Source organism: Delphinapterus leucas, chromosome 15 (genome assembly GCF_059928025.1).
Source record: "Delphinapterus leucas isolate spDelLeu-1000000601 "Yukka" chromosome 15, BTC_Dleu_Yukka2, whole genome shotgun sequence".
NCBI classification, from domain to species: domain Eukaryota; kingdom Metazoa; phylum Chordata; class Mammalia; order Artiodactyla; family Monodontidae; genus Delphinapterus; species Delphinapterus leucas.
Window position 1 is genome coordinate 7226084 of NC_143143.1, and position 136909 is coordinate 7362992.

A 136909-nucleotide genomic window follows, 5' to 3' on the forward strand; every position below is an offset into this window, starting at 1 on the left:
ACAAATATTTCTAGATTTTGTAATACTTATGGTGTTTTATCACCTTAACATTGCAACTGGTTGTGATTTCCCAATCTAGGTAAACATTAACTTTTACACCTCATTTTATATTCATGGTTTTGTTTTTGTTTTCTTAAGGAGGGTTCCCCCAAATTGTAAAAACATCAGGACCGGGCTTCCCTGGTGGCTCAGTAGTTAAGAATCCGCCTGCTGATGCAGGGGACACGGGTTCGAGCCCTGGTCCGATAAGATCCCACATGTCTCGGAGCAGCTAAGCCTGTGCGCCACAACTACTGAGCCTGTGCTCCAGAGCCCGCGAGGCACAACTCCTGAAGCCCGGGCACCTAGAGCCTGTGCTCTGCAACAAGAGAAGCCACCGCAATGAGAAGCCCGCGCACTGCAACAAAGACCCAACGCAGCCAAAAATAAATAAAGTAAATAAATTAAACAAACAAAAGCATCAGGACCCAAAAAACCTGAATCCACTGCTCCTATGACCCCCACAAACCTTCCTGAACTCACCATATGCAAAGTTGTAATAGACACATGCCTTAATTTATTAGTGATTGTATATTTGCTTGTATGTGGCTCTAAGCTTCATGAAAGCAGGTGCAACATACGTTGTGTTCAGTGCTTTAAGTCCCATGCAAGGCTTTCTCATAGTAAATGCTCAATAAATATTTGTGGACTATCTATCCCCTTATTGATTGGTCATTCTTTAATTTACTCAGCAATAATTTTTTGTGTATATATATATATATATATATATATATATATATATGGGGTTTTTTTTGGCCACGCCACAAGGCCTGTGGGATCTTAGTTCCCTGACCAGGGATCGAACCCGTGCCCCTCTGAAGTGGAAGTGCAGAGTCCCAACCACTGGACTGCCCGGGAAGTGCCCCAATAATTACTTTTTGAAGAATTACTATGAACCAGGCCTGGAAATACAAAGTTATCCTCTACCTTCTAGGACTTGACAGCCCAGGGGTAAAAATTGCCATAAAACCTCAACAGAACACAGGAGGCGACGTGTTGAGCATAAAGGGTAGCAGGCAGAGGGTCTATGGGATCACAGAGGAAGCACACGAATCCAGCCTGCAGGTTCAAGGTGAGCTTTCTGGAGAAGATGATGCTCTCTGAATGAGTCCTGGAGGAGACTGGTGGGAAAGGTTGCTTTCAAGGCAGAAGGAACAGCAAGTACAAAAGCATGGATGTGGTGAGATTGTCCTCAAGCTGCCAGCGTTCACATCGCCAGGGTGTGGAGTGCAGGGATAGTGACGATGGATGAGCTGGAGACCTGAAACCGAAGGGTTTTTGGCAAAGAAGCAACATCGTCAGATTTGTTCCCACTTGTACAGCTTTGGAGAATAGATTGAAAGTGATCAAGGTTGAAGGCAGAGAAACCAAATGCAGTTCTCCAAATGACAGTGAGGGCTTGAACTGACATGGATGAGTGTGTGGGGGGGGGGATTCAAAAGATGCCAAGGAGCTAGAGTGGGCAGGACCTGGAGCCTGGCTGGGACGGTGAGGGACTGGGCAGCTTGGTGGAAGCTAGTGAAACGGGCAGGAGGATGATGGGCATGTTGCGTTTCAGATCCCTGTGCACCATCCAGGCGGGGCCAGAAGTGAGCTAGATCTGAGCTCAATGGGTCTGCAGCTCAGAGACAGGTTTTTGGCTGGAGACACCAGTTTTGGAGTTATTGGCATATGATGGCGATGGAAACTGCGGGGAGTGGGAATGGGGGTGTGGGGGAGGCTGTAGAGATTGGGAAGACTGAGGAAAGCTTTACTACTTCACCTTTTTTTTTTTCTAAACAAGCATTATCGAATTTAAATCATCATAGGAACCCCGTAAGCGGATGGGCGTTATCATGATATCCACTTTAAAAATGAGACAGCCTCGGAAGGTTAAGTGACCTGTGCAATGCACTCAGCTAGTAGCCAGCAGGTGGGCCTGACGCCGCACTCAGCATACAGGACAGCCTTCCAGCCCCACCTCCAAGGACCTGTAGGACACACGTGTCCTTTTCCTCCTTCCTCGCTCACCCAGGCCAGGCTGAGGGCACTTCCCTCCCTCAGCCTTGGACCCTTTCTCTTGTGGAGCCCCTACTCCCCACTAGACATTAAAGGGGTGTGATTTGGCCCCTAACAGTCACCAGAGCCTGGCTCAGCCAGCCCCCAATCTTGGTGACGGGGAAGAGGAAGGACCCTGAGCACTGATGGAGTGGCAGAGGACTGAAACTGCCAAGACTGGGAGCAAGCATCAGTGCGAGCCGATAAGAAGGAGGGCGGGGGAAGGGCAGAGCTCACCACAGAGGCCAAGGCTACCAGAAGGCAAGGAGGTAGAGAACGGAGGCAAGGGGGCTGGGGACCAGAGCTTAAAGGGAGGGCTGGGGTTGGGTAGTGCGGGAGGGAGGCGGGGGAGAGGTAATGGGAGGCTCATTGTCCCAGCAGGGGGAAGTCTTTTGTTTCCTCTCTTCCCTTGGCAGCCTGACAGGATATGAGGCCAAGCCCCCCCTCCATGCCAGCATCCCCCCACCCGCTGGACAGGGCCCTTCCCTTACCATTGTATCCTTGACCGGGATGGGGGCAGGGGCAATGGCTCTAGGCGGGAATACAAGGACTATTCGTGGCTGGGGGCTAGGCTACCGAGGTCCTGATGGGACCAGAAGCCCCCGGGCTAGTTCGTGGAGCTTGCCAGGGAAAGCTCCGTGCCTGGGGAGGAGCAGGAAGCCAGGCCAGGGTGGGGCCTGCACCGAGGGTAGCAGGTCGGGCCAGGGGGGCGGTAGGCTGGGCCCAGAGGAGATGACGCAGCCCTTCAGGCCTCTCCCAGCCCCCACCATTCCAGCGTGGGGGCCTGAGAGCTCACCTGAAATCCAGTGTTGACATCCCCCCCACCAGGGCGGTTGGGATCTGGTAGAGCCCAGCGAACTCCGGGGTCCGGCCTGGGCCCTCCACCGCCGCTTTCCTGTACTCCCTCCCTCCCTCCCCAGGATCCAGGAGTCTGGCCTCCCGCTGCGGTCCTCCAGGAACCCTGGAATTTCATCCATCCCCTCCTCTCCCTCCTGGGTCATTTTGCTCCATCAGCTGTTATTGCAGGAAGGGCGCCCTGCTCAGCCTCGCCTCTCTTCCCGAGCCTTTTGTTTGCTGGGTCTGCAGGAAACTGCAGGGGCGGTGGCCAAGGGCTCATCTGCCCCTGGGGCCTGGTGGGGGGGGTCCGGATTCACGAGACTTAATCCTGGGGAGCTCACGGCGGGGGTAGGGAGGCTCGATCGCCGGGGAATTGGCATTTAAGGCCTGAACTCGGAGTTGGGGCACCCGGGGGCGGGGATTGGACGTCCTATCTCCGAGGGGCGGTCCGGGTGTGTGTTCGGGGATTCCTAGAACTGGAGGCTGGGGGGACACCCCGAGGTGACCTAATAAGTGGGAGCCAACACGAGGGGAGAAAAATCTAGATACTGAATCCCACAACCTCGTCCTACACGCCTCGAATCCCGGGAATCCCAAGCGGTGGGGAGACGGTAGGCAGGTCAGCCCAGGCAGTTTCTGAGGATTAGCTAATTCCTTTTTCTTTTAAAAATGGTGGGGAGGCGGACCAACACTTCGCCTAAGAATTCACGCTTTCCCAGGACGCGCCCGCAGACTAGGCGGCGGCGCGGACGCTCTAGCAAGCTGGCGCCCTCTCTTTGGTTGCCCTCTCTCTGAGGCTACCCTGGGCGCCGCCATATTCCTTTCACAGTGGGCGGGGCGGGGCCCATGCAGTCACGTGAGGAGCAAGCCCTCAGGTCCGCGATGGCTCCCAGAACCGTCAGGGAATGGTTCCTGAGGTCCCCTCGAGTGCCAGGGGCAGTTAGAAGTACCGGAGCTAGAGCAGCGAAGAAAAGACAAGTTCCTGTTTCGTGGAGCTTAACTTTCTGTTGGGAATGGACCGTCAATGAACAAGATACACAAGTAAACGACATGTATTAGTGTTAAGAGCTATGGAGAAAAAAAATAGGAAAGTGGGATGGGAAGGAAGGTGTAGTTCAATATTTAAATGGGACTGGCAGAGAAGATTTCACTAAGAAGATAATATTTGAGTTCGGAAGACAAAGGAGGCTCATGCCCTGTGTGCCCACAGGGCGTTCTTGGACACAGCCCAGAGGTCGTTGTGGGGTAAGATCAGGAGATGAGCAGAGGTGAGGGCAGGATGCAGATCGGGTAGGGCTTCATGCGTAGGGTGCCCATGTAATATGTAGACCGCTCTGGGTCACTTCTGAGCGAAGGATATGCTGTTAATACTTATGCTAAGGCAGCAGGCATAACCTGGTAGCTGGACTGTAGTCGGTGAATCAGAAGGTAAGTATGGTTACCTTAAGGGACTTTGATTTTTACTCTGAGGAAAATGGGAAACCACTGGACAGTTTTGAAAAGGGAAGTGTCATGAATGGATACTTGCTTTAATAGCATCACTCCGATCTGTTGAGAATAGAATGTAGGGGCCAGGGCAGAAGCAGACACACCAGTTAGGGGGCCACCAGTCAGGGAGCTGTCGCAATAATGCAGGCAAGAGATGATGGTGACTTGGACTAGGGTGGTAAATTGGGGTTGGATACTGGTTGTATTTTAAAAGTAGAGGCCAAAAAAAAAAAAAAAAAAAGTAGAGGCCAAAGGAATTGCTGATGGGTTGGATGTGGGGTGTAAGAGAGAGTTTTCAAGCACAACCCCAAGGTTTTTGACCTAAGCACCTGGGCAAGTGGGACAAGCACAAGAGGCGTAGGTTGTGGGGGTATGTTCAGGCGTTGGATTTTGGATATGCCAAGTTTGAGTTGCCCGTTTGATGTGCGAGCAGAGATGTTAGTATGTTCTTGGAAGTCTGAAGTTCAGAGTAGAGATCTGGGCTGTAGATACACCCTTAAGGCACTGTTATAGAGATGGTATTTAAAACTAGAGGATTGGATGCGATCACCAAGGGAGTGGGTGTAAGTGGTGAAAAGATGTCTGTGGACTGAGCTTCCAGTGCTCAGTGGAGCCTCCAGTCCACAGTGGCCTCTTGGCTGTTCCTCCAACACCTAGGAGTGCTCCAGAGTTGAGACAAGAGATGAGGAAGAACCAGCAAAGGAGACTGAACGGGAGGACAGTTGCATTTACCGGGGCTGTGATTTTGCCAGGAGGTGTAATAAAGTGAGAGAGGGGCAAGGGAGTGCTTTTCAGTGACCGTGAACTTTAAGCTGGGTAAGAAGGGAAGTGAGTGGGGGACAGTGGGCAGAGGGCAGGATCAATGGATTGAGGCACCAGTGAGGTGGAGGAGTGTTCGGGTCAGGGCATGACAAAGACCCTCCCCTTGACCAAACTTCAGTCAGTTTCCTCTGAACCTTCTTCTGGACTAGGCTTCGACCTTAGCCCCCATCCTTGCTGGGCCTTCCTAGCTCAGTTTAGAGAGAACCCACCCACCCTTCATATCTGATCACCCTGGCCTGCCTTCAGCAAGGATCCTGTTAAGTCCCTTTAGCTAGAATCCCCCAATGCTTGGTGCTTCCTCCTAGTAATTTTACATTCACTGACCCCCTCATTCTGCTTGTTGGCTCTAAATCCCCAGCTGTTTTTGCTGTATTTGGAGTTGAGCCCGTTCTCTCTCCCCTACTGTGAGTCTTGACACCTATTTCAATAGCTCTGAATAAAGTCTTCTTTACTGTTTTAGCAAGTGTCAGATTATTTTTTTTCCTCAACAGGCATAACTAGAAGTGGTGAATGAAAAGAGGAGAGGGTACATTACTGGTAATGACAAAGTCTAGGCATCACCATTGGGTGGGATGGAGGGTGAGATCTATGCAGAAGTGGAGTTTAAGCACCTGCCAGCCCAGGGTGTTGGAAGTCTCATCCATGTGGATGTTGAAATCACCAAAAATTGTGACAGGAGGGATGTTGGAGAGACCCAGAAGCCAAGCTCCGTGTTGTGGGTAGCAGAGATGACCACTGAAAATGCCAGTTTAACTGCTCATGAGACCTCTTCCTGGCAAAGCCACATTTGTGCTGCTTTGAGCCCCTTCCTCTCCTAGGGAAAGGTTGCAGATAATTTACAGCCAAAGGCCAGTGGCAGGAAAAGCAGTGTTCATTTCCTGAGGCTCAAATGACAGTGTAACCATGAAGGACTCTATAAAGTTAGGAAATTATTACTGAAGTTGTCCAAACTTCAGTTTGCTAATGTGAAAAATGGAAATCATAGCGGGATCTACCTCACAAAGTGGTTATGCATATTTCATGTAGTACCGTATGCAAATAAGTTGTTGAACATTTCGGTATTGTTCTCAAGTGCTTATTAGTTTATTGCACACCCACAGCAACCTTGACCGGGAGGGTCTAGTTAATCCCCATTTTACAGATGAGGAAACGTTGCCAGGTGGTGCCGACGTTGATGGCACCTGTAGAGTGAGGAGTGGGTCCTAACTCTCAGAGGTTCAAAAGTCTGGAGGGCACAACGTTGCGGGGAGGCGCGAAAGCGGGCGGGGGACCAGTCCGACCTACGGCGGCTTGCGCCTCCAGGGCTCGCCCGGATCGGCGGCCAATGGCTCCCTCTGGTGGCGGAAGAGAGGAGAGCAGCCAGTGGGCTGGACAGGGCGCGAGGGGAGGGCGCCGCAGGGGCGAGGGCTGAGGCCAGGACCTGGTGGGCTTTGCAAGGATCCGAGAGGCTGGAGGAGTAGGGCCCCGCGTTCCGGGTGGCGCACCAGGGCCAGGTGTTGTGGTCCCGCCCACCTGCCGGAGGCCTTCCGCCGTCACGACACGCCCCTTTCAGCAGTGTCTCCTCCGGACGCCTCCGAGCTCCGAGTGGGGTCCCGCCCGCGCGGCGGGCGCCTGTTTGCACCAGGGTGATAGGCGCAGTGGGAGCCGTGGCCCACACCCTGCCGGAGACGCACGTCCGAGTGGCGACCCCGAGCAGCACCCGGGTCGCACGTGGGACGGGAGCCTCGCAGGCGGCGTGAGCTGGGTGGGGCGGGGCTTCCCCGGGCTCGCCCACGGGGCGGGGACGAGCCCGGGGACCAATGGGGCGCTTGTGTGCTGGGGGTGGGTCAGGCTCGAGGCCTGGCATCCCGGTAGCCACAGCTGTCTTTCCGGCACCCTTGCCCCCTCCGCCAGTAGCGGACCCTCCGGCTCTCGGGGATCACTCCTGAGCGGCTGCGTCCTCCGGTGGGTAAGTGAACGCCCTGCCACACCCGGGCGGTGAGGGTGTGCCTGGCCGGGGAGGAGCGAATCTCGGCCCCCTCCAACCCGCCCCGGGAGAAAGTGGGCAGGAACCGGTGCGGGGAGGAGGACCACCTTGTGTCGCCGGACGGTGTTTTTGTTTTGGTCGTCGAGGAGTTGTTGGGGCGGTGGAGTTTGGGGGACGCCTGCGTGGGTGGGAGGGATCTGGGGAGATTAAGGAAAGAGGAGGCTGTTTGAGATGGGTTGAGGGAGAGTGTTGATGGAGGGTGGGGCTTTGGAAGATTCGGAAGTTTCTTATCGCCCGGGGATGAGGTGATTGCATGGAGGATCTTGGGGGGCGGCTCAGGACTCCGGAGGATGAGGTGAGGAGGGCCTCCTGCCCATCACTCACTTCCCTTCTGGAGGATTTGCTTCCTCTTGCGCTGCCAGTTAAGAAGGCGGAGGATCTTTGCACCTTTCCAGAGCCACTGCCATCCCTAGTCTCAGGGACACGGGGGAAGGGGTGGCCTCAGGAGCTGGGAGGGGCCATGGTACCCACCGCTGAGGTTTAAGAGTCTGCCATTGTTGGGGCAGTGGCCGGGACCAGTCTGCCCTCCACTCACTCTTTGAGTTGTTGGTGAACGTGAGTGTGTCTGTGTGTGTGTTTCCTTTTTGGGGAAGCTTCTGGGTGTTTGGTTAGAGGTGTTTTGTGGGGGGCTCCACGGAGCTGCCTTCCACTCAGCAAACTCTTTGCAGGCTTCATAACCCATTGGCGGCTTCCTCTGCCCGCTGTCGACCATGGCCAATGAGAACTCTCCTCTGCTGGCCTACCGGCTCCTGGGGGAGGAGGGGGTTTCCTTCCCTGCCAGTGGGGCCGGGGGTCCTGGAGGGGCGTCTGCCCGGAAGCTCTCCACCTTCCTGGGTGTGGTGGTACCCACGGTCCTGTCCATGTTCAGTATAGTTGTCTTCTTGAGGATTGGTGAGTGGCAGGGGTTTACTTGGGGGTGCAGTGGGGTGGGACTGGGATGAGGTTGGGGAAGGGCCCTGGGAGACGCGGGTGGATGAAGGGCTTGGGGTGGGGTGGGGGGTGCGATGGGTGAGCCGCCGTCTCACCTGCTTTGCCACTCCTGTCGCAGGGTTCGTGGTGGGCCACGCTGGGCTGCTGCAGGCTTTGGCCATGCTCCTGGTTGCCTACCTCATCCTGGCACTCACTGTCCTCTCCGTCTGTGCCATCGCTACCAATGGAGCTGTGCGAGGGGGCGGAGCCTACTGTATCCTCCAACGTCGGTGGACAGGGGTCTGGGCTCTTCTGTCTTATAGGGGGGAGGAGAGGGCCCCTCCCTGCATCCCCTGGGGCGTAGGACAAGAGGGGACAAGTTCTAATGAATGTCCAGCAGACAGGTTGGTATGGGGAAGGGGACAAACACGACCTGACACGGTAGTGCTACTTTCCAGTTCACCAGGTGTCTTCCCAGCTGCCATTTTGGTTCTACTTGACCGTCCTGTCAGTTAGGTAGTATTCATCTTATGGACGAGGACATTCAAGAGCGTTAGTGACTTGGGCAAAGCCACGTGGCTTGGGAGTGGCTGCAGTGGGACGCACTGCCTCTGGGCACAGTCCCGTGTGTTCAGGGAGAGGAGGCCTGGAGGGCCAGCTGCATGGTGCTTCGTGCCTGGGCCCTTCCTCACGCTCCAGTTCATTTTCTTTTCCCTTAACGCTCACCCCCTGCTTCCACTTTCAGTCATGATCAGTCGCACCCTGGGGCCTGAGGTCGGGGGCAGCATTGGCCTCATGTTCTACCTGGCTAACGTCTGTGGCTGTGCTGTCTCCCTGCTGGGGCTGGTGGAGGCCATGCTTGATGTCTTCGGGGCTGGTTTGTGCTCCCCACGCTGGTCTGGGCAGCTCTGAGGATTTGCCGGGTCTGGGATTCTGGGATCATGGCAGGGAGAGAAGCCCTCTCCAGGAGAGATGCTCAACTTTCTTGAGCTCCTGCTCTGTGCCCAGCCTCGTGCAGACATCCAGACATCCGAGAGAATGTCCTGGCCTGTGAGGAGCTTCCCATCTAGTCAGGGAGGCCAGATTAACACTCCTAAAATTGACAGAGCAAGATTGGTGGTACCCATCAGGCAGGGCTAGGATGCTGGGGTACAGTTGGGCGGGGGAGTGGGAAAGATGGCCTTTCTGAGGACTGGTGGGCCAAAGATGGGGTCCCTTCCTGCTTTGAGTCATGGTTGGGGTCTCTCCTTGGGGGTCTGGCTTTCTAACTCTGTTCCTTCCCCTCTACAGATGCCACGGGGTCCAGCGGGCTCCGCACCCTACCGCAGGGCTACGGCTGGAACCTGCTCTACGGCTCCTTGCTGCTGGGCCTGGTGGGCGGGGTCTGCACCCTGGGGGCCGGCCTCTACGCCCGCGCCTCCTTCCTCACGTTCCTGCTGGTCTCCGGTTCCCTGGCCTCTGTGCTGGTCAGCTTTGTGGCTGTGAGGCCCAGGGACATCCCCTTGACCCCTAGGCCTGGCCCCAACGGCTCCTCCCTGCCGCCCCAGGTTGGCCACTTCACCGGCTTCAACAGCAGCACCCTGAAGGCCAATCTGGGCGGTGAGCTGGGTGCAGGAGCCCTGGGGGTCTCGGGGCGAGGGGCGGGGCGTGTGGGGGGGCGGGGCTTGGAATCCCTGGATGAGCGGTGAGCTGGGTGCAGGAGCCCTGGGGTTCTCCGGGCGAGGGGCGGGCGTGTGTGTGTGTGTGTGTGTGTGTGTGTGTGTGTGTGTGTGTCTTGGAATCCCTGGATGAGAAGAGATGTCAGAGAAAATCAGGGGCGGGAGGTCTGGACCTGGAGCAGTACAGGTTGATTAAGATCTGTTGGGCGTGTATTGGCCGCTGTCTGTTTGACCCAGCTGGGCACGAGAGTGACCACGAGACAGTCCCTACCTTAGAGGAACTTGTTTAGTTGGAGAGATAAGATGTACATTCAGGAAACAAACTGCATAATAGGACCGAGTGTAATTCAGGTAGACAAGAAGCACAGAGGAGTCCAGAGGAGGGAGACCTGGGTTTGGGCCGGGGAGGGCACGGGCTGGTGGAGCTAGAGGTGGCGTGAGCGGGGTTGGGAAATTCAGATAGTAGGTGGAGGGAAGGCGTCTGAGGAAAGAGCGTGGATGAAGGCCTGGAGGGAGGAACGGAGAGGTGTGGGGAGAAGGAGGTGATGAGGTCAGCTGAGCCAGGGCCAGAGACGGGTCAGGGCTGGGGTCTCGGTGAGCTGGTGAGGCTGGTGGAGAGGCAGTGGGGGCAGGTTTAGAACGTGAGGAGAGGGTAGCAGGGCCAAAACGCCCGGATCCCTAGGACGGATGCTGATCCCCTCTCCTCCCTGGGAACGATTCCCCTCTCCTCAGCTGGCTACGCCAAGGACTACACCACGGGGGCCACGATGACCTTTGCTAGCGTCTTTGCCGTCCTTTTTAACGGCTGCACAGGCATCATGGCTGGGGCCAACATGTCAGGTGAGAGTCCTTGGGGGAGGGGGCTGCCTTGCCACCTTGTGCCCCTACAGGGCACTGAGGGTTCAGGGATACAGGGCATGGTGGAGGGTTGACCTCCCTCCCTCTGCTCCCTGCCCTCCAGGGGAGCTGAAGGATCCCAGCCGGGCCATTCCTCTGGGCACGATTGTTGCCGTTGCCTATACTTTCTTCATCTACATCCTGCTTTTCTTCCTCTCCAGCTTCACCTGTGACAGGTGCCTGGGGAGGGGGTGAGCCTGGTCCTTGAGGGGGTGGAGTGGAGGCATTGTCACACCTGGATCGCCAAGGGAAGCACGGGCCAGGGCGGGGTGGGGGCAGATACCCAAGCTGTTGGGTGGTGTGGAGAAAATGGGGACTGTGCCTCCCACTGGGAGAGAGTTAGAGCTGCTGCCCTGGATGTGGAGGGCTGGCTACATGGTAACAGCCAACCCGAAGCCAGCATTTGCTTTGTGCCTGGTACTATTGTAAGTACTCGGCTTGGGGGTGGGGTGGGGAAGAGCTTTCTAGTCCGTTTGTATTTCCATAAATATTTGGCTTCTTGTGCCCGTACTGTTGGGAATGTCCACCCTGTGATGAAATCCAAAGCGGCCCAACGACAGCCAGTGAATGCCAAGTCTAACCCCTGGGCACACTCGATCTATTAATACGGTCCTTGAGATCAGGGCTGGGGTCAGCTCAGAATACCCAGCGCTTAACCTCAGCCAGTGTTGTGAGAACTGTTCTCACCAGGCCCCTAGGATGGATGTACATTTATTATCTGCACCCTGCTCCTTTCCTTCCCTGTAGGATCCTGCTGCAGGAGGACTATGGGTTCTTCCAAGCCATCAGCCTGTGGCCCCCGCTGGTGCTGACCGGTATCTATGCCACATCGCTCTCAGCCTCCATGAGCTCCCTCATCGGCGCCTCCCGCATCCTCCACGCCCTGGCCCAGGACAACCTCTTTGGTGCGCTGTCCCCTGCCTCGTGCCCGGCTCTGAGCGCACCCTCCTGTGTCTGTCTCGGTCCCCCCCTTGGCCCAGGCTGATGTGTCTGCTGCATTTCCGTTTGCACAGGAGTGATCCTGGCGCCAGCTAAGGTTATATCCCAAGGGGGGAACCCCTGGGGAGCCGTGCTGTATTCTTGGGGCCTAGTGCAGGTAAGCTTTCCTCTTCAAGCTGCCCTCACCCTCACCCTCACCCTCACCGTAAGCCCCCCCCCCCTTACACTCGCGGGACCAGGAAGGGTCAGACGCGCACTGGGAGACGTGCCTGAAAAGGCAGGATGCGTCGGCGTTTGATGGGGAGCGGGGCGCGTGGATGAACGCGCAGCCTCTTGGTCCGTGTCCAGCTGGTGCTCCTGGCTGGGAAGCTGAACACGCTGGCCGCTGTGGTCACTGTCTTCTACTTGGTGGCCTACGCTGCCGTGGACCTGTCCTGCCTGAGCCTCGAGTGGGCCTCCGCCCCCAACTTCCGGTGAGCGAAGGAGATGCCTGTGTCCCCAGAGAAAGGGAGGGAGGGATGGGAAGGCCTGGGACCAGGCGGGCGGAGGCTGGGGATGGAGTGGGGCGGCTCGCTGTCGGGGCAGCCCCGAGCCGCCTTCCTTCTGTGTCGGCCCCCAGCCCCACCTTCAGCCTCTTCTCCTGGCACACGTGCTTGCTGGGGGTGGCCTCCTGCCTGCTCATGATGTTCCTCATCAGCCCCGGGGCCGCTGGCGGCTCCCTGCTTCTCATGGGCCTGCTTTCTGCCCTGCTCACGGCTCGAGGAGGCCCCAGCAGCTGGGGTTACGTCAGCCAGGCCCTTCTTTTCCATCAGGTGGGGGGAGCAGGGGGAGGGGGAGGGGAGGGGGAGGGGGGGCTGGGACGGGAACGCCCACGCCCGGAGGAGGCCTCCTCTTCCCCCGGCTGCCTGCGGCTGGTTCCGGCCCAGCTGGTGAATGGGCGCCGCGCCCCGGAGCCCTTCCTCCTGTCACCTCACCTGGTCCCCAGGTGCGGAAGTACCTGCTCCGGCTGGACGTCCGGAAGGACCACGTGAAGTTCTGGCGGCCGCAACTGCTGCTGCTGGTGGGGAACCCCCGGGGCGCGCTGCCTCTGCTGCGGTTGGCCAACCAGCTCAAGAAAGGGGGCCTCTATGTACTGGGCCATGTCACCCTGGGAGACCTCGGTCAGTTGCCCTCCACTCACCCCTCCGCCGCGACCTCTCTCTCCCTCCCCTTCCCAGAAGCTCTTTGTGTTCTTTGTGCCCCAGAGGCCTCGTGCTTCTTCCCAGATGACCCTCCCTACCAGCCATACCCCCGCCCAGACCTTTCTTTTCTGCCCACGTGGACTTGGACTCTAGGAGAAAGTACGTGAATCTGGCCCACATGGGCTGCCTGCCTCCTCCGCAGACTCCCTGCCCTCGGACCCCGTGCAGCCACAGTACGGGGCGTGGCTGAGCCTGGTGGACCGGGCCCAAGTGAAGGCCTTCGTGGACCTCACCCTCTCGCCCTCCGTGCGCCAGGGGGCTCAGCACCTGCTGCGGATCTCAGGTCTTGGTGAGTTGCTCCACTCCGTGGCCCCTCTCAATCTCTGCTCCCCTCCCCCAGAGAGTCAACCACAGATTGCAAACTCCAAAAGGAACCCACAATCTAGTGCAGACAGGACTTGGTTCTCAAAGATAAAAGACAGTGTGTGATAAGGTCTCCGAGGTGATGCCTTAAGGACTAGAGATGGAGCAACACCGTTTGTTTGTTTTCTTTCTGACCCATGCTTGGGGCACAGGCTCTGCAGAACATGTCGTCTTTCAGGGGGCAGTGGGAGAAGTATTTGAGGTGGGGCTGCCCTATCAAATCTAGGGTAGATGCTTTCTAACCACCAGAGTTCAGAGAGAGGAAGACCACTGTCACCGATGTGGCCAGCAGAGGTTTTGTGATGAGATGGTATCTCAGCTGGGCCTTGAGAGCAGCAGAGAAGTAGGGGGCCGTGTAACGTGGCTCCCAGAGACTACAAAGGATGCCAGGGGTGTGTGGGTCTGATGCTGTCGCATGGAGTGGAACAGTCCCAGCTCCGTGACTGTGTCTTTGTGCCAAGGCCTCCAGCCCAGCTCACCAGCTTCCTCCAGATCCCTGCTCAGCGCCTCCATCTTTCTCAACCCCGGGACTGGCGTCTGTGCTGTCTCTGAACGCACGCTTCCTGCTCCACTTACAATCTGGCTAAAGTTCAAGTGTTGGACATTGCCCTGGTCGGTGTCAATCAGAACCCTGGGAAATGCTCAGGAGGGGGTGTGACTAGTTTAATTTGCAAGATCAGTTGGAGTTCCCACCTGCCAAGGTGTTTTAGGGGTGTTATCAAGCGTTGTTAGCTAGAACCTGGAGCATCTGAGGGCTCGTCTCTCCTCAGCCCCACCTTTTGTTGGGGAGAGACCCTTGGTCTCTGGACCAAGAGACCACTCCTTTCACGCCATTCATCCTGCAGAAAATGATTCAAATGAAAAGGAAAAGGTTTCCTTTAAGTGGTTAATCCCCCAGCATGGAGATTTTGATATGCTGGCAGATTTTGAGTACACCTTTTGTCCCGTGAGAAGGGGTCTTGGAGGAGGTCTGAGTCTTCCTGTAAACTCAGCCCTGGTACAGGGGAAATTATCCGATTCCATATTCGTTGTTCAGATACTAAAACCCAGGAGCTGTCAGCAGGGACTGGGGACTTTGTGGTTGGTGCACCACCAGCCTAGTGGCTCAGAGAATGGGCTCTGGTGCTGGGTACATCGTGTTCACTTGCTGGCCCCAGTGTCTATCAGCCATGAGCCTTTGGGCAAGTGACTTCACCTCTCTGGGTCTCAGGTTCCTTATCTGTAAAAGGGGGTGAGTAATAGTCCCTACCTCATACTGTTGCTTCAAGGATCAGATGAGTTAAAACACCAAGTGCTTTCAACAGGATGGGGGCTCCAGCCAGCGTGCAGATGGTGGCTCACAGGGGACAGTGCTTTGGACACGCTGTTGTTAGGGCTTTGCAGTCATAGAAACACATTGTGCAGACCCAGCCCTGAGTTCTTATCCCCCCCTAGCAGGGTCTGAGCGGTGTTTCCCTGGGGATTGAGGCCAGGAGCTTGACTGATCAGGGGGTCCCATCTGCCAGTGGAGTCAGACTTGTATCTCCTGTCATGAAAAAGGTGTTGAAGCCCAGAGTGAATATATCCTACTGCCCCTGAACGGAAGTGCTTCTTAGTTACGAGAATCCTAAGGCGAACTTTGCCTATTTAAATGGGGGAGATTAGTCATGGAGATAAATCAAATAAATGCATGTGAAAGTGTTTGGGAAAACTAAAAGTCATTATGCAGATGTGCATAATGTTGCCTTAAGAGGCCAAGCATAATGCACATGTCATACCTGATGGCTGACACACGTTGCTGTCAGCGGGTGGGAGTGGACACCTATTAGCATAGTGTGAACTCAGCCATGAGTCTGATCCTCGTGGGTTCCTTCCTGCCTACCCCAGGTGGCATGAAGCCCAACACGCTGGTCCTGGGTTTCTACGATGATGCTGCACCCCAGGACCACTTCCTGACGGACCCAGCTTTCTCTGAGCCTGCGGATGGCACCCAGGAGGGCGGGTCCCCAGCCCTGAGCACCCTGTTCCCTCCACCCCGGGCTCCAGGAAGCCCCCGGGCTCTCAGTCCCCAGGACTACGTGGCTACAGTGGCAGACGCCCTGAAGATGAACAAGAATGTGGTTCTGGCCCGGGCCTGTGGAGCCCTGCCCCCCGAGCGGCTAAGCCGGGGATCTGGGGGCACCTCTCAGCTGCATCACGTGGACGTGTGGCCCCTCAACCTGCTGCGGCCCCGGGGCGGGCCCGGCTACGTGGATGTCTGCGGCCTCTTCCTGCTGCAGATGGCAACCATCTTGGGCATGGTGCCTGCTTGGCACAGTGCCCGCCTGCGGATCTTCTTGTGCCTGGGGCCTCGCGAGGCACCAGGGGCAGCCGAGGGGCGGCTGCGGGCACTGCTGAGCCAGCTGAGGATCCGGGCCCAGGTGCAGGAGGTGGTGTGGGGCGAGGGGTCTGCGTCGTCCCAGGAGCCTGAGGAGGAGGAGGAAGGGGACTTCGTGAACGGCAGGCGGGGAGACGCCGAGGCAGAGGCCCTGGCATGTAGCGCCAACGCCCTGGTTCGGGCCCAGCAGGGGCGTGGCGGAGGAGGGGGGCCTGGTGGCCCTGAGGGTGGGGATGGCGAGGAGGGGCCCGCCACCGCCCTGACCTTCCTGTACCTGCCCCGGCCACCTGCTGACCCTGCTCGCTATCCTCGCTACCTGGCGCTGCTGGAAGTTCTGAGCCGCGATCTGGGCCCCACGCTGCTCATTCATGGCGTCACCCCCGTCACTTGCACTGATCTCTGATGCCCGTTCCAGGTAGAGAGTGTCTAGGTAATCGTAATCGGGTGGCCCACCTTGATTATGGGGTGAGGAGGGGAAGGGCCGCCTTCCACCCGCCTGGCACATGGGACTCGGACCCTGGTGGAGGTATTAGGGGATCCTGGTCTCTGTCATCTCGGTCTCTGGGAGAGGAGCCCCGGTGCACTAACTAACGCAGGGCAGCTGTCCTCGCCACCACGGGGGAGGGCTCCCTCCCCCACTGGACTCCCTCCCTTCACCCGTGCCTTGACGGGGGCTGGGTCTCCGCTTGTGACTCTAGGCTACCTCAGTCTCCCCACCTCGCCCAACAGACTCCCCGACCACTGGGGTTTTGATGTTTTTGTTCTGTTTTATTTTTCTAACTGCCGAACGTGAATAAAAGATCAAAACACTACGCGTTGGCCTGGCGTTTCTGGAGGGGGGCGGGTAGCTGGGATGGAAAGAGGGAGAAATCTGTATGGGGGATGGGGAAAGAGGGGCGCTGGAGCGTCCCAGCGGCGAGGGGGCCACGTGCGGGACCCGGGGCTCCGGGCCTGGGGGAAGCTCGTGGAGATGGAGGCTGCCCTCAGCCCCCAGACTCAGGCTCTCGAGGAAAGCCCTCCCTGCTCGCAGGAGGGGGCCCGACTCGGGGAGGGACGGCAGTTTAGGGCCTAGGGGGCCACGTGACACTCCCCCAGGAATGCGGTGACGTCACCGGGGGCGTGGCCGTACCCAAAATTAGGGAGGAAGGGGAAAAAAAAAGCCAGAAAAAGTTTCTTTCCTGGAGTCCCAAGCGAGGTGTGGGACAGAAGAAGGGATCAAAGTCAGAGGCCCGGGGCTCCGTGGGGCCCTGACCGCTGTCTGGGGTCCCCCTTTCCAGGCCATGTCCGGGCCCACCTGGCTCACCCCGAAGCAGCCGGAGCCTGCCAGAGCCCCTCAGGGGAGAGGGCTCCCCCGAGGCGCCTCGGGCCCGCCGGCGGCCCACGGAGCAGGTAAGGCAGCCCAGTGCGGCCGAGGAGGCCACCGGGCCACCAGCGCTCACCTCTGTCCAGTGGCTCCTGCCTCCTGCTGAGCCCGCCACTGCCGCCCCTTCCCAAGCCCGGCCTGACCTCGCCGCCCCTGACCCCTCGCGGCCCTCCCTGCCTCCTGCCCCATCCGCGGACCCCAGGTGCGGGGGTGGGGGCGTGGGGGAGGGGAGAAGAGGGACCCAAGACGGCGGCGTCCACAAGTGTCACCCTCTCCTTCCCCAACCCCACCTTCACTCTCTCTTCCCTCAACCCAGCACTCCAGCCCCACCCCAGGGTCAATTTTTGCCCCCTCCCATCTGAGCAGTGTTACCAGGCCCCTGGGGGACCGGAGGATCGGGGGCTGGCCTGGGTGGGGTGCCATGGAGCACCCCAGCGCTCGCAGGTGAGCACGGGGATTGGGGGTGGGGGGGGCTTAGGGCAGGAGAGGAGACCGTGTGATTTGCTTTCTCCCTGCTTTTGCTCCATCCCCAGGGGCTCCCCGCAGACAGGGGGGGCTTGCGCCCAGGAAGTCTGGATGCTGAGATAGATTCCCTGACCAGCATGCTGGCTGAGTTGGACGGGGGTCGAGGTCACGCCCCAAGGCGGCCTGACCGGCAGGTGACTCCCCTGTCCTGCCCCTGTCCCTTCCGGTCCTTGTCCCGTACCCCTCCCCCTCCCCTCCCAAGCCTGGTCCCTACTCTGAATTCTCAACCGCTCTCCCCCTCTGTGTAAGTGATGCCCACACCAGCGTGGAGGAAGCTGGGTCACCAAGACTCACTAGGTTGTCAACCACTTGAGGGAGGCCCCTTGTCAAAACCAGTGCTTGCCTGGGTGCCACATGGGGTAGGGGGTTCTACAGATGTGTGTCCTAGAATGGGCCCAGCTCACTCCTTCTGGTCTGCGTTTCTCCCCAGGCTTACGAGCCCCCTCAGCCCCCTGCCTACCGCTCAGGCTCAGGCTCAGGCTCCCTGAAGCCGAATGGAGGGGGTGTTCCTCCCCTGCCGCTCCCAGCATCCCCCTATGGGGGCCCCACTCCAGCCTCCTATGCTACGGCCAGCACCCCCGCCGGCCCTGCCTTCCCTGTGCAAGTGAAGGTGGCACAACCAGTGAGGGGCTGTGGCCCCCCCAGGCGGGGGGCCTCTCAGGCCTCTGGGCCCCTCCCGGGGCCCCACTTTCCTCTCCCAGGCCGAGGTGAAGTCTGGGGGGCTGGCTATAGGAGCCACCGCGAGCCAGGGCCGGGGGGCAAAGAAGAGGTTGCTGGGGTCTCCAGCTCTGCCGGAGGAAGAGGAGGCGGGTACGGGTCCCAGGTAAGCCCCTGGGCACTGGGATTTGGGGTCCTCAAAGACAACTGGACGCTGACCAGGTGGGGTGTGGGTGGGGTTTCACGTCCCGGTTGTCAGAGGTCTGCGGCGCTGGAGCTCTGGATCCTCTGCGGGTGGGGGCAGGTCAGGAAATAAAGGAGGAAGGGGTCTAGATATGCACACTGGCTCCTGCAGGGGCACCCCTGGCCCCTGAGCTGGGATGTTCTCCGATGAACTCTCTGGGTAGAATTGCCCGGTCACCCTCAGTGACAGCATCAGGAGCTAGAGGTAGGGCCAAGCCCCTGATTCTCAACTCCCAGGTCCCCCTGAGCCAGCCTCCCGAGGAGGAGCTTGAGAGGCTGACCAAGAAGCTGGTGCACGACATGAACCACCCACCCAGCGGGGAGTACTTCGGTGGGTGAGCTGACCCCGGGTGGGGCGGGAAAGGGGAGATGGGGCTGGAGAGTCAGAAGGCCCGTGGATCCAACTTCCCGGCCTGTGCAGATTGACCCTGTCCCTGCCCGTCCCCAGGCCGGTGTGGTGGCTGCGGAGAAGATGTGGTCGGGGATGGGGCCGGGGTCGTGGCCCTGGACCGCGTCTTTCACGTTGGCTGCTTTGTGTGTTCTACGTGCCGGGCCCAGCTCCGGGGCCAGCATTTCTACGCCGTGGAGAGGAGGGCATATTGTGAGAGCTGCTATGTGGTGAGTGGTTGGGGCTGGCGGGGGGGAGGTTTCCAGTCTGAGATGGGAACTCGATATCCAAGCCCCAGAGAGGAATAGGCCTTGAAGCAGGGGGACTAAAACTGATACACAAGAGGAGATGAATGAAGTCAGTAGCAATACACGGGCTGCTGGAGAGGAAGGACGATATTCCCTCATACATGTGAGGCATTTATTTTATTTTAAATTAAAGATTCTTTTGGCAGCATCGGGTCTTAGTTGCGGCACATGGGATCTTTCGCTGCGGCACATGGGCTCTTCGTTGTTGTGCACGGGTTTTCTCTCCTCCAATTGTGGCTCTCGGGCTCCAGGGCGCATGGGCTCTGTAGTTTGCGGCACGCAGGCTCTCTAGTTGTGGCCCATGGGCTTAGTTGCCCCACGGCATGTGGTATCTCAGTTCCCCGACCAGGGATCGACCCCGCGTCCCCTGTATTGGAAGGAGGATTCTTAACCACTGGACCACCAGGGAAGTTCTGGGGCATTTGTTTTAGATTTAAGGGAATGTGAGGCAGATATTACTACTGAAGGAAACTGAAGCTCAGGGAGGTTAAATAATTTGTCCAGGAAGCTGCAGTGCTGGGGCTTGCACTCAGATCTGTTCAAGGCCACCTTTCACTGAATCACATGCAGGGGGCTACAGAAACAGATGGGTAGGCCGGCAGGATGCCTGTAAGGGCTGCCGTGGGTGGCCCCAGCCCCCGACCTTCCTGCCCTCCTGCCCGACAGGCCACCCTGGAGAAGTGCTCCACGTGCTCCCAGCCCATCCTGGACCGGATTCTGCGGGCTATGGGGAAGGCCTACCACCCTGGCTGCTTCACCTGTGTGGTGTGCCACCGCGGCCTCGACGGCATCCCTTTCACTGTGGATGCCACCAGCCAGATCCACTGCATTGAGGACTTCCACAGGTCAGCGGGGTCCCCACCTTTTGTCTTAGGATGTCTGGCCTGGCCTTTCCCACCTTCCTCATCTCTCCTTCATATCCCGGTACCAGCCGCTCCTGTTTCACACCCCTGGCCATGCCTCCTTCTCATTAAAATCACTCTCTTTCCCTAAGATCCAAGACCCTACCTACCTCTGGCCTCTCCCGTTCCCTCCTGCATCCCACCTTCTCTGGGCTCTGTTGTTAGTTCCCTCTAACCCTGGGACTTGACAGCCTCCTTGGTTCCCTTCCACCCCAGGAAGTTTGCCCCAAGATGCTCAGTGTGTGGTGGGGCCATCATGCCTGAGCCAGGTCAGGAGGAGACCGTGCGAATCGTAGCTCTGGATCGCAGTTTTCACATTGGCTGTTACAAGTGTGAGGTAGGAGGGCTGGGCAAGGGAAAAAGGGTTATTGGGGTCTGGGGTGCTGAGCACGAGGGAGAAGGAACTCAGGGGTCCGGGCCTGATGGAAAGCTGTTGCTTCTTTCCGAACAGGAGTGTGGGCTGCTGCTCTCGTCTGAGGGTGAGTGTCAGGGCTGCTACCCGCTGGATGGGCACATCTTGTGCAAGGCTTGCAGTGCCTGGCGCATCCAGGAGCTCTCAGCCACCGTCACCACCGACTGCTGAGTCCCCCCAGGAGCACCTGCTGTGTTCTCCCTTCCCATCAACCACCCTCCCCGACATCTACCTTTATAACTTTGTCACCAAATGCTGTCTCCTCTTCCTCCAATCATGAAATAATAATCCCTCGAGAGTTTGTAAAACACTTTGAAGTCTGTTTTCTTATCTGATTCTCACAGCAGAACAACACAAGCACGGTTGCTGTGACTGCCTGCGTTTTTGGCTAAGAAGTGACTTCCTGGGGCTTCCCTGGTGGTCCAGTGGTTAGGACTCTGAGCTTCCACTGCAGGGGGGAAAGGTTCGATCCCTGGTCTGGGAACTAAGATTCCCTCATGCTGAGCAGCGCGGCCAAAAAAACCCCCCAAAAAACAAAAAGTGACTTCTTCAGCTTACATCAATCGCTCCCAAATGGCAGAAGCAAGTTCAGAAGGGTCTTCTTAGTCCTGGGCCAGTTTTTTTTTGCAACTCTACTGTACACTCTTTTTAATGTAGTTTCTGTAAAGACACCCCTCCTCTCAGCGCTGGGAGCAGGGCTGCAGCATGTGCAAGGGAGGCAGCATTTCCTATTCTAAGCAAGTCTTCACACTCAACTCACTGAACAAGGCGGGGGGGCGGTGCATTTAATCTGGGGCAACCCAGATCCTGCTTGGTGGTCAGGCCCTAAAGCTATAACCGATCTCATCAAAGTACTGGTTGGGGTTTGCCACTTTTGCTTAAAGATGGGGTGCCTTTCTGGAAGAAGAGCAAGAACAATGGATTTTGCAGGTAGCACGTGCTGAGGCACCAACAAAGGCTGGTTCTCTGATGGGACCACAAAATGGTAGAAAATGCTTTAAAATGGTTGCCGTATCCGCTAAACGCCCTCACTCCCCAAACCCGTGCCCTGCACAAGAAGAAAGGGGACCCACCCCCGATGAGTTCCGGAGGCTCCGTGATCACAGCTGGGGAGAAAGCGGCTGGACGCGAACTGTTTCAGACCCCGAGCACATCCGGGAAAGCGCGACCTTCGACCTCGGCGGGAGGAAACTTCCCCTCACGCCATGAGGGTTCTATCTCCCTCCCGAAGCTACGCTTGGTCCCGCTCTGCTCCCGTAGTTTCTCTCGCCCGCAGTTCTCGTCCTGGAAAGAGCGCGAGACTTCCGGCTCCCCGCCCCTTCCCATCAGTCCCTGGTGCTCCCCGCCTTTGCTTCTTTGAGTTGGTTCCAGATCAGGCTCGGCGGGTTGTAGTTTGTGAGCCGAGGCGCCGTTCTGCGGGTGACGCAGGCGCAGCTCGGGCGGCGCGAGCCGACCGCCCATCTTCTGCTGTCCCACTTTGTTCGCGTCTACTCGGCCCCGTCGCTGAGAGCCCCGTGTCTCCATCTCACACTCGCAATCCCCGTCGCGCGCCCGAGGCAAGGGGCGGGCCCAGGTCACCGGGAGAACCTGCTGGCCTGAGCGAGAGACGAACGGCCACCACCGCTCCCTGGTGGGGGAGGGGAGGGGCCTGGAGAGCCGGGCTGTGGCCGGCAGCTGGGACAGGGGCCTGCGGGTGGGCGGGGAGGTGGGCGTGGAGGCCCCTGGGGGAGAGTGGAGAGTCGGATCCCTACAGCTGCCGGGGCCGAGGGCTTAGGCTGGCGGGGACAGCGGAAGGTTGGCCTTTGCGGAGGGAGGCGGGCGTGCTGCTTCAAGGGGTGGGGGGGAATCCTTTGCTCCTGTCGTCATTGTTCAACACCCCGATTATTCCTGTCCGGGCTCCAGGCCCCTTCTTTCCGCGCCATGGGTGACAGTGATGACGAATATGATCGAAGGCGCAGGGACAAGTTTAGAAGAGAGCGCAGCGACTATGACCGTTCCCGGGAAAGAGATGAAAGACGTAGAGGGGATGATTGGAATGATCGGTAAGACACTGCTTTTTCTTAATTTCGTCCCCCGTCTTATTCTCTTGCATTCAAGTCTCGTTGCATTTCCCTTAAGGTTTTATTAGAGCGAACCATATGAAATCGCTCATACTTGACCGTTTCATGTGGTTCAGCCTATTTGCTCTTGGCCAAGGAGCTAGCTGTGGCTTGATTTTTGAAATGTCCAGCAGATCAAAGCAATAGAGGTAAGAGTTTAAGTATGAAAAACCAGTGTTTTTGTGTGTGTTTTATTGTTTGTAAATTATACCCCAAAAATGTTGATTCAAAAAAAGTAGTATTACGGAATTGACTTGACTGGAGAGGTTGTCAGACAAGTACCCTAGCAGGATATGTAAATTTCTTGTAATAGTCTAGCCTAAAAACTGAAAGAGTTCTTTGAATAGTGATGGTTGGGTTAATTGATTAGGTTTGACTCAGCTAGTGATTAGCTTTCTGGGATGTTCTTGAGTTAATTATAGTTGAGGTGTTTCTGTTAAGAAACAGCTGATAGGGGCTTCCCTGGTGGCACAGTGGTTGGGAATCCGCCTGCCAATGCAGGGGACATGGGTTCAAGCCCCGGTCCAGGAAGATCCCACATGCCGAGGAGCAACTAAGCCCATGCACCACAACTACTGAGCCTGCGCTCTAGAGGCCTCGAGCCACAACTACTGAGCCCACGTGCCGCAACTACTGAAGCCCGAGCACCTAGAGCCCGTGCTCCGCAACAAGAGAAGCCACCACAATGAGAAGCCTGCGCAGTGCAACTCAAGAAAGCCTACGCGTAGCCACAAAGACCCAAAAATTAAATAAATAAATTTATTTAAAAAAAGAGAAACAGCTGATATTTAAAGGAACTGTGGAAGACTTTTATCTAAGGGACATCATAAATATCTAATCGGTGAGCTGATGGCGCAGGCTTGATTTGGAAACAGGTTATCAGGGAAAAAGTTTGAGGTGGCTTATTGCAATAGCATTTATTCATTCAGCGTTGTTTTGAAAAGTGAGTTCAGTAAATCGTTCAGTCAGGATATCTCTTCACTGTGGAGACTTGATGTGACACTTTGTTTAGTATCTTCTAAGAATGTCAGACGACAACAAAAGGTGTTCTTAATTCTGAAGCTGGCTACGGAATAGTTATTGCCCTTAAGGAGTTTACAGTCTGGGGCTTGGAGTGTGGGGCAAAATGGCCTTGGGTGTATTTTGCAAATGAGTATATATGAGAGGTCATGATGAAGATGTGAAATGTTGAGGGAACAGATCTGAGGGAGGGGACAAGTGGTGGAGGCATTGTAGGGGAGAGCGACAGGAAAGGGACACCTAGCAAGGCTTGGAAAGATGAGTGGGGATTCCTCAGACACAGGTGGAGTGTGCACCTTGGAGTTGGGGGCATAATGTTGTGCACAGAAAAAAGCACATGTTCTAGTTTTTTTAGAGTAGTGGTTCTCAAAATCCCTAAGAGGTCTTTGAGCTTACAACTATTTTTTTAAAATTTATTTTGTTTATTTTTGGCTGCATTGGGTCTTTGTTGCTGCACACAGGCTTTCTCTAGTTGCGGCGAGCGGGGGCTATTCTTGGTTGTGGTGCGCAGGCTTCTCATTGTGGTGGCTTCTCTTGTTGCGGAGCATGGGCTCTAGGTGTGCGGGCTTCAGTAGTTGTGGCTCACGGGCTCAGTAGTTATGGCTTGCGGGCTCTAGAGCGCAGGCTCAGTAGTTGTGGAGCACGGACTTAGTTGCTCTGCAGCATGTGGGATCTTCCCGGACCAGGGCTCGAACCCGTGTCCCCTGCATTGGCAGGCGGATTCTTAACCACTGCGCCACCAGGGAAGCCCCTAAGCTTACAACTATTTTTTATTTTCTTTTTAATTTTTATTATTTTTAAAAAATTCTTTTTCATTATGGTGTATTGCAGAATAGTGAATATAGTTCCCTGTGCTATACAGTAGGACCTTGTTGTTTATCCATTCTATAGAAAATAGTTTGCATCTGCTAAGCCAAACTCCCACCGCATTCCTCCCCACCCCCCGGCAACCACAAGTCTCTTCTCTATGAGTCTGTTTCTGTTTTATAACAGTTCATTTGTGTCATAGTTTAGATTCCATGTATAAGTGATATCATATGGTATTTATCTTTCTCTTTCTGACTTACTTGACTTAGTATGATAACCTCTAGGTCCATCCATGTTGTTACAGATGGCGTTATCTCATTCTTTTTTATGGCTAAGTAGTATTCCATTGCATATATTTACCACATCTTGTTTATTCATTCATTTGTTGGTGGACAGTTAAGTGGTTTCCATGTCTTGGCTATTGTGAATAGTGCTGCTATGAACATAGGAGTGCATGTATCTTTTTGAATTATAGGTTTGTCCAGATACATGCCCAGGAGTGGGATTGCTGCATCATATGGCAACTATTTTTAGTTTTTTGAGGACTCTCCATACTGTTTCCCATAGTGACTGCGCCAACTTACCTTCCCACCAACAGTGTAGGAGGGTCCCCTTTTCTCCACACCCTCTCCAGCATTTGTTTTTAGCTTACAACTATTTTCATAGTAATATTAAGATAGATAGTATTGTTGTTTTCACTGTACTGACATTTGGTACTATAGCAGTGGTGGGTAAAACTGCTGGTGCCTTAGCACAAATCAAGGCAGTGGCACCAGACAGTTAAAAAAAAAAGTTTCACTTCATGTCATTAATGAAGCAATAAGAATTTTAAACTTTATTAAATTGGATTCTTGACTACATGTTTTTTTTTTAAGCTAATTAATTTAGTTTTGGCTGCATTGGGTCTTCGCTGCTGCGTGTGGGCTTTCTCGGGTTGTGGAGAGCGAGGGCTACTCTTCGTTGCGGTGCGCGTGCTTCTAATTGTGGTGGCTTCTCGTTGCGGAGCACGGGCTCAAGGCACGCAGGCTTCAGTAGCTGTGGTGTGTGGGCTCAGTAGTTGTGGCTCGAGGGCTCTAGAGCGCAGGCTCAGTAGTTGTGGCGCACGGGCTTAGCTGCTCTGCGACATGTGGGATTGGACCAGGGCTTGAACCCGTGTCCCCTGCATCGGCAGGCGGGTTCTTAACCACTGCGCCACCAGGGAAGGCTGACTATGTGGCTTTCAATACATGTGATGATAGGAAGGATGCATAAAGCACTTCTGCATGTAGTGTGGTGGTTACCTTGAGGAGGAGTATTTGTGGGATTGAGTTGTGAGCTGAATTAACAGTCCTCATCCTCCCCCACCCCCCACTTCAGGTTTGTTACCTGAATGAAAGGCTATCAAACAGTGCTTATTCATATCTGGGTATTTGGTAGACATTTTGAAAAAAGTTAAGAGAACTTGTTACTTTAAGGAAAATTGTCAGTTTTGTTGCCAGTGGGGAAGTGGAACTTCCCAGTGTAAACTAAAATTTTGGAAAACTTGTATCTACCAGTGTCAGCTTGACAGCTTCCTATTACTTTAAAGACTTTTCTGGTGAGATGGGGAGTGATACTAATGATTATGATATTTTGATACCGTGTAATGAGATGTGTGAAGATCTTTTCAAAGAGCAAGGTAGAATAATGAATTTTAATATAGAGTACAAAATGTTCATTGATTTAGTTTCAGATTCAACATTGCAGCTAGTCTTTAAGAAGCTATCTCTTGCCAAGTTTTGGGTAGTATCAAAAGCAAAGAATATCTCCAGCTATCTGAAAAAGTTATTAAAGTGTTCCCTTTTCCAACTACATATCACTGTGAGGCCAGATCTTCTTATTTTTCAACCAAACAGCGTATCATAATAGGTTGAATGGAGAAGTATATACTATGAGAATTCAGCTGCCTCTATTAAGCCAGACCTTGAAAAGATTTGTAAATGAAATAACAATGCAACTTTTCTCACTAAATTTTTTTTGTAAAATAGCCATTTTTTATAAAAATGTATAAATGGGTAGTTTATGTTATTATATAACTTCAAAATTATTAGGTATTTTTTTCTGTTCTAATTATGACAGTTAAGTATTGAGAGATCTCATGCACATAAGCAAAAGCTCTTCAATCTTCAGTCATTTTTAAGAGTGTAAAGGGGGTCCCAAGACTGAACAGTTTGAAAACCACTGGGTTATAGCAGAGGATTTTCTTTTTTATTCTATTAGATGGAGATGGGGTTGGCTGGTAACGGGTAGAGAACCTGGAATGACAGCCAGGAACCAAGGTTTTTTTTTTTTTTTAATAAATTTTATTTATTTATTTTTGGCTGCGTTGGGTCTTTGTTGCTACATGTGGGCTTCTCTAGTTGTGGCGAGCGGGGGCTACTCTTCATTGCGTTGCGCAGGCTTCTCATTGCGGTGGCTTCTCTTGTTGCGGAGCACGGTCTCTAGGCACACGGGCTTCAGTAGTTGTAGCTCGTGGGCTCTAGAACACAGGCTCAGTAGTTGTGACACATGGCCTTAGTTGCTCCGTGGCATGTGGGATCTTCCTGGACCAGGGCTCAAACCCCTGTCCCCTGCATTGGCAGGCATATTCGTAACCACTGTGCCACCAGGGAAGCCAGGAACCAAGGTTTTGAATTGTCTTTTGTACTGGCATTTAAACAAGGGCATGGCATGATTGGATTTGTGTTTGAGAAAGATCACTTTGACCTTGGAGTGGAGGAAAGGGAGAGACCAGAGGTAGGGAAGACAAACCAAGGCTGCACTTAAAGGAGAAATGGCCAGGACCAGGGCACGTGGACTAGGGCAGGGTTTGTGGGGAAAAGGACAGCTTTCATTTGAGACAGAGGATTAACAAGCCAGTAACAAATTAGTGGTGAGGGTGACACTTGATAACTGGATACCTGGCGATAATGTCGGTGCAACTGAGAGTGGGAAACAGGAGAGGGGAAGCAAGTTTGGGCCCACAGTGATAGAAATAATAGGCTCGATTCTGACGTGTTGATTTTGAGGTGATAGTGGTCGTCTAGGAGGGGTTGTTGATGTTGGTCTGAAGCTCAGGAAAAAGGCCAGGCTGGAGGAGTTGGCAGGCCATCAGTTTGTGGGCAATGGCTGAAGTGATGGAAGTAGACAAGAGTTTTTTTCCTCTTAGAGGGAAGTTTTATAATTTCAGGCTTTTAGTCTCGTGTCTCAAATACGATGGGAAGGGCCTGTCCAAGAGTGTGATCTTGGGATATCCAACTGTGTCTTATTTACTGCTACTTGTTCTTATCTCCAGAGAGTGGGACCGTGGCCGGGAGCGCCGCAGTCGGGGTGAATATCGTGACTATGACAGGAATCGGCGAGAGCGCTTCTCTCCTCCCCGACATGAGCTCAGCCCCCCGCAGAAGCGCATGAGGCGAGACTGGTGAGATGGCCACGGTTTCTCTGTCTTCTCAGCCTCAGTTCTACCTGGGCCTCAGCTGTCTTCCCTCACTTCTGCTGAGAACTTTCTTGGTCATTTCCTTTTCTCAAAGTTCCCATAAACCCATCTTTTTTGGTTCCTCTAAACCCTTGGGTGAGAGACCACATGGCAGGTGTGCCCCTCCCTCTGTCCCATCTGCCTTTGCGCTCAGGAGACATGATGGCCTTCTCTGTCTGACTTTTGTGTCCCCCACCCTCAGGGATGAGCACAGCTCTGACCCATACCACAGTGGCTATGAGATGCCCTATGCTGGGGGGGGTGGGGGCCCAGCTTATGGCCCCCCTCAGCCCTGGGTTCATCCAGACGTCCACATCATGCAGCACCATGTTCTGCCTATCCAGGCCAGGTAAAGACCTGCGGTTCTGGGGTTCTTGGGAGAAGGGAGTCGGTAGGCCTGGGGGATGGATTGGGGCTGCTGAAGACCACGGCTGGAGCCAGGAGAAGTGGCTCAGGCACACTGGCGTGCCCGTGGGGGTGGCCGCAGCTGGCGCCTGGGGTCATGTTCCTGGTGGGCGAAGGAAGGGGGCAGCTGGCTACCTCGGCCCGCCATCCCCCCACCCTCTTCCCCCACAACCAAGACTTCCTGACCGGGCCCCCCCTCAGGCTGGGCAGCATAGCAGAGATCGACTTGGGTGTGCCGCCACCTGTGATGAAGACCTTCAAGGAGTTTCTCCTGTCTTTGGATGACTCTGTGGATGAGACAGAGGCAGTTAAGCGCTATAACGACTACAAGCTGGATTTCCGGAGGCAGCAGATGCAGGATTTCTTCCTGGCTCATAAAGATGAGGAGTGGTGAGTGCCCCTCCTCTCCTGCTGTCTTTTCCCTGGCATGTTTCCCCTGGCCCCGCCAGCGGAGCCTGCAGCCCTGTCCTCTTCCCATTTTCCCCAATCCAGAACTTCCTGGGGGTGGGGGATGGGAAGCGTCACAGCACTGGCTGATGGGTTCTCCTCCTCACTTCCACGTCCACCACAGCCCCCACGCCATCTCCCTTCCCCACTGTCCTCAGTGAGTGAGACGCCTCCAGGCAGCTGGCCAGAGCCACCTGTTCCCTTGGGGCAGCAAACAGACTGCTTCCCACTCGCTGATACTGGGTCATTGTCTTCCCTGATCGCCGGGACCCTGTGTGGCTATGGCATCCTCCCAAAAGCAACGAGTGAATCCAGACAAGAAAAGCAAAGATCTCAGTGTCGTTTGACAGAAAAAGAATTTTAATTTTTTTCCTTTTGTGGATGTTTTAATTTTAATCAACCATCTTTTCCCCCCTTCCTGCTCCTCCTCCTCCTCATCCTCTTTCTGCTCCTCCTCCTTGAAAAGAGCCAGAACTGGGAACTACACCCGCTCATCGACGGAGCTCGGAGCAAACCCACCTCCACCCCCACCATACCCAGCCCATACATGAGCCCCTGGGCTGACGGCGCTGCCCCGGCCAGGCAGACAGGCAGGGCACTGCTGTGCACAATGCAGCGGTTTAGCTCAATGTGATCGCTCAGGCAGCTAGTCAGTCAGGGCCGCCACCGCGGAGTCCCGCGGGGGTGGGGCATCCGGGCCGGGCGCCCCAGCCAGGAGCCAGCCGGTGGCCCACCAGCCAGCATGGGCCCTGGGCGCGGCTAGTTAAATCTTGAGCTCTGTTTGACCAAGCGGCCAAGGTAAAGATCCTGGAGGTGACGCCTGCGGCTTTCCTTTCCTCTTACGCTCAACTCGTGGTTCTGTTCTGTCACCGTCTCCTCTTTCTTCCTAACCTGTGTCTTTGTCTCACTCTCTCGTGAACCTTTCCTTCTTTCTCCGTCCTTGTTCTTGCTCCTGCCTAACGCTTCTTTCTACTGTTTTTTTTTTCTCCCCCTAGTCTGTTTGGTCTTTAGTTTTCCTTTTTGTTTTTGACTTCTGGGACTTCCTCTCACTTTCTCCTTTCTTTTTTGCATAGCCTGATTTCTTCTGTCCCTCCCCCTCCCCCCGACTCCTTCCCCCCTGCCCAGGGTCCTAATTTAAGTGTTTCCTTTTTCATGATCTATCCTAACCCCCCACCCTGTCCTCTCTCGATCCCTGTGGGCAGTACCTGAGGTTATAAGGGCACTTCAGTTTCTCCCTTTGCTCTTCCCCTGTCCCTTCACCATCTGCTTATCTTCCCAAGGGGGGAGAAAGGTATCCTGCCTTTTTTGGCTTTTCCTTTCTGGTGATTTCAGGTTTCCCTGTCTTCCACCAAGGGATGGAGGGAGCTGGTGGGAGCAATCCTTTTAATGACTCTAGTTTGGGGTTGGCAAGGAGAGGGAGGTTCTTTGGGGCCTACTATTTCCTTAGCGTTCCTCTGGGAAGCTTTGGGAAACTACACTTTTTAAAATTTGTGTTTCCCAGATACTCAGGGCAGTCAGTCTGCCTCCAGCCCTGGCTCCCCCTGTAGTCATGCTCTTTCCAGATCCAGAGCTCTTAGTTCCTGGCTCTTCCCTAGATCTTCTCAGAGCATAACCTCTGGTTCCTTTTGGGGGGATTGGGTGGTTCTAGTGCACCCCTCTCCCCTCATCTCTGCTTTTATGATCTTTTGTGGGTGTGAGAGGATGGGGGCTTTCCCCTGATTTTCCTGGGCCCCTCCCCATGTCCTGGCTCTGGCCTCCAGTGACTGTTTGGCCTCTTCCCTCCGCACTTCCTTCCCAGGTTTCGGTCTAAGTACCACCCAGATGAGGTGGGGAAGCGTCGGCAGGAGGCCCGGGGGGCCCTGCAAAACCGACTGAGGGTATTCCTGTCCCTCATGGAGAGCGGCTGGTTTGATAATCTTCTGCTGGACATAGACAAAGCTGATGCCATTGTCAAGATGCTGGATGCAGGTGGGTGGATTGGGAGGGGTGGGATTGTCTGGTCACCAAGGTCTTGGTTGAAAATGGAAATAGATGGACAGAAAGCCAGAGGCTGAAGGCCAGGGCCCTTGGATGGTGACCTCTGCTCCCTTTGTTGGTAGCTGTGATTAAGATGGAAGGAGGTACAGAGAATGACCTACGCATCCTGGAGCAGGAGGAGGAGGAGGAACAGGCAGGGAAGCCCGGGGAGCCCAGCAAGAAAGAGGAGGGCCGGGTTGGACCAGGCCCGGGCGATGGAGAACGCAAGACCAATGAGAAGGATGACAAGAAAGAGGACGGCAAACAGGTCTGAGTGCCGGGGCTTCTGGGTGCTGCCTGTGCCGCCTGGGCAGGAGAATGGGGCTGCCTCGGGGGTTGTGTCTCGGGTGGGGGAGAGGCGAACTTGTGGGCTCAGCTGTGGAGGGTGGGTGGGGCCCTCTGACAAAGGCTGAAGGGGAGACCAACATCCCTGGTGATTTGTCTCTACCTGTAGGCCGAAAACGACAGTTCTAGTGATGACAAAACCAAGAAATCCGAGGGTGATGGGGACAAGGAAGAGAAGAAAGAAGACTCTGAGAAAGAAGCCAAAAAGGTGGGCTCTCCTTTGCACAGGGTCGGTGTCGGGGCTGGGTCCTGGTACCTGACTCATCTCCCCTTGCTGTGGCTCTTACAGAGCAGCAAGAAGCGGAATAGGAAGCATAGTGGTGATGACAGCTTTGACGAAGGCAGTGTGTCCGAGTCGGAGTCGGAGTCGGAGAGTGGTCAGGCCGAGGAGGAGAAGGAGGAGGCTGGTAGGTTTTATTTTCTTTGCTTCTAGTCCAGTCTCTTCATACTGACCGGTGTGGCGGGGGGAGGTGAGAGGTTGGTGAAATTGATGGGAGGGTGGCCTTTTGGGAGGGACTGGTGCGGGGAGGTTTGACAGCTTCTCTATCCTCCCCTCCTCAATTGACAATAAATTTTCACCAACTCCCACCACTTCCTGCATAGAGGAAGCACTCAAGGAAAAGGAGAAGCCCAAGGAAGAAGAGAGGGAGAAGCCTAAGGACGCTCCTGGGCTGGAATGTAAACCCCGACCGCTGCATAAGACTTGTTCTCTCTTCATGCGCAACATCGCGCCCAACATCTCCCGGGCTGAGATCATTTCTGTGAGTGGGGAAGAATGGTACTGGGGGCAGGGATGACGCCCAGGCTCCATTCCTTCGGGTGGGGCGACAGCGAGAAGATAACCTGGCACTGCTTCTGACCTACATCTCTGTTTCTCTGATGGGGAGGCCCCCTTCCCATGGGCCCACGCCCTTCAGAGAGGCTGGCCCTGGTTGCATGGTTTGCTTTCAAGTGCTGTTATTCTTAAGCCCTTAATTGTTTCTTCCTAGTCCAAGGAAGGATGAAAAGGCAGTTCCCCAGGGTTCTGAGGACATGGGGATTGGAGGAAGAAGTGAATCCTTGAATCACAAGTGGGGCTTCTGTTTCTGCTTTTCCAGCTTTGTAAAAGATACCCCGGCTTTATGCGCGTGGCATTATCGGAGCCCCAGCCCGAGAGGAGGTAAGGAATGGAGGGAGGTGTGACCCTGGATACCTTGGGGAAAAGGTGCAGGGGAAGATTGGTGGCCAGCATCACGTCCATCCCAGGATTATGCTGACATTTTCTTGTTTAGGTTTTTCCGTCGTGGCTGGGTGACCTTTGACCGCAGCGTTAACATTAAAGAGATCTGTTGGAACCTGCAGAATATCCGAGTGAGTCCTGGGAGTGGGGCTGTTGAGGGAGAGAAGGCGGGGCTCCCCCTGCTCCACACAGTCTCTGATCCCTTCGTTCATTGATGGCTTCATCCATCTGCTCCTTATTTCACCCATTTAGTCTGCTCACGTGAATTGTATGCAGTTGTCTCTCGGTTTGGCTCTGAGACTGTTCCTGTGAACAAGACACCCCTGGCCCCTGTCCTTAGGGAGCTCAGTCTGATCGCTAGCGTGCTCGGTCGGGCCAGTCTTTGAGTGGCTCTTCTTCGGCAAGTGTTGGTGAGCCTTCTGTCCCCTCCAGCTCCGGGAGTGTGAGCTGAGCCCTGGCGTGAACAGAGACCTGACGCGCCGCGTCCGCAACGTCAACGGCATCACGCAGCACAGGCAGATAGTGCGCAACGACATCAAGCTGGCGGCCAAGCTGATCCACACGCTGGATGACAGGACCCAGCTCTGGGCCTCTGAGCCTGGGACGCCTCCTCTGCCAACGGTTAGTGACTCCTCGTGGAACTTGTTAAAAAGCCGCTGGTTCCCCCTCATCTGCTGTGGGCACCTCTGGCCTTCCCTGGTCTGTAGCACTGACCCCCTTGTACCCACCCCCGTATTTGCCCCTCTCCTCCCGAGCAGCATCTCCAGCTTCCAACAAAACAGATTGGTGTTAGTGATTATTTATCGGCTAGGGCAGAACACATACACAAATTAAGACAAATAATGAGGCAAATGTAACAGCCCAGCCAAGCCCTGAACTCCTTTCTGCCCCACATTGCCTTTTCAAATGAGAAGGTTCCTAGGCTACCCTGAGGAGTTTTGTCTGCTCTACCTCTCTCACCCTACCAGAGTCTGCCCTCGCAGAACCCCATCTTGAAGAATATCACTGACTACCTGATTGAGGAAGTGAGCGCTGAGGAGGAGGAGCTGCTGGGGAGCAGTGGGGGGGCCCCTCCTGAGGAGCCTCCTAAGGAAGGGAACCCTGCAGAGATCAACGTGGAGCGGGATGAGAAGCTGATCAAGGTGCCAGTGGGTGCAGAGTGTGTGGGGCGTGGGAGAGCCTGGCTCGGGGTGGTAAAGGGGCAGGTGTATGGGGAACTCTCAGCTTCTCATTTCTCTTAGGTTTTGGACAAACTCCTCCTTTATTTGCGCATCGTGCATTCCCTGGATTATTATAACACGTGCGAGTACCCCAATGAGGATGAGATGCCCAACCGCTGTGGCATCATCCATGTTCGGGGGCCCATGCCGCCCAACCGCATCAGTCATGGAGAAGGTGACCTCCCAGCTTTCCCACTCCTGGTTTCCCTCTCTCCCAGCTGCCTCTGGCCTTAGTTCTGCTCTGGTAGCAATGCTCTGCCACCCTCTCCTCTAATCCCCGCCTCCGGGCTCCCTTCTCCAACCTGCTCTCCGTCTGTTCCAAAACCACAGTGCTAGAATGGCAGAAGACATTTGAGGAGAAGCTGACTCCACTGCTGAGTGTGCGGGAATCTCTTTCAGAGGAAGAGGCCCAGAAGATGGGTCGCAAAGACCCTGAGCAGGAAGTGGAAAAGTTTGTGACCTCCAACACCCAGGAACTGGGCAAGGATAAGTGGCTGTGCCCTCTCAGTGGCAAGAAATTCAAGGTCTGGGATGTTAGACATTTGTGTGTTAGGACTGTGGGAGGAGAGGGTTCAGCCGGGAAGCCTCCTCAGAGCCTGGGGAGGAACTGCTCATTGGGATGAGACAGAGGGGAGGTGGAGTGTCCTTGCAGGTTGGGTCTGGGGAGCTAGGGAACCCTCATTGCTGACTCAGTTCTCACCCCCTCCTCTGTTCACCCAGGGCCCTGAGTTTGTACGCAAACATATCTTCAACAAGCATGCAGAGAAAATTGAGGAAGTAAAGAAGGAGGTTGCATTTTTTAACAACTTTCTCACTGATGCCAAGCGACCAGCTCTGCCTGAGATAAAGCCAGCTCAGCCACCTGGCCCTGCCCAGAGTAAGATACGATCCATGAGGGTCTGCCCCATTCCCTCTCCCTTGACTGTTCAAAGACTCCTGGTTTTATTTATTTATTTATTTATTTTTGGCTGCGTTGGGTCTCCGTCGCTGTGCGCGGGCTTTCTCTAGTTGCGGCGAGCGGGGACTACTCTTTGTTGCGGTGCGTGGGCTTCTCATTCATTGCGGTGGCTTCTTTTGTTGTGGAGCATGGGCTCTAGGCACGCGGGCTTCAGTAGTTGTGGCTTGCGAGCTCTGTAGAGCGCAGGCTCAGTAGTTGTGGTGCACGGGCTCAGTTGCTCCGAGGCATGTGGGATCTTCCAGGACCAGGGCTCGAACCCGTGTCCCCTGCATTGGCAGGCGGATTCTTAACCACTGCACCACCACGGAAGCCCCTCCTGGTTCTCTTTAACTTGTTGTATCCTGAGAAGTTTCTACCCCACTCTCAGGCCATATTACTAAAAAGCCAGCTGTCCATCTCCCGCCACTGCCCCGCCCCCCACCCCCACCAACCCCCACCCCCCACCCTCGCCCCGCAGTAATTCATGTCCCTGTCCGTATTGTACTCCCCCCAGGTCTGACCCCGGGACTCCCCTACCCACACCAGACTCCCCAGGGCCTGATGCCCTATGGTCAGCCCCGGCCCCCCATCTTGGGCTATGGAGGTAAGTGTAAGAGGGAGTTGAAAGGACCTGGACTGGGGCTGGGAGAAAGAAAACTTAGCTAGGATGTAGTTGAGGTCACAGTTTTTCAACTCAACACTGATCTTTTTCATAGCTGGTGCTGTTCGCCCTGCAGTGCCCACAGGAGGGCCTCCATATCCCCATGCTCCCTATGGTGCTGGCCGAGGGAACTATGATGCCTTCCGAGGCCAGGGAGGTTATCCTGGGAAACCCCGAAACAGGTGAGACTGGGCTAAGATGTCTATGTTTTCTTGGCCCTCTTCAAACTCCCTTTCAGGGACCCTCAAATCTCACCCCCTCTTACCTCTTTCTAATCTCACAGGATGGTCCGTGGAGACCCACGGGCCATTGTGGAATACCGTGACCTGGATGCTCCAGATGATGTGGATTTCTTTTGAGTCATATACATTTCCTCACTCCTGGTTATCATCTATACTTGTGACTGCCTTGTCCCATCCAGCTCTGAGAAGTTTTTGTACGTTCAGCCCTACTGCCAATAAAAACACTTGCGTGGTGACTCCTGGCTTAATGTATATATGTAATATACTTCCCCAGATGCTCCCAAAAATTAGCTGGGGCCATGGTTGGCTGGGCCTTGCCACTTTATTGACACCAAAGATCCCAGGCTCTGCTGGGGCTTCCTGAGGGTCTGACATCAGGCAGCCTCTGCCTTTGAGATGGGTTAGATCAACGGGTATCGTGCTAGAGAAGCCTCAGTCCAGGGTGGGCAGCTGCTTTTTTGAGTTACAGCTGGTCAAGCACAGGTTGTAGAAGGAGTTGGGGTCAAAGGCTGTGCTCACCTCTCGCCAGCCCACCCAGCCAGCAGCCTGTAGTTCACTGGGGTTTTTCGGGGCACCCCAGCAGTGAGGGTCCAATACCAGGACGTAGGCTTCCGTGCCTGGCCCCAGGCACACTCCCAGCAAGGCCTTTGACCGGGCATCCGCATCCCCTCCAACCATTACAGGTCCCCCGCCCCCTGCGAAGTGGGAATAAAGCCTCTCCAATTCCCCCTGAAGCCCTGCTCCACGGGGCACGTGACATAGGCGCCCTTGGGGACCCCCGAAGTGGTCAAGGCAGAGGCTGGCCTCTACACAGCCGATCCAGCTCCGAGAGCCCCGGAACCCGGGGGGCTTGTCGCCCATGTCCTCCAGGGCCGCCTGCACTGCAGCCAGTTCGGGTACGCCCGCCGGCCGGCCCTCTGGCCACGAGCACAGCGTTTGCAGAGTGCGGTAGCCGCAGCCCCAGCCCCGGTCGTCCACGCCGTCGCAGCCGTAATGATAGTAAATGTAATGGCCCGAGAGGAGGGCCAGGCGAGCGCGGCCGCCACCGCGGCCGGGCGGGGCCAGGCCCAGGTGGACGTCCTTCAGCGGCTCCAGGGCGGTGGGCGGGAGCGGCGGTCGCCGGGCCGGGCAGATCCGTTCTCCAGGCGGCGCGGAGCGAACTCCAGGGAGAACTCTGCGCTCTAGCGCTTCCTCTCGGCCCCGAGTCTTGGGCTAACTGCGGGCGTACAGTCCCTGGGGTCGCTCTCGCCTGGCCCCAGGCTTAAGCGCGTGGCGCGCCCCGCGGCAACCACCACCAAGCCGCCGCGCGGGGCTCCCACAATGCACCGCCGCGTCCGCGCCGCCGTCCTCACTGCGCAGGCGTGAGCTCCACCTCGCCGGGCGGAATGTACTCGCCGCAGCGGCGGGGGCGTGGCGCGGGCGCCCATCATCCCACCCCTCAGATCCGCTCTTCCCGCCGGCTTTAGCAGCCATCCCTCCATTCACTCAATCCCAGTGGTTGAGGCATTCTGCCCGGACCCTGGCTCCCCAGGCGCGCACACTCCTGTGGCTGTAACAGTTTATTGGCAGCCCAGAGGGGCGAAGGCACCGCGGGGGAGGGGGCTCGGCCCGAGGCATGCAGAGGGCGGGGAGCCCCAGGGGAAAGTCGGGGGTGGGTGGGCAGGGTCTAGGGATCCTCTGTGTTATATCCCAACCCTTAAATAAATAGTATATACAGCTGAGGGGCCGGGCGGAGCGGGCAGGGCAGCGGGACGAGGGGGTCCCTCCTGGGTCACAGGTCTGAGCAGCGATCCTGCTTGCTGTAATGGTCAAACTGGTTCTTCCAGTGCACCATGTAGGAGCTCCAGCGGTGGAACTCAGCCTTCCACTGGCGCTCAGCCTCGTCCAGCGTGTCTGCGGCCAGGGTGCCCGGCAAGTGGGTGGGGGGGAGGACATGGGGAAGGACGGGAACGGACACGGAGGGGGGCGTGAGTTCAGGGAGGGCACACGGAGAATGTAGGAGACCACGTTGGGTGGTGAAAAGAGGATCAGGAGAACACGCAACAGACGGAAGACCAGGGGAAGGACGAGGGTAGAGGCGGGGCCAGAGAAGGATGGCGGGAAGGAGGAGGGAGGGGGAGAAAATGACCGGAAGACAGGGGGACAGAAGGGATCAGAGGAGGAGGATCCGTGGGTTGGTGGGGAAAAGAGAAGAGACAGAAATGGTTGGCGGTTATAGCCCCACTGGGGGGTGCTATCTAGCCCTAGGGCCTCCCTCCCACCCCAACACCAAGCTCAGGCTCCAAATAATAATTTTATAAAAAAAGAAAATTGGCCTTTTCATTTCCATTTAAACAATAAAGGCGTGCGGATCCCTGAGATGGGTCGTAGGTGTCCTCCCACCCCACCCCACCCCCCTGCCCCCAGCCCTGTCCAGTTTGAGTTTCTCGGTTTGAGGAGGCAGGGGGCGCTGGGTCGGAGATCCCTGAGTGGAGCCCTTCCCCACAGTCAGACCACTCATTAGAGGAGGGGCCCCCTGAGGCCGGAGGGGGAAGAGGCCGTGGTCACAGCCGCAGGAGCCGGGAGAGGAGGAGGAAGAGGAGGAGGAGGAGGAGGAGGGACAGGGGGAGGCCGGGCCTGGGCCTCGGGGCAGCCTCCCCGTGGGCGGGGCCTGAGCAGGTGCAGGGGGCCTCCGAGGCTGGGGGGAGAAGAGAGGGGTTACACCCGGCCGGCTCCCAGTTCCCTCTCTCTCTCCGCGCCCCTTTTCTCCCCCGCCTCCTCCCAGCCCCTGCCCGCTGGCCCCTGCGTACCGGTGGCGCTGAGCAATTTGGGTAGGAAGCGGTTCCAGAAGGCGCAGGCCTGGGCGCGCAGCCCCCGCCGCACCTCCAGTGGCCGCAGGTTCAGGCTCACGTACTGCTGCGCTCCCGCCGTGTATGGTGGCCACTGCGGGGCTTTGGGGTCTCGGGGGTCATTGGGGTCCCTGCGGAAGGAAAGGGAACGCTCAGCCCCTGGGGGCTGGGGAATGGAGATGGAGAGTAGGAGGAGGCAGGCTGCTTCCTGACCCATGCCGTTCCCTCAGGCTCCAGGGAGAGCCCCGTCTCCTCCCTCCCACATTCTTCTTCATCCTTTCTCTTCCAATATGCTCCATACTCCGGAGTCTTCCCCTTCCTCCTGCCCTCCCTCTTTCTGTTGTTCCTCTTTTTTTTCCCCTCAATTTTTCTGCTCCATCTTTGTTTCTCCCATTTAAAAAATTGCTATGACTTCCTGAGCCCTTACTATATACTCAGGCCCAGTCCTATCTCTACAAACATCATGTTTACTTCTGCGGACACCCATGTGATGGGATATTTATGGTCCCCTTCTTCAGACAGGTAAACTGTGTGCGTGTGTGTGCATTCGTGTGTGTCACAGCTAAAAAAATCATCACTGGTCCAATTGATCCAGTTCTACAATCCACACTCCTAACTGCTCCGGTAACTCCTTTGTCTGTCTCTCCTTGTCTGTCTCTTCTCTTCTCTTTGCCTCCCTCAGCTCTGTCCTTGTCTCATCAGGATCTGCCACCTTGCCTTCCTCCCTCCTTCCCTTCTCTTGGGGTCTCCTTTGTCATTCTCTCTCTCCCCCTTTGTCTCCTTTCCTTTGTGAACTCGCCTCCCGCCCCCCCCGGCCCCCCCCCCCGCCCTTTCTGCTTGTCTCCCTCCCTCTCTGTCTGTTCCCCCCGCCCCTTGCCTCCCTGGCTCCTGGAGGCCCTCCTCCTCTCAGCCCCGCTGACCCTGTGCGGGCGAAGTTGGCCCAGTATCTCATCAGTCGCTGGGCAAAGGTTCTCTCCTCGACAGTGTAGTTTAGCGAGGGTTCCAGGGGGAGCCCGAAGATAAACTCGATCTCGTAGCCGTGGGGCACCCCCATCCAGAGCGGCCAGGAGAGCGTGGATGCACGGTGTTCAAAGATGTAGGCATAGACGCGAGCGCCTTGGGCGGCCAGTCGCCCAGCCAGCTGGGCTACGGGGCACACGACGTTGTGGTCGCCCACCACATCACTCATGGCCTCCCTCAGGCGCGCCGGGTCCTCAGGGTGCAGCCAGTCTGTGTAATGCAGGACCACAGCCTCGGCAGCCAGGTCACTTGCCTGGGGGACCCCGACCCGCACCCCGGCCAGGAACTGGGCCCGGCTGATGAGAGACTCGTTGTCTTTGCTGAAGCCTGGGGCCCCGTAAACCAGAAAATAGGATCCCTCATCCTTCACCACACCCACCAGCACCTGAGGGGACAGGACGGAGGGATGGGGGGAGGGGAAGCACAGACAGACAGGCAGACAGAAACAGATGGACAAAGAGCCAGAGAGGTGAACAGTTATAGACCCGGGACCAGGGAGGAAGAGAGTTTGAGATTGGGGAAGGGAAAGAGAGAGAAAATACACCCACATTTCCTTTCCTCTCTGTCCCACTGACCACCCTGGGATTGAGCCCTCAGGGGAGAGGAGCGGGCCATGGGGCCCAGAAGCCTGGGCCTTTGGGAGTGGGTTTTGAGGAGCCCTCATGCCTGGGTCCCCACGGGGAGGGGCAGGTGAAGAACAGGCCTAGAGGAAGCAGCTCCACCCCCTCCAGCCACTAGTCACCTGCAGGCCATGGAAGTCTCCAGCATTGATGAGGGCTTCGGGCGTGTCACTGAGGAAGTCTCCATCCACCACAGGCACGAAGGAGAAGCGGAAGACACTTTCCTGAGGCAGCACGTGCCACTCGTGGTCCACCAGATCCTGAGACGGCCGCGTCCGCAGGCAGGCCACCAGGTCTGTGTCATTGCCACCAGCCCCACCAGGCGGACAGCCCACGAGGCGGGCCAGCAGCGTGGCCCTGCGGCGGGCCTCTCCCACACCCACTGTGGCCCAGGGCCCATTGGGTGCCCCGCTCTGCAGCACGGCCCTGTGGAACAGGCCCCGGCTGGGTGGGGACAGCAGGTGCATGCCCACAGAGGCGGCACCTGCGCTTTCCCCAAACAGAGTCACTGACGTTGGATCCCCCCCGAAGGCTGCTACGTTCTCCTGCACCCACTGCAGTGCCAGCCTCTGATCCAGTAGACCCACATTGCCTGGGGCCTCCCGGCTCCCCGGCAGGGCCAAGAAGCCAAAGGCTCCCACCCGGTAGTTCATGGACACCAGCACAGTCCCCTCGGCCTGGGCCAGGAAGCGACCATCATACACGTCCAGGGAGGAGGCCCCGCTGTAGAAGCCACCCCCGTAGATCCAGACGAGGACAGGGGTGGGGGACGCAGGCCGGGGGTACGGTGTCCACACATTGAGGTAGAGGCAGTCCTCGCTCAGCTCACGGTTGGGGTTCCACATCTCGGTGCCCTCAAAGCCGGGGTACAAGGTGTCTACATATTGGTAGCAGACTCTTTGGAAGGCTGTGGCATTCAGCACCCCTGGCCAGGGCCGCTTGGGCTCTGGTGGCAGAAAGCGACGGGGGCCCACAGGTGGCTCTGCGAAGGGGATGCCCAGAAAAGCAGAGACAGGGCCCCCAGGGGCCATTAGGCGGAGGCCCCGTAGCCGGCCCCCACGCACCGTCACCAGCAGCTCTGGGTCCTCTGGGCCCTCAGCCTCTGCCCCTCCTCCCAGGAGGAAGAGGAGGAGAAGGAGCGGGGAAGCCAGGGAGGGCGTGTGCAGGGGACACCACGGGGGCCTCATGGCTGCCAGGGCAGGCAGGCGTCTGCTGGGAGAAAGAAAGGCAGAGGGTGAAGGCTCAAAGCTGCCAGGAGGGAGGAGATGATTAGGTAACACTCTTGCCCAGGGGTTATCACTGAGCTGCAGAGGAGGTGGGGCAGGTTGGCAGAAAGGAGAGAAATGGAGGGAGGGAGGGAGACAGGCAGAGACAAGGACACAGACAGGGAGATGCAAGAGGGGACAGAGATCAGGCACACACACATACACCCAGACGGACAAATGCAGGGAACAGAGACAGACCTGCCAAGCAATACCCTCCCCTGCCCCGCAGAAGACCCACCGCCCTCACTTCCTTCCCCCAGCTGGGTGGACTGCCTCGGGCCCAGTTCGAGCAGTGCGGGGCACCAGCACCAGAGGCCGAAGGCCACGCACAGTCCACCCGACAGAGGCGGGGCCCTCACTGACGGGAGGCACCGACGGGGGAGCTTGAGGTGGCGTGAAGCCTCAGCCTCTCATGCAGTTGGCCAGGGCCGTACCCTGGGGGGGTGTGGGTTGGGCATTCAGGGTGTGGGAGTCGCAGTTCCCAGGGTACCCCAAATCCTGCCTACTCCACACCCTGCCCCACCCAGCCCCGCCTCATCCACTGTCTGACACAGCGCGTTGGTACCCGCGAATGCCCGTCAACTGCGCACCCCCCTCGCCTAGCCTCAGCCCACAGGCTCTCTAGCCCTGGCCCCACAGGACTCGAGTCCCCCATCCATCCGATGCTGCGGTGCACGCTGCCGCCAGCGGGGGGCAGTAAAGACCGAGAAAAGGACGGCGCTCCCCGCCCCGAGTCCGGGAGCCGGGAACTTGGGGCGGGGTCTGGGGGCTCGCGGGCATTGCCGAGGGGTCTGAAGGGCGAGGCGGGGCGCCTGCGTTCTCGGAGCTCCGGAGATCCCCGGCGGCAGGGGCAGGGCCGCTATTTTGGGGCAGCAGCTGCCGCGGTTCCGGCATCTCCAGCCAAGGGATCAAAATTCCCCGGGTCGGAACTCCCCCCTCTCCCGCCGGTCACCCCTCACCCAGCCCTCGCCGCCCTGAGCTGGGGTGGTGGTGATGGAGATTAACTAGGAAACCCGAGTGGGGCTAATTATAACTCGGGGCTTCCGCTAAGCCTCCCCTTCCCCTAAAATAGAGACGGAGTCCCCGCGGGAGGGGGACACCTGGGCCTGGGAGGGGGCTTCGGCTGGGAGCTGCGCAGGGGCGCTGGGGTCGCGGGATCCCGGGGGGCCCAGCCGGGCTCCAGGAACCTGCGCAGCTTGGATTCCGCCCCCAAGCAGGAGGCATCTTCCAGTGGCCCCAGACTTGGGGGCGAGCAGGGGCAGCGGCGCTCGGGGGTCCCCACAGGAATTCGAGAGCAGAGGCGGCAGCTGGCCCTGCGGGATGCTGTCTCCCGCGCGGGCAATCGTTAAGTATGCGGCGGTGAGGGAAGAGTTAAGGGTGAGTGTGGGGCGTCGGGGGGCGTCGCTGGGCAGGCCCCGGGGCGCGGTGGGCGTCCTGTTTGGGAGCCTGGGTCCCTCGGGGCGCGCACCGTTCCCGGGATGCGGAATGGGCCGCGGGCCGGAGGAGGGTCCTGGGCGGGGCGGGAGACTCACCTGAGGCGGCCGGGCCGGGCCGCGCCGGGAGCTGGAGGCGGCCGATGTTCCCCAGCGCAGGCTGAGCCGACTCTGACAGCCGCCGCCTCCGGCCCCCCGCACACACCCCCTACGGGCCGCTCGGCGCCCCCGCCCGCCCCCGCCCACTGTCTCCGCCCCCGCCCCTCCCCGCCTCCCCGGGCTGCCACCTCCTCTCCCTCTCCCTCTCTCGGAGCCCAGACCCAGAGACCCCGGGGCCCAGACGCACTCCAGTGACAGACGCCGACAGACGGACAGACACGCAGTGACAGACACGACAGAAAGACCCTCAGCGGCGGAGCAGACACCCACAGGGACAGACAGAAGGACAGAAGCCCGCGGAGACAGACACATGCAGACGGACAGTCTCATGCAGTGACAGCCAGAGACAAACGCAGTGACCGACATTCACAGACGGACGGACACACTTGGACACATTGACAAGTCGGGGCTGGGGGCCGAATAAATGAGCATCCCTGGCCACGACAGAGCAGGGGTGGCATGGGAGGACCGGTACGTGAAAATGCGGTTGAGGACCCCCTCAGGGGCCCGAGTGGCACCGGTGGAGAAAAGGTGACACCTGTGAGAATAAGGATGTGAACATGAGATCACGAGGGGACACGAAGGGGACCCCCAAAGAGGGAGGAGACCCCCGGGGGGAGGGAGAGGTGACTCCGGGACACCAGACAAGGAAGGCCAACGTGGTGGCACGCGCGAGGCTGCGGGGTGAGGCCGCCGCCGCAGTGGAAACTTCCGGAACCTCCGCGGGTGGGTGTGCGCTGGTTCCCTGACGGGTGACCTCGGACTTCTCGTCACCAGGATCCGGTCGGGGCATGACATCACCACGCCAGGCTCTCATTGGCCGCCGCGGCCGGCCGGTGGGAGCGGCCTGGTCTGGGCTCGCGCAGCCTGGTCGGAAGGGCCTGGGCCGCACGGACCCCCAGGTCCCGCCCTCAGGGGGTCACCCATGAGGACGGTGCGGCCACGGCGGCGTCCCCGCGCGCGAAGTGAGGTGGAAAAAAATGGGTCTTGGTGTGCCCGCTCTAGCTCGCCGCGCGTAAGCGCCTTCCTCTCCCGGGGTAGCTAGCTCGGGAGCCCGCTACCCGCTCACTGCGTGGGAGACCGCCCGGCGCGGGCGAGCGTCGAGGTGTGCGTGCGTGCGAGCGCGCGGCGGTGCGGGGCGATGCGTGGGGCGGGCGCGTGCGCGCACGCTCACTCGGCCGCCGAGCGCCCCGCAGCGTCCGACGAGGCCGTCCGCCGCCGCTAGGGGCTGGGTGGCACCGGGTCTCGGGGTCTCGCGAGGACCGCGGGATCCGCGGGAATCCAGAGACGTGCCAGGCCCTGGGCCGCTTGGTCTCGGCTCTATAAGATGGGCGACCCCCCTCCAGCCTACCCAACCGTCCCGCGGGAACCGGCGCGCGCTGGGTCCACTCTCCGCTTTCGGGCGGCGGCCGCCAGGTGGCGCCGAAGGCAGCCGCTCCAGCCTTGGAAACTGGGATGGCCCATAAAGGTCTTGGGAGTGATAGGGGCTTGCCTCCTTGTCACTCTCCTGAACGGGCTGTGCCACGCGGTCGCCTCACCTGACTTCTGTAGTCATGAAGTCCTAGGCCCGGGCCACGGAGATAGCGAGGTCAGGGACAGCTTATAGCCTGGGGTTGTCATGAACTAGTGATAGCTTAGAAGGTGAAAAGACAGGGCATGTTCTAGGAGTTGGCCCAGCAGAGACCTCCTCGGAGAGGGGAGTGCTGGCTCCTGCGCTTGGAAATGGCATCAGTGGGGCAGTACCTGTGGGGGAATCCATGGCAGGTAAGGGCAAGGCTGGTTGCGGAGATTTCCTTTTTTTTAAAATTTAATTTAATTTAGTTTTTTATGCAGCAGGTTCTTTTATCTGTTTTATACATGTTGGTGTATACATGTCAATCCCAATCTCTCAATTCATCCCCCCCCCACCCCCGCTTTCCTCCCTTGGTGTCTGTACATTTGTTCTCTACATCTGTGTCTCTGCCTTGCAAACTTGCTCATCTGTACCTTTTTTCTAGATTTGTGGAGTCTTCTGAAGCCAGTCAGAACTTTATTTTGGCGGGGGTGGGGTGGGGTGGAGCTGGGGGGTGGAATATGGAAGGTCGGCCAGTAGGAGAGGGAAGGGGAAGTTGTGCATGAAGACGCTTCAGATTCTGGGGCAGAAAGGGGATGCAGCCAGTTATGTCAATACCCTTCTCCGCCTTCCGCAGGCATGGGGAAGGCAGGGGCAGGGCTGCACTAGGGAGATGGGAGGAAGGGCAGGCAGGCCCGGTAGGGTAGGTAGGTTGGGATCTGAGGAGGGTATTCTGATCTTGGAGCCCCTACTGTGCTTCCCCAGGCCCTGGGTCAGGGAGGGGTCAGTTGAATGTCCAGCCAGAAGAATCTGCAAGTCTGCGTGGAGTCCTAGGGCATGCAGGCCCTGTGCCTGCTCGGGAGGTGCTGCAGAAGGAGGCCAGGGCTCTGCAGCTGCACACAGCTCTGGGAGATGCGCCGAGGAGGCACGGTGTGTCCTCAGCTGGCAGTTTGTCCCAGGATTGTGAGCATGGAGGAGATCATGCAGATTGTGTCCCCATCTCAGAGAGTTTTTAAATTAGCGGCTGACCACTGGAGAGAGCCAAGATAAAGGGTGCAGGTGTTGGGAGATCCACAGGGCATTGGAGCAAGCCCTGGACTGGGTTCTCAGTGTTCTGCTGACGGGCAGGGAGACCTCTGGAGGGGCCACACTCCTTGTCTAGGCCTCTGTTTCCTGACATATAAAAAGGTGGGGCTTCCCTGGTGGCGCAGTGGTTGGGAGTCTGCCAGCCGATGCAGGGGACACGGGTTCGTGCCCCGGCCTGGGAGGATCCCGCATGCCGCGGAGCGGCTGGGCCCGTGAGCCATGGCCGCTGAGCCTGCGCGTCCGGAGCCTGTGCTCCGCAATGGGAGAGGCCACAGCAGTGAGAGGCCCGCGTACCGCAAAAAAAAAAAAAAAAAAAAAAAAAAAAAAGGTGGATTGGACTTGAGTATATGTCAGAATCATGGGGCTATTTAGAGGGGCTGATCCATCTGGTATTGAGTGGAGTTCTTAAGTCTGTGTTTTTAACAGGTCGTCAGGGCAGTCCCATGAGGGTGGTCTGAGGACTACATGAGGAGAAATGCTGGACGAGTTGCCCTCACAGTCAGGCCAAACTGACCTCCTCTGGATCAACAGGCTGTGTGGGTCAGCAGGAGGTGCTGTGGGCAGTCAGCGGATACAAGAACTAACAGGGACGCCTCTGGCCACCAAGGGAGATGGACAGGGACTTGAACTCGTTCTTTAAAATGGATAGAACTTCCAGGAACAATTCCTCTTTTTACCTTTAGCCTCTCTCCAACCTTTGTCAACACAGGGACCTCACCTGTCTAGCTGTGACACCTGTCCCTACATAGTCCAACATGTTAACCTCCCCAATGTCCTCTGTGACCCCACCCTACACAGCTGCCACTACAGAGATATCCTTGATCCATTTCTTCCTTCACCATGTCTGTTTATCCAGTAATCAATCTGACTTCTATCACCAATGCTGCCAATTCTATTGATACTTTCCTTGCATCTCTGTCTCCCACCTTTGCTAACACGGGGAACCCCTACTTCCATTATAGTCCTTGCCTACCTCTGCCAACAAAAAGGATTCTTATCTCCTCTGTTTATTGGTTAGGATTCAGTTCAGCTATGTGAGACAGAAAACCACACAGTAATGGCTTGAATGAAATGTAATGGAAATGTATTTCTCTCTTAGATAAAAGGGACCCATAAGTAGGCCATGCAGGGTTGGCAGGGTGCCCTTGATATCGGGGACCTGGTTCCTTTACAGAGAATTTTGTTACTTAACTGTCTTCAGTATGTAGCTTCCACTACCTGGTGTAATATGGTTGCTGGAGCCTCAGCCATCACATCTACATTCCCAGCCAGCAGGAAGGAGGAAGGACTGAAGAAGGGCATCGCTCCTCCCTTTAAGGACATTTCTTGGAAATCACAGACACAGCACTTCAGTTTCTATCCCACTGGTCAGAACTTAATCCTAAGGTCATAACTGGCTATACAGGAAGTTCAGAGATACAGTTTTTGTTCTGGATGACAGGTTACTCATCTAAACCTTGGCTGTCCTAATACTAAAGGAAGAAGGTGGGGCAGATACTGGGGATAGCAGACGTTTGCCAAACCGCATGAAGGCTTCCTCTGCCTCGTCAGTGCAAGACTGAAACACACTTCTAAAATGTTTCAATTCAGGGATGATGTCCCCCACCCCGGTACCCGCCTTCCCCGCTCCTTTTTTTTCTTTTTTTTTTTTTCCCGGCCGCACCCTGCGGCTTGCGGTATCTTAGTTCGCCAACCAGGGATTGAACCCCGGGCTCACCGCAGTGAAAGCGCGGAGTCCTAAGCACTGGACCGCCAGGGAATCCCGCCCACCCCCTTTCTTTCGTGAACGTCCCCACCCTGCGATTTCTGTGACTTGGGACCTCTGCTGTCCCCAGCTGCTTCTCCACGGACACGCACTGGTTGTCGGGCGCTGCGAGGTGGTCATCCGCTGGAGGGCGCTGGGCGTGAGCCTGGCCGGGCCCCGGCTCTGCCGCTGCAGGTAGGGCCGAGCGTCTCCGTTGCGCGCGCTCCCGGAGGAGGGACCGACTAGGCGGGGGCCAGTGAGCGCGCTGGGGGTGGAAGGGTGAGGGCTGCAAAGGGTTTCCAGACGCGGCGCTCCCACCGGGGTCCTCCCATCACCCCCGTGCTCATAGCGAGTCAGGGGCGCTGGTTCAGGCCAAGGATATTCTACAGGACTGCCCCCACCTAGGGCTGGAGGGCGCCTGATGTGACCTCTGCTACAATCCACGTTAAGCCAGGTTGTTGATCTGCAGAGTTGGGAGCCTGAGCCATGCGAGAGGCTTTCCTCCCCTCTCCCCACCCCTCCCTGTGACCCCTCCTGAAGGTTGGCCTAACATTCATACTTGATCCAAGTTTCATCATTTCATATGATTCCTCCTTGGACTCATCCGTCCATCCTGTTTTTACCTTTCCCCTCTTTTGCTAGTTTTGAGTATTTCACACATTTTTAAGCCAGTCTCTGGATAGTCTAATTTTATTTTCACAGTTCTGTTAAATATTTAACCAGTTCACAGTTTTTCCCGTGCAGTTCATCAAACATCCTTTATTTTCTCCCCTTTTCTAGCTGAGGACAGGGTGGAGCGGGGGTTTCATATCCCTGTGACCCGGCCTGATTAATCAGGACCCTTCTGGGGCTGGTTTCCATCCAGAAGCTGTAATGGTTCTGAAAGAAATGAAAAGTGTAATTTAATTCACAGTGAGTGCACTTAGCCCTGTGTTATCGTTTTATCTGCTCTGTGTCAGAACCCTGAAGGAACTCAGGATCCAGGAGTGTGACTCAGCACCCACCTGATGGCTCCTGGAGCGCTGAACTGTTGCTCGCTCAGATCCTGGTTTCACACAGGCTCCAGCCAACCCTGATGATGGTTTCGGTTTAAAGGTTAGCAGTGTATCTTGGATGACTTCTTGGCTGGCAAGGTTGAACTAAGTACTATCTGGGACACCCAGGGAGCTCCTGTAAATGTTCCCAGCTGCTCCTGGCTGCCCTGCAGGTATCAGCCAGCCAATGAGAGCCATCCCAAAGCAGAGGTTCCTTGAATGAACCTGGCTGTGGTCCAGGGACACCAGGCATTGGATCCAGGAGTGGTGCAGAGGCCAGCAGGGCCGGTCTGGGGCTGACTGCAAGGTTAGCCGCATGGCCAGTGGTCCTGTGGACAGCTGTAGACCCAAGGTGAATGTCTACAACATGGGGACACCAGAGTGGGGTTGGTGAGTAGCCCAGACTCAGCGTTACTTCCACATTAGCATTTACTGGGGGCTTGTTTGCCAGCTGCTGGACTGATCACGTGGCAAAGCATCACCCTATTTCATTCTCACAACATTCCAAAGGGATACACCCTGTAATCCTTACACGTTAACAGTCAGGAAACTGAAACTGACACACAGAGAGGTTAAGCTTTTGCTTACTTTCATCAGCTGGTAAGTGGAGGCCCTGGATTTTGGACAGGAACTCTGTCCTGAGATGGGGTTGTGCTTCAGAGCCAGTCACCTCTTCTGTGGCTTCCAGAAAGTTAACTCCTAGAGTCTGAGAAATGAAAAGGGATGGGGGTGGGTGCCTGCGCTTCCAGGGACAGCTTCCTACTTGCCTCCCACTCTCCCCTCCTCCCTTCCTGCCTACTGTCCCTCCCTCCCTCCCTCCGTTGCTCTCTCCCTCCTGGGATTCTGCCTGTCAGACCTTCTAGCTATCTTGGACCATTAAGACGACGGGGTCCGGGTGAGAGGTGCTAGGGTATTGCCCCAGCGTTCTGAGGGGCAAGAGCAGAAGCAGGATAAACTCTGGGGGAGAAGGACAGGTGATGGTCTCTGCAGTTTCCAGGGGTGCTTCCTCCTCACAATTTGGGACCTCACACCTCCACTCCACTCCACTCCCACACCCAGAGGCCTCTCCCTACAGCAGGATGCCACCCTCCTCAGCCTGGACAGGGCCTGAGGGCATGGGTTGCCCATGGTCAGGGGAGGTTAGTGCTTTCTGAGTCGCTCTCAGGACCCACAGCCCAGTGCAACCCCAGGCCCCATCTCTCTGACTCTTCCCTGACCACTGATGAAATACTGTATAATTCTTTTGGGGAGGCGTTTTCTTCCTTTGGTCTAATGCATGGTAAAGTCTGCATTAGAATGTTCCATTGGCACCTGCAAAAGAGATCTGTTCTCTGTTTTCAGCATACAGTATTCATTATATAGATCAGTCGGATTTGCCTTAGTATGTTATTCAGGCTTTTTATATTCTATTAAACCCTTTCTACATTCATTTCTTTTTTGGTCCATTTGATTTATCCTGGGCTAAGAGCAATGAATTAGTTTTCTATTACATGCTTCCGTCTGTTTCTTCTTATATTTTGTGTAAGTGTAGCTCAAAAAATGTTGATGCTTTGCAAATTGGTGCACAGATGTTCATAACTTTCATCTCTTCATTGTGAATTGTACACCCTGCCATTAGAAAGTGTCTTTTGTGGTACCCAAAGCACCGTCTATAGAAGGAAACAAATGGATAAATTGGATTTTGTCAAAATTAAAAACTTTTGCTCTGTGAGAGACACTGCTAAGAGAATGAAATAAACTACAGACTGGGAGAACATAGTTGCAGATCACACGTCTGAAAAGGGACTTGTATTCAGAATTTATAAAAAAAACTCTCAAAATTCAACTGTAAGAAAACAAAGAACTCAACTGAAAAGTGAATAAGACTTGAACAGATACTTCACCAAAGAGGATATATAAATGGTAACTAAGAATATCAAAAGATGTTCCTCACTGCTAGTCATTAAGGAAATGCAAATTGAAACCCCAGTGAAACCCCATTACACGCCTATGAGAATGGCTAAAATTCAAAAAGCACTGACACTTGGTAAAGTGCTGATGGGACTGGTGAGCAAATATACCTTGCTGCCGGGAGTGCTCGATGGTGCAGCCGCTCTGGAGAAGTTTGGTAGTTTCTTACCAAGTAAATATCCACTCACCACATGACCCATCAAGCCCTCTCTTGGGTGTTTGCACTAGCACAGTGAAATTTTCAGTTCACGCAGAAATGTCACACACTGGACACAATCCAAATGGCCCTCCAGCGGTGAATGAGTAAATAAACTGGTATATCCGTACCATGGAATAAGTCAGCGATAAAAATGAAAGAACTGCTATCGATACACCAATAACTCGGATGAATCTCAAAGGCATTATGCTGAGAGGAAGAAGCCAATCTCAAAAGATCCATTTATGTGACATTCTCACAAAGCTCAGGGATAGTGGACAGATCAGGAGTTTTCAGAAGTTAGGGGTGGGAAGAGGTTGTGACAGCAAAGAGAGCACGGAGGGAGGTTTCTGGACTGGGAGAATTGTTTTGTGTTCTGATTGTAGTGGTGGCTGCGTGAATCTAGACCAGTGTTAAAATTCATCGCAATGTACACCAAAAAGTCAATTTTACTGTATGATAATTTTTTTGTTTGTTTGTTTGCGGTACGCGGACCTCTCACTGCTGTGGCCTCTCCCGTTGCGGAGTGCAGGCTCCGGACGCACAGGTTCAGTGGCCATGGCTCACGGGCCCAGCCGCTCCGCGGCATGTGGGATCTTCCCGGGCCGGGGCACAAACCCGTGTCCCCTGCATTGGCAGGCAGACTCTCAACCACTGCGCCACCAGGGAAGCCCTTTTTGGTATATTTTAAAATGGATACTTACTGCATTTTTCAACAAAAATGAGAAGTATAGTAGGAATTATACACTATAATTGGGGGATGCACACAGTACAACATTAAAATGTTTGGATTTGATACTTTATATACTTTATGAGTTACTCTATGATCTCAGTTTGGATGGGGAAGCTTTGCATGTTTATTTTCGGTTTCATTTAATCTGAGATGAGTGATAGGTGGAGGCATCTTGAAATATAAAATTATAGATTCAGGTTAATAATTTATAGGCCTGCACACAAATTGCATGGGTTACCAGAGCAACACCAAACAATATTCTTCTGTGGGGTTTCTGTTTGATTTTTAGTTAGAAAAGATTCTAAGGCATGGCAAATAAGGTTAAAAATGAAGTTGTACAATGTTATATCTCAATGTAATTTTAATGTAAGGACTGAAACCAGGATATAGTTCAGTCCTTGGATTTTTCCTCTTTCCCTTTGTATTGCAACTAAGTCTGTGAATCAACATACTGGATCTTTGCTATTTTCAGAACATTGTGCTCTAATTGCTGGCACACAGATTGCCAAAACTGTGAGCCTTGGATGCCTTGGCAGATATTCCAAAGAAAGATAATAAAAATTTATAGAAAGGAAGTAAGGAATAAAAGAATACTATTATAATACAAAAAGAATAACTCAATATTATGACCTTCACTTTCTTGTTTGCGTTTGCCTAGGAAACTTTTGGCCATCAAAATTTTCTGAATCAAGAAAAGAATCTAAAAAAGAATGATATAAGTATATGTATTTATAATTGAATCACTTTGCTGTATACCTGAAACTAACACAACATTGTAAATCAACTACACTCTAATATAATTAAAATATTAAAAAAAGTTTCTGAATCACTTTGAGATGTGTCTTTTGTATGCAGTAGAGTTGCGTTTTCCTTTTTGTTAAAGTCTTTTTAAAAAGTAGGTGAGCTTAATTCATTTTCTTTTATTTATATGACAGCTTTTTTTTTTTTCCTCACATTCCCCCCCGCCATGCTTTATAACTTAAAAACACTTTTATTGTTTGGGCTCTGCTTTCTTTTGTGTTCGTTTCTTCTGATAATTTGGAATATTAAATTATTTTACTATGGTTACTGTCATAGAATATGTAACTTATACAGTAGCTGTAATTCTGTTTCTTTCGGAATGAATTCCCTGCTGTGAGCAATAATTAGATCAATATACTTTTCTTCTTCTGCCTTCCCGTCCTTCACTCCCTTTGTTTGTACTTATTATCTTTTTGTTTTTAATTTTTTAGTGTAGTTGATTTACAATGTTGTGTTAGAGTCTGGTGTATAGCAAAGTGATTCAGTCATACATATATATAATCTTTTTCACATTCTTTTTCATCAAGATATTGAATGGAGTTCCCTGTGCTATACAGTAGTGCCTTATTGTTTATCTTATTATCTTTCTTAATATTTACCTTTGTAAGGTTCAGTCGTTTTATCAGTTCATTACTGGTTAATCAGCTTTCAATGATGTCTGTAAATCTCCAGCTGTGGAAGGTAAGGAAATCATACTTGAACTTCCTTTTCCCTCCCGATGAGCAATACGTATTTTTGCGTCGTTAGATCTTATAATGTGTTCGTTACCGTTTAACTATAATCCTCATATTGTTTTTAGTTTTACTTCATCAGTTAGGTTCGGTGATCAGAGCCAGTAGTCCACTCATCTCTTGGTTGGCTGACTTCTTTATTTTAGTATTTTTTATTTTCATAAAAGGCTCGTGAGAACAATATTTTCTAGTTTTTTTCTCACCCCCACCCCTACCCCATCTTCACTAGTTTTTAAAAACATTTATTTATTGAGATATACTACCCAATTCACCTTTTTAAAGTGTACAATTCAGTAGTTTTTAGTAGATTCACAAAGTTGTGTAACTATGACTCCAATCACATACAAAGGAAAACAAAAGCACAGCCACAGCAGCCCCGACCAGGGTTAGGGACAGGAGCCCCCAATCCAGGAAAGGTTCATGATGAAAGAATACACACCCGCTGAGCTTATGGATACAGGTGCTAAATTCCAGCCAAAGGCCAGGGAAAGTTACCAGGCACGGTCGGTGCAGCCGTGGGATATGAGAAGCTATGGTTTCTTTGACTGGGCAGGAAGCAGAGAAGATGAACAACATCAGACACTCTACCCTCCGATAGCGCCTGCGTGGTGCTGGGCTTGGCGGGAGGGTCCAGGTCCTCACTCCCTTATAGATTGGCTTATTCTCTCCTGCGGGGAGGCTTGCCCAATGACAGGGACCTCCCTGGGCATATGGGGCCCTGGAAATGTATAGATGAGGTACAACAAATTCTGAGGGAGTTGGGAATGAGACAGGCAGTCTATGCCCCTGTCTTTGAAGGCCCTGATTGAGCCACATTCACTGCAGGAATGAGTTAAGATGCTCTCGTCTGCCCCCACCACCTGGAGTGGGATGTGGCCATGCTGAGCCCAGTTGTGACACAAGATACTTATTTAAAGAAAAAAAAATTTTTTTTTTTTTGGGTCACACTGTGAGGCATGCGGGATCTTAGGTCCCCTGCCAGGGATAGAACCCATGCCCCCTGCATTGGGAGCACAGAGTCTTAACCACTGGACCGCCAGGGAAGTCCCTGATGATGTTTGGCAATCCATTGCTGATCTAGGGGAAACTGACAAATCCCAGGAATGGACACAGGCCCTGGGAAAGACCAGAGACTAGGAGGGAGCTCAGAAAGCCAAAAGGGCTATCCTAATTGGCTGTAAAGGGTTGGGGAAGAAACCTGGAAACAAATGTGTTTGACCCCATGGCTGTGGGAACCTCACCTGAACAGATGGACCGACAACACACTGCTGGGTGGGTCAACCTGTAGAAAGCCTTAAAACCCAAACAACAGCTCAGACCTGACCCATCTGCCCCTAGCATCCCCGGTGCCCTGCCTGTTCCAGCAGAAACATCAGGGATACAGTTCTCTTTGGGGTGGGTGCCTCCCACACCCCGGGTATAGGAGGCAGATCAGGGTTGCCTCCAGGTGAGGGCTCTCGGAGGCAATCAAAGGCCTCATGTTGAGCTCACTGTTCACTGGTCTCCTGGAAATAAACAAAATGTGACAGCTCTGGTGGGTGGTGGTGCTCAATGGACTCTAGTACATGGTCACCCTCCGTTTTCTGGTCCCCTCGCCTGTTAGGGAGGACAAACAGTCATGATCAGGAAGGTCCTTTTGACGCTGAAAATTGGGTATTCTACTCCCAGAGAATATGAAGTTTTTATCTCTCTAATACAGAGAACATAAGCCTTGGCATCCTACAAGGTCAAACTCTGCAACCTCTATCTGTGATTTCCGCTTCTGTGTGAATCCAACCAGTGCTGAGGGGAAACAGCAACTGGGAGCTGGTAAGCTTGCCCTTCCCTCGAAGAGTGGTAACTGTCAAGCCATATGAGTTGCCTGGGGGGGTGGGCATAAGGAGATAGGAGAAGGTGTCCATAAACCGCACTGCGTGGGTATTTTACGCCCCACCCACAGTGCTTTCAGCCACCCAGGATGCCTGGTAAAAAAGCCAGATGGTTCACGTGGATGACGCTGGACAGCCGAGAATTGAACAAGGTAGCGCTTCCCATCTGTGGGGCTGAGCCTCACATCACCACCATCCTAGACACCTTAGCCATGGTCCTGGGAGTGCATGGACAGTATGCACTGTACAGGAGTCTAGTACACATGGTAAATGGGTACTTAGCAAATGCCTTTATCAGTTCTCCCCTGGCCACTGAGTCACAAGATCAATTTGTCTTCACCTGGGAGGGACAACAGGGAACCTTTCAAGTGCTCCCCGAGGCTACCTGCACATATGTCATGGGATGGTAGCCCCAAACCTGTCCCTGTTCTCCTTCCCCACCCCAGTAAAATGGGCCAATTACATGGATGGTTAATGTTAACGTGTGGAGACTTGCCTCCGGTGCAGGACACTCTGCAGGCTTTGTTGGAACACCTGTGAGGGAGTTGGGCGGTGAACCCACAGAAAATTCAAGGCCCAAGCACAGCTGTAAGGTTTTTGGAGTCGTTCGGTCGAGTGAGAGGCGTGTTGTCCCAGAAGCTGTGTTGGGTAAGATGCAAGCCTATACAACCCCTAAGAATATAAAGGAGATGCAAGGCTTTGCAGGGATTTGGGGGTTTTAAGAGGACTTTTATTCCCCACCTGGCACAGTGCCTCCACCTCTATGCTTCCAGGTAAAGAAAGGTACGCATGGGACTGGGGATCCGAGCAGCAAACTACTTTTGAGAAGGCAAAATACTAGTGAAGTAGCTCTGGGTATCGCCTAAGTAGGGCGGTCATTTGAGTTAGATGTGTCTGTGACACCAGAAGGCATGGGTCAGACACTGGGACGGAGACAAGGGAAGGGGATAGTGCCCCTAGGGTTTTGGTCCCAGCTCTGGAAGGGGACAGAAACCCCATATACCCCCACAGAGCAGCAGCTCCTAGCAGTGTACACGTGCCCCTCCAGGTGGATCTCTCGGAAGGGACTAAACCGCAGCCGCCAACGGCCGGAACTCGGAGTGGTTTGACTGGTGATCATTCATGAGCCCTGGTTGTTAGCCCTTTGTGCTGGGCTGTTCTAAAGAGACTAACCCTGTGGCTTGGGCAAGGGGAAGCCAAGGGGCGAATGATTCATGAGTGGGCACTTATGGGGTCATTTTGGTTCACCTGCAAGAACCTGAGGCAGTCCTCACTGTTTCCCACATCCCAGCTCCTAAGGCATTGACACACCCTGGCAATCATGAAGCTGATGCCCTAGCTTGGATATGAGCCCTAGCAACTGACACTTCAGTAGATACAGTAGATTGGGTACCACAGCAGAAAGAGTGGCCACCTCAGTGCCTAGGTGGGGTGGTGTATCATCAAGAATGCTGGATTGCCCTTGAAATACAGTGACTTGGATGATGCAGTAACAGCATATCCTGAGAGTTCTAAACAACACCCAAGGCAACCACCAAAAGAGTCTGGGGCCACCACTAGAATTCCAGTTGGTGAGGGATTGGCACATTGATTATATCAGCCTTCTCCCTCCGAGCAGGGGCTCTAAACCTGCCCTGGTTTGTATGCACACTGTGTCTGGCTTAACCCAAGTTTTCCCTGTCTCCTTGCAAACCAGGTGCCACCATTAGTGGATTAGAGAAGCTGAGTGCCATGTATGGACACCCTGTTGAACAGACAGTGATCGGGAGTAACGTTTCAAAGGTCATGATGTGAAAGACTGGGCAAAAGAACGTAACGTTGAATGGAGGATCCATCTCCCCTATAACCTGCAAGTAGCAGGGTTGGTAAAAAATAATGAAATTAATATTTAATAAGTAGCAGATTAAATTACTAACAGGTAAAAACCACCTTGGCTGGGTGGACTAAAGTACTATTTAATCAGTTAATACATTTAAATGATTTTACATATTGAAATGATCAACCAGTAAGGCCCGATGCCCCACACGCCAGAGTGGGGACCCCTGTCAAGACACCCAACACGGTAAAGGGGTGAAAGTGGTGGGAGACAGGCATTGCCCTGACTGTCACCGTGGATCAATGTGCTATGCTGTTGAGAATACCAAGCGGCATCATGCCTGGGAAAGGCATTATCTACTGGAATTTGCGATGAGATATCCCACCAGGATGGGTGAATTACTTCACACCCTTGGGTGAGGAGCAACTACTCAGTCTCCACTGGGATCCCATTGTCCTGCTGCAAGCTGGACCTGTTGAAACTCTCAGTACCTGGAATGGAACACACACCACTGAGGGGAGAAGGTGGGGGTCCTGGTCTGGCATATCCGGCCCCCAGCCCATCTGACAGTGCTAACTCCCCCACCCAACTTGTACGGTATGTACAACCAGGTCAAGTTCCTAAAGCTGCCAGCCTCCCTCTCCTCAAGACCAGGTGGGCACGTTCTGTTTCCTACACATAGAATCATTTGGCTGCTGACTTTTTTCCCTCCATTGTCCTGGAGGACATTATAGTCCTTACTAAATTCACCCAGCAAGGCTTAAGTGACAACAAACAAAGCTTGTCCTTACTGAACGCTGAAATATCTCTAAAGAGAAAGGCTGTCCTCCAAAAAAGAAGGGTCTTGAACATTATTACTGCCTTACAAGGAGGCATCTGTGCCATTATCCAAACAGAACATTGTGTGTTCATACCTAATGAGCCTGCCAATGTGCCATCTTATTAAATCACATGAAGACACAAGTGAACACCCTGAGTGATCCGACCCCCCAACCTAGGGGACTTAGTAAATCAGTGGTTTAGATCATGGGGTTCTTTGTGTTTTGACCCAAGATCTGGACCTGGACAATCAGAAGCTCCTCACCCACCCCACCCCCAACCTGTGCTTGGAATATACACTCTCCCCACTGTTCTCAAAGTGGGAGCCGTTTTCAAGGACGCAACCTTGAGAGAGCAATATGCTCTTGAGACCATCTAGACAGTGACTGAACCCAGGTAAGGCCTGTATAGAAACTTTTAAGATTTGGCAAGTGGGTGCAGAAAACTACTCATCTTGTGAGCAGCCCAACACAAGCCTGGTAAGTTCCCTTGCTCATTAGAACTGCCACCTACCAGTCTGGAGTGGTCTGCCTCTTTCTTCAGTCTCTCCTTGCCCTGCGTGTATGGGGGTTAGTTTTCGAACCAAAAAGAAAACTGGTCCATTTCATCTGGGTTATCAAACTTGTGGGCATAGAGTCGTTCTTAGTATTCCTTTATAATCTTTTTAATGTCCAGGGGATCTGTAGTGATGTCCCCTCTTTCGTTTCTATGTTAGTAGCTTGTGTCCTTTCTCTTTTTTTCTTAGTGAGCCAGGCTAGAGTCTTATCGATTTGATTGATCTTTTCAAAGAACTAGATTTCGGTTACATTGATTTTTCTCTCCTTTTTAAAATTTTAATTTATTTTTTATATCCTTGGCTGCGTTGGGTCTTCGTTGCTGCGCCTGGGCTTTCTCTAGTTGTGGTGAGCAGGGGCTAATCTTCGTTGCGGTGCACGGGCTTCTCATTGTGGTGGCTTCTCTTGTTGCAGAGCACGGGCTCTAGGTGTGAGGGCTTCAGTAGTTGCAGCATGCCGGCTCCAGTAGTTGTGGCACGTGGGCCCTAGGGCGTGCGGTCTTCAGTAGTTGTGCCTCGCGGGCTCTAGAGCGCAGGCTCAGTAGTTGTGGCGCATGAGCTTAGTTGCTCCGCAGCATGTGGGATCTTCCTGGACCAGGGATCGAACCCGTGTCCCCTGCATTGGCAGGCGGATTCTTAACCACTGTGCCACGAGGGAATTCCTGATTTTTCTCTCTTGATTTCCTGTTGTCAATTTCATTGACTTCTTTAATTCTTATTGTTTCTTTTCTTCTGCTGACTCTGGATTTAATTTGCTCTTTTTTTTTTTTTAGTTTCCTAAGGTGGAAACTTAGATGATTAATTTTAGATCTTCTTTTCTAATATATGCATTCAATGCTATACATTTCCATCTAAGCACTGCTTTCACTGCATTCCACAAATTTTGATAAGTTGTGTTTTCATTTACTTCAAAATATTTTAAAGTTTCTCTTGAGAGTTCTTCTTTGTCTCATGTGTTATGTAGACGTGTGTTGTTTAATCTCCACATAGTTTGATGTTTTTCCAGTTATCTTTCTATTAGTGATTTCTAGTTTAATTCCATTGTCATCTGAGAGCAGACATTGTATGATTTCTACTTTAAATTTGTTCAGGTGTGTTGTATTGCCCAGGATGTAGTCTATCTTGGTGAATGTTCCATGTAAACTTGAGAAGAAGTAGTTTGCTTTTTATAGTCTCATCAACAATGGACTCATTTTAAACCCATTAAATTAAATTTCCTGTTGTATAAAGTATAAGAATGGTACTGGCCTAGTAATATTTTTAAAATATGGTATTTATTCACATCATAAAAGTGGAACTGAATTGTAAAAACAATACCCAGGAATGAAAAGTGTGACACAAAAGCTACCTATAACAGTTATTTAGTAATCCATCATATGTACCACAAGCCAAGTTTTCTAGACATCTGTGTGTTTAGTATATGTTTTGTCTTAAATTTTACTTTTGAATAAAATGCACACTTTAACAAATTCACCAAGACAAGTCATGCTGTAGCTACTTAAAACTGCAGTTAGAGAATAGAACTATTAAAACTCCTAAGCATAGTCTTTAAGGTCACCAACAGGGAAAAACCAGTTTTAATTTCTAAAACATTCCTAAGGTTTGGAGCCAAAAACATTTACTAGCATGGTTCGAGGTGGAAGTTGATCTAGATATCAGGATTGAAACTCAGCAAGAACTGAAGTTCTCCAAAGCCAAAAGAAGACTTGTGCATTAATTTCTTAAACAGATGAACAAAAACAAACAAACCTTAAGAGCAAATTTGTACTTATAAATACATACTCTTACAAAAGCAACTTTTCCAACCAGAAAACAAAGACAAAAATCCAAAAAACCAAAAAACCAAAAAACCAAAAAACCCCCAGAAAACCAAGAGCTTGGAAGCAGCAAGAGTATAACTAACAGGAAGTGAAAATTGAGTGACAGCTTATGGTCTGAGAAACTCAATAAATAGTTCTTTCAGTTCCATTAGCTGTGGCCCAAAGCTTCAATCATGTTTTAGGTGAGTGTTTACTGTTCAGTATTCTGTTGGCATTATAAGTAGCAGGCCAATAGCACCCTCTGTATTTGTAGGAAAGCAATAGTTGTTCCTGGCCTGACTGTATGGGGTAGACTAGTGTTAACAGAGCTTCCTAATATAACAGACTTTAGGAAGAAGACTGGGTAAAAGAAGAAATAAATGTCAGGGAAAAGCGAGATTCAGTTTCCTTGAGTTGATATCATTTTGTTGAACCTTCAGAAATGTCCTCAAGCTGACCTGGTCTTCCTTATATGCAATCCTCAGAAATCTATTGCTACGTGAGAAATATTTGTACAAGCTTTCTGTGAGTTTTGTTTTGTTTTTGTTTTTGCGGTACGCGGGCCTCTCGCTGCTGTGGTCTCTCCCGTTGCGGAGCACAGGCTCTGGACGCGCAGGCTCAGCGACCATGGCTCACGGGCCCAGCCGCTCCGCGGCATGTGGGATCTTCCCGGACCGGGACACGAACCCGTGTCCCCTGCATCGGGAGGCGGACTCCCGACCACTGCGCCACCAGGGAAGCCCTGTGAGTTTTTTTTTTTAACTCATAAATCTATAAATGGTAGCATTCATTTCTCTAACTTAATGTGAGCATTCCTCCTAAGACGATAAATCCCATACTTAAATTAAATAGGGTGTTAGTCCTCATAAGAAAGAAAATGATGGCAATAATATCAAGTCATACTGCACACAGAAACTGGCAAATTCTTGTTCTCTCCCTCCCTCCGCCCCCCACTTTCTCTTCTCAGGCTAGAGTGTTCGCATTCAATCATTAACCTTATAATGGATTTATAGAAACGGTGGTACTAAAATAAAACTGTCAAAGTGAAAGTTAAGAACAGAACTGGCTGCCACTTGAAATGGCACCTTATGATCTTAGGTTCCTGAACAGTGTGATCTAGGCACTCGATTCTATCCTAGGAATCACTATGGATACGTGAAACAAACAAGGAAGGAGAGATGAGCGGGGCTGAGGGAGGGGGATATCAATTGATGGAAAAAACTTCACAAGGAACAAATTTCACATGGAAACAGAAATTTCAAAAACTATATTGAAAACATTTTACCCATGACATTCCTATATCATAAACATACTACAGACACACAGATAGCCAACAGGTATGTGAAAATGTGCTCAACATCACTTATCATCAGGGAAATGCAAATCCGAACCACAATGAGATACCACTTCACACCTGCTATAATGGCTATTATCAAAAAGACAAGAAACAACAAGTGTTGGAGAGGATGTGGAGAAGAGGGATCCCCTGTGCACTCTTGGTGGGAAGGTAAATTGGTGCAATCACTATGGAAAACAGTATGGAGGATCCTCAAAAAATCAAAAGTAGAACTACCATAGTAAATGGATCTACTGGATCTAGCATTTCCACTGTTGGGTATTTATCAAAGGAAAAAAACCCACTAACTTGAAAAGATACCTGCACGCTCATATTCATTGCAGCATTATTTACAATAGCCAAGACATGGAAAGAAACTGAATGTCCACCAATGGATGAATGGAAAAGGAAACGTGGTATATATATACACAATCTAATATTATTCAGCCATACAAAGAAGGGAATCCCAACATTTGTAACAACGTGGATGGACCTCGAGGGCATTATGCTAAGTGAAATAACTCAGACAGAAAATGACAAGTCCTGTATGATCTCACTTATATGTGGAATCTAAAACAAAACCAAAGCTCATTGAAACAGAGAACAGATTGGTGGAGTCTTTTGTAGTTCCTTATAAATTTTAGAACTTTTCGTTCTATTTTGTGAAAAACATCGTTGGGGTTTTGATAGGGATTACACTGAATCTGTAGATTGCTTTAGGTAGTATGAACTTTTTTTTTTTTTTTTTTTTGCGTTACGCGGGCCTCTCACTGTTGTGGCCTCTCCCCTTGCGGAGCACAGGCTCTGACGCGCAGGCTCAGCGGCCATGGCTCACGGGCCCAGCCGCTCTGCGGCATGTGGGATCTTCCCGGACCGGGGCACAAACCTGTGTCCCCTGCATCGGCAGGTGGACTCTCAACCACTGCGCCACCAGGGAAGCCCGGTATGAACTTTTTAACAATGTGAATTCTAATCCATGAGAACAGAATACCTTTTTTTTTTTTTTTTTTTTAAATATGCGTATGGCACACTGGGGTAAACTGAAGGGAACTTGGGGAAACCTATACGGGGCATGAAGACATATCTTTCTATTTCTATTTCTTTGTGTCTTCTTCAATTTCTTTCAACAATGTCTTACAGTTTTCATTGTGCAGGTCTTTCACTTCCTTGGTTAAATCTATTCCTAGGCTTTTTTTTTAATCACTATAAATGGGATTGTTTCCTTAATTTCTCTTTCTGTTAGTTTGTTGTTAGGATATAGGAATGCAACAGATTTTTGGATATTGACTTCATTCCTTGCATTTTACTGTATTCATTTACTTTTTTCTAGTAGTTTTTGGTGGAGTCTTCAGGGTTTTCTATACAGAAAATCATGTCATTTGCAACTAGTGACAGCTTTACTTCTTCCTTTGCAATTTGGATGGCTTTTATTTCTTTTTCTTGCCTAATTGCTTTCCCTAGGCCTTCCAATGCTATGGGGTTTTTGTTTGTTTGTTTGTTTGTTTGTTTTCATTTTTTTTGCGGTACACGGACCTCTCACTGTTGTGGCCTCTCCCGTTGCGGAGCACAGTCTCTGGACGCGCAGGCTCAGCGGCCATGGCTCACGGGCCCAGCCGCTCCGTGGCATGTGGGAACTTCCCGGACCGGGGCACGAACCCGAGTCCCCCGCATCGGCAGGCGGACTCTAAACCACTGCGCCACCAGGGAAGCCCTTGTTGAGAGGTTTTTAAAAACTCTTTAAGTTGTTGAGTTTTGTCAAGTGCTTTTCCTGCATCTAATGAGATGACCATATGATTTTTATCTTTCATTTTGTTAATGTGGTGTATCATGTTGATTGATTTGCCGACATTGAACCATTCTTGCATCCCTAGAATAAATCCCACTTTATCATGGTGTGTGATCCTTTCAATGTAATGTTGAATTTGGTTTGCTAACATTTGCTAACATTCGTTGAACAATAAACATTTGAATCCGATAGTGTGGCAACTCTGTAAATCAGGTTCTCCTTCCCTAGAGTCTGCCGGGTTTTTTGTTTTGTTTTTGTTTATTTTTTGATCATTGTGGTCTGTGTCTGTGCCAAGGATCAGGATAATGTGCAGATTAAGGTCTTCTCAGGTCTTTTTTAATCCTTCCCCTGGGCATGCATGGCCACTTTCTAATTTTCCCCATATATGCAGTAGTTTCTGAATGTCCTAGTCTTTAATGTCTGAATCCCAAAAGGGGAGAAGGCAAAAAATGAAGGGGGGGGAGGGGTGTTGGCCCTTTAAATCACCCAGAAGTCATTTCAGATGGAGGGGGAAGTTCTTGCAAGAAGGGAGGGGGAGGTGCAACAACAGTGGCTATCTACCTGTTTTCCTGCACTTATGTGACCGGAAGCAGCAATCAGTGAATTAGAACATAGATCCCTGATATTTGTACATAGTCCTTTTTGCCTACCACAAGCTATGTGCAAGCAACTCCTGGAACACATGCATAGCTACGTGCTATGTGGCTGGAGGTGTTGAATGGGTAGCTGCTACTGTGCTAAGGAGCTAAAATTGACCAAAATTAACTGAAATTTGCAATTTACCATCCAGGTCTTCCCCTGGAAGTTTCAAGTCTTCAACAGACTCTAGAATTCTGAAATAGTTACATCAGACAGATTCCGCTAATGCAATTTTTGTCTTGGTGGGGAGATGGATTCCTGGTGTGTCCTAGCCCACAACCTCCCCAGAATCCTCCTCTAAATTATTTTTTAAAAAACCATCATACAGGGCTTCCCTGGTGGCGCAGTGGTTGAGAGTCCGCCTGCCGATGCAGGGGACACGGGTTCGTGCCCCGGTCCGGGAAGATCCCACATGCCGCGGAGCGGCTGGGCCCGTGAGCCATGGCCGCTGGGCCTGCGCGTCCGGAGCCTGTGCTCCGCAACGGGAGAGGCCACAACAGTGAGAGGCCCGCGTACCGCAAAAAAAACCCCAAACAAACAAACAAAAAAACATCATATAGTCTCCAAGTTGTCAAAGGTAAACAAAGCCAGACATTAAAGTGGTAAGGACAGATTTTAATCCATTATATACTATTGCCATAGGAAAAAGAGTCTAGCATAAAGTGAACTCTACTTCGAGTTGCACAAAAGTAACACTTTAAAGGGAGTGTAAGGGTATAGGCAAGAAGTCAGGCAAGGGCTCAGCAGTGTTGGGAAAGTGAAAAATTACAAAAAGAGGTGAGTGGTCCACATGAAACCCATCTCGATTTGCTACCTGGCACTTATAAATTTAGGCTCCTACCCTCCATAAAGGCTAGGAGACAGGAGCCCTGTCTTCAGTTGTTGGCTGGAACAAAGAGTAAGGTCTTTTGACAGCCTTGAGTTTTCTTAGGCAAGCACTTTAAGGAGGGCTGGGGTCATCATAGGGATGGGGCCTTGAGCGGTTAGAAACTATGGTAGTATCTGTTCAAGTCTTTATAGTTCAGGGTTGAGGCTTAGTGAGGAGGGGGACTCAGAGGAGCCAGGCTAGAGTTTGGTCAAGGAGATAATGTTTGTCAAAGGAAAAAAGGAAAAACTACAGATACAGCCAAAGTTGCCTGACAATCATTCCCAACCTTAGTTCATTCATGCTTCTCTGAGCTAAACTTACCCCTGTTATTGGAGTAGGTGAGCCTCCTTCCAAAGTTTGAATGCACTTATGTATGTGTGTATGTGTATGTGTGTGTGTGTGTTTGTGTATTCATAGGAGACATACATCTGTGCGTTTTAAGAAAGCTGTTTCTACTGGTTTCACTGAACAAGACGTTCCAAGAGTGTTGCCATGATGGTACCATTATTTTTTATTTGAACGTGGTAGCCTATAGTGTGATTTGTCCATAGTCATTCTAGTTTCCTATGGAGGGCAATTTGGGTTGTTTCCAATTTCTATCGGAAATGCGACAAACTGGATGGCAATAAACACTCTCATGAATGCCTCCTTGAAGTGATTCTTGAACACAGAGATGGAAAGGTGGAATTACTGGGTCCTCGAGCATGCATTTAAAATTTTAACAGATGCCACCAAACTGCCTTTCTTTTAAAAAAAATTTATTTATTTGGCCATGCCAGGTCTTACTTGTGGCACATGGGATCTTCGGTTCGGCGTGTGGGATCTTTAGTTGTGGACTGTAGACCATTTAGTTTACTGCATGCAGGCTTTTAGTTGTGCCATGCCGGATCTCTTTCCCTGCCCAGGGTTCGAACCTGGACCCCCTGCATTGGGAGCTCAGAGTCTTAACCGCTGGACCACGAGGTAAGTCCCCAAATTGCCTTTTTAAACCAGCACAACCCCCTTACACTCCCACCAGCTGGGTAAGAGTGTTTATTTTTCCACTTTTCCCAACATTGGACAGAATCAAAGTTCCTAATACTTGCTAATCTGCTGGGTCCAAGCTAGTCATTTTGTTTGATTGTTTCCACTAGCCATCTGTGTTTCCTTTTCTGGGACCTGGCCCAAGTCCTCAGATATTGAAATGACTTCTGATGGAATTCTGCATTGTTCCCTGGTACTGGTGGTGGAGTCATAGCCCCAGGGTCATGCTAAGGGCAGGATGGAGATGGGGAAGAGTGAGTGGCAGAGGGAGTGAAGAAGAACAAGTTTTCATCTCTCCCCGCCCCCTGCAGCTGGGAATGAAACTAAGGAGAGGCCCCAGACTCCAGCGTCCAAGGTCTTGGCCAAGCGTATTCTCTGTCCAGTTTTTCTAGTTCTTGGCTGGGGGCAAGGGAAGGGCAGAGCAGGGCAATGTCCTGGGAACTGCTGTGAGTGGGCCAGGCAGGCTGCGGGTGGAGCTCTTCCCGGCTGACACTTCCTGGGCTTGTCTTATCTTCTAGAAAGTCCTTTCTTCCTGCAGCAGTGCCAGATACAGGGAGAAGGGGGGAACAGCGGGGCAAAGGGCGGTACAAAGGTAAAGCTACCTATGCTCAGCCCTCACACCCAGCAGGGCAGATAACTTCCAGCTGGGTGCTACTGTGCACATCGTTCTGGCGCTGGTCCTGCTTCCAGCCTGCTCTGCACCAGACCCATGCAGCTACTCAGGCTCCTCTGCCTCCTCTGGATGCTCAGGGTCTCCCTGGGGGCCACAGGTGAGGGAGCGAGGTGGGGGAGGGCTGGGGAGACCCTCCTGATGTTCCAGGACAGGGGTGTGTGTGTGGGGCGGTGGCTCTGAGATCTAAGGGGAGGCTGAGGAGGGGCCCCTCAGAGCTCTTGGTGCAGGGAGAGCTGTAGGCAGAGGGAGGAGAGGGAAGCTGGGTCCAGCGGTGCTGCTCCACACCTGGGACTGAGTCCGCGCGTGCATCAAAAGGATGGGATAACCTGTTTCTGAAAGAGTGCTCTTCCCACTTTGACTCAGTTTTCTGAGCCCTCTTCCTCTTGTTGCCCCTGCTCCCCAGCACTGATGCTTCCTCCACCCTGGATTCTATCCCTCCCTTTACTTCCATCGGTTCAGCCCTCCTGAGGGTCCCTGGCTCTGCCCCTGGGGCCCCCTCCTCTCTCTGGGGAGTCTACACCTTTGGTCCCAGTGCCCCCTCCTCCAGCCCTGCCCCTAACTCTCCCACCCCGACCTAGCCTATGTTTCTGGGCACAGCTGTCATTGGCAGGGTTGTGGGGGGAGAGCCTGATGGCTCCCAAAGGGTGGTTCTGAGACCAGCTGGTGTGGGGTCCTGCTCTTTCTCTCTCCCACCCCTTTGGAACGTCGGAATTCCTCTTCACTTCCCTTCCCTCTGCCCCCCAGTGTCTGCTCCTGAACCCCAACCTTAGACCTTCCCAACATAGAGGTCCTCTGGTCCACCCTCTCACTTATCTCCAGGGCCACCTCCTGGCTATAAGGGCTCTGGGCCAGGAACCTTCATATTCCCCTCCCCTATCTCCCTGACACCCCAGCTAAGCTGAGTAGTGAAACCCCAGCTCTCAGAGCAAAGATGTGCTGAGTCTGAGTTGAGAAAGCTGCCCCCGAGTGGACAGGAGGTCTGGGTGCTTCCTGCTAGCAGCTGCCGTGGCTGCCGGTCACCCTCAGCATTATGAGATCTTTGACTCTCACTTGTATCACCTGTAAGATGGGGATGACAACATCTGTAGAGGGAGGGGCTCATATTTGTAAACTAATTAATTCCTTGGCCGAAATAGAATAGGTGATGGAAAATATATAGCTATTTTTATTATTAACACTCACTGCTACACCTTAAGGTCTTCAGGACTCATGCCTGCCTGCCAAGGTATCTCTTTCTGGAAATTTCCTTTTCTGTCCTGTTCCTCAGCCTGTGCGTGATCCTCTCTCCTTGTCCTCAAACTCAATGAAGTCTGAGCTTCAATCTCTGCTTTTCCCTTTGTTATTCTCTTTGCAACTTTCTGCTCTCTGACCCCTCGTCTCCTAAAGTCCATGATGTGTCCCCACCCTCAGCCCAGGATTAGCTGGGTTCTCTCTCTCTCTCCAAAGAGGAGAGTCAGCCCAGACAGCAGTGGGTCACAGGGAGATGGGCAGAGGTGGGCCAGAGGGGGCGGGGGTGGCGCAGAGAACCGGAAGGGACAAGGACTTTGGGGTGTGTGAGGAAGAAGGGATGGGAGTACCGATGGGAGGAGACAGGACCTTCTGCTGAACCTGCGTGCTCAGCTCGGCCGTCCCAGGGCTGCAAGGTCAGTACTCAGACAGGTGAGCAAGGGATTAAGCGCGCCCCCAACCCAACGCCCCTTGGGGAGGCTGCCCAGGGGGGAAGACATATGTTGGCCTTTAGAACCTTGAAAGACCCCAGCCCCAAACTGCCTCTGATTCGGGAGGAACTGGTGGCACTTCCTACCTCTGTGGCATGTATCTGGAAAATGGGGTAGTGAGTAACCTATGTGGTGTTATGGTGACAAAACGACCTACCAATGAATTCCTCTGTTCTACCGCCAATACAGGAGCTTCAGCCGTGGCCACATCCACCTCTAATGCGCTTTTGCACGCTGCTCTCAGCGACTCCCCACACTCTCAAGGCCCAGCAAGGCGGCCACTGAGTACCTCCGAAATTTCTCCCACTCCAGATAGTAGGGAACACAGACCTATGACTATCACCACCTCCCCCCACTTGAAATCCATTTCTGAAACGTTGCTCAAATCGCCAATCAATTCCAACACCTCAACAATCCCCATGTCCAAGTTTGTCTTCAAGGTGGAGACCACTCCACCTACCGTGATTGTCTATATGGGCACGACAGAGTGCATCAATCCAACGAACCTGGTAATCACTACCACTTACCCCACCACCACCTGCATGACACAGACCCAAGTGTCCCTCAGCAGCTCTTACACCGCCACTCCTGTGACAGAGAAGCCACGGACAACCATTACCAGTACTTATCCCGTGACAACTACCAGGAGAGTCACTTCAGCCGTGACCAATTCTCCCAGTACCACCGCTCCGGGGAAATCTCCCACAACCATGACCCCACCCCCTTCCTTTGTCCCAACAACCCACACAACTCTAGACACTCGGATCTCCTCTGTGACTGGTACCACGCAAAGGGCCATCCCTACCGCTGCAAGCACCCACGCAACCCAGTCTCCGACCCCAACGCTCGTGTCCACCTCTGCTCCTACCCCTTCTCTAACTACTAGGAAAACCTTGTTAACAGCACTCAGCACCCGTGGCACCTTGATTACAGCCATCACTTCATTTCCAGACGTGGTCAGTACCTTTCAGACATCCACAGCTATCACTCAAGCACCTACTTCAAATGATATATTAACAACGCCTACAACACAAGCTGTATCTGTTGCCACAGAAGCATCCACTGAACTAGGTACACGGAACACAACTCCTCTGAACACCATGAGCTCCACGAAAGCGACACTTACTTCAGTGACTGACACTGTCAAAGAAACTCTCACCACCTCAATTACTTCAGTTTCTCCAACTATGTCTTCAATCACTCCTACAAACGCAATCACTCCTGCCACATTTACCACATCTAAATCCAGCCCTGTGCCCACCAGCACTGAATCACAAGTGATATCTACTACCAAGGGACCACTGTCCACCACTGTATCCACTATAGAAATAGGAAAGACGAGCAACACAACCCCTCATGCTTCATCAACCAGGAAAGCCACATTTATTACAACCAGTGATGTTAGTACAGAGTCTCAAACAACAGAGATTACTGCTGCTCCACCAATCACAAATTCAGACACTCCCACAAATACAGTCAATTATTCGACATCCACCACTTCTACTTCAGTGACCACCAATACCTCGACAACAGCCACCAATAAGTCTGAGCTTTCTCTATCTGCCCAGAGAGGAGAAAGAGTCCTGACTAAAACAACAAACACTACCTCACTATCACCTTCGACTGCCACAATCCCTACTGAGGCTACATCTACCCTTCCATTTACAACTAGTACTGTGACCATGACCAAAACAGGAATAAAACCTCTAACGGACACTTCAACACGTACCACCTCGAAAACAGCAGTATTGACCAACGCCTCAACAACAAAAATAACCAAGACTTGTACCACAAATATAGTAACAACACCCACATCAGTAATACCACAAAGTACACCAGACATCACATCTTCAACCAGTTTCTCTACAGGAAGAACAATGACACCAACCAACACTGAGTCCACATCCTTGAGTACCACTGCTTCATTGACCCCCACCACTGAACTCAGCTCCACACTCGCTCTTTCCAGCACCTCACCCACCCACACAAATATCACCCCATCTTCCCCTCCACCTTCCCCAACCACAGAGCCAGTCTCCACTTCGACCGCAAACACTAGCCCTATGTCCACCCTGATCACCACCATCCCCACTACACACCCAACTTCCGGCCCTTCAACTCCCACTACTCCTCCCACCAGGTCCACAACAGAAATCACCACTCCCACGCACACTGAAGCTCCTGTCACCTCGATCACAGACACTTTTACCATTCTAGCCTCAACCACAGAAGCAGCCCAGTCTGGGACCAAAAGCGTGGCAACAGCACGCACCTCAATAACGGCTCTCAGTACTTCAAGTGTTTCTCCCTCAACACCTTTCCCTGAATTGATTACTTCTACTAGTGCAATAAGTACCCCTTTTAGTACCATCATCTCGTCTTCAATACCTGAAATAACAATATCATCTCTATCGTCCATCAGCACAAGTTCACCGGTCTCTATGACAAGTAAGTCTTTTCCTACCTCCTCTCATGTCTACAGTACAGACATCACAGGGTCTTCTGTCACTGCTTTTCCTACTTTTTCCTCATCTGAAACTGCAAGAACTTCTCTCACCACTTCTCCCCAAAATGGCAGCAGTCGTCTTACCCAAACCACCACCATGTTGACTCTTTCTTCCACTACCCAATGTCCAGACTCAGTATCGGTTACAATAGTGTCTGCCTCTCCCACTACACCGTGTATAGAAGTGGGTCCAAATCCTGAAGTTACTTCTACGCCCACCATCCCATTATCAGTTTTTACCTCTACTACTGAGAGGGCCACCTGTCCCAGTTCCACCACCAGGACAACTGTGTTCCCTGCAAAACCGGACACTTCTACTTCCGTTTTCGAAACTGACCCCGCTGACATGACTGATGTACCTAGTCCTGTCAGCACTGGAACCACCCCCATTAACACGGATTTCACGAGCACACAAAGACCCACCAGTGGCACCTGGATCAGCACCAACTTTGTAACTACCCCACGTGTGCCCGGCTCCACTAGCCTCCCAGTGACCGTGAAACCAAGTGGCAGCTTTTCAACCACCGTGATGACTTCAAGCAAGCGGACGCACTCCACCTCACCCATCACCAGCACTCCAGGGATACCAGCGGCTACCACCAAGACTCTCTCCACCCTTACGTCACCCAGGACAACTTTGACCACGACTCAGATGACCACACAGTCTAGATTGACCACCACCCCAGGTTGGATCTCCTGCCTCCATGTGGCCTCTCCGCCCTCTCCCGCTATATTCCCATGACCAAGGTCAATTCTGTCCTGAACTTCCTGTTTTCCTGTGCTCCCCAGGCACTTGTGACAATGGTGGCACCTGGATGCAGAGCCACTGCTCCTGCCCCAGCACTTTCTCTGGCTCCCACTGTGAGTTTGCTGTGGGACACATAGATGTGGGTGAGTTGCTCTCTGCACTTTCTCTTGGGAGGTGCCACTGACTCTAATGGGCCCAATCATTTTGCTGAATCCCTTCATCCTTGCTTTCTGCCTCATGCTCTCCCCTACCCCATACCATGCCTAATCTCCACCCTCACCTCCAGGAGGTCGCTGGGACCACTTTCTTTCCTGGGACCTCCTCCCAGTCTGGGCTACTTCGAGTTGTATTAGGTTCTAATTTCTGCTGTAACAAATTACCACAAACTCAGCAGATGAACACTGCAAATTTATTATTGTACAATTCTGTACATTAGAAATCTGACATGAGTCTCGCAGGGCTAAAATCAAGGTGTTGGCAGGGCTGGGTTCTTTCTGGAGGCCCTAGGAGAGAATCCATCTCTTTGCCCTTTCCAGGTTCACAAGTGGCCCACATTCCTTGTCTCAAGGCCCCCTCGCTCCATCTTCAATGACAACAGCTTTGCATCTCTGTGCCCGTTTTCCATACTCACATCTTCCTCTGACTGATTCTGACTTCTGCCTCCCTCTTCCACTGCTAAGGACCCTTGTGATAATACTCGGACCACCCAGATAGTCCACATTAATTTTCCCATAATGAGGTCAGCTGGTTAGAACCCTTAAATCCATCTGCCACTTTGATTCCTCCATGCCATATAGCATAAGATATTCCCAGGTTCTGGGTATTAGACATAGGCATCTTTGGGGGCCATTATTCTGCTTCCCATTGGGGCAGACGTGGGAGAGACTACAGGCCTGACTGCTGGACATCCTGACTTTCAGTGTTTCTCACATCTCAGGACACCTCATTCCAGAATTCCTGCCTCTCTCCCTCCTGCTGTTCAGTCAGATCTCAGGGAACATGGAGAGGGGCCACGGGAGTAGCCTCTGGGTCAGGGTGGTGGTGGCGATGTCAGACAGGAGTGGATGGTGAAGTGACCAGAGCAGGGAATGTTGTGTGCAGACAAAGTGGACGCTGAAGTGGGCATGGAGGTTTCTGTCGACAAGAAGTTCTCCCCGGACCTCAATGACAACACTTCTAAGGCCTATAGGGATTTCACGGACACCTTCCGGAATCAGGTGAGGGGAAAGGGGAGGGAACTCAAAGGTTTGCCCCTGGAGTTGAGCTTGGGTCCCTGGGTACCCTCTGGTCTGGATGTTCAGATGTGAGCCCAGGATCCTTGGCATTTCAGATGAAGAAGGTTTACCAAAATGTGGAGGGGTTCAAGGAGGTGGTGATCCTTTCTCTGAGGTAGGAGACCCTTCTGGCACTGTGAAGACAGTGTCAAGTGGTGGTGGGGATGAACTAAGAAGTGCTGGAGAAGACATCCCTTGCTTTTGGAATCGTCAGATGTCATAAAGAGAGGGATGGAGTGAGGATGCAAACGAAGCACTCTGTAGAGGATATTTTGCAGTCATTTTCTGGAGTCATTTCTCTGTAGGAGGGATATCACCCCTACTCTCAAAGCATGTTGGAAGGTGAATGATTCAGTGGGACAAACAGGGAGGCGGTGCATGAGGGATGATGCCTGGTATCTGGTCTATAGCTGGTCTCTCTCTAGTTGGCACCTGGTCTGCTGGATGGGTCAGCAAGAGGGAGGCAGAGAGCCCAGGAGGGCCTGGTTTGATTATGGCTTGAGGCAATGCCAAGAGAATGTCAATCATTCCTTGTCCCACCTACTCAGGCTGATAAAGGCAGAGATGCTGGACATAATGTGTCTGGAATCCCAGCTCAATGCCCACTTCCTGCCAACACCCGTATAGTTGTGGTTGGTCTGGAAGTGCCCTTCTACGGACCTATGATGGCCTGGGCCTGGGCACCTTTTAAGGATCCCTGCCCCCTTGCCCCCCTCAGGAATGGCAGCATTGTCGTGGACTACCTGGTCCAGCTGAAGTTACCCTTCAGCCTCCAGCTGGAGAGCGAGTATGAGAAGGTGAAAGTGGCCCTGAAGGAGGAGCTCCAGACTGTCAGCCAGAATAGCAGCTGCGGGAAGGACCAGGGTGAGCAGAAGCTGGGGGCCTTGGGCTGCAGGGAGGGGCCAGGGTCACAGCCACTGTCCCAGCCTGCTCCACAGGGTGAACAGAAGCGGGGGGCCTCAGGCTGCAGGGACGGGCCAGGGTCACAGCCACCATCCCAGCCTGCTCCACAGGGTGAACAGAAGCTGGGGGCCTCAGGCTGCAGGGAGGGGCCAGGGTCACAGCCACCATCCCAGCCTGCTCCAGCGCAGACAGGGTCCTTCTGGGGTCAGGTGCCAGCCCCGTGGTACCTCTGGCAGGCTGGGAGAAGAGACACAGGTCCCCAGCCAACTGGGTCAAGGATGGGGCTAAGGAGGGGCTCACCAGAACCTGGGTGCTGTGGAAGAGACAGTTCTGCTCAAGGTTTCCAGGGTGGCTGAGGACCCCTGACTATTCAGGGGACATGAGGGAGTCCAAAGGGGTCTTCCCTTGTTGCCCATTCACACCTCCTCCATACTGACAGAGCCCTCTCTGCCCCTCCCTGTGCCTGCCCCCAATCCCACCTGTGCCTGTGTGTCCCCCCGCCCCGCCCCGCCCCCAGTCTTGTGTTTTAAGCCTGACTCCATCAAGGTGAACAACAGCACGAGGACGGAGCTATCCCAGGAAGGTGAGAGGGAGGGCAAAGGGCTAAGCGGCTCCAAGAGGCCATGACCCCTCCCACAAGGGACATCTGTCCACTGAAATTCCCTAGGGAGGATGGGGAGACCTTTTGGGGAGGCAAGTGATACGGACCCGGCAGTGCTGCCTGCCTGGCCCTTGTTAGTAGCTTCCACCTGAGGACCAGCAGAGAAGGTGAGGAGAGGGTGAGGGGCCTGCCCTTCCCTCATCTAATCCCAAGGTCTACCCCTCGACACCCCACCCTCGGAAATGTAGTGCTTCTCATCCATTTTCAGAGTCATTTCATAGCCTGGCCCCAGAGTAGAGTGGATGAAGTCTTTGCCTCTGCAACCCCCTTCCTATCCCCCAGCCATCTGTCGCCGCGTTGCTGCCGTGGGCTACGAGGATTTCTACTTCCCCTTGCTGAAAGAGAACAAGCTCCAGTGTGTCACCAAATGCACGGCGGGCGTGGACGGCGCCATCGACTGTCGTCAGGGCCAGTGCGTTCTGCAGAGGAGCGGTCCTTATTGCCGGTGAGGCCCCGCCCACAGCCAGCTGAGCCAATCACCCGACCCCGCTCAGCCGGCGCCGCCAGAGGCCCCGCCCCCTGGCCCCCGGGTCACCCACCTGCTAGTACCTGCGTGGTCCAGGGGCACTAGCGGACCAAGCCGAGCAGGTGGTGAGGGCGTGTGACCTGTGACACGCTCCCCGCAGCTGCTTCTCCACGGACACGCACTGGTTCTCGGGCTCGCGCTGCGAGGTGACCGTCTCCTGGAGGGCGCTTGTCGGAGGCCTGGCGGGGACCGCGGCGCTGCTGCTGCTGCTGCTGCTGGGGGTGCTGAGCGTCTTCGTCGCGCGCTCGTGGAGGAGGCGCGGCCAAGGCGGAGGCCTGTGAGTGCGCTGGGGGTGGAGGGCTGAGGGCCGCAAAGGGGTCCCAGACCGGGCGGCCCTGCCCTGACGATGCAGCGCCCGCCTGGCAGGTCCTGGGACGACAGCAAGTGGTTCGAGACCTGTGATGAGAGCACCGTGAAGACTTTTTCTAACTTGGGCTTCGAGAATGACAGAACAAGTGAGTCCTGTCTCCTGGGGAAGGGAGACGGGGGCTTCCCTGGGTACCATTTTGGCCTGGGCAGGACAGGAGGACCTCTCTTGCCCAAGACAGGCATATACCTCTTGCCCCAGAGTTTGCTTCGTGGCTTCCGCGCCCCCTTCTAAGGCCCAGGTCGTGCACAGGCCGTCCCCGCAGGGCAGGCGCAGGGGCACAGGAGCCCCCTTGGCCCTGCCTTCCTGACGTTTCCTTCCCTCCTCTTTGCTCCCCACCTCTTCCCTCTCCCCCCTCCCCGCCCGTTCTCTTTTCTCTCTATTTAAAGATGAAAACTTCTATGTGGCCTTGGAGAACGTGGACACTAATATGACGGTGAGGGGGCAAGGTGGGGTGGCGGTAAGGAGTGCTCCCAGGTCCAGCTCCCGATGCCCTCCTTCTCAGGACAGGGACCGGGCAGGGACAAGGAGGCGGTGACCTTCTAGCCGGCCTCTGCTGGGTGGCTTCCTCTTCTCACTGCCTGTCTCACAAATTCTGTGGCAGCTGCACTTCCACAAACCTGAGGTGAACTTGACCTCACTGTGAGCCCCACGCTGCCTTCTCCACGCTGCCACGGACAGTGCAGGGAACCATCTGCACTGCCTCTGAAGAGATGGCTGCGGACTCCTGCGGCTCAGTCTCCTGGTTTCCTTGGGCAGCATCAGACTTCCCCCTGACCCCTATCCTTCTCCCAACTTGTGTGAAACCCACCTGGAGACCCAGTTCAAATCCAGGCTCTTCCACTCTGGGACCTTGGACAAGTCAGTCACTTCTCTGAACCTCGGTTTTGTCACCTGTAAAATGAGTGTGGCCGGGCTTCCCTGGTGGCACAGTGGTTGAGAGTCTGCCTGCCGATGCAGGGGACTCAGGTTCGTGCCCCGGTCCGGGAAGATCCCACATGCCGCGGAGCGGCTGGGCCCGTAAGCCATGGGCGCTGGGCCTGCGCGTCCGGAGCCTGTGCTGCGCAACGGGAGAGGCCACAACAGTGAGAGGCCCACGTACCGCAAAAAATAAAAATAAAAAAAGAGTGTGGCCCACTCGTCCTAATACCTTGTGGGATTATTGTGAAAACCAGATGTGCTTGGTCAGACCTCTGTCCCAATGCACCTTCCTGTGTCGGCCCTCATGCTTATATGGCTTCTCTGAGATCCCCAATCCCCATGTCCTTCCCCAGGGCTCAGGCCTCCATTTCTCCTTTTCCTGGGTGCATCCCTACTGCCGGGTCCTCACCCTGTACATGCAACCAGCCTGCAGCCCGCCCCATCCTCCTACCCTCTCCTTATATAACTCCCCTTGCACCCCTTGCCCCCATCCCTTAAACTTTCTCCCCTCTGAACCCACTTCTTAAGTCACTTCTCCCCAACAGCCCAGTGCCCAGCCCTGCATCTCCCCCAGTTTCCGTACTTTCCCCTTCCCCATCCCTGTACCCTCAGCCCTAAATACCCCCCTGCCCCCCGCATCTCAGTGCCCCAGTCCTAAATCCTCCCTCCTCTTCTCCCCCCATCCCTAGCTAGGTACAGATGCCCTCTGCATCTTAGGACCCCCAGGTGGTGCTCCCTAGGCCAGGTCCCCCATTATGAGGCTCCATTCTTCCTGTCACCCCCAGGTCCCTGAGGATGAGAGGAAGTGGGGTCCTGAGGTGGGAAAGCTCCTCCAGCACCTCCTCCTCATTCCCCTAACTCTCCCTCCCCTCCCTCAGTGCTTCCCCCCATTCCTACCCCCTTCCCCACCCCTTCCTCCCTTCCTCTCCCTGGTCTCACCCCCATTCCTGCAATAACCTCTGAAGACAGAAGCCCCCAGCCTCCTTTGCAGGAAGACCTCACTCACCTGGGGACAGGAAGTCTGCAAGTCTCCCGTTCTCCCAACTGAACATAATATAGCATTTATTGTAAAAGAAACTGCTCTGTGTCTTTCTCTTTCTCACACTCTGGTGCTTCCACTCGGTTGAGGAACAAGGATGTCAGGAGATGTAGGAGGGCCTGGGAGCGCAGGTTTCTCCCAGCAAGGAATGAAGGGTTCCGTGGGCAGCTCTCAGGGACCATGACCGTCCTCAAAGGGAACGTCGAGATCGGAGGACCCATTTTCTCAGGGAATGGGTGGGAGCAGGTGGTGGGAGCCTGTTGGGTTTGTCATCTGTGCCCCTTGACGTTAAGAGCTTACGGCTGAGTCGGGGAGGTGGGTGACTCCAGCTGAGTCAGCTGTCATTGGCGCTGATAGGTGAGCCAGGCATCCCGAAAGACCTTGAGACTACAAACCTGGGTGGCAGACACACTCACGCCAGGGCCTGCCATGCCTGGGGCTGGGGCCCTCTTGTTTCCACTTTTGTGGGCAGCAGCAGGCTGTCGGACTGAGCTGAGGGTGGTCAGGGCTGGCAGAACGAGGTTCTCCGGGTGGGGGTGTCGGAACGACCCCTGGGACCTTTGTCCAGGACAGGAGAGAGACTGACAGTGGCCAGTGTGTGGGTAGAGACCAGGACCATAAAGCCTCAGGTGCGAGTGGAAGTCCCACCCAGGAGAAGCGCTGGTGGTCAGAGGTGGCCCGGGGGAAGGCACTGCCCTTCTTCAGAAGGGGCCAGCTCGAAGTGGGTGATGAGGAAGGAAGGCCCGAAGGGGGGCCTCTTGGGAGTAAGGGCGGAGGGTCCTTCACTTGGCCTGGTCCCTCTGGCAGCTCCTTCTAGGGTTCTGTTGACCCTCCCTCCATAGTCACCGCCTCCCTGGGTTTCTTGGCCCTCGCATCTCGGCAACCATCGCGCACTCACGCCTCTGCTGCCTGTCCCTTCCTCCTGCCCTGCCCCTCCCATGACTCTGGCTTCCGCACTATAGAGATCCCGCAGAGGGAGGTTCAGGTCTCTTAGAGAGGAGGAGGGTTGACCGTCTGCCCTTTGGCCAACTCCCCGTGTCACCCACCAACCCCATCGTCTCACCTCCACCCGGGGCCAGGCAGTGTCCTTCCTGAGGCAAAGGTCTCTGGGCTCCTTTATATGGCTGACCCCTCCCCGGGAGGCACTCGTTTCTTAGTTTCTTCTGATGTGCGAAGATCCTACACCCAGGGCCTCACTCTCAGGGAGATGCTGGCGACCTGGATCCTGTCAATGGCTCTCTGGCTCTGGGCGTCCGACACTGCCACATCCACGACATCAGGTGAGTGAGATACAGCCCGAGCCCCACGGTGGTCCAGGTGTGTGCCGGCCTCAGGCAGGGCTGCAGGTGGCTAGCCTCCCTTCTTCCTTCCCTCCCTCGCTTTTCAGGGGAGGGGGCTGCCCAAGGGCTGGACACCCAGGCCATGACCTCATCCCGCCTTTGGAAGCTGAAAGGGTCACCCCGGAGACCCGCGGGTGAGGAGGAAGGGGTCTGGATTGTGCTGTGCTGTTGAGAGTTTGCACCAAGCCCCACCCCGGGGCTGAGTGGGAGCTGGGATCCACCCATTCTGTTCTCCAGGCTTCCCCCTGGGAAAACAGGGGGCTCTGCCTGCCCTCATCCTGGGGTCTGCCCCAGCCTAACGGTCGGCTCTTTCCAAACCTCACAGAGACACTGCACAGGCTGCCAGCCCTGGCCAGCGAGGGCAGGAGTCCACGGGGTGTCCAGCAGCTTCCCTCCTTGCCTGGGGAGAACCTCAGGGGTGCCAGGGACAGCCCCTCTGGTTAGAAATGGCTGAAAGGCTGAGGGAGAGACAGACTCTGTGGTCCGTGTTAAACCTTTTCACGGCCGTTTGTCTCGGAAGAGACTGGTTACAAGCTGATTCCCGTGGGTTCCCTCATGCGGAACAGACTTTCTGGTTCCCCCGAGACAGGGAAGTGCCCCTGGGAAGGTGTGAGCAGGGCAGATGCTGGGGTGAGGGGCATTGGGGGAGTGAGCCCAAGGTGCCAGGTGAAAGAGGCATCTCTTGAGTTGAAGGACATGATGGTGTGTGATGAGCGGTGGCAAGTGGGTGGGTGGGAGGGTGGGAGCTGCGGCCGGGGGCCTTGGAGGTCTTCAGGGCGGCTGTGAGAGAAGCCACGCAGGAACTTAGGCCCCTAGGGGCCACCTCAGCTGACCATGCCTTAATGTACTTCTTCCTCCCCTACCAAGACATGTTGGGGGCAGCAGCGCTGGCTGGGAGAAGCCAAGGGGAGAGGAGCCAGGACTGGCGGTGTGAACTTCGTGGCTTTAGGGACATTATGAAAATATGTTAATTAAAGACATTTTAGCCTTAAGCTAATATACAGAGAAAAGGAAGCTATGGAAGGGGGTCAACCTTAGGAGGGGTCCTCCCATCCCTGCTCCCCAGGCAGACACTGAGGAGAGGGATGGTGGGGATGATAATGACAGTGATGAAGGACCCAGAAATCAGCAAGGGCATTGCCTCTGTTTCTCCCACCATGCCTTAGAGACAGCCACCCACACAAATTATTGCAAGGTGCTCATAATTGCATGGAAAAGATCATGTTGAATCCATTAGAGCGCCAAGGAGTCAAAAGCATCTATCTTTGATAAATGCACAGAGCCATCAGGAGTGGGGAGTTCAGGCAAGTAGGGCCATACTGGGGGACACCAGGTCTGATGATACCCCAAGCCCCCCAGCCCCCTACTCGCAGAAGGCTCTGCTATTTACAAAGCCATTTCAGAGCATGTAGCCTGTATGACTCATCAGGAAAATTATGAAAGGAAAGGAAGGCAGACAGGAAAGAGAGACTCAGAGAGGGTGAGTGACTTACCTGGGACCAGCATGACCCATGATTATATGATAATTAGCATGACCTCACCCATATGATACTAGGTTTGTGCTGCACTGGAGGCCCTCAGCCCTCTGCAATACCTCCATCCCACTGCGTGCATTCTGGGTCCTCTTCAGAAGTCAGATCAGAGACCGCTGGTGGCATATGTGGTTTTCTTTGTTTCTCATCTGCTCCCTCCTCTTGGTACCCCACTTCACCAAGAGGACTGATGAAGTCTTGGACAACTGAACAGTGGGGAGAAGGAATGGCAGCCTGAGAAAGTAGAAAAACACTGCAGGGCTGTGCAGGGGAGTCGAGGTGTAGGAATGTCCCAAAGGTGAGGGGCATGTGCCCGGTGGGGAAAGCAGGTTGGTGAGGGAATACCTTTGGGTAACAGGAGCATCAAAACCAGGTGGAGGCTTTTAGACACCAGAGGACCTCCCAGGACAGAGCAGGGATGGGTCACCCCTGCCAGGACAGATGCAAAGAGGGACGTTGGGAGCCATCCTGGCATGAGGCCATGGGGGTCCAGCTGGGAACCCAAGTTCCTTGGAAATAGAGAGGAAGGTTCCTCTTGATGATGGGCACCAAGATAGATGGTTCTAGAACCTGTGTGACTGGGAAGCAGGAGATTCTTTTTGGTGGTTGACAAAGGGCTCCAGGCAGGCCTGTTGAGCTTGGGGTGAGCATGGAATTTCTGGATGGAGCTTTCCTAGAGGCCTGGGACTCAGGAAGGAGGATAAAGATAGGGACATGGTCTAGAATTCTCCATTCTCCATGTGCTGCAAGGGCCGCAAAGACCACGCAGCACCAGGGATCAACTTGAGGATTGGAGTCTGTGTCCTGTTTTGTGTACATGAAGCTCCAAAGTGTTCCTAGGAAGGGTGGGGGAGAGGAGCTGCTCGGGATGGCAGCAGGGAACAGGCACCAAGTGCAAGAGCCTCAAGGGGTCAGAGTTCTGGAGTCTAGAAAGGTGAAAGTGGAAGTGGAAACGTTCAGTGTATAAAAGTGTGGTGGGGCTTCCCTGGTGGCGCAGTGGGCTTCCCTGGTGGCGCAGTGGTTGAGAATCTGCCTGCTAATGCAGGGGACACGGGTTCGAGCCCTGGTCTGGGAAGATCCCACATGCCGCAGAGCAACTAGGCCCGTGAGCCACAACTACTGAGCCTGCGCGTCTGGAGCCTGTGCTCCGCAACAAGAGAGGCCGCGATAGCGAGAGGCCTGCGCACCGCAATGAAGAGTGGCCCCCGCTTGCCACAACTAGAGAAAGCCCTCGCACAGAAACGAAGACCCATGACAGCCAAATAAATAAACAAATGTGGGGTTTAAAAAAAAAAAAAAGTGTGGTGAAGGCCACAACAGACTTGTTCACAGTAGACAAAGGGGCAACCTTTGAAGCGTAGGTGACATAAATTGAGAGCAATTAAAAGGCAGTAGTTGTTTTTTTTGTTTTTGCTGTTATGGATAAAGCTGCTACAGATCTTGTACACATTTTCGGATGGACACATGCACTCATTTCTCTTGGATTTATAACTGGAAGTAGAATCACTGAGTCATAGTGTGGGCTTATGTTTAGTGTTTTACACAGAGTAATAAACTTACTCATTCAGCAAACACAGGAGGCCTGGCTCTGCCCAGGCAGGTACTCTGAACCAGGTAGGATGAATAAGCCAGTTTATAGTCTTGTTTATTAGACAGAAACACGGGAACGGGGCAGAAAGAACCACAACCCAGGGCTGGTGCTGAGGCTCCGAGAGGGGCCCCGGTGGAGGAGGGTGAAGGGGGTGCCACTCAGAGGCTGTCCGCCTGGGCTGATCTGGGAGCCTGTAGGGAGAGGTGACACTGGAGTTTGCTGGCTGACGGGGAGTACAGGGAGGGAGTAGTAATAGATGCTCAAAGCCTTTAGACAATTTCAGAACTGACAAAGCCATACGTAGCTATGGACAGAACTGGAATAGTGACAAACAGATTCCCTGGGTACAACACATCAGGAAGCCACGCCTCCCGCTGTCTGGGTATGACACTAAATGAGCAGAACTGCTGGTGTTCACTGAGGGCCTACTACATGCTAGACAGTGTTCTAAATGATATCTCAGTTAAATTTCCCAGCGACCCTGGGAAGAAGCACTGTTACTGATTTCTGTTTTATACATGGGGAAACTGAGGCATGGAGATGTTAACTAACTAGTTCAAGGCTTCCCATCTATCAGGTGGAGGAGCCAGGATGGGAACCCACGCTGTCAGGCTCCAGAGCCCACATTCTTTACCACTTGCTCTAACTGGGGGTGTCCGTGTGTGTTCGTTTCCTGAGGCTGCTACAACAAATTACGATAGACTTTGTGCTTCAAACAACAGAAATTTATTCTCTCATAGCTATGGAGGCCAGAAATCCAAAATAAGGTATCATCAGGGCCTGGTCCCTCCAAAGGCTCTCATTGTCCCTTCCAGCTTCTGGTGGTTCTTGGCGTTCCTTGGCTGTGTGGCATCACTCCAACCTCTGCATCTGTCTTCTCATAGCCTGCTTCCCTGTTTGTGTCAAATCCCCCTTGCCTTTCTCTTATAAGTACACCAGTCATCGGATTTAGGGCCCACCCTAAATCCAGGATGATCTGATCTTGAGATCCTTAACTTAATTACATCTGCAAAGACCTTATTTCCAAATAAGGTCACCCTCAAGGGTATATGGGGATTAGGACTTGGACATATCTTTTGGGGGGACATAATTCAACACACTATACCATGCTTCTACAGCAATCAGAGCAGCAGCCCTTCAGGGAGGCAGTGGGCAGGGGCAGCGGCAGGTGGCACTGGCTGCTGGTGCTAGAAAGCCGGGAAGCCCATTCATTCGCCACAGGTGTGTGCAGGGCAGGGGGTGGGGCACGGAGGCAAGGTGGCCCCGGCCTTGTCTCACCCCTAAGGTGACTCTGCCAGGTGGGAATGACCTTCCGGAAAAGGAGACAGGCCCAAGTCACTGAGGTTGTGTGTGGCAGGGCTGAAAGTACACCCAGGACTGAGTGACACAGCCTAGCGGCTCCCACATGGCTTCTCTTGTAGGATCTTCTAGAACAGTGGTCCCCAACCTTTTTGGCACCAGGGACCGGTTTTGTGGAAGACAATTTTTCCACGGACAGGAGGTGGGGAGCGGGGGGTTGGTTCAGGCGGTGATGCAAGCAATGGGAAGCGACGGGGAGCGGCAGATGAAGTTTCGCTCGCCTGCCCGTGGCTCACCTTCTGCTGTGCGGCCCGGTTCCTAACAGGCTGCGGACTGGTGCCGGTCCACGGCCCGGGGGTTGGGGACCCCTGTTCTAGAATGAGAAGGGTGGTGAAGGCAGGCATCATTCATCCCCATTTTCCGGGGGAAATGGAAGTTCAGAGAGGTTAACTGCACAAGATCCCGTAGCTGGGTAGCACCTGCCCTCACAGGTGTGCCCCCCACTCCACACCCCACCCTTCAGGGCTGCTCCCATGGACCCCGCTGAGCCACCACAAGCAGAAATGTGTTTTGGAGGTGGTAGGAGGGGACCGTCTTATATCGAGGTGGCGATCTTCAGACTTGTCCCAAGGTGTTTTCGAGGGCTTTTTCCCAAGAATGCCACCAAGTGAAAAACTTGCTTGGCAAACCAGCTGCCTAACTCAAATGATTATCTTTTAAAGAAAGAAGCAATAAGAACTGTACACAGGACAAGAAAGTAAAATTTTACTTGTTTGGTAGGAGAGCTGGTGTCTTGGATGGCTAGTGCAACACAGACATTAGATCATTTTTGTTAAAGCATTTTGATCACAAAGGTGTGGGGAATCCCAGCTTGGGAATTATTAGTGATTTTGCATGAGTTCTCCAAGGTACTGGGCACACCTAAGTTTTAATTTTTACAGCATATGCATTTATTATGTTTAGACGTTATATTGTGAATGCCTATTTATGGTAGAACATTTAGAAAATATAGACAAACAAAAGGAGGAAAATCTCTCTTAAGCTTACCACTCAGATAATCATTGCTAACATTTTGGTCTTTTTCTGAAAAGGTATTTAGATTTATTCTATGGGCCCCTATTCTTTTATTCTTGGACAGGTTTTCCCCAATTTTTCATAGATAATGATGCAATAAACCTTCTCGTAAAACATTTTTTTTAAAAATCTGCATCAGATTACTTTACTTTAGGGTCAGTAACTAGAAGTGGAATCATTAAAATGGTATGGCTCTGCCACGATCCCTGATGCACATTTTCAAATTATCCTTTAGAAATATGATACTAAGCTAACGTCCATCAGCATCTTATTCCCCAACCAATACCAGCTACGTTACTTAACATCACAGAGGGGGGTGCAATGTGATAAGCTTACCAGTGAAGTTGACCATTTTCTTCTCATAGGCTTATTGGCCATGTAAATTGTTTCTGTGGAGAATGTCTGTGTTTTTCCTTTGCTCAGCTTCCTGGTGGAACATCTTCTGACCCTGGAGGTTGACTTTGGGAAGGAGTTTGCTCAACTTCTCTGACGCATCCTTTGGGGGTGACGTGCCCACCAGAATCTCAGGCTGGGAAGGTTCTGAAGCTCTTCACAGGGCACTGTCTAGGGTGCCTTTTTCTTGTCCCTCCCAGAAATGAGTGAAAGCCTTGAGCATGGAGGGGGTTGCTGCCAGGAAGGTGGGGGATACGGCAGAGCCCTTATCTTTTTTTTTTTTTTTTTTTTTTGTGGTACGCGGGCCTCTCACTGTTGTGGCCTCTCCCGTTGCGGAGCACAGGCTCCGGACGCGCAGGCCCAGCGCCCATGGCTTACGGGCCCAGCCGCTCCGCGGCATGTGGGATCTTCCCGGACCGGGGCACGAACCTGTGTCCCCTGCATCGGCAGGCGGACTCGCAACCACTGCGCCACCAGGGAAGCCCCAGAGCCTTTATCTTGAGGGTCTCAGTTAGATAGTGAGCAGGAAAGAACAGCACCAGGGAGGAGAAGGGTGGTTAGGAGGCAGTGGTGTCTTAGGACCTGAAGGAGATGAGAAATTCCAGGAGGAAGGGCAGCCTGGTGAAAAGGACAGGGATTTGGGCACTCAAGCTGGTTGGCAACTATAGCGAAGACGTGGGTGGCAGTAAAAGGGAGTAAATGGTGTGAATTCAGGAATAAAGACCAAAGAGAGCCTGTCCAGAGGCCATGCCAACGAGTGTCCTGGCCTTCACTGGGGCCCCCGGCATCCCACTATGTAACTGCCGTGGGCTCATCAATCAACCTCCATGCCTCTGCCCTCACTGCCCTTCACTCCAGGGCTCTGCTCCTAAGGCACAGCTGTGACCATGGCCTTTTGCTGGATGTTCTCCACCGTTGCTGAGTCAAGTCCAGAGCTGGCTTCACACCCACCTTGCCAGCCTTCCTTCTGCCCTCTCTGGTCTCTCAGTATTTAGCTCCGCCCCAAACATGTACTCTGAGCCTCCACACATGCTGTTCCCCCCGCCTGAAACGTTTTCTTTGCTCTTCGCCACTCGAGAAACCCTTTTCTTGTGTTAAAAGTAAACCCTACCTTCAGATTGTGCTTGAATTCTACCTTCCAGCTGGATGAACTCGGAAAATATTTAACCCTTAGAACCTCAATTCAGGTGTGAAACAGTAATATTCATGTCTACCTCCCAGGGCTACATTAAATAACTAAGAAGAAGTGTCAGGTAGACTTTCCAGTATTCATTCTCTCCTTTACTCAAGACGTGCTCATGGAGCACCCACTCTGGTTCAGGCTGAACGGGGCAGAAATGTTCTCTATGTGCTCAGAGAGGGGCAAAGGGAATTACATACACAGCCATTGAGTTACAGTTGTGATACGGCTACACAGGAATTTGATAGGCCGCCAATAAATGTCACCTCTCCCCACCCCTATTTATGCTTTGTGACTCAGTTAGGGACACGATCATAAATTGCCTTTATATGCTTTCTCATTGTTTGACTTTCTCAACAAAAATAGTCTACTTTTATAACTTAAAAAGTCCAGTAAAATTTGTAATGCCTAAGTCCACAAAACCCCTTCTTTTTAAAGAAGAAGGGAAAAAGACAGCTTCGATATTACTTTCTTTTCAAAGCATTCTGAGAAAGGCAGAAGGGTGGTTCCCTCCCTCTCCCACCCTGTTGACTCCCACTGTCCCTTCAAATGGGCCTTGACTGCCCCCGAATTGCACTGGGGGGCCAGGACCCCCCGTGAGGGGTAGGGGCTCGTTTGTCCGCCAGCCTGGGTTTACTCTGAGCCCTGCTACCCTCTGCTTTGGGTTGACCAGAGGCCCCATGTGTGGTCTCTCTCTCTCTCTCTCTCTCTCTCTCTCTCTCTCTCTCTGATCCTCTTCATACCCAAGCCCCAGGAAGCCCCCACCTCCACCGTTGGCAGCCTCTCAGCTCAGCCCCTTCTCTTCCCCATGCTGAATTAGGCAAAACCTAACACCGTAGGCAAGAGGATTGGGCAAAACAAACATATCTACTGACTTAAAAACAACCAAGCAATCTTGTCAATTTTTTACATTACTTTAGAATTCCACAAATCATAGGCATTATGCCACCTTTGACCCGAACTGCCTTAATCAACGATTTGATATCACTCTTCCCCTAATGTTCTTTTTCTTTAAAAAAATTTTTTTTATCTGCCTGCTCCTGGTCTTAGTTGCGGCACACGGGACCTAGTTCCCTGACCAGGGATCGAACCTGGGACCCCTGCATTGGGACCATGGAGTCTTAGTCACTGGACCACCAGGGAAGTCTCTCCCTTAATGTTCTGATGGTAGCTCTGCAAAGCCAACGATCCAGAACTGTTGGTGTGAATGACATATCTTCGCTAATTGTCCACTACCCTGGCCTCCAGTCCTGGTCCAGCTCCTGGCCTCTCCCTGTGACTGTCTGCCTCTTTTAGGACCCTGTGAAAATGGGAGCGTCTGGTAGGGCAGAGGGTGCCACTGCCTTGACGGCCTCCACAGTCCTCTCTGCCAGGGGCCAAAGTCCACCTTCCTGAGAGGTGAGAAAGATGCAGCCCCAGGGCATCTTTGCAGAGGAGTGGGGGACCGACAGGAGGGACAGGAGGTCACATGCCCTGCCCTCTCAAGGAGGTTTCTATACACCATCCTGTGGAATTCCTAAGAATCCCTAGGTTTATGGCACAATTGTCACAAAGATTCTAACCATATTCGATCTTATTCGTCTTATAGGCAGGGTGAAGAGGAGCCAGAGATTATAGTCCCAACTTCCATAGGAAAATAGAGTCTCACATGTGCAGTCACATGTTCTTAGTGGCACAGAGAACACAGAAGAAGCCCTCCAGTCCCAGGGTGCAAGCCCAGCTCCCATTATCAGAGAGCTGCAGCCCATTGAGTGGGCTGTGGGACCAGGGTGGAGGAAGAGCTCATCTGGGCAGTCGCCGGGGTCACAGGACAGCCAGGTAGTGGTGGTAGTATTCCAGGTAGAGTGGCTAGCCACTGTGTAAGTGTATCTGGAGAGAAAGGACAGGGGATGAATTAGCCACAGTGATGTGTGACTGCCTTAGCTCTCCTATTCCTCCTGGGTCAGTGGGAAGTGCTGGGGTAGAGGAGGAATCTCACATGTAAAGGACCGTGAAGAGAGATTTGTCAGACTAAGTGTCAGCCACATGATGGAAGGTGAGTGTGTGGCCTGCAAATCACAGAATGTGAGGGGCAAAAGGAATGTGCAGGGGGTATGTGAGTACCAATTTCAGCTTGAATTTATGCAGGAGTGCCAAAGGAAATGAACATGTCTCTGGGTGCCTGGGAGGAATGTACAGGCAATATTGGGTAATAGTATACATATATATTTGATGTGGAGGCATTCTTATTTAAGGTGTTTGCAGATGACACTGTGGGTTGAGAAAAATCATATACATGTATGTATGTGTATATATGTATATATATGTATATATATGAACATACAGATTTGTCAAAATCCACAGCCATACAACTAACAATTCAAGTCATAAATCACATTAACCCCCAGAATATTAGCTAGTGATACTTTGCCCTATAAATAAACTACTATACTCAACAGAAGAGACAAAGGTCTAGATCACCATTGGTAAATTATCCATATCTACAGATGCCCCTGACATAGGGGCATCCTATACCCCTGAAAAGGAAAGCCATGCTTCAGTGTCATAGGCTGACGAGCTATGTCCCAGGCAGCCTGGGACAGACTGCCATTAAACTCAGTAACAAAATCACATACCAAAGTATCATCTCTGAGCTTTCCCAATTCACTGTGTCGTCTGCAAACACCTTAACCAAGAATGTCCACAAAACAAGTCCCGGTGACTCCTATACTCTTCTAGTGGTGATGGACCGTCAGCCATAATTACTACCGGGCAATCCACTTTTCCTACAATACTCTAAGAACGATCAGTTCCATCTGCCACCTTCCATACTACTGCTAATATAAGAGCTTCATCACCTTCTGGTTCCGGTGAATCAACCACCGCTCAAGTCTTTGGACAAACAGCCACGACACTCACTAAAGAAACAATTCTCTAGACACGTTTCAGATTTGTTAACAACAGTCCTCCGACCACCTATACCAAAAGTGATGGAAGAACTGCATCCCCTTCAAGTCCTCATCAACTGTCTACCACTTATTTTATTCCAGGAGAGACAACCACAACTTGCAATCCAAGTTCTGCTTCCAACGAAAGCACTGTGTGTTCCACCACGACTTCCACTTGGTCAGAATCCACCGTCTCTTCTGAGGGTTCCCCCACCAGAGGGGATGGAAGTTCCCCCACAAATTCTGGTTGGTCTGAGCCCACAGTCTCCTCTGAGGGTTCCCTCACCACAGCCACTGGGAGCTCCACCACCACGTCTGGTTGGTCTGAATCCACACTCTCTTATGAGGGTTCCCCAACCACAGGCTCTGGGAGTTCCTCTACCACTTCTGGTGGGTCTGAATCCAAAGTCTCTTCTGAGGATTCCCCCACCACAGGCCCTTGGAGTTCTGCCACCACTTCAGGTTGGTCTGAATCCACAGTCTCTACTGAGGGTTCCCCAACCACAGGGGATGGGAATTCCCCCACAAATTCTGGATGGTCTGAATCCACAGTCTCTTCTGAGGGTTCCCTCACCACAGCCTCTGGGAGCTCTGCCACCACTTCTGGTTGGTCTGAATCTGCCATCTCTTCTGAGGGTTCCCACACCAGAGGCTCTGGGAGCTCTGCCACCACTTCTGGTTGGTCTGAATCTGCCATCTCTTCTGAGGGTTCCCACACCAGAGGCTCTGGGAGCTCTGCCACCACGTCTGGTTGGTCTGAATCCACACTCTCTTATGAGGGTTCCCCAACCACAGGCCCTGGGAGTTCCACTACCACTTCTGGTGGGTCTGAATCCAAAGTCTCTTCTGAGGATTCCCCCACCACAGGCCCTTGGAGTTCCTCCGTCACTTCTGGTAGATCTGAATCCACAGTGTCTTCTGAGGGTTCCCCAACCACAGGCCTTCAGAGTTCCGCCACCAATTCTGGTTGGTCTGAATCCACAGTCTTTTCTGAGGGTTCCCACACCACAGCCCCTCTGAGTTCCACCACAATATCTGGTTGGTCTAAATCCACAGTTTCTTCTGAAGTTTTCCTCACCACAGCCTCTGGGAGTTCCCCCACAAATTCTGGTTGGTCTGAATCCACAGTCTCTTCTGAGGGTTTCCACACCACAGTTGCTGGGATTTCTACAGCCCCATCAAGCGATGGAGAGACATTCACTGGCCCAGCTGGATCAAGACAGACTGCCACTGTTGTCACTCAGAAAACCACAGATCACAACACCATATCTGATTCTCCTCAGCTCATGGACTCACCTACAACAACAGTTTCTAAAGGGGATGGAAGTCTTGTGTCCACTTCACGTCCAGTTGAATCCATTACCACATCCAGTGGTGATGAACAAACAACGACATTTTATATTGAAACCACTGCGTCCACGACTCTCTCAGCGCCATCAACACACACACTCTCCTCTTACTCCTCACCTTCTACACCTTTAAGTTCTGAGCAACTTTCTACCACCACCTCCAGCACTGGACACAGCACAACAGCAATTACTGAAATGCCCTCGGTCCTCACAACCATTTCCAAATCATCGAAATCAACCATTTCGTCTGGAACTTCCTATCCTGGGCATTATGGTAGCGTTGCTTCCTCTTCAAGCTCCAGCCAGCTGTTTACCACCCCCTCTGTCTCTGCACAGACAACCACAGGCCTCACCAAGGAAACCACATTTTCTACCTCTACTCCTGATTCATCAAAACCTACCGGTACCTTGAACAGCACTGTTACTGAAGGGAATGAAATTTCTGCTTCCACATCAAGGCCTAGAGAACCCTTAATCACTTCTGGTGGTTATGGACACATGACCACATCTTCTCCTCCAGGATCCACTTTCTACACAACCTCCACAGAGGGGTCCACACCATCATTCTCTACCCCTTCTTTGCATAGTACATACAATGCAAGTCCTTCCGCATTAAGCCCCAGTGAGATCTCTACCCACATTTTTGTCTCAGAACCTATCACCATGACTGCCAAAGAGGAGTCAACTTCCGGCTTTTCTCCTCCTCTGTCCTCCACTTCACCTGGCTCCACCGGTGCTCCAGTCCCTGGTTTCAGTACCATTTCAACTCTGCGTCCCCCACTCACTGGTACACACACAGCTGTGATGACAACCCACTCTCCAGCTATGACAACAAGTAAGTCTCCTTGTTTGTCACTCTGTGGGTTCCTCCTGCTCATCTTCCCTTATCAGCTAATCAGTTTTGTACTCCTTGTGGTCTTGTTCCACACTTCCAGTGCCTCTTTGATTTGTAGGGCCCTTGTTTTCTTTGTGTGTCCTCTTTTTTTAAAAAATTTATTTATTTTATTTTTGGCTGCTTTGGGTTTTTGCTGCTGCACGCAGGCTTTCTCTAGCTGTGGCGAGCCAGGGCTACTCTTCGCTGCGGTGTGTGGGCCTCTCCTGTCACGGAGCACGGGCTCTAGGCTCACGGGCTTCAGTAGCTGTGGCTCGTGGGCTCAGTAGTTGTGGCACACGGGCTTAGTTGCTCCACGGCATGTGGGATCTTCCCAGACCAGGGCTCAAACTCGTACCCCCTGCATTGGCAGGCGGACTCCCAACCACTGCGCCACCAGGGAAGCCCCTTTGTGTGTCCTCTTTTAGCTCTTGCTTCCTTCCTCTCTGTTGTCCCTCTTCCTTTCCCTACTCTCTCCTGGGGGTTGAGGTGGTGACAAATGGATCTCGGTTGCTGCATGATCATCTGGTCCCATCCCCATCTTTCAATGCAGTGTCTGAATGATGGGACTTGGAACAGGATTCAATGTTTTTGTGTTTGGGGCTTCCATGGTAACCTCTGTGAATGTTCTACCCCTTCTCAGGGCAGTGCCACAATGGGGCCACTTGGAACGGAGAAGAATGTGCCTGTACCCAAGGCTACTTTGGTTACCAGTGTCAGTCCCTCTTGGAATACTTATTCATAGGTAAAGACCTTTCCTGAGACTTGTAGATCATCCCCACATCCCTTAACCACTTAAAATAGGAGGGCAGCACTGGAAGGATCATTTGCTACCACTGCTTAATTGTGCAGGTAGAGGAGAAAATGTGACTTTCACCCAGGCCAAAACACAGGTAGAACATGGACCTTCTGCCTCCCTCTTCTGGGTCCTTTTCACTAGCTAACCTGCCTCTCTCATCAGGATGATCATCTGGAGGCCTCCACTTAGGTCTCACTAGGTTGTGATCCTGGCCACTAGCTCTTCCTGGTATACAGAGGCAAGGGGCAGAAGTTTCAGCTACTCCTACCTGCCTTTTGAGTTTCCATCCTCCCTCCTACACACTCTCTCTACTTCCCCAAAGCCAATAGATGAAGAATTAACTAATCCTGGAAGGCATTACTGGGAGGTTGCTGTCTCGTGCATAATGTGTCCTCTTCCCACAGAAGCCCCAGAAAAACTCAAGCAATGCCGCTGTAGAACCAAGAGTGAAAGTAACCACAGAAATTCACGGAAGACCTAAATAACATATCCTCCCATACACACCTGAATTTTGTTCAACTATTCAAGAGTCAGGTAAGAGCAGAGGAAGCCTAGATTCACCAATGTGAGAGGGGATGCCAGGGCTCATCTTGACTTACTGTTCAGGGCTTCTCAGCTCTTGGGTCCCTTCAGCCTAAGTCCTGAGGGGGGGGGGTTCCTCTGAGAGCCTCCTTCCTTGAGCCATACCCCTCCAACACATCCTGGAAGAGGGAACATCCCTCTGCCTTCCCTTCCTTCTTTCCAATGGGCTAATACAGGGGCTCCTTGGGGAAAGAGAACAGGGACTGCTGCACACTCCAGGCTTCTGTGAGCTCAGCGGTCTTGTTTCTTTCAGATGGATAAAGCTTACAGGAGCAAAGACTTTCCACAATACAGCGGCGTGATCATTAGGAAACTACTGTGAGTATGGGGGTGGAGAGATTTATAGACTATGGGAAGCTCCTTCTCTCTTGCCTGCTCTCCTGTCTCCTCCTATCATGAATGATTAGAGTATCAGTACCTGGCTGGGTCAAAAAGGCCCCTAGCTAGAAGGCAACACCTGAGGGCTCTGAGACCATGCATTCATTCATTCAGCACTCATCCAAGTAACAAACTAGTATTGAAAGCCTACCCTGTGCTAGGTGCTGGGAGCACAGGGGTTCTGGTCTTCATGGAGCTTAGAGTGGCAGAACACAGGTAGCAGAATGGCTGTGCAGTCTGTCTAGAGTTATGGTAAGGGACACACAAGGTGCAGTGGGAGAGGTCCTGAATGCAAGCTCAGTGAGATGGAGGGAAATCCTCCCGGAGGAAGTGACAGCTAAGCTGAGGCTTGAAGGATGAGGAGAAATGAGCCAAGTAGAAGGAAAGGAGGAGGAGAGTGTTACAAGAGGAAATCAATGACGATGAGCCTAGAGGTGAGAGAAAGGAGGGTAGACCCCAAGAACATAAAGCACACTTGGCTGCTTGAGGACAAAGGGGTCATGGTGGGAGAGGAGGTTAGAAAGGTAACCTGTGCCAAGCTATTTAGATGTGAAGCATCAGCAATTGTGGCCCATTGGGATAGTATCCGACTTGCACTGCAGACAACTCAATTTGGCTACAGGGCTGAGAATGGGTGGACAGAGGACGGAGATGATAGCAGCCTGGACCTGAGAGGTGATAATGAAGAAGAAAAGTATCCAGTGTGAAAGGTCTTTAGGGGGCAGGACCAGCAGATCATGGGAGTGTGATGGGTGTTTTGAGAAAAGGAGGAACGACACCAGATTTCTGGGCTTCTGGGAGTGCGGGGTGCCCTTTGCTGAAATGAGGAATGCAAGGAAGAGCAGAATGGGAGACGAAGATGATGTGTTTGGCCTGGGGGCCCAGCCACGTGGAGTGGCTGAGTGATGGAGCAGCTGATGGTCAAACATGGGATAGGAAGGGTCTACAGTGGAGGCACTGGTGTTGGCATCCCTAGATAGACATCGCTGGAAGCCCTGGGAGTAGACCAGATGGCCGGGGCCGTCGTCACAGCACAGAAGTGAAGATGTACCAGGGAAGGAGCATGGGAAGCCCCAACATTGAAAGGATAGGCAGGAGAATCAGAACTCTGAGAGGAGAGTGCAAAGAAGCAGACAGAGGGGTGGGAAGGGAGCCTGGGGGGTGTCAGGTCCCAGCATGTCCAGGGCCCTTTGGGTTCCATAGCCTAGTGTCCTCCACCCCCACCCAGCATCAGAGCCATTGTCTCCATCTCCCTTCTGGCTCAGGATTTTGTTGTTTCAAGTCCTCCTGGGTCCTGCTCCTGACTTCTCTGTCACAATGGCTGTGACTAGTGATGGACCTCGTCTCAAGTTCTCTCTGCTGAGAGCATTGCTGACTGTCTAACAAGAAGCTTCTGGGTTGAAATCCAACGTTTCTAAAGCAGCTTCATGTTTCTTCATTTCTGAACGCTTGCTTTTCTGATTTTGAAAATATAATCCAATAGCTTCTACTTCACATTTTTTAATGAAAAACGTTTTCATTGTAGTAAAATACCCATAACATAAAATCTGCCATTAACCACTGAACTCGCCGTCTTAAGTGTACGGTTCAGCGGCACTAAGTCCATCCGCAGTGCCGTGCAACCACCACCGTCCTTCTCCGGAACTTTCTCATCTTCCCAAACTGAAGCTCTGTCGCCATTCAACAATAACTCCCAATTCCTCCTCATCCCACCCCTGGCAACCACCACGTTACCTTCTGTCTCTACAGATTTGATCACTCCAGGGACCTCCTATTATTACTCATAAATACTCGGAGTAGTTGTTTTCTTGCCGCTGGCTTATTTCACTGAGCACGATGTCCTCAAGGTTCATGCATCTTGCAGCACGTCTCAAAATTTCCTTCCTTTTTGAGGCTGAATAGTATTCCATTGTGTGTACAGACTACATTTTGTTTATTCATTCATCCATTGACGGGCGCTGAAATTGCTTTCACCGTTTAGTTTTTATGAATAACACTGTGATGAACATGGGTGTACAAATATTTCTTCCTGCCTCTGCTTTCAATTCTTTGGGCTAGATGTCCAGAGGTGGAATTGCTGGACCGTATGGTCATTCTGTTTTGAAGTTTTTGAGGAACCATCATACTGTTTTCCACAGTGGCCGCACCATTTTACATTCCCGCCAACGGTGCCCGAGGGTTCAGTTTCTCCGCATCTTTGCCCAACAGCTTCCATTTTTAGGAATGAATCCCACCCTTTGGCATATGTTGTTATCACAGGTTTACTCTGTAGCCTCCCTCTAGGTTGTTGCCTGCTGGGAGGGAAGAGTCTCTATTCTGTCCTGCCTCTGGGACATATGGCTAATTGTTCCTCATCGCCTCTGTTGCTTCTCGGGCCCTGCTTGCTGGGAGGGCGGGCAACACAGGGTACCTGATGATTCCTAATTCCAGCAAAGGCAGCGTCCTGGTGGAACATGAAGTCATCGTGGAGGCAAACTTCACTTCAGAGTTTCAGGAGCTGTTTGCAAACCTCACTAAGATCATAAAGGCCAAGGTTATGAATGAGACCGGAAAGCTACCCAGTAATTCTGAAGCGTGCAAAAGTAAGCCCACCTAAAACCCCTTGATGTTGGTGGGGAAAGGATGGGAGGGGTCACTTAGGGAGGTCTCAGCCCCATCCCCACACCTCACCTCCCTCCTCTCTTCCGGAGATCCAGAGACCTCCCTCCCCAGCAGTCAAGCCCGGATACCTGCCGCAGACTCTGTGCTGCTACCAGCAGTCCCTCCCAGTCCCGGGCTGAGGTTGTCACCAGCCCTAATGTCCCCATCTGAGCAAGCTCACAGGCCCAGCTGCATCTGGGGATGGCCAAGATCCTGCTAGTCTTGTTCCCAGTAAGGAGGAGGGGAAGGCTGGCTGCCCCCAGGGGGCAGAGGTGCCATATCTATTTTGTTCTTTCCCACCACCCTGGGCAGATATCTCATTCCTGTGCTACAATGAGAAGGACACCTTCGTGAATGAGACCGTGAAGTTCGGCTTTGACCTGCAAGGTAAGCAGCTCCGCAGAGTGTGGATGGTAAACCTGAGGGCTAGAGGGCGTGTTCACCAGGCTGACGCTTCCTGCCCTCCCCCCACGCCCAGAGCAATGCACTCAGAAAGTTGCGAAGGAATTCGCCCAATTCTACTACGTGGATGATCTGAATGGGAAGCTGGCCTGTGTGACCAAGTGCACCCTGGGGACGAAGTCGCAAATGAACTGTCACCACGGCAGGTGCCAGCTTCAGCGAAGTGGCCCCCATTGCCTGTGAGCGCCTGTTCCCTCTAAGCCCAGCATCTACCCTCTCTGGTGGCAGGGCCCCACTCTCCCCAACAGTCACCCAAGGGGGCAGGGTGGGAGTGGGCAGAGCTCGCAAGGCACCCCTCCCCCCTCCTCTACACCCCTCTTTCTTCTACCCAGGTCTCCCATCTTCCACCCCACCAGAGGGAGAGGGAGGGGCAGATTATAGACACAGGCATCGTAGGACTGAGCAAGCCCCTTCCTGAAAAAGTTCCAGTTATCAATTTCCAAATCTGTATCTATGGATCTCTATCTCCACCTGTCATTCGTTTCCCTGACATCATCCCAGCCACCGTGCCATTACCACCTCCCACTGTAGCTGGGACGCTACATTTGGGAGATCATATATTAAAGTACAAAATATAAACCACGGTAACAGGCTGTCAAAGTGCCAACTACTTAGTGTTTAGATGGGTGAACATCACGTGTTTGGGACGAGGTACCGGCGCCCTCGGATTCTGAATTCCTGCTCCGCAGATCTGTGGTCCCTGCACCCCCTCCCCGCCCCTTAGCCTTGGGAGTCAGGGAGAGCACCCAGCAACTGTCCTCAGAGGGAGAGCTGGTTTCCTGTGCTCTGACATTGAATTTTTTCTTTCGGGAGACTGGGTGGGTGAGGGATGCTGGTGTGTGGGATGCTGGTGTGAGGGATGCTGAGCTTGTGTGTGTCCCCAGGTGCCTGAACTCGGACACGCACTGGCACTGGGGAGAAAGCTGTGAATTTAGCACCAGCAAGAGCATGGTGTATGGGATCGTAGGGGCCGTGGTGGTGCTACTGGTGGTCTTGGTGGTGGTCCTGGCCATCTTACTCAGCCAATCCCAGAGAAAACTGCACAGGTGAGCTTCTGGGGCTGGGGCTGGGCCTGGGGAGAGGGGACCACAGTCAGAATAACCTGAGGCTCTGCTCCTTCCAGCTGAGCAGTCAGCTGAGGCCCACGGCAGCCTGCTGATCTGACAGGACATGTCTGTTTGGCAGAGAAATGGAAACAAAAACATATGTACTGAAATTGGATTATGTAATGAAATTACCTGGTGCTCGTTATCACCTTGGCTTCCCTAGAGCAACACCGTCACACTCGGACACCGGGAAAGACCGCCATCTCTTTCCCCCGATTGTAAAATGCATAAGATCCACCTGAGAAGGTTGAGTAATGCTCAGCACAGCACCTGGCCGGCAATCGAAGGGAACTGCCCTGACTCTAGTCCAACGCCCCCATCTCACAGGTAAGGACACTGAGGCCCACTGAGGTGTTGGGGGGGCCAGGCCGTGGTGACATCCCCAGGAATGCTTTTAGTTTTCTGCCGCTGTCGCTGGGGGCAGTCTCCTCCCTGACTCAGGGCTTGGCCAGGACAGCCCCTTCCGGAAGCCCGAGGTTCAGAGGCCTCTGAGCCCCCTCCCCTGCCTCTCTGCCACGAGCTGCTCACGGCATTTCTGTTGGCAGGCAAGAGTACAACCTGTCTCGAGACTGGCAAGAAGAAGATGTCCTTGTCAGCTTCCAGAGCACCGGCGTCTGGGAAGGTAGATCTCATCAGGGGCCAGGATGGGGCAGGCTGGAGGGTGTAGAAGTGCCAAAGTCGGACTCAGTGGGGTTGTGGGTGACACGCACGCACATCCTGCCAGGTCGCCCCACATCTGCTGCAGAAGCCAGGCTCCTCTGCAGCCTCCTGACCCCGAGCCTCCACGGGCAGCCCCTGCTGACCCTCCGGCCTTTTCTCGCTCCTCCCCGTCAAGTTCCGTGCACTCCAGCCTGTGGCCCGTGCCTTTGCATAGGCTGGGCTGCTTCCGGTGGCCTGAGTCTCTGCGCACCCGCATCCCACCCTGTTTCCAAAATCCGGTTCATAAGCTGCCCCTCCACGGAGCTCCGCGTGGGTTCAGCCTGCTCTGGCCCCCAGAGCTGCTCCCGGCCCTGCACCCAGCTGCGGTGGGAAACCCTTCCCGGTACTTCCTGACAGACACGATGGAAGGATTCCAGGGATGGCTGAGAGCCTGATCCCGCCCCCGGAGGCCACCCCCAGCACACCAGACGCACACATTTAATAGGATGGTAGGGCCATGGCCAGGGCTTGACGGGGCATAGATATACCTGCTCCAGCCCAGAGTGGGGCGGGGGTCAGACGAGACTGCGGAGGGGCATCCCCTGAGCTGAGAGCCAGGGCAGTGGTGGGGAGTAAGGCATGTGTTTCCTGCTCCCACGAACATACAGCCCAGTGGGCAGCGAGGCCTTGTCCCATGATGGGAAGGGAAAGGGCTTTCCAGGCAGGGGGCCCTACTTAAGAAAGGACATGGAGGTGGGAAAGAGCACGGTCTGTGGGGGGGTCTGACCCCCCAAGGGCGTGTCAGTGGGACGGGAGAATGACAGGGCCAGGTCAAGGCTGGTCAGTGGGCCATGATGGGGGGACCCACAGGAGGGGCTTTAAGGGAGGGGGACCAGACTTCGTTTTGAGCAGCTCACTCAGGAGGATCTAAGCGGGACAGCATGAAAATGGGGAGTCCAGGGAGGGAGAAGCACAGTACCACAGGTGAGGGACGATGAGGCTGAGTGGGGGTGGCAGAGACCGGGAGGCGTGGACAGCAGATGACATAGCTCAGATTCCAGTGAGTCAGGCAGGGCGTGTTGTTTGCAGGCTCTGGGCAGGGGTGACGGGGCGCAGTGGGGAGAAGCAGCAGGTGGGTCGCGCTGGGCGGGGGTGGGAGGGCAGGGTACAGGGAAGGGGTGGCACCCCAGATCTGGCCAGTCCGAAGCCTGGGGACAGGCCTGCGGCCTGTGGGCAGCACTGGGGTTCAGCCTAGCCCACGGTGGGGAGACAGTGGGCGAGGAGGGCAGGTGGAGGGCCGCGCGGGGGATCTTGAAGGAAGCAGCAAAGGGATGTTCTGGAAGATGCCAGGAGGACCCGGAGCCTGGGGCCCGGAGGCCGAGGAGGGAGTTTGTCTGCAAGATGGGCACAGTGCTGGACACGTGCCAACTCAAACAAGAGATTCCAGGCACAGCTGCTTTGTGTCTGCTGTGGCTACCATTGCCATGAGGAAGTGTGCACGGTGACCGCAAGCAGTCCCATCTTCCTGCCCCACCCAAACCAAGTGGCCCCTGGGCCTGGGGCCCCTGCTCACCAGCCACAACTTTTGACCCCAGAGCATGTCGGAGGGCTGCCGCTCTGGTGCCCTCCTGTTCCCGCGTGACCCTGGGCCAGCTCCCCAGGTCCCCTCCCGAGCCTCAGACAAGCTGCGCTGTTGGGAGGACGAATGGGCAGTGGGAAAGGAGTTTAGGGCAGCTCTGGGGCTGACTCTTCAAAGCTGTTCCTTTTACTGGGAAAAAACCCTCCTCTGGGCCTCTTTGGCTTCCCCCAGGCTCACTCTCACCCCAGTACCTTTCCCTACAGGTCAGAATCTGCAGGGGGACACGTTTGGCCTTGAAAATATCTACAGACACTTCCAGCCTTCCCTGCAGAACGTGGACCCCAGCACAGAGGTGACTCAGGAGCTACCCGCCCCCCAGCTAGGGGCTGCTCCCCTGTCCCCCACCCCCTGGGGCTGCCTGGGGAGGGCGGGGCACCCTCGGCCCAGAGGCAGGTCGCTCCCCGGGGACGCAACCATCACTACTGGCCCCTCAGCGGTACCTCCCCTCTCCCACCCCCCAGCTCCACATTCAGAGGCCCACAGTGGTGACAACTGCTCAGTGAGGGGGACAGGGGCTCTCACCCCTCACCCAGATCTAGACGACAAGATAGCGGCTGACAGAGCCCTCCACAGGTCCCGGGGCCGCCAAGAGGAATCAGACGTCCGGGCCCAAGGACAGTCCTCTCAGGGCTGCTGGGTTTGCCCCATCCCCACTGTTGTGACCACCCTCTGCTCCCTTGCCCTCCATCCAGGAGCCCCAAGGCATCTTGTTTGCTCTATGGTGACACCCACTCTGGAATTTCCTACCATAAAAGAGCAAGTCTTAGGGCTTCCCTGGTGGCGCAGTGGTTGAGAGTCTGCCTGCCGATGCAGGGGACACGGGTTCGTGCCCCGGTCCGGGAAGATCCCACGTGCCACGGAGCGGCTAGGCCCGTGAGCCATGGGCGCTGGGCCTGCGCGTCCGGAGCCTGTGCTCTGCAACGGGAGAGGCCACAACAGTGAGAGGCCCGCGTACGGCAAAAAAAAAAAAAAAAAAGCAAGTCTTAAAGTGCAGAGTGTAGCCTGAGTGGTCTCCTCCCCTCCCCTGCAGGGGCCTGGTTGCAGGCCTGCATGTCTGGGAGGGTCCTTCCCGGGAGAGCACTCCTTCCAAGGTTGGAGGCCAAATCTCGGCCCCTTCCTGTGTCCCACATGTGGGGCAGTGAGCCCTTTGTCTGCTCCAAGCAGGGGCAGTGGCGGGCCCACCTCTGCCTGAGGTCTCTGTGGTCGAGAGTGGATCTAGGGTCCAGGGACGGGGGGAGCCCCCAGAAAGGCCAAAGAGTGAGTGCTTTGCCCTGCTGACCTTGAGAGGGGCCCAGGTCACTCCAGATGATCAGAGGGGCTGTGCTTACCTGTGAACCCACAGACCCAAGAACTCTCAGCCATCCTGGGACCGGGCACTGGCCCAGCTGCGTCCATGACCTGCACCCTGTGACCTGGTGGGGTACCCATAGCGGCAGTAAAGCTGGCTTGAGAAGAGGGGAGAGGGGTCTCATTCCCTGGGGCTGGAGTCGAAGCAGGGCACCCTTCTCCTCGGAGGCTCAGGCCCACCCTCTCCTCCACCTTCCACCTCCCTCCCGGGGTCCCATTAGCTCTTCCAGGCTGCTTCAGGCCCTGTGCCTGTCCCTTCAGAGCGATGACAAATCTGATGGCCTGTGTGCCTATGTGCTGCCCAGCAAGGGAGGGGCTCCCCTTCCCTCTGCCCTTTGGCCTGGAACACAGCTGAACCTCCAGTCATTAGTGAAGCTTCCACGCTTCCTCAGATGACCCCCAGCTCTCCGGTGTCTCAGGATCAAAGGGCTTGGGGCCCATTTATTTCTGGGATTTCTTGACCGACTTTCATTTCGCCAATTCCCGAAAGGGTGTAAGGCAGGTGCGCTGCCTTCCAGACTCAGTCACCAGTCTCCAAAGTCGAGACTGGTGACAATGACACTGCCTGGTGCCTCTGGTCCTTCAGCTCCCGCCCCCACATGGTGAATGACGCCCTCCCACCCACTGCCCTCACAGCCCCAGCCCTACCATCTCCTGGACCTGCCCACGCCCAGGGAGGGCTGTGTCTTGGGGCCACAGTTGGGGGTACCCTCAGCCTCCTGCCCCTCGCCTACTCCTCTCCCCTCCCCTGTGAGATTTGGGGGAAGAGCCAGGGCTTTGGGGCTCATCTGAGTTAGCCTTAGCCTCTCTGAGCCTCAGTTTCTGCTCCAGAAAGTGAGAATAAGAAAACTGACTTGCAGACTTCCCTGGTGGTGCAGTGGATAAGACTCCACACTCCCAGTGCAGGGGGCCCAGGTTCAATCTCTGGTCAGGGAACTGGATCTCACATGCATGCCACAACTAAGAGTTCGAATGCCACAACTAAGGAGCCCTGGAGCCACAACTAAGGAGCCCGCCTGCCTCAACTAAGACCTGGTGCAGGGCTTCCCTGGTGGCGCAGTGGTTAAGAATCTGCCTGCCAATGCAGGGGATACGGGTTTGAGCCCTGGTCTGGGAAGATCCCACATGCCGCGGAGCAACTAAACCCGTGCACCACAACTACTGAGCCTGTGTACCACAACTACTGAAAGCCCTTCAGGGCTTCAGCAGGCACAGCCCCTTATTTATTTTTTAAAATAAACATTTAAAAAAAGAAAAAGAAAACTGACTTGTCAGGGATGGAGAATCAGACAGAATGCCCCAGGCATGATCCTTGGCACATGACGGCTGCTCAGCCAATGGTAGGGTCTGTCCTTACCCCGCGAATATGCCCCTCCAACCCCCTCTCACCTCCCACCCCTGCCCCAGATGCCCGGGGCTCTCCCTTACATGACACAAGACAAATGTCTTACATCTCAGCTCTCTCCAACTCTTGTCCTGGCCATATCTGCGTCACCCCATCCCTGCCTTGTGCCCTGAGGTTGCCACAGGGCTGTCAGGCATCCCGGAATCAGGAGAAAGGCCACTGCTGTAGCCAAATGGGCACAAGATAGGGTTTGGGGACAAACCCTAACCCTAACCCAGATTCTAATCCTGCCATGAAGCAGCCGTGTGCTATGGGGCAACTCAGTTTGTCTCTGGCCTCAGTTTCCCCCCCTAAAGGACAAAGGTTGGGGTCTCTAGGATTCCTTCCAACTCAGCTGCCCTGGGCTCCATGGCCGTAGGACTGGGTTCAGGTTGGCAGAAGATGATAACGGGTCCTCGTTGGACCCTCCAGGATCTACTCTGCCTCTCACCTGCCCCCAGAGAAAGAGGGAAGGGAACAAAGGCTGAAATCAAACTGTGGGCCTCAGGATTCCCACCCTCTAGGGATGTCATCCTGGGATCGCCTGGGTGAGGAGGGAAGGGAGTTTGGGGGCCGAAGTGGGGGGCTTATGCTGGGCCCTGTAGATGTCATTCAAACAGCCATGTCCTGGCCTGTGTCCTGCCCTAAGTTCACGACCCCAGGAGCAGTGGGGGCTCCTGACACCCTGTCCCCGACCCTGGACAACTCTCCTTCAAGGAGGAAATGGGGTGAGGGAGGGGGAGAAAGCACACCTAAGCATAATCATGGAGCCTGTGGCCTCCTTGGTCCAAACCTGCCCACAGGAGGCAGGGCCTTCTCTGGGGGCCAACCTGAGGGCTGACTGGGCAAATGAAGAGGATGGAGGTGGGAAGAGGGTGAGGGAGGCTGGGGCAGGGTGGAGCAGTGGCTTGGCTTGCTCTAAAGCGGGCAGTGCGTCACTGATTTGAACCCTGCCACTCCTTGGTATAGGTTCCCAGGGTAACAGAACCAATAGCTGCTATCTTATCTGTAGTAAGACTGACACCCTCTTTCCGGAACTTTCAATGCCTTCCAGACTCTTAGTCACTTATCTCTAATGGGGGCATTTGGGGCACTGTGGTGTGCCTTAGGGAAGATCTCTCCCGCCTCGCCCTCAGATGCCTCCACCCTCCCCTGCCCCTCCCTTCTTTCCTCTGCTTCTCCCTTCCCTCCTTCTGGCCCTCTCTTCCCTTCCCTCTCCCTTTCTTCCCCTTCTATTCTCCCCACCTTTCCTCCATCACCCCTTAGCCTCTAACCACTTTCTGCACACTGGGACTCATCGCATCTCTGGCCTCAGTCTCCCCCTCTGTGGAATGGAGCCTTTCAGACTCTCTGCTCCTGTTGCCCAGGATTCTGTGGCCTTTTCTCTGGGCCTGGCATTCACTGGTCTGGAGACCCCTGACCAGCTCTGAGTGGCATCTGACTCTCCCATGTTTCTTCTCTGGGGACCCAGAACCATATACCTCCTCAGGCTATGGGGCTAAAGATGGCAGGATGGGGCGTGGGCCGTGAGCAACATCCTGGTGGCCTGTGCTCGGCCTTTCGCTTTCCCAGAAGACACACCCTCTCCCGCTGCCCCCGCTTTCAGCACACCCCAGTTATATTGTACATGAAAGAAACACAAACCATTTCAGCCCAGTGCAGCCCTGTCCAGCGTTAGCAAGTGCCTTCTCGCCTTCCACACGAATGGGACCAAGGCCTGGTTGCTCAGTCCTCTGTCTATAGCAGGTCCCTCTGTCCTTTCCACCCTCCTCCTTATCCTCGCCTGCCTGACATCATCTGACCTGGGCCCTTTCATTTGCCCCTGGTCCCTGTTTCCACCACCATCCTACCCTTGTCCTCCTTCTGAGAGTCTGGGGAAGACAGACTCAAGTGTCTATCCCTCCCCCACCCCCTATCCCACCCCGAATAAGGCCCACCTCCTCTGAGGGAGCTTCCTGGGGGTCTCCACTAACTTTTCTCCCCTAGAACCCACCCCTGCGACCACAAGTGACCAGAAAGAGAGCCGTGAGCCGTGGCCGCTGAGCCTGTGCGTCCGGAGCCTGTGCTCCGCAACGGGAGAGGCCACGACAGTGAGAGGCCTGCGTACCGCAAAAACAAACAAACAAAAAAACCAAAAAACAAACAAAAAATAAACAAGAGGGAGGGGGTATAGGCAGAGATAAAAATTCAAATTACGGGGAGTTCCCTGGCGGTCCAGGGGTTAGGACTTGATACATTCACTGCATGGCCCTGGGTTTAATCCCTGGTGGGGGAACTAAGATTCTGCAAGCCCCGCAGTGCAGCTAGAAAAAGAAAAAAATTCAAACTACCAAGAGGTCCTATCTTTAATCCATTACCTGGCTCCAGTCCATTCGTTTCCTAGGGCTGCTGTAACAAAGTAGCACAAACAGGGTGACTTAAAACAACAGAAATTTATTGTCTCACAGAGGCCAGAAGTCCAAAGCCAAGGTATCAGCAGGGCTGTGCTCCCTCTAAAAGCGGCAGAGGGAGGATCTGTTCCAGGCCCCTCCCCTGGCCGCAGGTGATTGGCTGGCGACCTTGGCCTCCTTGGCTTGTAACCTCATCACCCTGATCTTTGCCCTTCATCTTCACGTGTCCTTCTCTGTGTGCGTGTCTGTGTCCAAACTTCCCCTTTTGACAAGGACACCAGTCATTTTGGATTAGGGTTTTTCCTAACAACCTCATTTTAACTTAATTACCTCTGTAAAGACGTATCTCCAAATAAGGTCAGGATTTCAGTACATCTTTGGGGGGGGCACAATTCAGTGTGTAACAATTGCCAAGTATCAAAAAGCTAGATAGCACATTGGGTGTGGGAAACAGACACGGCTGCAGAGGGGCAGAGGGGATGCAATTGCTATAATTCTATAGAAAGAAGTGACACAGTATTAAATACTTATGCCCTTTCACAAGGCAATTCTGATGTTTAGGGATTTACCCTATAGATACACTCACAGGCCCATCCAAGGTCGTGTGTACAAGGATATTCAGATTCCCTGCAGCAAAGGAGAAGACTTGAGTCTATTGGTTTTCTATTGCTGCCCTGACAAAGTACCACAAACTTAGTTAAAACAACACCCTCTGATTATTCCACAGTTTCGTGGGTCAGAAGCCTGGGCATAGGCATGGGTCAGCTGGGTTCCCAGCTTAGGTTCTCACTAGGCTGAAATCAAGGTGTCAGCAGGGCTGTGTCCCTTGCTGGGGGCTCCGTGGAGGAATCCGCTTCCAGACTCATTCAGGTTGTTGGCAGAAGAGAGTTTGCCGGGAGGCCCCTCCACCTGCAGAGCCAGCATTGGTGGGTCCTCATGCTTTGAATTTCTCTGATTTCCATTTTGCTCCTTTCCTCTGCTTTTAAGGGCTCATGTGATAACACTGGACCTGCCCTGATAATCCACAAAAATCTCCCTATTTTAACCGATAGGTCAGCTGACTAGTAACAGGGATCCTGTTACTCTATTTTGGCCAGAAGCAAAAGAATGATTACTTTGATTAAGGCCTTTGATTAGTGTTTAATCTATTTTACATACTTGGCTAATTAAAGTCCGTGAACCGTTGCATTTATAAAATTAATACATTACATTTCCTATTTAAAGTTTTCCTTTTTTTTTTTTTTTTTGCAGTATGCGGGCCTCTCACTGTTGTGGCCTCTCCCGTTGCGGAGCACAGGCTCCGGACATGCAGGCTCAGCGGCCATGGCTCACGGGCCCAGCCGCTCCGCGGCATGTGGGATCTTCCCGGACCGGGGCACGAACCCGTGTCCCCTGCATCGGCAGGCGTACTCTCAACCACTGCACCACCAGGGAAGCCCAAAAGTTTTCCATTTTTTGATTAACAAACAAAACCTTTCCAAAGACTCAAGAAACTCCACAAATCTAATACGATTAAATATATGTTTTTTTAAGCTTCCCCCAAACTAAAGTAATTCTACTAACCTAATAAATTAAATGCATCTATATGATGAATCCTAAGTTCTTCTAAGTGTTCTGATACTGTTTATAACCTTAGCAAGGTTTTAATGTAAACTTACAAGTCTAAGTCACTCAATTATATATTTTATATTGAAACAAGGTTGACGTTCCAATAGGCCAAATTCTCTTGAATGTTACAAATATATTAAATCCCAAATGTGAAGAGATTATTTGATACAAAAATATTAATACTAATACTAAAGGTCTGAATTTATTTGGGACGACTAGAGTAATTCTGTTCCTGGGGTTAAGTGGCACCCTTCACTGTAGCAGTTAGGATATTTTTGTATCTGCTATAACAAGTATGCCCCAAATGTATAATGGCTCCACCACAAAAGAAGGTTCTTCTTCTTGCTTATGTAACAGTGTTCCTGTTTGGCAGCTAGCTTTCCTCCATGTGGTGATTCAGGGATCTAGGTTCCTTCTTCCAGAGGCTTTGCTATTCCCTTGGATCTCCTCACCACGTGTCTCTAACTGGCAGAGCAATTAGCACCATCAGGGAAGTTGTATGGACCAGGTCTGGAAGTGGCATCCATCACTGTGGTCACATTCCATTGGAAGGGACTTAGTCATGTGTACTTACTAACTTCTCTGAAATCTGGCTCCTGAATTGGGCATGAGCTCCCTTTCTTACAGCTTCACGATTGGACATTGCTCCCACCTCCCCAAAGACCTGCAAGACCTCATCTCCCAGCCCAATCTTCTTGCTTCACTTCTATGTGGATTAAGTTCTGATGACTGATTTCTCGGCTGTGAAACAAGCAAGGTGGTTGCAGTGACAAAGCCCCTCCAGAGGAGAGTGGGGGACTCATAGGAGTTGTGAGAGAACGAAGGACCCCCAGAATGGGAAGGAGCGTTACAGCTCCAGGAGCTGTAACTTCCCTTTCTCTTTCAGATATCAGTGAGGACAGGGCTGTCTGGGATGGAGGAAGGTATGTATCCCAGGAGGACCCCCAGTGCCAGCAGCTATGGACGAGCTATGAAGTGAGGTACTGCAGCCCTGGGGTACTGAGAAGGGGGCACCTTCATGCAAAGGGATTGGAACAACCCCCAGTAGGCTAGCAAAGGAATTAGATTTTATAGTCCATGGCAACTGCTGGTGTTGGTCACCCCTCTGAAGGTGATGGTCTCCCTTCTGTCTTCCTGTACACCTGAACTTACCAAGGAGGGAGAGGAGAGAGACCACAGTGTTTGGAAACTCTCAAGTAGAAACACCATGGAAGCTCTCATAGGCTTGTCACAATATCAGGCGAAGGCCTCCCTCTCATTCCAGGAAGGTTCTTCCTCCTGCTTGTTCAGTTTCAGCACCAAGGATAGCGCCCCAATCAATTCGCTTACAGCCGTGATCGCTTAACACTGGACTGAACTTTCCATTAGACAAAATGCTCTCGTAATATTTATTGCATTCCATTTCTACGAAAAACATATGTTTTAAAGTATGTAGTGTCTTCTTTGAGTATATAGCATTATGAGTATTTTTAAAGTTCTTATTTTTATCTGCAGGTTCTAATTTTTTTTTAAGCCAATGTAATCATCTCTGTTTAATAACTAAAAACAACAAAACAACTTCATTAAACTTTTCATGGTTCCCAGACCTTTCTCCAGTCAATACCCTGTGCAAGCTCCCTTTTGTCACTTGCTTGCCCCTCCCTCCTCCTCTCCCCCTGGATGTAAAGTCTGATAAGTTTGGCTTCAAGATGACTAGAGGGAAGTCTGCAGCCAGGAAGAGTGCCAGGCCCTGACCTCCCCCATCATCATTCTCTGACCACCAAGGATGCCCCGAATGAGGCAGAACCCACGCATAACTCACTCACACGATACAGGGACTTACTTCCTCCTGTGAGAGAACTAAGTTCTCCTTCTGGAAATGAGCTCATGTGTCTTTCCACAGATCTGAAGAGGTGGGGTCTTGGGTTCTCTTTCCAGCTTTCTCATCAGATCTCTGGGTTAAGTTCGGGAAAGTTCATATTTGAGCATTTGGACTCAATTTTGCCTTCTGCTGAATAAAGACTTGGCTGTTTCTAAAGTCCCCCTCATTGCTATCTTTTTTTTTTTTTGCGGTACGCGGGCCTCTCACTGTTGTGGCCTCTCCCGTTGCGGAGCACAGGCTCCGGATGCGCAGGCTTAATGGTCATGGCTCACGGGCCCAGCCGCTCCGCGGCATGTGGGATCTTCCCAGACCGGGGCACGAACCCGTGTCCCCTGCATCGGCAGGCGGACTCTCAACCACTGCGCCACCAGGGAAGCCCTGCTATCATTTTTAACATTATTAGGATGCTTTATCACTATCCCTGTCATGCAGCTCAGGATTCATTTTTTTCTGCAAGGTGTCTCCCACAGGCCACTCCACTTAAACCTTAACCTAAGAAAGAGGCTAATCTCTGCTGCCCCCTCACGGACACTTACAGCATCTGCAGGCACCGTTTGGCTTCTCCCCCATGAGAGATCTTTAGCCTTCACTTGGTTTCTTCTCATATTTGCCATCAAACTACTCAGCTCCTAAAACTGGGCTGTCTTAGTCCATTCGGGCTTATATAGTAGGGCTTATATATATTGGGGCTTATATAGCCATATACTGGATGGCTTAAAAGCAACAGACCTTTATTTCTCACAGGTCTGAAGGCCAGGAACTCCAAGATCCAGGTGCTGACAGATTCAGTGTCTGGTGAGAGCCCATTTCCTTGTTCATAGTCAGCTGTCTTTTTGCAATACCCTTCCCACACCTTCCTCTCTAGAACCTGACTCATCCTGAAAAGCCAATTCCGCTTCCTCCAGGAAGCCCTCTCTGATACAACCCTTCACAAGTAATCTCTCTCATCTATGTCTTTCTGGCTGCTACAACAAAATACCACACACTGGGCAGCTTAAACAACAGACATTGATTTTCTCACAATTCTGGAGGCTGGAACTCCAAGATCAGGGTGCTGACAAGATCGCTTTCTGGGGAGCGCTCTCTTCCTGGCTTGCACACTGGTCCCTTGCTTGCCGTGTGCTCACCTGACCACTTTTTTGTGCGTGCACACACTGGAGGTGGGGAGGGGTCAAAAAAAGCAAGCTGTCTGGTGTCTTTTCTTATAAGAGCACTAATCCCATCAGAGAAAGGCTCCACTCTTATGACCTCATCTCACTCCACCTCCTAAAGGCCCCATCTCCAAAAACCATCACATTGGTGGCTAGGGCTTCAGCGTAAGGACTTGGGGAAGGGGCACATTCAGTCCATAGCACCCCTTAACACTGCTATGTATACTTCTTACATCACATTCATAATTTTCCCTACACTGTCCCCTCAGGGTGAGGTTGTGGCTTTGTTCCCTTCTGAGCTCCCACAATGCCTAACACGGTGCCTTGTGCACAGAGATGATATTAATGCTTGTTAAATTTAATTGAATCAAGACTCATCTCCACAAAGTTTTTAAAAGCACCTCCTGCCACATTCATCCCATCCTTCTCTAGTCTCCTTTTGGCTTGTGTCAACATGACATAACTGAATTCTTATTTGTTCTCTAATTGTTTCATACGTACTTATCTCTGATCCTACAGAAAGCCCCATGTTTGGGGCCATGGTATCCAATTCAGGCCATGCATGCCATGGGCACTTGTACATCCTTTCCTCCCACAGCCAAGCCTTGCCCTCTCTGGAGAGATCAAGACCAAAGGAATGGTCGGCAAAGGCTCTTTTTCCATCACAGGGGCCTGGGGTTTGGGAATAAATAAGCAACCTGATTGCCTTTCTTCTCCTTCTCTGGATCTTTCCAGGTCAGATCCAGTCACCCTGAGACCCTGGGAATGGGTCAAGTATGAAATAAGGCTGGAAGTTCAAGGACCACTCCCTGATGATAAACTAAGACCGATGCCATTAGCCTACCCTCAACATGTGTAGAGACAAGGGAGATTTTCCAAAGCTTCCTCTAAAAGTCAGCTCTGTGCAGGCAGATTCTAGTGTAATCTTTCAGATAACAGTAAGGGTCTTGGCATTTAGAACCCCAGAGATTTTACTAGACCTGGGAAGACGTGACAATTGTGTTTTGCTGCTGAGGGTGATGTGACTCTGTCGATGGCGTTTAGATTACACCCCCCAGGTTGGTCAGGCCTGATTCATCTGTGATGATACAGCCGGCAGGGAGCTGGCGGCTTCCTAAGTCGGGCTGCCTGACAAGAGGCAGGGCTCACAGGGGAGCCCGGCGGCTGAGGAAATTTACTGCGCGTTGTAGCCAAGGAAAGTGGAATTGGACCTGGGCGATAATCAGCCTGATTAGCTCAGTGCCTGGAGAGAGCCAAGGGCAGGGAGGCAGTGCGGGGTGGGGGTGGGGAGGACAGGTCAGCCAGCATCAAGGTGGAGCCCCAGGGGCTGGGGTTTGCTAAGGTCAAGAGCAACTCAGGCCCAGAGGAGTGTATGGAGCAGCAAACTCAGTGGAAACAAGCCCAACGCCCAGTCGTGGGAGTGAAGGTGAGTCAGAAGCAGCAACCAGGCTGAAGGCTAGTAGGGGGGACATGCAGCGGTGGTGGTGGGGAAGCCAGGATCGAGGAGGAGGACAGTGGGCAGAGCTGTGGTGTCCATAGTGCATCCCCTCACTGCGCAACTTCTGGCCAAGTTAAAGGCTGAAGATCTGCCGTCAGCAACCCGCTCTCAGGTCCCACCCCTGGAGACTCAGCCTGTGCCAGATGTGTCTGTCCAGAGCAGAGCTCACCAGCGTTGATCTTGGTGGCAGGCCACAAGGTTCTCATGGTGTGGCTTCAGGAATCCCAGCAGCTCTGGCTTTCGAGATAAAGTGGCAGCCTGCTGGCTCTGCCCTCCCCCTCCCCCTCCCCCCCGTTTCTACAGGATTAAATTTTTGAATCTTCAAGAAAAGAAGACCCATGATGTCTGCCCAGCACTGAGTGACTTTCTCCTCCACAACCATTACAGGCTGTTGGTGAGCCCTGCCAGGTGGCACCTCCAGATTTCCACAATCTTCCTGATCGCCGTCACAGCTCAACCATTTGTGAGGCTTTGCTCTCTGCCAGGCCTGGTGCCAAGCATGCATGTGCATTAATTCATAGCTTCCCAGCCTAGGTGCCTCAACCCAGTGTGCCCTGAAAGGGTCACCGGTGGGTGGAGAGAGGGAGCCCCCTGCCCTTGGACCACCCACCACGGGGCTTGCCAGAGACTGGTGCCCTACCCTCAGGTAACCTGTTACCAATGCAATCATGTTTTCACGTGTGCCACTCATGGAAAAGGTTTGAAGGCACATAGTTATTTCATTTGATCCTTACAATAGCCCTAGGAGGCAAGGACCTTTAGCTCTTTTTTACAGATGAGGAAACTGAGGAGTTGAAGGGTTAAATCACTTGCTCGTGTTTACCCACGTAGGAAGAGGTAGGTTTGCATTGGGTGTGCTTAGTCTGAAAGCCAGCTATGTGAACAAGCCTTTAGGAAAGCAGACTGCCCTCTCTCCCACACCAGGGCCACTAGGTCCTGATCGCTTTCAAGGCCAGCTCTCTCCCAACACCTCCATCAGGATGAAGGTTCTCTGCCTGGTAGGATGGGGGCCCTCTTTCAACAGCATTGGAGATGTCTGTTTCTGTGTTGCAGGGTAGACCAGATGGAAATGAAAGGGAAGATGCTCCTGGCTCTCTCATGCCCAGGGCTGAGCTAAAACCTTCCGGGGTGGGGAGGTAGGGGAGTGGGACACAGGTACTCGGCTGTTTCCTCTTCAACTTCCTCCCTTACTGAAATGGGGCTGTCTGCACTGCAGAGACCAAGGCTGAGAATATCCAGGCCTGGGATTTGGTCCAATAAGTCAGAGACGCCTAATTTGATGCTAGAGCAGCCAAGCATTTGCTGTGCTTTCCTCCACTCTTGAACCTAGAAGGCAGGCTGAGCCCAGGAACCCTGATGCTCTTCTCAGGAGCAGCCCCACAGGTCTGGCCGACCCCCCAAGACTTACCAGGCACCAGCTCAAGACACCCACACACACACACACACACTCCAAGGAGAGGCTAACCCCCTGTATTCGTTTCCTAGGGCTGCCATGACAAAGCGCTACAAACTGGGTGGCTTACACAACAAGCATGTATTCTGCAGCAATTCTGGAGGCTGGGAGTCCAAGACTAAGGTGTAAGCAGAATTGGTGTCTTCTGAGAGCCATGAGGAAGAATCTGTTCCATGCCTCTCTCCTGGCTTCTAATGGTTGGCTGGCAATCTTGGCATTTTTTGGCTTGTAGAAGCATCATCCCTTCCGCCTTCACCTTTAGACGGCATTCTCCTTGTGTGCGAGTCTCTGCGTCAAAACTTGCCCTTTGTGTAAGGACTCCGGTCCTATTGGATTAAGGCCCAGCGTACCCCAGTATGACTTCATCTCAATTTAACTCACTACATTTGCAAGACCCTATTTCCAAATAAGGTCACGTGCTGGGGTACTGGAGGTTAGGACTCCAAAATACAAATGGGGAGGTGGGGGGACACACTTCAACCCATAGCATGGCTCTTCTCTTGCAACAGTTGTTCTCACACTTGGGGGAGGAGCAGAATCACCATCAAAGAACACAGAGGCTCAAGTCTGTTACACAGGATGGGGACCAGGTGATCGTGATAGCACCAAGTGTGCCAACTCTCCTGGAGCAAGTTTAACTGGACCTCAGGTGCAGAGAGCTGAGCTGGCTACACATCTCCCATCACCCCACAGTCGACAATCCAGGCAAGGGTCATTTCTTATCAACTTGGCCCTCTGTTCCCTGCCTCCTCCTCCCCCTCCTCCATCAGTGCCCACTCCAATGTGCCACGTAGATATTAATTATACATTAATATATTAAGGTAGGCTTGAAAGTTATATCGTGCTGTTTCATCTACGCAAGTGTTTTAAAATTATATATGTGAATGTGTTCTGTGGATCTTGTCTTTTTCTGTGTCTATTCTTTTAGGCTCTTAAGGCCAGTCCACATGAGAGTTTCTCTGGGAGTTGCATTTCTAGGTCATCAGATTTACACATAATTTAGTTTCGCTGCTTTGCCGGATGGCTCTCCCAAATGGCTGTGCCCATGTTTACTCCCATCAGTTCCCATGTTTCCATAGACCTGTCTTTGGATGGGTGCAAAGCTACCAGTGAACATCTTCGAAAATGCTTGCTAGCCATTTAACTTCCATAATCATTGCCTATTTTTCTTTGGGTGGCTTGTCTTTTAAAAATTGATTTGAAGGAATTTATTGGATGTGAATCCCTTGTCAATTTCAGATATTGCAAATATGTCCAGCTGGACACCCATATCTTAATTGTCTCTGCAGTGCCCTTTGTTGAACAGAAAAAAATTTTTTTCTTTCCCTTATATGGTTTGTGTTTTGGAGCGCCAGTTCAAAAAGTCTTCCCCTATACAAAAATCTCGAAGATACTCTCCTGCATAAACTTCTATTAGTTTTGTAATTTTATTTTCCACATTTAGGTCTGGGCCTATTGGGAGTTCACCTCTCTGTATGGTCAGTCAGGAGTCTGTAGTAGTTTCCCATTGCTGCTGTAACAAATTACTACAAATTTAGTGACTTAAAAACCACACAAACATGGTGGAGTAGGAGGATGCGGAGTTCACATCTTCTCACAACTAGGGCACCTACCAGGCACTGGTGGGGGACCTTGGACACATAAAGGGATGAGAGGAACCCCTGCATGACCAGGTAGGATGTAGGGGGGGAGGAGAAGTGGAGGCCAGATGGGACCAGTGCCCCTGAGGGGTGGCTGGGGGAAGGGAAGTGTTCCCACGCTGGGAGAAGCCCACTCACCATGAGGGGATCAGTGGGGATGGGGATAGACCTTCAGGGGACGGGAGGACTGGAGGGGAATGCAGCCAGTGTTTCCCCTGCCTGCTCCGTCCCCGGGGTCAGCCTGCTGGGGCCCCAGGCCTAAACTTCTGCCCTCCAAGGTCCCCTCCAGCCATGCTGAGCCTAAGCCCTGCCCCTCCCCCTCCCCTTCCCCCCCCCCCCCGGACATTTTCCAATGGCTGGTCCTGAGCCTAGGCCCTGCCCCTGCCTAAGCCCCGCCCCCTACAGCCAAGGCCTTTTCTGGTCCTTTTCTTTTCTTTTTTTCTTTTTTGCTGTTGTGGTTCTGTTTTGCCTTGTTGTTTCATTTATATTTTTATTTTTTCTAATATATTTTTTACTTTTCTAGTATTATTTTATTTTTTTATTCTTCGTTATTGTCCTGCTCTTCTTCTTTTATTTTTTATTTTTTGTCATGCCACACAGCTTGCGGAATCTTGGTTCCCAGGCCGGGTATCAGACCTGAGCTCCTGTGGTGGGAGCACTGAGTCCAAACTGCTGGACTAACAGACAACCTCAGATCCCAGGGAATACTAACTGGAGTGAAGTCTCCCAGAGGTCCTCATCTCAGCACCAAGACCTGGCTCTACCCACTGCCTGCAAACTCCAGTGTTGGATACCTCAGGCCAAACAACCAGTAAGACAGGAACACAGCCTCACCCATCAAAAAAAAAAAAAAAAAAAAAAGAGACGACAAAAAATATGTTACAGACGAAGGAGCAAGGTAAAAACTTATAAGACCAAATAAATGAAGAGGAAATAAGCAACCTACCTGAAAAAGAATTCAGAGTAATGATGGTAAAGATGACCCAAAATCTCAGAAATAGAATGGAGGTATGGATTGAGAAAATACAAGAAATGTTTAACAAGGACCTAGAAGAACTAAAGAATAAACAAACAGTGATGAGCAACACAATAACTGAAATGAAAAATACACTAGAAGGAATCAATAGCAGAATAACTGAAGCAGAAGAACGAATAAGTGAGCTGGAAGATAGAATGGTGGAAATAACTGCCTAGGAGCAGAATGAAGAAAAAAGAATGAAAAGAACTGAGGACTGTCTGAGAGCCTCTGGGACAACACTAATCGCACCAACCTTCGAATTACAGGGGTCCCAGAAGAAGAAGAGAAAAAGAAGGGTCTGAAAAAATATTTGAAGAGATTATAGTCAAAAACTTCCCTAACATGGGAAAGGAAATAGTCAATCAAGTCCAGGAAGCACAGAGAGTCCCATACAGGATAAACCCAAACAGAAACACGCTGAGACATATATTAATCAAACTATTAAAAATTAAATACAAAGAAAAAGTATTAAAAGCAGCAAGGGAAAAGCAACAGATAACATACAAGGGAATCCCCATAAGGTTATCAGCTGATTTTTCACCAGAAATTCTGCAAGCCAGAAGGGAGTGGCAGGACATATTTAAAGTGATGAAAGGGTAAAACCCACAACCAAGATTACTCTACCCAGCAAGGGTCTCATTCAGATTCGATGGAGAAATCAAAAGCTTTACAGACAAGCAAAAGCTAAGAGAATTCAGCACCACAAAACCAGCTTTACAACAAATGCTAAAGGAACTTCTCTAAGTGGGAAACACAAGAGAAGAAAAAGACCCACACAAACAAACCCAAAACAATTAAGAAAATGGTAATAGGAACATACATATCAATAATTACCTTGAATGTAAATGGATTAAATGCTCCAACAAAAAGACACAGACTGGCTGAATGGATACAAAAACAAGACCCGTATATATGCTGTCTACAAGAGACCCACTTCAGACCTAAGGACACATACAGAGTGAAAATGAGGGGATGGAAAAATATATTCCATGCAAATGGAAATCAGAAGAAAGATGAAGGGGACTTCCCAGGTGGTGCAGTGGTTAAGAATCCACCTGCCAATGCAGGGGACACGTGTTCAATCCCTTAGAGCAACTAAGCCTGTGTGCCACAACTACTGAGCCTGTGCTCTAAAGCACATGAGCCACAACTACTGAGCCTGCACTCTAGAGTCCATGAGACACAACTACTGAGCGTATGTGCCACAACTACTGAAGCCCATGTGCCTAGAGCCCATGCTCCACAACAAGAGAAGCCACCACAATGAGAAGCAATTAATTGCATGGCAACAAAGAGTAGCCCCTGCTCACTGCAACTAGAGAAAGCCCGCGTGCAGCAACGAAGACCCAACACAGCCAAAAATAAATAAATATAATAAAATAAATTAATTAAAAAAAAAGAAAGCTGGAGTAGCAAAACTCATATCAGATAAAACAGACTTTAAAATAAAGACTGTTATAAGAGATAAGGAAGGACACTACATAATGATCAAGGGATCAATCCAAGAAGAAGATATAACAATTATAAATATTTATGCACCCAACATAGGAGCACCTCAATACATAAGGCAAATGCTAACAGCCATAAAAGGGGAAATCGGCAGTAACACAATAATAATGGGGGACGTTAACACCTCACTTACACCAATGGGCAGATCATCCAGACAGAAAAGAAATAAGGAAACACAGCTTTAAATGACACAATAGACCAGACAGATTTAAATGATATTTATAGGCCATTCCACCAGAAAGAGGCAGAATACACTTTCTTCTCAAGTGCACATGGAACATTCTCCAGGATAGATCACATCTTGGTTCAGAAATCAAGCCTCAGAAAATTGAAATCATATCTAGCATCTTTTCTGACCACAATGCTATGAGATTGGAAATCAATCACAGGGAAAAAACTGTAAAAAACAAACTCATGGAGGCTAAACAGTGCACTGCTAAATAACCAAGAGATCACTGAAGAAATAAAAGAGGAAATTTTAAAATACATAGAAACAAATGACAATGAAAACACGATGACCCAAAACCTATGGGACACAGCAAAAGCAGTTCTAAGAGAGTTTATAGCAACACAATCCTACCTCAAGAAACAAGAAAAATTTCAAATAAACAATCTAACCTTACACCTAAAGCAACTAGAGAAAGAAGAAAAAAAAAACCCAAAGTTAGTAGAAGGAAAGAAATCATAAAGATCAGAGCAGAAATAAATTAAATAGAAACAAAGAAAACAATAGCAAAGATTAATAAAACTAAAAGCTGGTTCTTTGAGAAGATAAACAAAATTGATAAAGCTTTAGCCAGACTCATGAAGAAAGAAAGGGAGAGGACCCACATCAATAAAATTAGAAATGAAAAAGGAGAAATTACAACTGACACTGCAGAAATACAAAGGATCATAAGAGGCTACTACAAATAGCTATATGACAATAAAATGGACAACCTGGAAGAAATGGACAAATCCTTGGAAAGGTACAACTTTCCAAGACTGAACCAGGAAAAGTTAGAAAATATAAACAGACCAATCACAAGTAATGAAATTGAAACTGTAGTTAAAAATCTTCCAACAAACAAAAGTCCAGAACCAGATGGCTTCACAGGTGAATTCTATCAAATATTTAGAGAAGAGCTAACGCAGATCCTTCTTGAACTCTTCCAAAAAATTGCAGGGGAGGAACACTCCCAAACTCATTCTATGAGGCCACCATCACCCTGATACCAAAACCAGACAAAGATACTACAAAAAAAGAAAATTACGTACCAATATCATTGATAAACGTAGACCCAAAAATCTCAACAAAATACTAGCAAACAGAATCCAGCAACACATTAAAAGGATCATACACCATGATCAAGTGGGATTTATCCCAGGGATGCAAGGATTCTTCAATATACACAAATCAATCAATGTGATACAGCATATTAACAAATTAAAGAATAAAAACCATGCGATCATCTCAATAGATGCAGAAAAAGCTTTTGACAAAATTCAACACCCATTTATGATTAAAAAAAAAAACTCTCTAGAAAGTGGGCACAGATGGAACCTACCCCAACATAATAAAGGCCATTTATGACTAACCCACGGCAAACATCATTCCCAATGGTAAAAAACTGAAAGCATTTCCTCTAAGATCAGGAACAAGACAAGGATGTCCACTCTCACCACTATTATTCAACACAGTTTTCGAAGTCCTAGCCACAGCAATCGAAGAAGATAAAGAAAAGGAATACAAATTGGAAAAGAAGAAGTAAAACTGTCACTGTTTGCAGATGACATGATATTATACATAGAAAATCCTAAAGATGTCACCAGAAAACTACTAGAGCTAATCAATAAATTTGGTAAAGTTTCAGGATACAAAATTAATGCACAGAAATCTCTTTCATTCCCATACACTAACAACAAAAGATCACAAAGAGAAATTAAGGAAACAATCCCATTTACCATCACAGCAAAAAGAATAGAATACCTAGGAATGAACCTGCCTAAGGAGGCAAAAGACCTGTACCCAGAAAACTATAAAACACTGATGAGAGAAATCAAAGATGACACAAACAGATGGAGAGATATACCATGTTCTTGGATGGGAAGAATCAATATTGTGAAAATGACTATACTACCCAAAGCAATCTACAGATTCAATGCAATCCCTATCAAATTACCAATGGCATTTTCCACAGAATTAGAACAAAAGATTTTACAATTTGTTTGGAAACACAAAAGACCATGAATAACCAAAGCAATCTTGAGAAAGAAAAACAGAGCTGAAGGAATCAGGCTCCCTAACTTCAGACTATACTACAAAGCTACAGTAATCAAGACAGTATGGTATTGGCACAAAAACAGAAATATAGATCAATAGTACAGGATAGAAAGCCCAGAGATAAACCCATGCACCTATGGTCACCTAATCTATGAAAGGAGGCAAGAACATACAATGGAGAAAAGACAGTCTCTTCAGTGAGTGGTGCTAGGAAAACTGGACGGCTACATGTAAAAGAATGAAATTAGAACAACACCTAACATCATACACAAAAATAAACTCAAAATGGGTTAAAGACCTAAATGTAAGACCCGACACTATAAAAGTTTTAGAGGAAAAACACTCTTTGACATAAATCACAGCTAGATCTTTTTTGACCCACCTCCTAGAGTAATGAGAATAAAAACAAAAATAAACAAATGGGACGTAATTAAACTTAAAAGCTTTTGCACAGCAAAGGAAGCCATAAACTAGACGAAAAGACAATCCTCAGGATGGGAGAAAATATTTGCAAACAAAGCAACGGACAAAGGATTAATCTCCAAGATATACAAACAGCTCATGCAGCTCAATATCAAAAAAACAAACAACCCAATCCAAAAATGGGCAGAAGACCTAAATAGACATTTCTCCAAAGAAAACATACAGATGGTCAAGAGGCACATGAGAAGATGCTCAACATCACTAATTATTAGAAAAATGCAAATCAAAACTACAATGAGGTATCACCTCACATTGGTCAGAATGGCCATCTTCAAAAAATCTACAAACAATAAATGCTGGAGAGGATGTGGAGAAAAGGGGACCCTCTTACACTGTTGGTAGGAATGTAAATTGATACAGCCACTATGGAGAACAGTATGCAGGTTCCTTAAAAAACTAAAAATAAAACTACCATATGACCCAGCAATCCCACTACTGGGGATATACCCTGAGAAAACCATAATTCAAAAAGACATATGTACCCCAATGTTCATTGCAGCACTATTTACAATAGCCAGGACATGGAAACAACCTAAGTGTCCACTGACAGATGAATGGATAATGAAGATGTGGTACAGATATACAATGGAATATTACTCAGCCATAAAAAGGAATGAAATTGGGTCATTTGTAGGGATGTGGATGGACCTAGAGTCTGTCACATAGAGTGAAGTAAGCCAGAAAGAGAAAAACAAATATCGTATATTAACACATGTATGTGGAATCTAGAAAAATGGTACAGGTGAACATAGTTCCAGGGCAGGAATAGAGACGTAGACGTAGAGAATGGACGTGTGGACACGGCAGGGGAAGGGGAGGGCGGGATGATTTGGGGGATTAGGTTTGACAAAAATATACTACCATGTGTAAAATAGATAGCTAGTGGGAACCTGCAGTACAGCACAGGGTGCTCAGCTCTGTGCTCTGTGATGACCTGGATGGGTGGGATGGCGGGGGAGAGAGGTCCAAGAGGGAGGAGATATATGTATACATATAGCTGATTCACTTCGCTGTACAGCAGAAACTAACACAACATTGTAAAGCAATTATACTCCAATTTAAAAAAAACGCTAATTTATTCCTTTACAGTTCTGGAGGTCAGAAGTCCAAAATGAGTTTCATGGGGCTAAAGCCTAGGTGTTAGCAGGGCTGTTCTCTTCTGGAGCTTCTAGGGAGGATCTATTTCCTTGCATTTTCCAATTTCTAATGGCCACCTGCATTCCTTGGCCTGTGGCCCCTTCCTTGATTTAAAAAGAAAAAAAAAACTGATGTGATGCTTCTCTCCCTCTGACCACAGATAAGGTTTTCCACTTTGAAGGATTTATGTGATTCGATTGGACCTACCTGGATAATTCAAGACAATCTCCCCCTTTTGCAACCTCTACTTAATCACCTCTACAAAATCCCATTTGCTATGTAAAGTGACATACTCACAGGTTCTGCAAATTAGGATGTGGACATCTTTGGGGTGCCATTGTTCAGCTGAGCATAGAAACCAACTTGATTTTTGCTCCATGTGGTGAGACAGTGTTCCCAGCAACTACCAACAGGTCGTCCCCCTGTCAATTTGTGGCGGTACCTCTTGCATATGCCAGGTAGCTGCATTCACACAGGTCTGGTTCTGAGCTCTCACTTGTGTTCCATTGTCTCATTCATCTGTGCCAGCGCAAATATCAGTGTGGTCTTGGTGTTTTTGTTTTTGTTTTGTTTTATTACCTTGGCTTTATAAAATATGTTTTAAACTAATAGAGTGAGTCCTCCTTTTCAACATCTTCTTAACTATGTAAGGACTTTATTCTGCCATATAAATTTAGGATTGCGTTTAATAGATTAACCTGGGGAGAACTGTCATCTTTGCAGCGCTAAGTCATCATCTCCATGAAGACAGTATACTCCACCTTTTATTCGGGACTTCTTTAAAGTCTCTCAAGGGGGTTTAAACTTTTTCTGTGTAAGGGGGAAAGTGTTCTGATCATCAGCCTCCTATGTGTGTGTGTTGGGTTTTCCCCACATCAACAAGCAATTCTTTGACACCAACTGGGTGTCTTACTATTCAACTCAATTTTGACACTGTCTGCCTGAAGACAGCGTCAGATTCCGCAGGTAAAGGGGTCAGTCCTACAAGACTGCCCTCCACTTCAGATGCCAATCCCAAGTCCAGGCTGCTATCTATATTCGTGGTCAACAGGCTATAAATCAGAGGTTCCCATGACCTCCTCCTTAGGTTCAATTAATTTGCTAGAGTGGCTCACGGAACCTAGAAAACTTATTTACTCAATAGATTACCGGTTTATTACAAAGAATATTAAATGATATGAATCAATAGACAAATGAAGAGATATGTGGGGCATGTTCCCAAACCAAGGAGCTCCTGTCCCCATGAAGTTTGATGCTGGCACAGTGGCACATGGAAGAGTTCTGGTTCACCAACCTGGAAGCTCCCCAAACCAAGTCCTTCGGGATTTTTATGGAGGCTCCATTACACAGGCATAATTGATTAAATCACTGGCCATCGACAGCTGATTCAACCTCCAGCCCCTTTCCCCTCCCTGGAGGTCAGGGGGGTCGACTGAAAGTTCCAACCCTTTAACCACCTGGTTGGTTCTCCAGGCAACCAGCCCCAAATCTTAGGTGGGGTCCGAAAGTCATCTCATTAACCTAACAAAAGAAACCTTTAAGGTTCTCCTCACTTAGGAAATTCCAAGGGTTTTAGGAGCTCTGTGCCAGGAACTGTGGATGAAGATCCAATATATTTTTCTTATTCTAAATCACAACATCACAAGTCACATCGATTCCACTGATGGGAACAAGCATTCCCCAAAGCTCATGTTTCCACCAGGTATTTCTCCTGGATCTTACCTCCTTCTTACACTTGGAATGGTGAGTGACAGTTATTTGTGTAAATCTCTTGAATGATTGTGCCAACCATTAAAAGGCTTTAAACATTGGGATTTACGACTCTTTTTCTTCTCCCTTCTGCCCTTGGCAGTGTGAGGGAACGGTCAGTCGTAAGTGCCTCTGATGTTTAGGCTCAGGAAGATAGGAGAACCCAGAGAAGGCGTGGGCAGGGAGGTAGGAAGAAAGCCAGGAGAGCCGGGAGACCAAAACACCAGGAGGAAAGAGTTTCAAGGAGGGTGGATCTCCTCTGCCAGACTCAGAGTAAGAGGAGCACAGATGAGGTGAAGATCGTTGGTGACCTTGACCAGGGCCGCTTCCCGGGGAGCGCTGAGAACAAAAGCCCAATTATAGTCAGTTCAAGAGAAAAAGGAAAACAAGACAGGAATGATAGGGCATGTGAAGTCAGGCGGGGGGCTGGTTTTATTTCGTTTTAAGACGGGAAATATGCTAAAGGAGGATCCAGGGGAGAGAAGACAGGTGATGCTGCAGGAGAGAGGCAAATGCAGAAAGCCGCGTCCTTGACTAATTGGCAGGGGGTGAAACCCATCAGTGTCAGGCTGAGCCAGATGGAAGCCTGAGGCCAAAGGAAAAAATCAGTTAATACTGATTCTGTCTTGACTTAAAATTTTGATATTTTGTTCATTATGTATTTTTGCATTAAATAATTATTAAAATATTATTTATGTTGATTAATGGAATTTTTGGTGTTCCTTTAGATTCTGCACCTGAGACCCTGTGGAGGGGAATCTTTGAGAGATATTCTAGTATAAGAGGGAGGTTGTAGTTAGGGCGTGTATAAGAATAAAGGGGCACAGGGCCTCTGATGATTGGCAAAGGTGGCCCACAGGCTGACAGGCACCCCCAAAGCCCAGAAACAAGGAGAGGTTGTTTGTACCCACCGCTTGGCAATGGACCATGTCCCAGCACATAGTCCGCTTCAGCAGGGATAGAGCTCCTCCTGGTGGGCCTGGCTGGGAAAGACAGCTCAGAACGGATGGGGCCGAGAGTCTAGGGCTTGCTTGGGCTGAAAGCTGCAGAGGACGGGAAGCCCGCTGACTTGGAGGGAAGTGGTCCCACAAGAAGGAGGAGCAGCCGAGGGAGGAGCAAGTTTTTTTTTTTTTTTGCGGTACGCGGGCCTCTCACTGTTGTGGCCTCTCCTGTTGCGGAGCACAGGCTCCGGACGCGCAGGCTCAGCGGCCATGGCTCACGGGCCCAGCCGCTCCGCGGCGTGTGGGATCTTCCCGGACCGGGGCACGAACCTGTGTCCCCTGCATCGGCAGGCGGACTCTCAACCACTGCGCCACCAGGAGCAAGTTTTGAGGAAGGAGTGATCAACAGTTTGAGTTGCCAGAGAGGCGTCCATTAATTTCGGCCCGGTTATTTACATAGGCGCCGCAAGAAGTGTACATTTACGTGTGTCAACCTCTTCAAGCATAGGGTATTACGCAAACTAAGATGAGAAATTTACCTTTTATGTGGAAATTTTCTAAAGGAATCTTCGTTTGGACCTTTAACATCTCTATTATTTGCTCTTTTCTCCTGAGTCTAGGATCAAGACCAAAAAAGTCCCTTCACACACGTCACCTGCAGTGCCTGTAAGTGGAAGTGAAGTTCTGTCTCAGAGAATTCCCAACACTTTATAAGGTTCTTACTATCAAAGAGTGGTCTTCCTTACCACTGTGAGGCGGGGACCTTAAAAAAAGATTTTAAAAATGTCAGCGAAGTCAAGGAATGTAAAAGGTAAAAGGAACCCACTATCAACCTGGGTTGCAAGGCAGATTTTGCGGTCACTGGGCATCTGATCCTGGGGTCTTTTGCGCTGGGCAACGAGGGCTGGCTGGTCAGTGACCAGATGGATTTTGAGTGACTCAGAGCAACTTCAGTTGCTGTAAGACTGACTGAATCCCAGACTCACACCAACCAGAAAATCACGACTGAGCTGGCAGCTTTACATACAGAAGGTGAGCAGGAATTTAGAGACTGCAACCAGACTTGCCTGGACAGCTGGAGGTATGCTTCCACTGGAGCAAGAGATAAGTTTCAGTCATGCTTCTCAGCGAAAGTGGACACTTCCAGCCTGATGGGTTTAGGATACACACAGACCTAAATAAAGCAGACATCCAGCCCACGTTGTCGGCTCTGCTGGATGGCAGGAACACAAATGCCAGGGCCCTGGGCTGGGTCTGGCTCTATAATTTTACTTTTAAGTGACTATTATCCAATAATTTCATTTTAAATTATTTTGCAGCATAACTACGTCCAGAATGTAATGGTTCTTTTTAATGATACTTGTCTGGGATGTAAATATTGCTAAGTATCCCGTGAGACTCGCATGTTGGTTTCCTCTGGAAAACTGAGGGAACCTAGCAGAAAGTAAAAGCCGGGAGAGATGTGAGTATAGCTGAACCCCAGATATGTCCCCCAGCCCACACACAGGTCACACACATGTCACTTGGCAGAGGGTGGAAGCCTTAAGGGCTCCAGGTATTTGGGCACAACCTCTGCCCAAGTCATTGACTGACAAACAACTAAGCTAATCAGACATGGGGAGATTCCCAAAGTCAGACTAAAAAATAAGAAGAGAAAAACCAAGTGGAGGTATCAGTGACCTCACACCATGGAGAAACGAAATCCACAGCTTAAGTCGAGTCTAGTTGCTAAACAGCAGCATTAGCAACAATCCTCAGCCCCAAATACTCCAAGATTCCCAGAGAAGCAGGAAAGTGTGACCCATACTCGGGAGAAGAGTAGTCAACAGGAACTGGCTCTGAGCAGGCCCAGAGGTTGCATGTAGCAGATGGATACTTCAAAGCAGCTATTAAGAATATTTGCAAAGAATTAAAGGGAACTATGATGACCATGACCCCCCCAAAACTTATTAGATTAAAAGAGAGAGAGAGAGGGCTTCCCTGGTGGCGCAGTGGTTGAGAGTCCGCCTGCCGATGCAGGGGACACGGGTTCGTGCCCCGGTCCGGGAAGATCCCACATGCCGCAGAGCGGCTGGGTCCGTGAGCCATGTCTGCTGAGCCTGCGCATCTGGAGCCTGTGCTCCGCAATGGGAGAGACCACAACAGTGAGAGGCCTGCGTACCGAAAAAAAAAAAAAGAGAGAGAGAGAGAGAGAGAGAACCAAACAGAAATTCTGTGGTTGAAAAGTAATATAACTGGAATGAAAAATTCATCGGAAGGGCTCAACTGCAAATTTGGGAGGACAGAAGAAAGAATCAGTGAACTCAAAGATAGATGAATAAAAACCCAATCCAAGGAATAGAGAGAAAAAGAAGTGAAGAAGAATGAACAGAGCCTCAGAGACTGTGGGACAATGTCAAGCACAGCAATGTACATGTAATGCAGAACCCGGAAGATGGAGAGAGAGAAAACGAGGCAGGAAAAAAATATCCTTCAAAAATGAACATGAGGGCTTCCCTGGTGGCGCAGTGGTTGGGAGTCCGCCTGCCGATGCAGGGCACACGGGTTCGTGCCCCGGTCCGGGAAGATCCCACATGCCGCGGAGCAGCGGGGCCCATGAGCCATGGCCGCTGAGCCTGCGCGTCCGGAGCCTGGGCTCCGCAACAGGAGAGACCGCAGCGGTGAGAGGCCTGCGTACCGCAAAAAAAAAAAAAAAAAAAGAACACGAACCCTCCTACACTGTCGGTGGGAATGTAAATTGGTACAGCCACTATGGAGAACAGTATGGAGGTTCCTTAAAAACTAAAAATAGAGCTACCGTATGATCCAGCAATCCCATTCCTGGGCATATATCCAGAGAAAACCATAATTCGAAAAGATACATGCACCCCAATGTTCATTGCAACACTATTAACAATAGCCAGGATATGGAAGCAACCTAAATGTCCATCAACAGAGGAATGGATAAAGAAGATGTGGCACATATATACAATGGAATATTACTCAGCCATCAAAAACTACGATATAATGCCATTTGTAGCAACGTGGATGGACCTAGAGATTGTTGTACTGAGTGAAGCAAGGCAGACAGAGAAAGACAAATATGATGTGATATTGCTTATATGTGGAATCTTATAAAGGGGTATGAATGAACTTATCTACAAAACAGAAATAGAGTTACAGATGTAGAAAACAAACTTATGGTTACCAGGGGGTTGGGGGGGGAGGGACAAAATGGGAGATTGGGATTGACATATACATGCTACTATATGTACAATAGATAACTGGTAAGGACCTACTGTAGAGCACAGGGAACTCTCCTCAGTACTGTGTAATGGTCTATATGGGAATAGAATCTAAAAAAGAGGGGATGTATGTATACGTATAACTGATTCACTTTGCTGGACAGCAGAAACTAACACAACATTGTAAAGCAGCTCTACTCCCCACCAGAAAATGAACACGACCTCTTCAGCCACTTCTGGTACTGCTTGTGGGCCCATTTGGTGCGGCTCTGGTATCTCTTTTGTAAAAGCAGAAGCTGAGGAGACTTCATTACTACTTGCTACGATGGAAAGCTTGGTCCAGCTCGAGAGCAATGTTGATGTTAATGTGAAGGTGGTTGAAGACTGAGGCACATACCGCTTAGTAGGCTAATGAAAGCTTATTTTGAATGACAAGGCGGGTCAGTGAGGCAGGTCAGATTCTGATCTGCTGGGCAGCCAACCAATGAAACAGACGCTCCTGCATAGTTGAAACTGGAGGGCAAAGATACCATTGACGGCTTCCTAGAGCGGACGGGAAGTACCCACTAAAAAGAGAACCTGCCACTTTGGTCCAGAATTCTGTTTCCACAAGCCAGCAACGTGTTCTCAGTTGGAAAACTGTCATTTCGCCCCAGGACATCCTGAATAATTTTTTCTATTCTTTCATTTTTCCCTCCCCATTCCTTCATTGTATATGAAATGACTGGGACGTGTGCACAAGTCTCTTGCTTTTTTTTTTTTTTTAGCTAAATGGCCAATGATATATTTTCATCAACATCAAATGGAGGTGAACTCAGGAAAAATACTGTTTCTGTGAAAATACCTCCTTTCTCTGTTAGGAGCAGGCTCATTTAACGCCCATCATCTTATTCCAAAAAGTTATTAGCTCTTGCTGTTTAACAAAAAACAGGAACAACAAAATAAATCCTTCATATCTTGTTTGGAGAATTTCAATGTTTTTCATTTGTCATTATGAAATCAAGGGCAATTTTGTAACTTTTTTTTTTTAGTATGTAGCTGTTACATGTATGGTAATATGTCTTTAAGTAGTGATACGTTACTCTTAAGGAAAGGTAGTTTTCTCTTTGAGTCAAGCACATTGTTTAAATAAATTTCTTATTTAAAAAAATTTTTAAACTAAAGCCAAAATATAAGACATTCCCAGATAAATACAAACAGAGATTGTTGCTAGCCAAACTATTTTACAGAACGAAGTCCTTCAGATTGAAAAGGAAGGACCCCCAAATGGTAGGTTTAGGTCGCAGGAAGGAAGAATATGGGAAATGGTAAACTTGTGGGTAAATGCAAAACACTGATCTATATCTTTCCCTCCCTTAATGTCTTTTAAAAATGAAATTGTTTAAACAATTATTATAAGGCTGTAGTGTTGGGTTTTTAACATATGTAGATGTAATAGATTTGACAAAAATAGAATAAAGAAGGGGAGGAAATAGAGCTATGTGGCTGTATTTTATTGGATTTAAGTCAATATTAACCTGAAATAGTCTCTCATAAGTTAAAGATGCATATTATAGTCCCTACAGCAATCACTAAGAAACGAGTTTAAAAACATAGAAACAGTGGAATTAATGTAATACAAATATTTTTAACACAAGATAAGGCAATAAAGAAGGAACAGAGTTTCTTTGTGTTTACGGGACAGCTCTGTATCTTGATTATGGTGGTGGTCGCATGGTGGTCATACTTGTGATAAAATTGCATAGAACTATACACAACACACACACACACTTGAGTGCACGTAAAAACTGGTGAAATCTGAGTAAGGTCTGTAGGTGAGTTCACGGTATTGTGCCAATGTCAGTTTCCTTATTTTCATATTGTACTACTGTATAGCATGATTATGTTGGTAATTATTTGACTATATACATTGTAAAAACTCATTGAGCTCTACATTTATTCTTTTTTTAAATAAATTTATTTATTTTGTTTATTTATTATTTTTGGCTGCGTTGGGTCTTCGTTGCTGCATACGGGCTTTCTCTAGTTGTGGCGAGCGGGGTCTACTCTTCGTTGCGGTGCACGGGCTTCTCAATGCGGTGGCTTCTCTTGTTGCGGAGCACGGGCTGTAGGCATACGGGCTTCAGTAGTTGTGGCATGTGGGCTCAGTAGTTGTGGCTCGCGGGCTCTAGAGCGCAGGCTCAGTAGTTGTGGCGCATGGGCTTAGTTGCTCTGCAGCATGTGGGATCTTCCCGGACCAGGGCTCTAACCCGTGTTCCCTGCATTGGCGGCCAGATTCTTAACCACTGCGCCACCAGGGAAGCCCAGCTCTACATTTAAATTGGTGATTTTCATTGTATGTAAATTATACCTCAGAAAGCTAATTTTAAAATATAAAACAATTTTTAAAATAAACAAAATAAAATATAAAACAATAAATACTACAGTCATCTAAAGAGGAAGCAAGGGAGGGAAGGAGGGAGGAAGGAAACCATAACTTGGAGGTGACAGATACTGTGCAAGATGAAGAAAACTCACTCACACAGACACACACACACACACACACCACCACCACCACCACCACCAATAACAACACTATTGTTTACATCCTCAGAGAGGTAAGAAGATACTGGTACAAATAGGGTACAAAGAAAGGGAACTCATAAATTAACACTGGGACAGCAGATTTGAAAAAACACAAGGATTGAAAGTTCAAGGTGAGAAATCTCCCAGAAAGTAGTACAAAAAGAGAAAGAAATGAAAAATAAGAGAAAAGATAAAATCAGAGGACCATCCCAGAGATGCAACCTCTGAATGATGGACGTTCCAGACAGGGAAACAGAGAAAACGGAGGGGGAGAGAATCAACAAAATACTTTAGGAGAATTTCCCAGTCCTGAAAGGCACATCGACAAGTAGACAAGAAGTATGCGCATACTATAAATACAGTATGTCAAATATGTACAAATATATATATATAGAGAGAGACAGAGAGAATCGTGTAAAACATACTCATGTGGACAGAGACCAAAGGAAATACACCTAGGAAAAAAGTTATTTTGTTACAATGATGATGAGGGTTTCAAATTTTATTTTAAATTATGCTTATTTGTATAAATTAAGATTAAACACCTTTGCTTGCCCCCACCCCCAAGTACCTGCACAACAAAGTCCAAACTCGCCTAATAAAAATTCTGTAATGGCTCCCCGTTACCTTAAGGCCTTACAAGATTCTCAACAGGAAATTTTGAAGTTTGTTCTGCCTGCCCGTTCCCATCTCCTGCCACTTCCCTCCACCTGCCTGCACTCCAGCGGTATCAGAACATCCAGGAGGAGAGGCATCTTGAGGAACCCCAGCATCTGGCAGGAGCTCCTCCTCCTCCCCGGGTCTCCATGGTAACACTTACCACTTGGTTGTAGCTGAGTTATCCCTTGCCTTGGAAGCCTGTTCTCAGGGAGGAGAAACTGTCTCCCTGGGGCCTGCCACACTGTAGGCACTGTAAACAATTGTTCAGTGTTTGGGGAGGCGGGGTAGGGCAGGCATTGTAATGCCACCCCTTTCACGTGGCCTTTCTGATTCCCACACCGCCACAACACCACCATTCCAGGAGAAATCAGACTTTCCCTCTGTGTTGCCGTAGCACTTTATGTGACCTTGGGTGACTTATTCTCTCTATAACTCAGTTTCCTCACCTGTAAAATGGGGCAAGAATGGTACCCATCTTACGACATTACTGTGAGGATTAAATCGGGTTATGTTTACAGCACCCCATGCCAACCTCATGGTAAATGCCCAGGAAAAGGAAGACATTGTGATGATTACTTTGACATCTTAATATGACATTTGTCTGTTTCCTATGGCAACATGTACAGATCTCACCTCTGCTATGTGATTGTAAACTGCCCGTGGGCGGGGAACCTATCTTGTTGATCTTTGTCTATTGCACAGCACATGGCATGCTGTCTGACTGCAGCAGACATCCAGAAAATCGTCCTTGGATTCGCACAGACAAACATACACGGAGCCTTACACATGCGCAGATGTGTGCACACACTTAGGGACACACATGTGCCAATACATTTTTCTGTGCTCATCTTGGCTGACCGTCGGGTCTGTAGCATTCAACTGCGCTGACCACCTCCTCCTTCTGGAAGTACAGCATTCTCCACCCCTGGCTCCTGGGACCTACTCTTGCTTGGATTTCAATCTACCTCTCTGGAAGTACCTCTCAGCCTCCTTCGCGCCCCAGCTCCTCCCCAACTTGCCCTTAAATGTCTTTGTTCCACATAGCGCCATCTCGGCCCTGCCCTTCTCACTTTGGACACTGTTGGGTGACTTCATCAGAACCAAAGATACATTTGCAAAAGTCTAGAAAAGTCATAAGCTGGGTTAGCAGCAGCCGAGCTCTCCGTCCTGACCTCCAGACCTGCAAAACCTGAAGGACTTCCTACCCTCCTTCCGGCACCTCCCTCCACAGGGACAGTCACAAGACCCACGGCTTCTTTCACCTGTAGAAGCTGCTCACATGTGAGGCTCCCATCCTCCACCCTCCTCTCTGCCCCTAGTGGCGCTGTGTCAGCTCAGACCCCTCCACTTTTCACCTGGACCCATGGTCAGGCCCCCCGTCTATTCTCTTGGCCGCTGCCGGAGTGAGCTCTCACCGGTTCTGTTTCCTCGCAAAGTCCCATCACTGTGGATAAAGCGATGCATACATGGGTAGCTGTGTGACGAATCAACTACGGCAAGATGTTAACTGTAGAATCTAAGGGGTAGGTACAGGAGTGTGTGTTCCAATCCTCTCAACTCCTTTGTGCTTCAAAATTTTCAGAAGATGTTGGGGGAAATACCCTTCAATGGTTTCTTTTGGCTTTTGGGATTAAACTCAGACCCCTTCGCGTAGAACATAAGGCCCTCTGTGATCTGGCCGTTGCCTCACCCTCTGTAACCTCGTCTGCTACCACTCACATATCCCTTTCCCACAAGCCATCCTGAATTACTTGGATGCCCCAGCAGAGTCGTGGTATTTCATTCCTCTGAGCCCTCGGACTTGCTGTTCCCGATTCCTAGAATGCCTTTCCCTGCGTTCTTCTCGGGTGATCCCTAACCCCCATGCACTCTTCTGACTCATCTCAAGTGACACCTCCTCCAGGAAGCCTTTGCTGACTCCTCAGTTCGAGGCCCCTTATCTGGTTCCCACAGCCCCTCCCGTATCTCAGCAGAGATTTATAGTACGAAGGGCCTCACCTAAGACTGGGTTGGCAGATATGCAGCAGCAATGGAACCCTGGCCTGAGGATGGGGCTCTAGTTACCCTACGCCTCCGAATCACCTATGATCTCTCATTTCTTCCCTCAGAGGACGCATCCTCAGGCATCTGCCCTGCCTTTGCGCCAAACACACGTAGCAGGCTGGGCGAATCCTCAGCCTCAAATTGACAAGCCAACCTCGGCAACTCCAGCCGCCAAAGCTGTCCTGGCCCCGGAGCCCTGGAGCCTGCTGGCGGGGGCTGTGCCCTGCTGGCGGTGGAGGCCCCCGAGGAAGAGCTCCAGGCAGGGTAGGGAGGAAGGCGGGGCCTGCGGCTGTACAAGTCGGTGTCCCGGGCCTGGGACGGAAGTTGCAGAAGTACAATTAGTTTCAGTTTTGTTTCTCTTTCAGGAGCCCAGCAACAGCAGCGCCAGGGCCTCGGGGGCCCCCAGTCCGGGTCCTGGAGCCCCGGCTAGGTAAGGAGAGGGGCTTGGAGGGCGATTGAAGGGACAGCTGAACTGGAGGGGGTGGGGGAAGGGGGAGAGCGGGAGGAAGGGGAAGGGAGTGGGGAGAGGGGCCCAGAAGGCGGGAGGAGAGGGGAGGAGAGGGGAGGCTTCCCCCGCGGGGCCAGAGATCCGAGACTTCCTGGGGAAGACCCCCTCCCACTCTCTGAGCTCTCCAACCAGCCCCTGCTTTCTGGAAGTTTGGGGGAAATTCCCCAAGTTTCTTTATCAAGTATTTCACAGCCACTGTGCAGGGAGCTGGGGGCATTCACAACTGATCCTCATGTGACTCATACCCTCCAGAGGCTTCTAGGAAAGCAGGAGGCCTCTTGCAGCAGGAAAGGCTGAAAGAAAAGGGCTGGAGGAGATGGGGCAAAGGCTACGCGGTGACCCTGAATTTGAGGAACTGGAAGGAAAGAGCGAGGCGGCCCCTTCCTCTCAGGCATCCTTCTGCCTGTTCATTTCAGGATAGTCGAGGCAGGAAGAGGGGCCCTCACAACCCGTGATGCCGCTGCCAGGGCCTAGGAGGCAGGTGTACGGGGCTGTGGGAATTGGGGTCCCTCATACTCCCCCACCCTCCGGGAGTCAAGGCACGTCTGCCCACCCAGACCCTCGGCTGGTCCTCTGTGCCCTCCCCTCACCTGGCATCCCACCCCCAGCAGGACCCCCAGGATCTATTCACACCAGACTCGCATCCCGTGTGCCACAAGGTCTGTCAGTGGGGGGCACCGATCATTACGCCAGCAGGTCTCTAAGGCTGTGCTTCTTGGTGTTGTCATATCTCGCAGGGCCTGACATGCAAAAGCGGCCTTTACTTTTTCATATTTGCTGAACGTCTGCAGGGAGGAGGGAGGCGGCTCTTTATCTCAAGAGACCAGAAGAAAATTCCTGGCCATTCAGGTGAGACCCCAGACCTGGTGGGGCTTGAGGATGGGGGAGAGGTGAGAGGGCAGGTGGGGGCCACCGCGGAGGTGCCCTCTGTCCTCTGACCCCGACCCCTCGCTTGCAGAATGGTTTCCCAGGGCTCCTCGCCCTCCCTGCTGGAGGCCCTGAGCAGCGACTTCCTAGCCTGTAAAATCTGCCTGGAGCAGCTGCGGGTGCCCAAAACGTTGCCCTGCCTGCATACCTACTGCCAGGACTGCCTGGCCCAGTTGGCCGAGGGCAGCCACCTCCGATGCCCTGAGTGCCGCGAGACTGTGCCTGTGCCGCCCACGGGCGTGGCTGCCTTCAAGACCAACTTCTTTGTCAACGGGCTCCTGGATTTGGTGAAGGCCCGAGCCGGTGGAGACCTGCGCGCAGGGAAGCCGGCCTGTGCACTGTGCCCGCTGATGGGGGGCGCCAGCGCCGGGGGGCCAGCCACAGCCCGGTGCCTGGACTGCGCCGACGACTTGTGCCAGGCCTGTGCCGATGGGCACCGCTGCACTCGGCAGACCCACAGCCACCGAGTGGTGGACCTGGTGGGCTACAGGGCAGGGTGGTACGACGAGGAGGCCCGGGAGCGCCAGGCGGCCCAGTGTCCCCAGCACCCGGGGGAGTCCCTGCGCTTCCTTTGCCAGCCCTGCTCCCAGCTGCTGTGCCGGGAGTGTCGCCTGGACCCCCACCTGGACCACCCCTGCCTGCCCCTGGCCGAGGCTGTGCGTGCCCGGAGGCCAGGCCTCGAGGGGCTACTGGCAGGCGTGGACAGCAACCTGGCCGAGCTGGAGGCCACCCAGCTGGCGGAAGAGGAAGCCTTGGCCTGTCTGCGGGAGCAGGCAGCCAAGGTGGGCACGCAGGTGGAAGAGGCAGCCGAGGGGGTCCTCCGGGCCCTCCTGGCCCAGAAGCAGGAGGTGCTGGGGCAGCTACGGGCCCACGTGGAGGCTGCCGAGGAGGCTGCACGGGAGAGGCTGGGGGAGCTGGAGAGCCGGGCACAGGTGGCCAGGGAGGCGGCCGCCTTTGCCCGTCGCGTGCTCAGCCTGGGGCGGGAGGCCGAGATACTCTCGCTGGAGGGGGCGATTGCCCAAAGGCTTCAGCAGCTGCAGTGTTGTCCCTGGATGCCTGGGCCAGCCCCCTGCCTGCTGCCCCAGCTGGAGCTCCATCCTGGACTCCTGGACAAGAACCGCCAGCTGCTAAGGCTCTCCTTTCAGGAGCAGCAGCCCCAGAAGGACAGCGGGAAAGACGGAGCCAGAAGCCAGGGAGGCGCTGCAACCCCGCCCCAGAGCAGGGACGGAGCCCAGACCCCAAAGCAGGACAGCGCGCAGCCGCCCCAGGAAGATGGAGCCCAGACCCTAAAGGCGGAGAGAGCCGAGACGCCCCAAGAAGATGGAGCCCAGACCCCAAAAGAGGGCAGAGCCCAGACACCCCAGGAAGATGGAGGAGCCCAGTCCCCAAGGGGCGGCCGATCCAACAAGAAGAGGAAGTTCAAAGGCAGGCTCAAGTCCGTTTCCCGGGAGCCCAGCCCGGCACCTGGGCCGAACCTGGAGGGCTCTGGCCTCCTCCCCAGGCCCATCTTTTTCTGCAGCTTCCCCACACGGATGCCGGGGGACAAGCGGTCTCCGCGGATCACCGGGCTGTGTCCCTTTGGCTCCCGGGAGATCCTGGTGGCAGATGAGCAGAACAGGGCCCTGAAGCGCTTCTCCCTCAATGGCGACTACAAGGGCGCGGTGCCCATCCCCGAGGGCTGCTCCCCGTGCAGCGTGGCCACCCTGCAGGACGCCGTGGCCTTCTCGGCTGGCGCTCGGCTCTATCTCATCCGCCCCAATGGCGAGGTGCAGTGGCGCCGGGCGCTGAGCCTCTGCCAGGCCAGCCACGCCGTGGCCGCCATGCCGAGCGGGGACCGGGTGGCCGTCAGCGTGTCAGGCCATGTGGAGGTGTACAACATGGAAGGCAGCCTGGCCACCCGGTTTATCCCTGGGGGCAAGGCCAGCCGGGGCCTGCGGGCACTAGTGTTCCTGACCACCAGCCCCCAGGGCAACTTCGTGGGGTCGGATTGGCAGCAGGGTAGCTTGGTGGTCTGTGACGGGCTGGGCCAGGTGATTGGGGAGTACCGGGGGCCGGGCCTGCACGGCTGCCAGCCAGGCTCTGTGTCCGTGGATAAGAAGGGCTACATCTTTCTGACCCTTCGGGAGGTCAACAAGGTGGTGATCCTCGATCCGAAGGGGTCGCTGCTCGGTGACTTCCTGACGGCATATCACGGCCTGGAAAAGCCCCGGGTGACCACCATGGTGGATGGCAGGTACCTGGTTGTGTCCCTCAGTAATGGGACCATCCACGTCTTTCGGGTCCGCCCTCCTGACAGTTAAAGGGCTGGGACTGGAGATACACTTCGGGGTGGGGGGACTGGGGGGGTAGAGAGAAGGGAAGCAGGGCGGCCCAAGGGATGTGGTGGCTGAGGGCATTTTCCCAGAGAGCAGGGGTTGGCAACTTTTCAAGGTGAAGTGCGAAACCGCTCTTCAGGTGCGCAGGAATAGGGACCAAGGCGGGTGGCATGGCCATAACCCTCAGAAGCAGAGGAGGAAGGGTTGGAGGGGTGCTGGGCATTAATGCTTCTTGCTTTTGCTGGGGGTGACTGCCACTGCCGCCGCCGTAAAGTCTAGGTTTCCAAGATGTGTAAGCTAGTCCTGATTTGAGTTCTTCTTTTAAAACCATTCCTGATGGGGTAGCCCAGGGAGAGTCTTGGGGAAGTGGGTAGAAATAGTCCTTTAAGCCCAGGGCTTGAAGGGTATGTCAGGTATGTACTTTCTGGAAGAGAGCTGAGAACTCCCTCCCCTCTGACTTGAACGGGACGCACCAAGTCAGAAGAGGTCTGGGATTTTGAACCTGGCCATAAATGGCATCTTCCACCAGCCTCGGCTGGGAAGTTGAGGCTCCTCTGATAATGGCGTCCCCCAGTGAAGTGCGGGCTGGACTTCATGGGGGACCAAGTATAGACACAAGCCGAGGCCAACAGGCGTTTTGCCTTTAAGTCCGTGAAGAGAATGTGCTACTAGAAAATGGAACCCGGCAGGGTTGGAGTCTAAAACACAGGGTTCTGAGTGTGAGACAAGGGGAGACCCTGGGTCTTACCCCTCGACTTCCACCACCCCTCACCTCCAAGCCAACCTGAGGCCAGACCTATGTAGGATTTAAAACCTTTTCTTTTTTGATGTCTTTACACTTCCTGGAGTTTATTTTTAGCCCCCTCTTAGTTTTCTGGCACAATTCCTTTTGAGAAATTTTGGCTGAACTAAGGGGTTGAAGGCATTTGTCCATATTGCCGTTATGGGTGGGGAAAAAACCTAAGCCTAGAGGCCAGGTGTGGGACTCAGGGGCCAAACCGGTTGGAAGACCTGGGAAGTCGGTAGTGGGGCTGGGATGGGTGGAGGGGTGAAAATCTCATGGAGGGATCCCATCAGAAGTGAGCCATGACCACCGGCCTTTTGCATAGGCTGTGGCAGCGGTGGAACTGAGGTGGACATGTTTAGCCAGGGGCTGTTGAGAGGTGACCAAAGGGAATAATATGTAAGGATCATGGGCAATGAGTGTTCATGGGAACCAGAGAGATTTTGGACAAGTCCAGATGGAAAATGCAGGACATTAGTGTAGGGAAAAGAAAATCTTTTTCCAGGGAGGTTGTTGATTGTTTAATGAAGTGAAAGGGGAAATCATCAATGTCAGGTGGACAAATTCAATTATATAAAATTTTGAAATGTATGCACAGGAAAGAAGAACGAAGATTAAAGGAAAATCAATGAGATGAGGAAATTACGGATCATTGATCTAAGGAGTCTCCAGTATATGGAGTGACTAAACAGATCTACTTGGTCAAATGACCAAATAAGCCGTATACCCAAGAGGAAGGCACACAGGCCAGGACACATAAAATGAAACATAAAATAAAATCGACCACTTGCATTCGTCAAAAGTACATTTTAAAAAATATGTCGTGGGGAAATAGACCCCTGGCACTATAAATGATGCTTCCTGGTGAACAGTTTGGCAATTCTTGACAAAAGTCAAAGAAGTGATTATAAGACGAAGTTATCTCACTTTGGGGAGTACATTCTGGGAAAAGGATACAAAAGGAAAAAACATATCTGCACACAGGTATTTGTGGCCACCCTATCTATTACAGCCTTTGGCAGGAAACAGCTCAGCTTAGCTCGCCAATTCTGGCTAGATCAGAATCTAGCCAAGTAGACTGTGTTCTACCAGGACAGTGAGCTGCTGCCTTCATGGATGACAATTATGAGAACTGTTTAGGAGAATATGATGTTATATGATGCAATCGTAAGCCAAAAAAAAAAAAAAAGATTTTGGCTTTCTGTTCACGTAATGATAGCAACAAGATAAAAGCATGTCTGAATAGTTACCGAGTGGAAATAGGTTCAAAATGTGTAAATAGTCAGTGATTGGGGAGATTGGGTTTTTATTTCATGCTGTTATTCATATATGCACATTTCGACTTCAGTTATTACTGTCCGTTAAATAACATATATGCTTGACTACTTCAGAAAAATACACTCAAGAATAACTACTGGATTTGTGAATGAATGTGTCAGAATAAGTGAGACTGTTCTGCCAGGGGTAGGGGTGGGGGGCTAGGCAGGAGTCAGGAGGAGAATCCCAGCCAGTCAGGACCCAGCAGGGAGGAAGGTTCGTCAGAGCAGGATCCTGTCTGGTGACTGACCAAGGAATCTGCCCTGGGAAGTTTGCAGAGGTCAGGTGGTCCCCGTGGGTGATCAGTCATTGTGGAGTGTCCAGAGACAGGGGAAGGTCTTACTGAGTTCACCAGCTAATTCAGACCAACTGGAAACCAAGTGGCGGTTCTGCGGAACCAGCTGGTTTAAGATGAGTTGCACGGGGGTGCTGTGTCTGTCTTCTTTGCAGCTCTCTCTACAGAGTCAGCACAGTGATGGCTCCTAGTAGGTGCTCTGTAAACGCCTGTGGAGTGAATTGATGTCTAGAAAATGCCAGGTTGTCCAAAACTTTGGCTTGTGGGAAATCTCCAGTAGGGGGCACTGTGGGCACAGCCTACCATAAGCCTCCAGGAGACTGGCTCAGCTCTAAGTCACAAAAGAGGTGAAATTCGCGTGTCCTTCTTATATGTCCTGGGGTGGGGGTGGGGGGTCCTGGCCTCTAGGGGATAAATACCTTCAGGTTGGAACAACAGGTTTGCAGAGCCGCATGGGAACCACGTGCAGAGGGCCCGGCTGGTGGAATGGCTGCAGTCAAGTGGCTCACCCCTGAGGCAGGAATAGAGAACTTCCGGAGGGAAATATCACCTGGATTCAGGAAGAGAATCCCACAGATGCTCTAAAGATGAAGGAGGCACAGGGCTTTCCATGACGCTGTAAGAAGCCTGGGGAGTCGGGCACTGGACGATTGACAGACTTACTGAATTTTCCTCGTGAAGGGGTAGGGGTGGGAAGGCACAGAACATGGCAAAATGTGAAACGGATGAGAAGTATAGCA

The 136909-nt window shown here is 52.0% G+C and overlaps 9 protein-coding genes across 19 annotated transcripts in view; 7 read left to right on the forward strand and 2 right to left on the reverse strand.

Moving 5' to 3' along the window:
* Positions 1-7033: 7033 nt before the first annotated feature.
* Positions 7034-16976, forward strand: SLC12A9 (solute carrier family 12 member 9). Of its 3 annotated transcripts, XM_089895733.1 has the most exons (15): positions 7034-7171; positions 7918-8140; positions 8298-8432; positions 8904-9035; positions 9449-9757; positions 10549-10656; positions 10778-10889; positions 11461-11618; positions 11727-11809; positions 12001-12125; positions 12272-12464; positions 12638-12812; positions 13036-13182; positions 15123-16027; positions 16890-16976. In XM_089895733.1, exons 2-14 carry the CDS (start codon positions 7960-7962, stop codon positions 16013-16015), a joined length of 2751 nt encoding a protein of 916 aa, XP_089751859.1. In that variant the 5' UTR covers positions 7034-7171; positions 7918-7959; the 3' UTR covers positions 16016-16027; positions 16890-16976. The 3 variants fall into 3 exon arrangements, with proteins under 3 accessions (XP_089751859.1, XP_022443670.1, XP_022443669.1); XM_022587962.3 differs by lacking the exon at positions 16890-16976 and having other exon boundaries at positions 7035-7167; positions 15123-16424; XM_022587961.3 differs by lacking the exon at positions 16890-16976 and having other exon boundaries at positions 7036-7171; positions 15123-16424.
* On the forward strand, positions 15937-20720 carry TRIP6 (thyroid hormone receptor interactor 6). Of its 3 annotated transcripts, none has more exons than XM_089895735.1 (10): positions 15937-16027; positions 16890-17001; positions 17292-17419; positions 17509-17634; positions 17931-18323; positions 18638-18731; positions 18849-19018; positions 19763-19941; positions 20215-20335; positions 20450-20720. In XM_089895735.1, the coding sequence occupies exons 2-10, from the start codon at positions 16893-16895 to the stop codon at positions 20579-20581; spliced, it is 1452 nt and encodes a 483-aa protein (XP_089751861.1). In that variant the 5' UTR covers positions 15937-16027; positions 16890-16892; the 3' UTR covers positions 20582-20720. The 3 variants fall into 3 exon arrangements, with proteins under 3 accessions (XP_089751861.1, XP_022443677.1, XP_089751862.1); XM_022587969.3 differs by having other exon boundaries at positions 15940-16042; XM_089895736.1 differs by lacking the exons at positions 15937-16027; positions 17509-17634 and having other exon boundaries at positions 16744-17001.
* Positions 20721-20810: 90 nt separating this feature from the next.
* On the forward strand, positions 20811-35539 carry SRRT (serrate, RNA effector molecule). Of its 5 annotated transcripts, none has more exons than XM_089895727.1 (20): positions 20811-21966; positions 22313-22452; positions 27629-27757; positions 28014-28160; positions 28418-28606; positions 30462-30631; positions 30763-30947; positions 31134-31232; positions 31314-31431; positions 31628-31785; positions 32122-32183; positions 32296-32374; positions 32676-32864; positions 33212-33385; positions 33485-33638; positions 33794-33987; positions 34184-34340; positions 34903-35004; positions 35117-35243; positions 35345-35539. In XM_089895727.1, the coding sequence occupies exons 1-20, from the start codon at positions 21616-21618 to the stop codon at positions 35418-35420; spliced, it is 3000 nt and encodes a 999-aa protein (XP_089751853.1). In that variant the 5' UTR covers positions 20811-21615; the 3' UTR covers positions 35421-35539. The 5 variants fall into 5 exon arrangements, with proteins under 5 accessions (XP_089751853.1, XP_089751856.1, XP_089751854.1 ...); XM_089895730.1 differs by having other exon boundaries at positions 35401-35539; XM_089895728.1 differs by having other exon boundaries at positions 34915-35004.
* Positions 34885-36657, reverse strand: UFSP1 (UFM1 specific peptidase 1). Its single transcript, XM_022587970.3, has one exon. The coding sequence runs from the start codon at positions 36162-36164 to the stop codon at positions 35736-35738; it is 429 nt and encodes a 142-aa protein (XP_022443678.1). The 5' UTR covers positions 36165-36657; the 3' UTR covers positions 34885-35735.
* Positions 36658-36859: 202 nt separating this feature from the next.
* On the reverse strand, positions 36860-42668 carry ACHE (acetylcholinesterase (Yt blood group)). Of its 3 annotated transcripts, none has more exons than XM_089895734.1 (5): positions 42569-42668; positions 39894-40983; positions 39052-39536; positions 38093-38262; positions 37104-37980 (listed from the first exon to the last, which is right to left on the reverse strand). In XM_089895734.1, exons 2-5 carry the CDS (start codon positions 40956-40958, stop codon positions 37847-37849), a joined length of 1854 nt encoding a protein of 617 aa, XP_089751860.1. In that variant the 5' UTR covers positions 40959-40983; positions 42569-42668; the 3' UTR covers positions 37104-37846. The 3 variants fall into 3 exon arrangements, with proteins under 3 accessions (XP_030619563.1, XP_089751860.1, XP_022443676.1); XM_022587968.3 differs by having other exon boundaries at positions 39894-40980; positions 42569-42639; XM_030763703.2 differs by lacking the exon at positions 42569-42668 and having other exon boundaries at positions 36860-37196.
* Positions 42669-67129: 24461 nt separating this feature from the next.
* On the forward strand, positions 67130-76354 carry MUC3A (mucin 3A, cell surface associated). Its single transcript, XM_089895738.1, has 11 exons — positions 67130-70545; positions 70649-70750; positions 71709-71824; positions 71938-71996; positions 72600-72745; positions 73302-73367; positions 73728-73890; positions 74072-74248; positions 74338-74426; positions 74722-74774; positions 74943-76354. The coding sequence occupies exons 1-11, from the start codon at positions 67449-67451 to the stop codon at positions 74982-74984; spliced, it is 4110 nt and encodes a 1369-aa protein (XP_089751864.1). The 5' UTR covers positions 67130-67448; the 3' UTR covers positions 74985-76354.
* A 1151-nt stretch (positions 76355-77505) lies between these two features.
* On the forward strand, positions 77506-90471 carry LOC149747379 (uncharacterized). Its single transcript, XM_089895773.1, has 3 exons — positions 77506-77578; positions 77686-77772; positions 87737-90471. The coding sequence occupies exons 1-3, from the start codon at positions 77506-77508 to the stop codon at positions 90142-90144; spliced, it is 2568 nt and encodes an 855-aa protein (XP_089751899.1). The 3' UTR covers positions 90145-90471.
* Positions 90472-93671: 3200 nt separating this feature from the next.
* MUC12 (mucin 12, cell surface associated) lies at positions 93672-99269 on the forward strand. Its single transcript, XM_089895812.1, has 7 exons — positions 93672-93697; positions 94005-94195; positions 94566-94640; positions 94732-94894; positions 95600-95761; positions 96367-96443; positions 98303-99269. Exons 1-7 carry the CDS (start codon positions 93672-93674, stop codon positions 98890-98892), a joined length of 1284 nt encoding a protein of 427 aa, XP_089751938.1. The 3' UTR covers positions 98893-99269.
* A 30868-nt stretch (positions 99270-130137) lies between these two features.
* TRIM56 (tripartite motif containing 56) overlaps positions 130138-136909 on the forward strand; it is an 8854-nt gene continuing 2082 nt past the window's right edge. Inside the window, exons 1-4 of the mRNA XM_022587966.3 lie at positions 130138-130287; positions 130389-130453; positions 131269-131380; positions 131490-136909. The exon at positions 131490-136909 is cut by the window's right edge and continues 2082 nt beyond it. Of these exons, the coding sequence (XP_022443674.1) occupies positions 131491-133758 (2268 nt within the window). The 5' untranslated portion in view covers positions 130138-130287; positions 130389-130453; positions 131269-131380; position 131490 and the 3' untranslated portion in view covers positions 133759-136909. The remainder of the gene's footprint in view (positions 130288-130388; positions 130454-131268; positions 131381-131489) is intronic.

Excerpts from the sequence above, each read along its gene's own strand:
- SLC12A9 (XM_089895733.1), top strand. The coding sequence starts at position 7,960 with ATGGCCAATGAGAACTCTCCTCTGCTGGCCTACCGGCTCCTGGGGGAG. Across the intron at positions 9,036-9,448 it reads GCTTGATGTCTTCGGGGCTG|ATGCCACGGGGTCCAGCGGG; the intron begins GTTTGTGCTCCC and ends TCCCCTCTACAG. Across the intron at positions 9,758-10,548 it reads CCTGAAGGCCAATCTGGGCG|CTGGCTACGCCAAGGACTAC; the intron begins GTGAGCTGGGTG and ends CCCTCTCCTCAG.
- TRIP6 (XM_089895735.1), top strand. The coding sequence starts at position 16,893 with ATGTCCGGGCCCACCTGGCTCACCCCGAAGCAGCCGGAGCCTGCCAGA. Across the intron at positions 17,420-17,508 it reads GAGCACCCCAGCGCTCGCAG|GGGCTCCCCGCAGACAGGGG; the intron begins GTGAGCACGGGG and ends CTCCATCCCCAG. Across the intron at positions 19,019-19,762 it reads ATTGTGAGAGCTGCTATGTG|GCCACCCTGGAGAAGTGCTC; the intron begins GTGAGTGGTTGG and ends CCTGCCCGACAG.
- SRRT (XM_089895727.1), top strand. The coding sequence starts at position 21,616 with ATGAGGGTTCTATCTCCCTCCCGAAGCTACGCTTGGTCCCGCTCTGCT. Across the intron at positions 30,948-31,133 it reads AGAAAGAGGACGGCAAACAG|GCCGAAAACGACAGTTCTAG; the intron begins GTCTGAGTGCCG and ends CTCTACCTGTAG. Across the intron at positions 33,639-33,793 it reads CCGCATCAGTCATGGAGAAG|TGCTAGAATGGCAGAAGACA; the intron begins GTGACCTCCCAG and ends CCAAAACCACAG.
- UFSP1 (XM_022587970.3), bottom strand. The coding sequence starts at position 36,164 with ATGGGCGACAAGCCCCCCGGGTTCCGGGGCTCTCGGAGCTGGATCGGC.
- ACHE (XM_089895734.1), bottom strand. The coding sequence starts at position 40,958 with ATGAGGCCCCCGTGGTGTCCCCTGCACACGCCCTCCCTGGCTTCCCCG. Across the intron at positions 39,537-39,893 it reads GAGACTTCCATGGCCTGCAG|GTGCTGGTGGGTGTGGTGAA; the intron begins GTGACTAGTGGC and ends CTGTCCCCTCAG. Across the intron at positions 38,263-39,051 it reads GCCAACTTCGCCCGCACAGG|GGACCCCAATGACCCCCGAG; the intron begins GTCAGCGGGGCT and ends TTCCTTCCGCAG.
- MUC3A (XM_089895738.1), top strand. The coding sequence starts at position 67,449 with ATGTATCTGGAAAATGGGGTAGTGAGTAACCTATGTGGTGTTATGGTG. Across the intron at positions 73,368-73,727 it reads GACGGAGCTATCCCAGGAAG|CCATCTGTCGCCGCGTTGCT; the intron begins GTGAGAGGGAGG and ends CCTATCCCCCAG. Across the intron at positions 74,249-74,337 it reads CGCGGCCAAGGCGGAGGCCT|GTCCTGGGACGACAGCAAGT; the intron begins GTGAGTGCGCTG and ends CCCGCCTGGCAG.
- LOC149747379 (XM_089895773.1), top strand. The coding sequence starts at position 77,506 with ATGCTGGCGACCTGGATCCTGTCAATGGCTCTCTGGCTCTGGGCGTCC. Across the intron at positions 77,579-77,685 it reads TGCCACATCCACGACATCAG|GGGAGGGGGCTGCCCAAGGG; the intron begins GTGAGTGAGATA and ends CTCGCTTTTCAG. Across the intron at positions 77,773-87,736 it reads GTCACCCCGGAGACCCGCGG|GAGAGACAACCACAACTTGC; the intron begins GTGAGGAGGAAG and ends ATTTTATTCCAG.
- MUC12 (XM_089895812.1), top strand. The coding sequence starts at position 93,672 with ATGTCCAGAGGTGGAATTGCTGGACC. Across the intron at positions 94,196-94,565 it reads TAATTCTGAAGCGTGCAAAA|ATATCTCATTCCTGTGCTAC; the intron begins GTAAGCCCACCT and ends CACCCTGGGCAG. Across the intron at positions 95,762-96,366 it reads TCCCAGAGAAAACTGCACAG|GCAAGAGTACAACCTGTCTC; the intron begins GTGAGCTTCTGG and ends TTCTGTTGGCAG.